This window comes from Anabrus simplex, chromosome X (assembly GCF_040414725.1).
Source record: "Anabrus simplex isolate iqAnaSimp1 chromosome X, ASM4041472v1, whole genome shotgun sequence".
Taxonomy (NCBI): Eukaryota; Metazoa; Arthropoda; class Insecta; order Orthoptera; family Tettigoniidae; genus Anabrus; species Anabrus simplex.
This window is the reverse complement of record NC_090279.1, coordinates 176,726,225-176,870,403: the sequence shown is the minus strand read 5'-3', so window position 1 is coordinate 176,870,403 and position 144,179 is coordinate 176,726,225. Positions and strand designations below refer to the sequence as shown.

General features: G+C 40.6%; 2 protein-coding genes across 4 annotated transcripts in view; both read right to left on the bottom strand.

Annotated features, from left to right (window-relative positions):
* LOC136886847 (alpha-tocopherol transfer protein-like) overlaps positions 1 to 20,423 on the bottom strand; it is a 91,260-nt gene extending 70,837 nt beyond the window's left edge. The window contains exon 1 of one of the 2 annotated variants that reach the window (XM_067159693.2): positions 20,333 to 20,423. The gene's annotated coding sequence lies outside the window, so the exon portion shown is untranslated. Of the gene's footprint in view, positions 1 to 1,797; positions 1,920 to 20,332 lie in introns of those variants that run through there. The other variant, XM_067159692.2, reaches the window with a different exon arrangement.
* A 40,199-nt stretch (positions 20,424 to 60,622) lies between these two features.
* On the bottom strand, positions 60,623 to 134,632 carry LOC136885975 (alpha-tocopherol transfer protein-like). Of its 2 annotated transcripts, XM_067158682.2 has the most exons (7): positions 134,559 to 134,632; positions 93,629 to 93,789; positions 77,635 to 77,791; positions 75,187 to 75,442; positions 68,590 to 68,700; positions 61,784 to 61,889; positions 60,623 to 61,296 (listed from the first exon to the last, which is right to left on the bottom strand). In XM_067158682.2, exons 2-7 carry the CDS (start codon positions 93,774 to 93,776, stop codon positions 61,145 to 61,147), a joined length of 930 nt encoding a protein of 309 aa, XP_067014783.2. In that variant the 5' UTR covers positions 93,777 to 93,789; positions 134,559 to 134,632; the 3' UTR covers positions 60,623 to 61,144. The 2 variants fall into 2 exon arrangements, with proteins under 2 accessions (XP_067014783.2, XP_067014785.2); XM_067158684.2 differs by lacking the exon at positions 68,590 to 68,700.
* Between the last annotated feature and the right edge of the window lie 9,547 nt (positions 134,633 to 144,179).

Genomic DNA, 144,179 nt, shown 5'->3' with positions numbered 1-144,179 from the left:
AATAAATAAATAAATAAATAAATAAATCTATCAATCAATAAATGGTCCATTCAAGAAACTAGAACTAATGAAGATCTTGAGGAGGCTACTAGGACGCATAAGAGAGGAGGATGACCTCAGGGGCTCTGAATTTTGGAGCGTGGGTTGGCGACCACGGGGCCCCTAGCTGAGTCCTGGCATTGCTTACACTTACTTGTGCCAGGCTCCTCACTTTCATTTATCCTATCCAACCACCCTTGGTCAACTCTTGTTCTTTTCCGACCCCGACGCTATTAGGTTTGCGAGGGCTAGGGAGTCTTTCATTTTCACGCCCTTCGTGGCCCCTGTCTTTCTTTGACCGATATCTTCATTTTTTGAAGTGTCTGATCCCTTCTATTTTTCTCTCTGATGAGTGTTATATAGAGGATGGTTGCCCAGTTGTACTTCCTCTTAAAACAATAATCACCACCACCTCAGTAACGGCGCTAAGAAGCTCGGTGCCCCCCCCCCAGCAGTAAATCAAAATGGACCCCCGTGTCCTCATAAGGAAATTTTATAATTTTATTTCGTAGTAAAGGATTGTATATTATTACAATGAACAACAACAACACAGCGATAATAATTATTACATTATTTAGTTTTCAAATCTGAAGGAATTAAAATTATGCACTCATATGGTACAAAAAAAACACACACACACAGGAAATGCATATTCCAATTATAGGAACCAAAACACGCTGACCGTCACAATATTAAGAAATAATCTCACTCCTAGTCACAAATAATTTACAACTCAACCGTCCCTCGTAAGCCTACTTAGCTACACTGACTGCTGAGAGTTATAAACAGGCTCGAAACTTCAGTATTTAGAGTTAAGATAAGGAGGATTTCTTTGTTACCGCATCTTCGCTGACTACTGGGTTCTCAGAACTGGCTAATTACTTCAAAAGCCGTGTTGATTGTTGTGAGTGGCAGCAAGGAATGGTTATTATTGGAACAGGTTGGAAAACCCATATTCTTTGAGAAATAAGTACCGTACTGCTAGTGATGAAAGAAGCTCTGCACTACGACGGCCTTAGTTTGAAATAACCCTCTGCAATACAAATAATACAGTGTTGTATGCTGTAGCCTTATCAATATGTAAAATAACGCTTCAGCTACTGAAATTAAGAAGCAATGGGCACCTCCGCCCCGCGGGGTCTGCGGAGTCCTTATCGCCGCCACTGCTGGCACTTACAGGATCAGGCAGAGCAACGAGCTCTACGAACATCAGGTAGACATAGTCACGTGTATGGGGAAAAGGCGACTGACCTTCTACGGGCACATGACCCACCCGAAACCCTGCAGGCTCACCAAGAGAATCCTCGCAGTGACAAGCAGGGCAAAGGCTTCCAAGGCCAAGTGGATCACCTCAATAAAATCAGACCTAGAGGAACTACAGATCCCATTAGAGATCACAGAGAACCGATGTCGGTACCGACAGGCCATCCTGCAGGGAGTCTTCCCACTGTCCTTCACAAGCAAAAAGAGTACATGGACCACCACTCCGCCAGACGTAGGTGGAGGGATGGAAGGAAGCAGTTCCACAGCCAGAAAATGAAAGCGTACTGGGCCAAGAAAACGCAGAAGACCATAGCTAAGAATTAAGACGAGCCCCCTGGGGCCTAGCAGGCCAAAACCAACAAATAAATATATAAGTGAGTGAGTGAGTGAGTGAGTGAGTGAGGTTTGTAGGTAAGTTAAATAAATAAATACATTCATAAATAAATAAATAGCTTGAGAATAATATACAAAAGGAAATAGAGAGTAGATTAATACCTCAGAGTTCCGAGGAATCCTTGCTGCTTGCTCTGATTTGTAAAATGATATGAAGTTAATTGCTTAAAGAATCCGACAGTGGCTCTGAGATTGACCTCACTTATCAGTTGTATCAAGTGGTGATAAGAGACTGCATCACTTTCTTATGTGTAAACAAGAATAGCAGGTTAGTGATTATCTTATCGAAGAGTATGAAGGATATCTTTGTATTTCGTAATTTGAAATGAATAAACATGATAACGCGGGTCGTGAAAGCATAAAAACAAGAAAGCCCTATGGCGCTGCAGTCTTCAGGAACCTTGCCCTACCAAGCGAGCGCTGCTCAGCCAGAAGGCCTGCAGATTACGAGCGGGCACATGATAGCCTTGGGTCGATCATCCCCTCATCGAAGTGTCTGCAACGCAGATCCTTATTAGCAGAGCCCGAATTTTTATACATTAATGGGTTAGAATGCAAATTTACTGAAGCGAGTAGCAAGTATAGTCTACTTTCACAACGATTATGCTATGGGGTTTGCATAAACATGAGGGGTACGGCCCATCAGAACCCCTATAATTTATGTTACTCTTGCTACATTATGGAAGAGCGGGTGGCCGACACTTCCTACACACCAAATTAGTTTGCAATCTAACCTGTTACTGCATAAAAATCCGGGCTTTACTTATTAGACTCCCTGGCACGTAAGCCTATAATACACTAAGGGTACAACATTATACTCTTTCTCCCCTGTTAATACTGAAGGTAGTGATTTTTTAGTTATTTTCTAACTGTTGGATACGATTCAGTGTCGCCAACCATACAGTTTACGGACCCAACTTGCCGATGCGATGTCTTACTCCACTGCCTTCGGAATGTACAGGCTGTACTGTAGAAAGCGCGTCAAGCTCATCAGCTGATCAATTGAGGCGAGATAAGTGAATGTTTCAAATTGTACTTGTGAGCGTAATTCATAAGGATTGCGGTCATTCTTTGGATAATTATGAAGTTGAAAGACAGAAATTTATATTTAAGTATATTGCATGATTTTTCTTTAAATTTATCACATCAGGATGTACGTAAACTTCAGTTATTAAGGTAACGAGATCTCATAGTTTAGGCATCTTCACGTGGTGAGTAACATAAATTCAAAGGGCGTAATATTTACTCGTAAAATTTATTCATTTAATTGTTATTGTATAACACGTTTTTGTGGAAATATAATGTGTTGCAAATTTAAATACAGTGTGTGTGAAAGTTCGCAGTTGCCACAATGCTAAAAACTTGTGTGTACCACGGCGAAAAAACAACTATACAAGTAAATATACACTAATATTTTAATTTTCTTCGTCTCAGGGCAAGTTACCTTTATGAAAAACGAATATCCCGACCGAAGAAATACCTGTTACGAAGAATAAAGGAGTATGTTTTACTCATTTTTCAGAGCTGATGAGTTCTGCTTTTCACTTTCTTGTTACACAGATTTACAGCAGAGTGTTTTATTGTTGATCCAGAACAAGTATAAAATTGGACATTAACCAATTGAACCTACATATGGTTATTTCTTGGGTTAGTAATGTTGAGTACGCGCAGCATTTTCTACCCAAAATTAATGCGAGCAAAAACAAATCCTCGGCAATTTCCGTGATTGTGGGAAGTAACTAACAGATTTCACTGGTCGTTGCATTAATATTTGGGAAAACATAGGCTATTCATAAACAAGAAATGATACAAATGTTTATGTGGAAGAAAGGGTCTCAAGAAAGTCTTCGAAGGATACTGACAGAAGTGTCAAGAAAAAACAAACAAGAAAGCTACTGAATTTATAGCCATTTAGAGGTATGGATGTAAAATACATTATTATTATTATTATTATTATTATTATTATTATTATTATTATTATTATTATTATTATTATTGTACGTTTGTTGTCTCCATATTATTTTGTATCCATGCATAATAATTACTCCACGAACCTACTACGCTGGCATAGCAGGGGGAGAGGTGATACTCCAACGTGGCGCGTCCCAGGTGGCGGGTAGGGGGGCCCTAACCGGCTTTCGGGCGGACTTGAGGGAAATAAAATACCTCTCGCGGACCAAACACATTACCCCCTGCGGGTGGGGGACGCACGTGTAGAATACACCCGCGGTATTCCCTGCCTGTCGTAAGAGGCGACTAAAAGGGGCCCAAGGGGCTCTCAACTTGGGAGTGTGGATTGGCGACCACGGGGCCCTTAGCTGAGTCTTGGCATTGCTTCCACTTACTTGTGCCAGGCTCCTCACATTCGTCTATCCTGTCCGACCTCCCTTGGTCAACTCTTGTTCTTTTTCGACTCCGACGGTATTAGAGCATTCGAGGCCTAGGGAGTCTTTTATTTTCACGCCCTTCGTGGCCCTTGCCTTTCTTCGTCCGTTACTTCATTTTTCGAAGTGACGGATCCCTTCTTTTTCCTTCTTTTTTCTCTCTCTCTACCCCGTGCTATATTGTTTTACACCTGATTTTTTGTACGTCCGGGTAGGGTTCACATTTCACTTTTGAAGATGGTGCCGTGTAACTAATGTCTTGTTCCACCGTTTGGTAGCAGCACACGCACAGGGGCCAACGAATGCACTCGTCATACCCATTTCATAACAACGCTGTCAGCATAGCAGCAGACAACGTGGAAAGCAATCGTCAGAGACAGCGCTACACGACTTGGTTCCTATAGAAAGAACGCGTGACTACTGCAGAAATTCATCGGCGCTTGGTGGCAGTCTGTGTAGAACATGCGCCGTCATGGAAAATAATTGGGGGGAAGGTTGGAAAACAGGGCGCACATCTGTGGAAAAGGGAACCAGTTCTGGAAAGAATGTGACAGTGTCAACACCATCTGCTGAATGTTGCTTTACGTCGCACAGACACACACAGGTCTTATGGTGGCGATAGGACAGGAAAGGGCTAGAAAGGGGGAAGGGAGCGTCCGTGGCCTTATTTAAGGTACAGCCCCAGCATTTGCCAGCCAACATTGCCTGGGTCGAACAGGCCATCCAAGCAAACAAATGCATCACATTTACGGAAATGGAGCAGCCACGGGAATTAGCCGAAACACCCTGCAGCGGATCGTGCACGGCCACTTACAGTTGGAGAAGGTGTGATCCACGTGGGTGCCTAGACTCTTGTCTGCAGACGAAAAGCAGAGGCGTGTGGACGTGTGGAGAGATCCAGTCGACTTCTTGGTTGGGCTTGTGACTGGTGATGAGACATGGCTCCATTACCATGAGCCACAAACGAAACAACAATGGACGCAATGGAAGCATAGGGGCAGTCCACCGCCAAATAAATTTCTAACAGTGCCATCAATAGGCAAGCTAATGGCGACAGTGTTCTGGGACACAAAGGGCATCATCCTCATTGACTGGCTAGATTTTGGGGCCACGATTAACAGTGTAGAATATGAAGCAAACCTTAAGCGCTTACGTCGTGCCATCAAACTAAGCAGCCAGGAAAATGGGCTAAAGGTGTTCTTCTGCAACATTACAATGCCCGGACCCACACTAGCCGAGAGACCACCGCTGCCATTGATCAAATGGGATTCACGGTGCTGACAGACCCACCATACTCTCCCGACTTGGCACCAAGTGATTATCACCTGTTCGGGAACATGAAGAAACCTCTGCTTGGTCGCCGTTTTGTGGATTTTTATACAGCACTCCGAAGGAATGGTTTCAGGAAGGTCTGGAGAGACTGACACATCGATGGCAAAAGTGCGTACAGTTACAAGGAGATTATGTTCAGAAGGTGGACGTAACAACTGATGTGTTTGTACTTCGTTTGGGTGGAAAAAAATAAGGTGTAAAACAATATAGTACGCCCTTCGTATAAGATTAATACTCAAGTTTGAATAATTATATCAGAATTTCAAGGTAAAACAGTACTTCAGTTTTGTGAGTTTTGTAGAGGTCTCATTCAAGAAAGTATATTCTCCTTGATCAAGGTGTGAAACCAGAGTAAGTGATGGGAAATATTCCAGAGAGACTATAACTGATAGAGCAGTTTTGAGTTCAAGGGTATTATATATAAGTTGGATGTAATTTGTAGCAGTGAAATGAGGAATTGGTACAAATATATCATGACTGTACAAAGTCACATTGTGGTCCGCACCAATGACCTGATTCATGAACGTATCGTATTTGAGCACCTTGAAATACCGCCGGACTGATCCGGGATCGAACTTGCCAAGTTGGGGTCAGAAGGTCAGCGCCTTAACCATCTAAGTCACTCAGCCCGCCTTTTATGAATAAATACAGAATACTGTGAAGAAACACACCAAATATCATTTTCGAATTAGGATGCTACAGGTCATTCCATGTCTTAAAATACAAAACATACAGTATCGCTCTTATGATGCCTTTGCTGGCTTTGGACTGTTAGATCGTCAGCATACTACTGTTCGTTAAAAGTGAGAAAATGTGTGGGTTTTACATTTGATCGAGTATTTCATATGATAGCATTGCTTTTAATCGCTACATTCCTACTGGCGTAATTGTTGATTTCGGTTGGGAAAACCACTAAGGCAGTCTTTCTGAGGATGTAAAGAGGCAGGTGGAGAGTGAGAGTCTGCTATTATGATGAAAATTCCCCAACTTGATCGTGACTGATGGTAGGCAAGAGGGCTTACTCACAACGTGTACACTACCTAACCTCGAATTCTCTATACAATGTAGAATTTCGTAGCGAAGCACGGATACATCAGCTAGTGTATTGATATAATTGAAGATCTACATACAATTCCTGATATAATAAGGTAGATATTTTCAAATTAAGATTGGATAAAGCGTGTTTAGGAACTCAACATTGGATAAGGAGGGTTTTGGAACTGTCATCGTGATAAGGGTGGGGATGCAAACGTAGCTAAAACTTTATAGGTAATGATAATATTCTGCATTAATTGATATCATAATCGCCATTCTTTAATTATTTATGCTCTTTAAAATCATAAAGATATTTTAATCGTAGTATATAAAAACGTAGAAGGATATGAATGTCAGTTATTAAACTCATTATCAATCATACTATGATAAACGGGCCTGAAATTATCGGGAATAGTATTGCCAACAGTTTCAAAGAACACCCCGTGAACCAGGAACTTCATAAACAGCGTACTAATGCTTACTTCATAGAGTATTATTTGAGATTATACGTTCCAATTGCGGTGCCCCATGTTTGGATAAGGCGGATTTTGGAAACAACACCTGAATTTGTGTAAAGCCTGCTCGAGCCACACAGAAACCAACTTTAAGAAAGAGCAACCCGCTCTTAAAGTTCAAGCCTATCAAAGGCCACACCAAACTCCATCTTCAAGCTGACCTCCAAGCACATGAAAACAGGGGTAAAAATACCCAACCTACTGGGGCCTATTCCATAAAGAACGGGACAATTACATGGCCCCCAAAATACCAACTTGAGAGGAGGCGAAACTGCACTCCTAATACATTTCTTTAAAACCTATTTGGCACTAGGCCGCTTATGCAAGGGCTAATCCCATACTACGGAGGTGACACGATTGAAATTTTTTTATGACATTACGAGTGGAAGGGAAACTGTTATAAAGACGTAGTCACCTCAGAACAAAATGAATGGGAGCTCGAGAGGGTTAGGCACTCTCTATCCCAATTTGTAGTTAAAGAGACAGAATTAATACCAAGTGTCTTTTACATTTTAAATATAGGTTAAATGAGGAAAGTTTCGAACCCGCCCCGAGGGTTAAACTGCTGAGCTGGCAAGAAAATAAGTTAAAAAACAGCCATTACCTGATGGTTGAACTGCTGCCCGAAGAAAGAGGCGCTTCCCGCCCCCTGCTACATAATTACACAATGAGAGATGTTACTGAAGTGGCGCGGAGACCCGAAAATCAGCAGTTTATATACCCTCGTGGAACATTCGAGACTTTTCATGAATGATAACACCCGCCCACAAGCTTTTTATTGGACGACCCAAAGATTACATGTCAAAACTGAAGAAGAAAACCAGGATTGGTGGAAAATTAATTACAGAAATTTGCGATTGGCCAATTTCAAAACTGGCGGAAAGAAAGGATTAACATTGCCAACTTAAACAATGGCTGAAAGAAATTTAATAAAGAGCAAACTTATAAATACTAAATTTCTTCAGAAAAAAGTTCCTTCACTTCGCACTAGGGTGCACAATTGTAGTTCTTAAGAGGTGCCATCTAGAAGAGAATGTTCACACTTCTTACTACAGAGAAAACAAAAATAAATCGAAAAAGACACAGTTCAGAACTCTTCAAAATTTATAGTAATGACATCTTCTGAGAAATCTTAGCATTAATGTGGAAGTTAAAGTTCAAGCTTCCTCCAGTAGAGGAGTTTCAACTGGAGCAATGTTTGAATTAGCGGCGCGGAGGTGTACCGCCCGGTACACTATGATAAACGGGCCTGAAATTATCGGGAATAGTATAGCCAACAGTTTCAAAGAACACCCCGTGAACCAGGAACTTCATAAACAGCGTACTAATGCTTACTTCATAGATTATTATTTGAGATAATACGTTCCAATTGCGGTGCCCCATGTTTGGATAAGGCGGATTTTGGAAACAACACCTGAATTTGTGTTACATTTTCATGTGGACAAAGCGGGTTTAGGGACAGTTTTCTTGTTGAAAAAGATGCTAAATCATATGAGTTACAGAGATCAGCTAAGGACTCAATTTTCATAAAAAGTGGATAAGGCGGATTTTGAAACCGTGCGCCACAGGCTGTATCCGTGATGATGTTTCAAACTTTCAGTGACGATGGAGGACGGCAGATGGATCAATTTGAGATAAAGAACCGTAGTCCGGAAACGTTCGAGTCAAAAGTTATTAATAAAGCCCGGATTTTTATGCAGTAACAGGTTAGATTGCAAACTAATTTGGTTAGTAGGAAGTGTCGGCCACCCGCTCTTCCATAATGTAGCAAGAGTAACATAAATTATAGGGGTTCGGATGGGCCGTACCCCTAATGTTTATGCAAACCCCGTAGCATAATCGTTGTGAAGGTAGACTATACTTACTACTCGCTTCAGTAAGTTTGCATTCTAACCTATTAATGCATAAAAATCCGGGTTCTAGTTATTAATAACCCGAGTTGTTTAACGCCCGTCCGTTCTAACAGACGCCAGGATGTCAGAATATCGTCCCGCGGTAGTTCTTTAACGTGCCGGAAGCAAATGACATTGGTTGTCGCCTTTAACACCCTTAAAAGCCACCGACCTAAATCGGGTTTGAACCCGTTAACTTGGAATTAGTAGAGCAATGCCGGGGATATTCGAACGAGTACGACAGAACTTTGTGCGACAATGCCATGCCTGCATTGACGCAGGGGGACGCCTTTTCGAACTTTTTTTTGTAAATGAACAGCTTGTGAATTTTTTGTATGTAAACGGACTTAAATGAGTAGAATTTTGCTTAACTTTTGACTCGATCGTTTCCGGTATATGATTCCATATCTCAAATGGATCAATTTGCTGTACTCCATCACCCCTGGGAGTTTGTAACATCATCAAGGACACACCCGGCTGATAAAAGTTGACTGTGGTCAATAAACACAATATCATCAAATTCCTTTTTCTACATTGTTTTGAAGAATGCAAAAGCATATACAATTCGACACAGTCTGAAATAAAAGAATGAATGAGAGGTCGGATAGGAGAGATGAAGATCTAGCTCAAACTACGGCTTAGAGTAGGAAAAATACAGCTCATTCACAGCGGTGTTTCCTCAGTGTGTGTGTGTCATAAGCTGATTTACTACCCGATTTTACTGTACATGACTTTATGTACCTCCTTCCTTGAAACTCAGTTCACCTTCATTGAAATTACAACCTTGCTCGACGAGTTCCAACAGGTGTTTTTAATGTCCGGCTTATACGAATCAGGCTGTTAACTAAACCAGTGTTGTCACTAGAAAATCCTTGACTTTTCAGAACTCAGAGCATGGAGTTTGATGACATGCCATCTTTCAATTGATGCATCATACAAATTGTCAACTTACACATAAATGAATTGTGCACATTTTTTTTACAATTGGTTTTACGTCGCACCGACACACATAGGTCTTATGGCGACGATGGGATAGGAAAAGCCTAGGAGTGGGAAAGAAGCGGCCGTGACCATAATTAAGGTACATTTGCCTGGTATGAAAAATGGAAGCCACGGAAAACCATCTTCAACCGACAGTGGGATAAGAACTCACTATCTCCCGCATGCAAGCACGCAGCCATGCGGCCCTAACTGCACGGATCGAGTCAAACGTTAAGCAAAATTCTTCTCATTTAAGTCCGTTGTACCTGCAAGTTCCGTAATCGGGTACAATTCCGTTTGGATAGGGCTGATCAACGTACCACTTCAACCCGTAAACACAGACTGAAGCCTACAGTACAGACATCGCACACCGATCACATCAGTACAGAGTACGTCACCTGCGTATCGCACACCGATCACATCAGTACAGAGTACGTCACCTGCATATCGCACACCGATCACATCAGTACAGAGTACGTTATCTGCATATCGCACACCGATCACATCAGTACAGAGTACGTCACCTGCATATCGCACACCGATCACATCAGTACAGAGTACGTCACCTGCATATCGCACACCGATCACATCAGTACAGAGTACGTCACCTGCATATCGCACACCGATCACATCAGTACAGAGTACGTCACCTGCATATCGCACACCGATCACATCAGTACAGAGTAAGTCATCTGCATATCGCACACCGATCACATCAGTACAGAGTACGTCACCTGCATATCGCACACCGATCACATCAGTACAGAGTACGTCACCTGCATATCGCACACCGATCACATCAGTACAGAGTACGTCACCTGCATATCGCACACCGATCACATCAGTACAGAGTACGTCACCTGCATATCGCACACCGATCACATCAGTACAGAGTACGTCATCTGCATATCGCACACCGATCACATCAGTACAGAGTACGTCATCTGCATATCACACACCGATCACATCAGTAGAGGGTACGTCGCCTGCATATCGCACACCGATCACATCAGTACAGAGTACGTCATCTGCATATCGCACACCGATCACATCAGTACAGAGTACGTCATCTGCATATCGCACACCGATCACATCAGTACAGAGTACGTCATCTGCATATCGCTCACCGATCACATCAGTACAGAGTACGTCATCTGCATTGGAGGCTCTGTTAAGAACGGACGGACGTTAAACAACTTGGAATATTAATAACATTTGACTCAAACGTTTACGGACTACAGTTCCTTATCTGAAATTGATCCAGTTGCCATCCTCTACCATCCCTGAAAATCTGTAATATCATCACGGAACATTCTGTATACTGGTCGGTAACAGTGGTAGATCGATATAAAGAAAACAATATTTCAACTTCTCCTTCCGAATGTATGAATTACAAGAGTAAACAAATGTGTTGAAATGCCTCAGGTTCATACTTCAAGTAGGTTATTAAGAGGTTTAGATACCGGAGATATGTTTATCACTGGAGTCACGATGTTCAAAACAATGCATATGTAATAGAATTCTATGTCCTTTAACTTTGTCGCACGTGTCTACCTCAAGGGACTTAACGAAGTGAAACCTTAATTACGAATGCCTATATGAGTATAATATAAAACTAAAATGAACAATTTAGAAACAATATTCGAACTCCGACTAGTGACAAGGACAGTGTCGTGGAGCGTGAGAGTTTGAGTTGGGGAATACAGTTGGTGAGGAGGACCAGTACCTCGCCTCATCTGCTATGCTGAACAGGGGCATTGTTGGAGGGGGCGGTAGGAAGATTGGAAAGAAGAGGGAAGGAAGCGGCCTTGGCCTTAAGTTAGGTACCAACCCGCCATTTGCCTGGAGGAGGACTGGGAAACCACGGAAAATCATTTCTAGAATGGCTAAGGAGGGAATCGAACCCTCTCCCTCTACTCAGTTGACTTCCCGAGGCTGAGTGGACACGGTTCCAGCCTTCGTACCACTTTTAAAATTTCGTGGTAGATCCGGGAATCGAACCCGGAAATCCGGAGGTGGCAGTTAATCACACTAACCGCTACACTACAGAGGCTAACAATAATAATAATGTTATTGGTTTTACGTCCTGTTAATTATGTTTATGATTTTCTAAGACGCCGAGGTGCCAGAATTTTGTATCAAAGCAGTTATTTTACCTACTAACACGTATTTGAACTCCTTCAAATACCACCGAACTGAGCTAGGATCAAATGATTTCGGCTGTTGCTTCGAAACTGATCTTGTATGTTACAAGTTCTGAACTCAAATGTGCAGAGAGATTTGCCTTGCTTCAAACACCATAGTGTGCTGAAGAATCGCGTCTCTATTAATCACAAATGATTGGAACCTTTCCCTACGTGTGGAATATGTTCTCACCTATAATTACTCGAATGAGCCCAGCATAATGTTGAGAGTGATATTCACAATGCGTTTGCCCATAGTCGGTGCTTACTGGCGGTATTTAGTACGTCTACTTCACTCATTAAATCTTTCTTATAAGGATATCTGGGACTTCAGAAAAGTCAAGTCTTCGTAAAGGATGCTTACAGAACACGAAATGAAAATTAAAAGGTGGGAGGGAAGGGCGATTTGAACTCTCATTGCCCTGGCTATATCTGTCGTGCATTATTCTCCGCAGCTATTTCAAGAGTGAGAGTCTTATCATTACAACTGTGTATTCACGAGGAGAGCGAAAGTTCTCACTTCTAGAAATGGCTGATGTGTTACAGACTTATGGACCGGTTATAAGCCTTTATTGAACTTTCTTTCTTTCTTTCTTTCTTTCTTTCTTTCTTTCTTTCTTTCTTGTTTCTTTTTTCTTTCTTTCTTAATCCGTTTACCCTCTACCACATCAAGGGCAGTGTCGTGGATCGTGAGACGTTTGGTCGGGAGATACAATTGGGAAGGAGGACCAACACCTTGCCCAGGCGGCACCATCTGCTATGCTGAACAGGGACTTGGCAGTGGGATGGGAAGATTGGAAGGGATAGACAAGGAAGAGGGAAGGAAGCGGCCGTGGCCTTAAATTAGGTACCATCCCGGCATTTGCCTGGAGGAGAAGTGGGAACCCACGGAAAACCACTTTGAGGATGACTGAGGAGGTAATGGAACCCCCTCTACTCAGTTGACCTCCAGAGGCTGAGTGGATCACGTTCCAGCCCTCGTACCACTTTTCAGGCATCGAACCCGGGCCTCCGGAAGTGACAGCTAATCACACTAACCATTACATCACAGAGGCGGACATAACATTCAATATTTGGAAATATTTATTTATTACTGTTCAAACACCTACGAATTTGAAATTTGGCACTTCCCTGCTTTGTCTCATCTCCACCATACAATCTGAAGCGTTTGAAAAACAGTTGCTCTTTCACTTTTGTTGTTGTTGTTGTTGTTGTTGTTGTTCTTGTTGGGTAATTATCATTTAACCACTTTATTATCACTTGTAATTTTAAGCTAGTAGTAAGCTCAACCTATAGTATTGTAAGCCGTAGTGTTAAGCACTGGAAATACTGAAGTAGTGTGTGAATTTGTATATGACTTAGAATGGTAAACTAGTAGTATTTCTTGGAATATATTCTTTCCATGGAATTGCTTGTTGTTCTCTTCCTGTTGTTGGTTGTTGTTGTTGTTGGGTAATTATGTTAACTTCACTTCACTCTTACACTACCGTAAGTGACCATTGCCATCAGGATATTTCCCATTTGCGATGCATTTGTTAATAATAATAATAATAATAATAATAATAATAATAATAATAATAATAATAATAATAATAATAATAATAAACACGTTTTCATCAATTTCATTAAACGTATTTAGTATATTTTTATTATATGAAAGGAAATTCAACTGTGCTTCCTCACTAAAAGTCTACAGTAATTGGATAATGGAAACTGAAAGTGAACAGACTTCAAGAAATAAATAACAGACGGAATTATATGGGTTTAGAAAATTGATAAACAAACATAATTTTGCTAAACAGAAAGAACAATACTGCATGGATGGAAGAACGGAAGAAAAATCATAGTGAGGGGATAAAGAGATTGTGAGAAGAGTAGAAAGCGAATTCATTTGCTAAATAAATGCAATCGCGTTTCTTGTTTGGGCACAACGTTGTTAAACATATTATTATTATTATTGTTATTATTATTATTATTATTATTATTATTATTATTATTATTATTATTATTATTATTATTATTCTATGTGCTCTGCCCAGTCTCCCGAACGTTGGCGATCAATGTGGAGAGTGCTTTTCCGTCTTCAGCAACACGGTACAGTTCTTCGGTACTTTTTATGCCTGTCCAGTCTTTAATATTCTTAAGGCATGTTGTTCTCCTTCTGCCTACTGCTCGGCGCCCTTCAATTTTGCCTTTCAAAATTAGATGTAAAACTGCGTATTTTTCAGCACGCAAAACATGCCCTGGGTATGGAATTTTTCTGCATTTGATGGTGGTTACCAGTTCTTTCTTGCAGTTTGCTCTCTGTTGTACTTGTTCATTGGTGGCATGGTCAGTCCACGAGACTCTAAGCATTCTTCTACGAAGCCAAAGTTCTAAGGCTTCCAGTCTTTTATATGGTGGCCTCTTTTAACGTCCAAGCTTCAACACCATAAAGGAGAGTAGACCAAATATAACATTTCACCATACGCTGCCGAAGTTTTAAATTTAATGCATCATCACACAACAATGTTTTCATCTTCCTGAATGTTGATCTTGAAATTTCCACTCGGCTCTTAATTTCTAGGCCCGGATTCAAATCATCCGTTATCCAACAACCAAGATATTTAAGTGTATTTAATTATTATTATTATTATTATTATTATTATTATTATTATTATTATTATTATTATTATTATTATTTAGTTGCTGGGAAGAAGGAAGATTTGATATCGGGTTTAGAACACCTTAGATTACGTCACTTCTTAGTACAAGGTGATATCAGAGAAACAATATTACAACCCGCCTCAAGGGATCGTTAGACTGTGTAAGGGATAACGCAAGTCGTGCTGTAATGATTAAAACGGTCATAAACAAAGGGAACACTAAACCATTGCTCCTTTTTTTTATTGGCTACCAAACGACCTTTGAATATACTGTATTCACTACTTCTGGACGAAATCAACACCATGTTGGGCAGCCCCGAGGGAAGAGATCCATATTATATCTCCAAATGTTTAGCAGTTTTTTTTTTTTTGCTTTACGTCGCACCGACACAGATAGGTCTTATGGCGACGATGGGACAGGAAAGGGCTAGGAGTGGGAAGAAAGCGGCCGTGGCCTTAATTGAGGTACAGCCCCAGCATTTGCCTGGTGTGAAAATGGGAAACCACGGAAAACCATTGTTTAGTAGTTTGAGTCGTCAATCCATAAGATTGGTTTTATGCTGCTTTCGAAACTAAGTCTGACCGTCGTAGTCTTGGTCTTACCATCCGTGGCCGAGTCTATTTTTTCCTAGGTAATATAATAATAATAATAATAATAATAATAATAATACTTGTACCGGGGGTACACCTTCTCCGTCCCGTTGAAGTGCGCGCCTTCTAGAAGGCCATCTGTGCTGTAAATTCTCAATTAATGTAATTCAAGATACTTGGACCTTTAACTTTTTTTTTTTTGCTATTTGCTTTTCGTCGCACCGACACAGAGAGGTATTATGGCGACGATGGGATAGGAAAGGCCTAGCAATTGGAAGGAAGCGGCCGTGGCCTTAATTAACGTACAGCTCCGGCATTTGCCTGGTGTGAAAATGGGAAACCACTGAAAACCATCTTCAGGGCTGCCGACAGTGGGGCTCAAACACACTATCTCCCGATTACTGGATACTGGCCGCACTTAAGTGAATGCAGCTATCGAGCTCGGTCCTATAACCTTTAGATGTCTCTACTATCGGCCTATGTGCCCCCTCTGGCGGGATTACCGACAATTACCCTTTAAGGAAATGTTCAGTTTTCAATGTTTGTAAACCTTAAGTTTTTGTAGATCGTTTTTTTTCATATGCTAACGTTGTTTATACTCCTACGGCTTCCTCCTTCCTTAGTTATTAACCAATCAAGAATTTTGAGTTTATTTCTATAGCCAATTAAAATTGTGGGTGTGTACAGGCAATCTGTCTAGCTCAAGAGAGATGCTATAAAAATTGGGCTCTTTAGGGCCGTATCATCGTCTCCATCGCTCCGGTCTAGGAGGCAGGGGCTGCAGGCCCACATTTGGAAGGCCCAACAACTCAAGGTAATGGCAGACATCTCTTACTATGTGATCGCTCCACGCAGATAACTTGAGGGGAAGGTTTTGCCCTTATTTTATTAATGTAAAATTCTAAAAGCTCTGTTTAAATGTAAATTTTCGGAAAGTCTAAAGACCCTGTTCAAACCCCTGCTGGGAAATATGTAAATTTAGGAAACAAAGAATGTTCACCCTCTGTTAATTCCCATTCAACTTGACATGGGGTGACTATAATTTTCTAAACCCCTAAATTCTTCACAATGTTTTGGTACTTAATATTTCGCATCTAGTCATCCCCCTGTCGTATAGGCTTAGCCTCTGTAACTTCGGACCATAAGCCCATTTAGGATTTTAAGTGTCTTTCAAAAGGAGTGCCTTTTGTTAATGACCGATCGTTTTAAGCCTTTCATTTTTGTACATTAAGGCCATTTAGAATGGGCACTCATTGCCCCTGTTCAAATTGTCATTCCACGAACCTACTACGCTGGCGTAGCAGGGGGAGAGGTGATACTCCCACGTGGCGGATAGGGGGGTCCTGACCGGCTTGCTGGCGGACTTGAGCGAAATAAAATACCTCTCGCGGACCAAACACACAACCCCCTGCGGGTGCGGGGGTGCAGACGAAGAATACACCCACGGTATCCCTGCCTGTCGTAAGAGGCGACTAAAAGGGGCGACCAAGGGATGATTGTCTTGCAACCATGAAACTACTTGTGATTAGTACCACCACGCGGAGAACATCATGGGTCGCTTTTACTTGCGCGTAGTACCTCTATATTAGGTACCAAATAGGTTTGTGATTAGTAGCACACAGGAGCACCGTGCGGTCGGCTTTTGCAGTACCTGTCATTAGTACCGCCATATGAGCGGGACCATGGGATAATAGCTACCATGGTACTGCCTTACCTATGATTATACCCGCTATATGAAGAACACCACGGTATAGGGGAAGGTCCCTGTGGTTAGTTCTCTTATGTGCTGAACACCATAGTGTTGCGTTGCCTGTAAATGGCGCCGCAATGTGAGAAAAACCATAGGTCTGTAGTATATGTAGAATTTCATAACCTGTGAGTAGTACCATAATGTGTGGAATACCGCGAATCTCTGCTACTTTTGATTAGTACCGCAACACGACAAATACCATGGTTCTACATTCCCAGCGATAAGTACCGTTAAGAGGGGCCGATAACTTGCATTTTGGACCCCCTTTAAACTGCAAGCATCACCGATTCAATGTTATGCTATAGCAGCAGTCCCTTGGTCAGTAATCATATTGTTTTGTGCCAGCTTCTGTACATGTGAGGCACTGTGGGTCGGATCCACTGATTGTTTTAAATTCATCTCCATCCATTCATTCTTCGTCCTCACGTTTTGAATTCTGGTCAGTGGAGAATTTTGGACGTTTAATTTGTCATTCCATTTCGTCTCATTTCGCACCATTAGGGGCCGATGACCTCGATGTTAGGCAAGCATCATCATCATCATAATCATCATCAAATTGTCATTATTTACAGATGAATGTGTACTGTTTTTTAGCACCAATGACAGTGAATGTAATATCTTAACTTTGTTAAGCATGATATTGTAAGGAATTGTGCCCCTAAGAGGTTGGATTATACAAAGGGCACTAGGAAAGTTTTGCAATACGCAAAAACTGTTCGCCGGACCTCCCCTGTTATGGTGAGGGATGAAAAGAGGGGTGAAAACTGGTCTAGAAGATAGCAAGGCGCGACCTTCACACCAGTTGATACCAAGCAGTGGGATTGAAAGCAAGTTAAGATGTCTGTGATGTCTAAAAATGAATATCGCGAAATTATCCGCTACAATTTAGCTCGTCGATTAACTGTTGCCCAGTGCCTGGAGGAAATGACTCCTGTGCTGGGGAAAAACTGTCCACATCGGACAATAATTTTCCGCTGGTACAAAGAGTTCCGCAGGGGAAATTTTGGGGTTGAAGACGATCCTCGTTCTGGGCGACCGTCTGAATCAGTGACTGAGGAAAACATTGAAGCTGTGAGGAAAATGTTGCAGCAAGAGGGGCGGTTGACATATCGGCAGAAAGAAGAGACCCTTCACATCCCTGCACCAGCTATTCATTCAGTTCTACACGACCATCTCCATGTTAGAAAGTTTTGTTTCCTTTGGGTGCCCCATTCACTTTCAGAGGAACAAAGGGCACATTGAGTGAAACGGTGCTGAAAAATGCTAAAAAAAATTTGAAAACGTCAATAGCATCATTACAGGTGACGAAACTTGGCTTTATTATTACGATGTCCCAACAAGGTGTGGCTGTTTGAGGATGAGGGTACTCCTGTGTCTGTACGAAAGTCAAGGTCAGTGAAGAAAAGGATGATTGCAGTATTCTTCACTAAACGGGGCATCCTGACTCGGGTTGTGCTAGAAACACAAAGGACAGTTACTGCAAAGTGGTACAGTGAGACTTGTCTGCCTCAGGTCATCCAGGCTCTCAAGCAGGTCCGTCCAAGGCCACGGCTCAACAATTGGCTCTTGCATCACGACAGTGCTAATGTAACAATGGATTTTCTTGCCAGATCAAGGTTGACTGTGCTTGATCACTCTCCACACAGTCCTGATCTTGCCCCATGTGACTTCGCAGTCTTCCCAGAAGTGAAGACGAAGCTAAAAAGGACGGTTTTTTGCATCCGACGAGGAGCTTTTGACACCATGGGATCAAGAGTGTTAAAATGTAACCGAAAAAAAGTGGCAGAGTTGGTTCAGTGACTGGTTTCGACGTATGGTGAAGTGTATTGAGTGTGGTGGAAATTATTTTGAAAAAGTCTAAAGCGTTCACTCACATTGCAAAACCTTATTAGTGCCCTTTATATTAACTTCTGAAGCTCAAACTACTAGACGATGTAAGTGAGTGGGGCAAGTATGATCTATAAAATAGTGTACCTTGTAAATTATTGTGTCGGGAATTTTCTCTATTATACCTGATTTTTGGACTTATAGTCCACCCTTGATATCCGAGCTGACGATCTCTTTAGCTGTTATTTGTCGGGGCTTATTCAGATTATCTATCACATTTTAAACTCAGAAAAAAAAAAAGAAGGAAATAAATAACATTTCAAAATTTAGTTCTGTATCTTATGCTCTGGTCATTTTCCTGTCCAACCATTCACCTCAGGTGCTTCTTACATCTCTATAAACCACGGGCAGCCCGTAATAATAATAATAATAATAATAATAATAATAATAATAATAATAATAATAATAATAATAATAATAATAATAATAATTGTTTGTTTGTCCAACCCTTGTCCCGTTTTTCTACGGGGTCGGGTATGGGTGAGGTAAATCTGTCGTGGCGGGGTTTTATGGCCGGATGCCCTTCCTGACGTCAACTTCATCAGAGGAGTTAATGAGATGAAATGAATGACGTGATATATGATAGTAGGGAGAGGGTGAAACCCGGTGCCGGCACATGGCCTACTCCTCTCGAATAGCACCAAGGGGTCTGCTCAAGACTTAACGTCCCCATCGGACGGACGTACGAACAACGTCATATGCCCTCACTCCATATGAGCACTGCGGACAGGTTTGGAATTTAATCCAGGTTTTCGGCACGCAATGTAGTGATTAGAAATTTTATACCACCACCTCCCCTACGCTGCCGGCCAACATACTGATGGTGAATTTTTTCGACCAACGGGACTCGAACCGGCTAACCACGGTGTAAGACCGTTTAGACTTCTACGCCTTAGCGATCATAGCTCCATGGCTAAATGGTTAGCGTGCTGGCCTTTGGTCACAGGGGTCCCGGGTTCGATTCCCGGCAGGGTCGGGAATTTTAACCATAATTGCTTAATTCTCCTGGCACGTGGACTGAGTGTATGTGTCGTCTTCATCATCACTTCATCCTCATCGACGCGCAGGTCGCCTACGGATGTCAAATCAAAAGACCTGCACCTGGCGAACCGAAGTCCTCGGACACATACGCCGTTTCATTTCATTTCATAGCCACCAGGCGGGCTTAAAAAAAAGAAAATAATAATAATAATAATAATAATAATAATAATAATAATAATAGTAATAATAGTAACAATCTGGTGGTGAAAGTTATTTTTTACCTAACCTTAATTATATTTTTCTTCAATAGGGCTTTTGGCAACTAAAAATCAGGGGCATTCAGTAATTAATCTCATAAACTTATAAACGACATGCCCAACGTCGGTGGGGGGCGTGGGAACTGTTCTGTTTGATCACTGACATCGCTAGTCCTGAGTCCTTATCGACTATGTTTCACTTACCTGCTGTACCACAGCTCCAGTCACGTCCTCAACTGTTCTTGTCCGACTAACATCAGCGCATGCAACAATGGTAACCTCTTAACTCTTGTCGTTCAGTCAAGGTAACACAGACACAATAGCTCTAAGGTTACGGCATCGCAGTGTTTCCAAGTCACCGTAAAACTTTATGACACGTGTAAAGTTGTTTGTTTTTTTAGAACAGAGTTCAGGAAGTTTCTTCGGACCTTAAACATTCAGCTCGAATTACGAAATATATACGAAATATTATCTGCAGGAAGCCAATAGTAGCAGTAGGACTATAAATCAGAATTATAAAGCAAATAATAAGACATTCAAAGGTAGGCAATATTGCCCATGGATGAATGATACACTTTCCAGCCTCATTGATCAAAAGAATAAACTTTACAGTAAAATAAAAAGACAACAACTTAGAGTAAAAATGGTCTGTGATTATGCATCACAGCAATTGATAAATGACAATAAACTATTATGTAATCAGGTAACTAAGCTTAAAAGACAGTTGGAAAATGCATATTTCATAAATAGATTAAGTAATGCCAAAAACAATCCTTGGAAAATTGTCAATGAAATCTTAACATCAAATTTTAACAAAAACAGGAATTTCCAACTCAAAGTTCAAGATAATATTGTGACTTGTCCAGCAGAAATATCAAAATTATTTAATGACCATTTTATTAATATAGGAAAAAAGTTAGCTACCAATACTCCTACCCACAAATCACCTAATATTGGAAATGGGCCAAGTAATTCATTGTTTTTGAAACCTACTAATGACCTTGAAGTTGCGGAAATAATAAGAAAATTAAAAAAAGCTGTAGTGATGTGTACGGTATTAGTAATAACCTACTTAAGAGTCTAGCTGTGCATTTAATTCCGTGCATTACAAAGTTAATCAACAAATCGTTAAGTGAAGGTATTGTTCCACGTGAGTTAAAAATTGCCAAGGTCATTCCTGTGTATAAAGGGTCTGATAAATTCTATCTTAATAACTACAGATAGTGGTCAAAGATAGGCTATTAAAATACCTACAATGTAATGACTATTTTTATCCATACCAGTACGGATTTTTGTCTAACTCTAGTACCTACAATGCTGTGGAAGACATTATTATTAAGACTCATGTATGGTAGCATCAGGCCTTTTTATAGATCTTCAGAAAGCATTTGACACAGTTGACCATAACATTTTGTTACTGAAGTTGGAAGCAGCAGGGGTTAGGGGTTTAGCACTTAACTGGTTTACAGATTATCTCAGAGACAAGGCGATAGTTCGTTAGTTGTATGGGAGCAGAAAGCACGTTGCAGACTATAACAACTGGTGTGCCTCAAGGTTCTGTTCTAGCACCAATATTATTCCTTGTATTTGTTAATGATATTGGTAACTTGCCGCTGTTCGGCAAATTGTCATTATTTGCTGATGACACAAATATTTTCTACACAGGGAATTGTATATATAATCTTGAAGAAAAGATGCAACATGACATACCTTTAATTCAGACCTGGCTTACTACCAACCGACTAAGAATTAATCATAATAAAACTAACTATATCATATTTCACAAACCATTATGTACATTTCCTCTGGACATCAACATAAGTTTCTATGACCAAGTGGTACCTCGTGTTCAATGAACCAAATTTCTAGGACTTAGCATAGATGAGTCGCTAACTTGGGAGAATCACATCACAATGCTGTGTGATAGAATAACTCCTGCTATTGGCGTACTTAGCCGATTAAAATACAAAGTTTCTCGTGGACTGTTGAAGAGTATTTATCATGCACTAATTCAAAGCCACCTGAATTATATGATTCATATCTGGGCATGTTGCAGTAAAGAACAATTTGAAAAGATCAGTATCTTACAGAAAAGAGCACTGAAAATACTCTTCAACTTACCCACCTTAACACCAACCATACAGATCTACTAGTATTGTAATGTGCTGTCACTAGAAGGTCTTCGTAAAAAAGCTTCAGCTATTATGTTGTATAAATTGAAAAATGGACAAACTCATTCGAACACACTTTGCAACTTGAATTCTGATATACATTCATACAGTACAAGAGGATCTACTAAAATTCACTGTAAATCATCAAAGTCTACTAAGTATGGCACTAATTCTTTATGGCATTTCTCTGTAAAGTTTTTCAATAGCCTTCCTGAGCATATTCGAGAAGCCGCAAACTTACCCATCTTTAAAACCAAGCTTGTTAATTTTCTAAAAGTAAAAATGCCAATCCTATAGATTACTGATTTAGTATACTATATCACTGCTGTTCATATTTGGTTTCTATCACTAGGATATCTTAATATTATTATTCTTCATTGTACAGTATATTATACTTTTGTCCTAGAAGCAGATGTTCTAAAATCTCATCTTTGTTGCCAGATGTAATTAATATTCATTGTACAGTATATTATATTTTTGTCCTAGAAGCTGATGTTCTCAAATCTCATCTTTGTTGCCAAATGTAATTATTTGTACTGCACCATTATGAGCCTTGGCTCAGGTGCCTCCTTTGAAATAAATAAAATAAATAAATAAAAATAAAATAAAATAAATAATGAATAAAATAAATAATAAAAATAAATAAATAATAAATAAAATAAAAAATAATATTAATAAATAAATAAATAAAATATATATATATATATATATATTAATTCTGTATAGAAACAATACTCGTTCGTCAAAACAGCATATATTACCAGCAACAAATAAGCACTAAACTACATGAAAACAAAGTCAGACGAGTCCCATAATTTAAATAGGTACCTCGGTGAAACAATTCAGACAAAGGGAATCGAAGCAAATGCCAAACTACATGTAAAAACAATATAATAAATTTCTCTTTAGGATAATAAAATCTTCATAATTAAGTCTTGCAATGAAATGTGTCCGCCTTTGTGGTTAGTGTGATTAGCTGCCCGGGTTCGATTCCAGGCTCTGCAACAAAGTTTGAGAAAGTTGGTACGAGGATTCGAGCGTGGTCCACTCAGCTTCGGGAGGACACGTAAGTAGAAGGGGGGGTTTTGATTCTAAGCCATCCTCGAAGTGGTTTTCCGTTGTTTCGCACTTATTGTCCAGGCAAATGCCGGAATGGTACCTAACTAAAGGTGACGGCTGCATCCTTCCTTCCTTCTTCCTTGTCTATCCCTTCCGACTTTCCCATCTCCCACACGGCCCCTGTTCAGCATAGCAGTCGAGGCCGCCTGGGAGAGGTACTGGACCTCCTGCCCAGTTGTATGAATGACTACGCTCAAGACACTGTCCTTGAGGCGGTAGAGATGGTATCCCTCACTGAATCCGGGGAAGCCAACCTGGAGGGTAAAGGGATTAATAAATATAAAATTGGCGGTAGGCCAATTGATTAGCCATCGGCTTTTACACACTTCACCTATCCTTCAGGTAAGTTATGAATACCATGCCAGAAAAACTGCGTGTTCTTTGCGGCAAACCATTCGTCGAGCCATTTTCCAACTTCCTCGAAATTGCTGAAGTGCTGCTCTGCGAGCGCCATGCCCTATTCATGCGAAGAGGTGATAGTTGGCGCCAGGTCGGGAGAGTACGGCGGTTGCGGAAGGATGTCCCTCCCAAGCGATTTCAAGGTGTCTTTCACTGGTTTTGCTGTGTGAGACGGCGCATTGTCGTGTAACAAAATCACTTTGCCCTGCCTTCTGGCCCATTCCGGTCGTCTTTCGATCAATGCGTGATTTAAATTTATCATTTGTTGGTGATAGCGTTGTGCATTAACGGTTTCGCCGGGCAATTGCTCGTCTTCGCACTTTTGTGGTCTACCAGAGCGCGTACTGACTTTCACATTGAAATCACCACGTTTACACTGTCGAAACCATGTCTCACATGTTCTAATCGATGGAGCGGGTTCACCATATGCTTCCACCAGCAAACGATGACTTTCCACAGCCTTTTTTTTTTCCCTTTTGATTAAATAAGAAAGGCAATACGTACCGCAAATGTTCTTTCTCAGGCACAAAAACGACATGATCACTGAACGATACAACACAGACGCTAGTGTTTGGCGGACTCAACTTGTGTGTGTTGGTAGGTTAACGTCAGACCAACAAAGTGACGTATGTGTCAAATTCATACGCTGCGTACTGTTCGCTGGCGCCATCTCTTAGTGAAACCGGAAAATACTTAAACATATACCTGGTATAACAGAGTATGCGTGTGACGTCACATATTTAACAGAAATTTTGCCTTACTTTAAAGCGCCATTTCATGAAAACTACAATTCAAATTTTAAGTTCTTCCGCAACAGGTACCCTCCTCTGTTATCTGTCAATTGAGACATTAAACACAATCATAAATTTATTATTCTCAGAAATATATGCGTTCTACCCAAACCCTAAAAGCGTCTTCTAATTTTCTCTCCATGCATCCGCTGTCGAGGAACGTAAGTCTACGTTAAAATGTGTGACACGATGTTGCCTAGCAACAGTGCAGGCTGTGATGTGAAGTACTGATGGATGGCCATGACATACAGATCTTTGTGCAGCTCTCAATATATTGTTGCTAGGTAAGATCGCGTTCCACATTTTGTTACAGGACACAAGTTTTCGGATGTCTCCAAGCTCTAAAACATGTCAAATGAACGCAAAATTGTAAGGAACATTCTAGTCCCTAAACTCATTGGCAAATGTAAATTTGTGTCCTTATTATGAGGTGATGCAGCGCTCCTGAGGCACAATCCTAATGGAGGTGAGCTGTATGTACATGTTTAACCACATATCAGCCCTCCTGCAATCACTTCAGTCTGATGAAGGATGTAGGGAATTATCGCACAAAAGAGAAATTTGTAGCAAAGAGGGAGAATTGTACGACGGATATTTAAGGAGAGGCATGACTCAAATTTGAAATTTCTACATTTTACAGCTTATTACAATCAACTTGAAAACCACATAGAAAAGCAAGGTATTTATGTTCCGCGTTTGCCTTACCGGTGAGCAAAATATAAAATACCTATCGATTGGTGGATTGTCAGAGGCATGTTAATCGGAGCAAGAGGCACCCTCCTTAGTCAAAAAATTTGAAAGTGCCAGCAAGAGGCACCTTACTACAAAATTTGTAAGGTCCGTTCTGCGAAATAGAAAAGAATATTAATACTGATACTGATGGACTATGCCTTCGCTGGCAGGACCTAGTGTTTACAGTGCACTATGTCTTCTGGTATGGGCTAGAGCAATTTTGTTACTTTCATTGATCTGTCTCTGTCTTATCCTTGGCTTTGACAATATGAAAGTGACTGAGGTATGAGCGATGCTAGTAATGCCATTCCTTATGCAGCCAGTCCCTGCTATGAATGGTGTGAAAATGTTGCTCATAGGGTCGGTTGGTGTATGCATTTCAGTGGGCTTGGCAGACTGATATGTAATAGCAACTTCTGGCTCGGTGAGGAAAGCAACGGAAAACTACCTCACTCCTCATTTCCCTAGTACGCCTCTTCAGTGATGCCTAGGCCATCTACGACAGCTGATGGCAGAGCTGTTGAGGATCCAACCAGCCTTAGGGCTGAAGACTGAACATACATACATACATACATACATACATACATACATACATACATACATACATACATACATACATACATACTGATGGACTCTACAAATCATTCATTTCTGTTGTAAACAAGGTTGGGGTTTACAAATACACAACTTCTTTATTTGCTTCACATGTAAAATTACAATATTTACACTAACAAAACTGAAAGTTATCTCGAAGCAAAATGAACTATGAATTTGGAGAAAGAGTCTGTCTTTGTACACTATATACACATTGGAGTATTCACGTTCACTACTATTTCGGAAAGATAGTCCTTGTGACATGAAAAGTTCTTGATAGTCGAAAACTATCAGAAGCACTGACGTAAATATCTCAGAGAGTCCTTCCTTGTTGAAGTGTCTGAGTTCATTAACGTAAGTTCAATGACTGAAGAGTTCCTACTTAGCGAAACTAAGTCGATAATGGGAGCTAGCATTAGCTAGGGAATGATAGTGGCATATAATGGTAAGACTGGGCATGGACAGCGGAACAGGCAAGAGGAGCGGTGACCCGAGGTGAGACCTCTTACTGCCAGAAATTCAGTCCACCTGGCCGAAGCACATTTTCAAGAGGAGTAGCCTCCGTGCTCGACGTAGGGTGTATTCTGGAGCTGGACACCGGGGTCAGTGGGCTTCTGGACAGGCTAGGAGCTCCTTTTTATAGCACACACGACGTTCCAGGCACGCGCACTGAGGGCTGCGCGTCGAGACTCGAAGAATAACACACTGGCACGCGTGTAGCTGGCTGGCGGATCGAGAAGGGCGCGACGGACATACAACAATTTCCATCTGTATCTGAGAATGTGATTAACATACCTCCCCACTCCCCAGGAAAAATAAGATAAAAACAATATTAACAATTAAATTTCCACTTTTTATTTGTTTTTAATCTCTATTGAAATTGTAACCTGACTGTATTCCGGATCTGAATGGTCACCCTCGTTGGAGGACGACGATTTATTTCTTTAATTAATCTCTCTCTGTCTCTCTCTGTTTCATAAGGTAGAGCACGACACAAAATTTGGAGTTGATTAGTTAATTAATTAATTAATTAATTAATTAATTTAGTTAATTTGTTGCAAGGATATTAACAAATAATACTTTTTCATGTTGCATGGAAAATGCTCCTTGCTGCACAGTTTTCATTATTTTTGTGTTATAATTCGACAGGCTTGTCAAAAATACTCACATATTTTACAGGGTGCGAAATCCAAAAGAAATGGTGGTGAGGGGGGGGGGGAGAAAAACATAGGGCTTAATTACTAGTGTTTACTTCAGCCAATGACCGGCAGGGGAGTGGGTATAAAAGTCCCCTGTAAGTACAGTAAATTACTCCCTCCCCCAGAAAAATGTACATTTTAAATCTTTTTGTTTGAATTTTATTATAACTTCTTAAGAAAGGACAGACAAGGCGCGATTTGTCCTGATTTATTGCTTTAGTAGTGGAACCTTCCTCTGCTGACTGAACGAATTTTTCAGCTTGTACACTCCTGAAGTGAATTATGGCCTGTTGCCCACTTATCGGAAATACACGCTCCTCAAGAAGTACAGGAGTAGTGTCAGCTCGAGCTACTTAGAGTAATGACAAGAGAGGAGAGCTTCATGTAAGTTACGTTTTGCCCGGGTTTCAGATGGACTTGCCAGAGGGAAACACGAACAATAGGCTGCAGGTTTGGATTGCCACTGCTGCATTGTTTTATTGCTCAAGGTCTCGCAAGATGAATTCTCGATTATAGCTCATATCTCGTATGGACTTAGACTGCGCATGTTTAGGCAGTCATAAAACCGATCTGTGTCGGTGCGACGTAAAGCAACTAGCAAAAAAATATTTAGGCAGTAATGTAGGTTAGAGTGCAAACTAATTTGATTATTAGGAAATGTCTGCTAGCCCGCTCTTCCGTAATGTAGTGAGAGTAACATAATGACAAGGCGTAGAGCTTCAAGTAAGTTACGTTTTGCCCGGGTTTCAGATGGACTTGCCAGAGCAAAACACGAACAATAGGCTGCGTTGTTTTATTGCTCAAGGTCTCGCAGTCATTTGTATTATTGCTGATGTTTTTTAAATGAAAATATGCATAGTAAAAATCATTCATTTCAGTAATAAATTACGGTATATGTGTTCTGCGTTTTCATCGTTATTTTATAATGAAGGATTCCCCCCCCCTCCTGGAAAATTTTAGTGGGGGAGAACCTTTGAGATAAAATCGTCGGTGGGGGGGAATCTCTCCCTTCCCCCCCGCGATTTCGCACCCTGGGATATTTAATAACTCTGTTTTTTTTTTGTTTTTTTGCTAGTGGATTTACGTCGCACCTGGTGTGAGAATGGGAGTCAATGCAGAGTTTCACTTAAGCCCTTATAACTACATTGGGTGTGGACATTGTTACATAAATCAAAAACGCCTGGGGGTATTGAACCATGGAACATATTACAGAAAGAATTATATAAAATAAGTTAATTTGGCTAGGATTTGAATAAAAAAGAAAACGAGCAAAGAGACAAACGATTTTAGTCTGCTTTTTCGGAACTGCATTGAGGCATGAAGTGATTTTCTAAATACGTTTTATTTTATTTTAATAGAGCTATCCAAGGCTCATAAATTGAAACATTTTTTAGCCCTTCAACTTTCGGCACAATTGAGGAAAATGTTTAATTGTACGTTTGTCATAGTATGTCTGTTAGGAATACTTTTCAACTTTAAAAGGAGCTTCTAAAAACCATCAATGAACGAAAGCTCAGGCACATCATGAGAGGTGAGTGATATGAAATTCTCCAGCTCATCATCGAGGGCAAAACTGAAGGAAAATAATCTGTGGGGAGACGAAGAAAATCCTGGCTTAAAGACCTGCGCCGTTGGTATGCACGAATTTCCAACTGAAATATTTCGATCCGCTGTTTCACCAGTTCAGTTAGCTGCCTCTGTGGATCAGTGGTAGAGTGTCGGCCTCCGGATCCCAAGATAGCGGGTTCAAACCCGGCAGAGTTAGTCGGATTTTTGAAGGGCGGAAAAAAAGTCCATTCAACACTCCATGTCGTACGATGTCGGCATGTAAAAGATCTCTGGCGACACATTTGGTGTTTACCCGACAAAATTCATTAAATCTGAGCCACAGACGCCCAAGAGAGTTTCGGTTTACTCGGTCTACCATCTAGTGGGCCTAGAGTAAAACGGAACGTAGAAATTGACGAGCAGACAGCCAGATGGCGTCAACTTGAAATGTCTGCACACGGTAGCTGAGGCCATATGATTATTATTATTATTATTTTTTACCAGTTCAGTTTTATCGCCAAGAAGAATAAAATGAAACGGGTTATGCTTAAGAAGTACGAAAAAGATGGAAGGGTGGCTGTGAGATTTAAAATATCGGTTTAATAACCTTTCAGAGAAACACATGCCTGTCATAAAATAAGGGGAAAACAATGAACCTTGTATCGAATCCATTACAAATTGTACCCTCCAGCAGAGGGAAGGAAGCAAATATTAATGACGTGAAAAATACCTTGAATAAATGGTTCTGAGGCGACTGGAGACACAACGAGGATTTAGAGTTCACTCGCACATTGCTGATGCAGGAACTGATGTTGGTGGCATTGAACAAGGTGTAGGTACGTGACTGCTTGGAGCCGGACGGGGTCATAAACATTATGTAAAGTTTGTCGAAGGAAAGAGTATACCCTCAAGCTAATGCTAACAATGACAGTTTGAGTTTGCACTTCATAAACATCATAAAACAAGTTTTATGAAGTGCATGCAATAACAACAGTGGTTTCTTTTGAATTACGTGGGAATTTGACAAATTAATGTCTACTCATTATTGTTCTGTGTGTCTGTTAGGTCATCAGCGCAAAGGCTGGTTGGATCCTCAAATAGCACCACCAAAGGTTATGCGGTTATAAGGAAACCCCAAAAACCAATGGCAGCACCAAAATGAGGCGTACTAGGCAAGATGAGGAGTGAGGTAGTTTGCCATTGCTTTCCTCACTGGTTCAGAAAGTACTATTGCAGCACGACTGACCCTATGAGCAGCACCTTTCATAACACTCAGATGCACTAGTCGTGCTCTGAATGTCATTACTCAGCACTACCCATACCCCAGCAGCTTCCGTATTGTCACAGCCATGGATGTTGACTGGGACTTGGGTGGAAGCTACACTTTAATCTGGCCTGTGCCAAGAGATGGATACAAAAGTACTGTATCCATCAAGAAATGACAGCAGGTATTATTGTTACAATCCAATTACAGATGGACTGTATCGCGACTGACCTGTCTAAGGTATTTGATAGGATAGATCACGGGAGACTTCTGGAAAAAATGCGTGCAATTGGACTAGACGAAAGAGTGACCGAGTGGGTGGCTATATTTCTAGAAAACAGAACTCTGAGAATTACAGTAGGTGAAGCATTATCTGACCCTGTAATTATTAAGAGGGCAATTCCTCAAGGCAGTATTATTGGACCTTTATGTATTCTTATATGTATAAATGATATGAGTAAATAACTGAATCAGAGGTAAGGCTTTTTGCGGATGATGTTATTCTGTATAGAGTAATGAATAAGTTAGGAGTATGTGAGCAATTGCAATAAGACTCAACAATGTTGTGGGATGGTAAACAGGGTTAAAAGTCAGGTTGTGAGTTTCCAAAAGAGGTGTATTGTTGCAGTGTTGTATGTTGGATACAGTTAAGAAGGATCTGAAACGTAGCATATTTGTTTCAGATGCGGACCGATGAGACACATTTTCACCCAGCTGCCAAGAGACTTTTATCAGCATGGAATTACTATACACTTTACGTAGCGGAGTACGCGTCCAACTGCTAGAAACACTTGTAAGTATACATTTATCATTTTGACAAGTAAAGTTACCTGTGACTTCTTTTTAAAGACTAGCTTTTAAACTCACTTTGTTTCAAACGGGATCGGAATCTTAAAAATATAAAAAAAAGGACAGCTTTAGATTTATCTCACCACCAAAATAATTCGATCCTACGAGATGTAGTGCTACCGACGCCAGCTCTAATTCTATGGTTTGATAGAATACGTAACACTTAGGTACTCCAACATCTGAGCAACTAGCTGGAGGTAATACACAAGACCAAAAAGAAGAAACTGGTGTACTTTAGCCGTATCATTCGAAAGGATGAGTATAGACTACTTCAGGTTATTTTACAAGGTAAAATTGAACGAAGGAGAATATCTTACCTGCGGTATGTACGAGAATTGCATGGGCTCAGTAGCCAAACTCTTTTATGACTTGCTGAGAACAAGAATCAGATCGCCCTGATGACAGCCGACATTCCATCATGAGAATATGGTAGAAGACGAAAAGAAGAAGAAGGTACAGTATAGTATTACTAAACCTAAATCTTAATTATTCACCATTTCCTTAAGAAAAATCGAAGTTATCTTTTAATTTTGTTGCTGGCATCTTTTTCTTCTGGAAGCACTGTCATGCCATCGTTTTGTGAAGGGTAAGTTACATCTGCTGGCAACGATTGACCTTCTTCATTCTCAAGTGGTTTCGTATGTTTTCTTCTTAGGTATCTTGCAAGAATGTTCTTCGAGCTTATGAACTTTTTTTACCCAGTTCAAAACCATAGAAACCCCAACATTAAAATGTGCCATTACCGTTCGCAAAATTTTTCAGTTTTTCTTCCTCCTAATTGCATGAAGTTTTGGTTCAATTGTTATTACAATATGTTTTCATTTTACAGACGTATTGTGCCTACGACAAAATCACACACAAATCACAGTCAGCCTAATATCACAGTGGTAAACCTGGCTGCTGTGTGGGGAAGCAAGGGATAGGCTTGGCCGGCTCGTGAAAATTTTGTGTTTCATAAACGCAATACGTTGTATAACTTATCTTTAAATCACTTAGGTCCGTACTGACCAACGCGAGTAAATGCTTGTATCTTGTTTTAAAGCTAATAATTGCCACTCCCTGGAGGCATGCGTTGGATTCACGGCTCTGCCACGAAATTTAGAAAGTGATTCGAGGACTGGAATGGAGTCCACTCAGCCTCGGGAGGTCAGCTGAGTAGTGAGGATTCGATTCCCAATTCAACCATCCTCGAACTGATTTTCTGTGATTCTCCACGGCTGCTTCCTTCCCTCTTCCTTGCCTATCCCTTCCAATATTCCCATCCCCCTAAAGGCCCTTGTTAAGCATAACAGGTGAGGCCGCCTGGGCGAGGTACTGACCCTCGTCCACAGTTGTATCCCCGACCAAGTGTCCTACGCTCCAGGACACCACCCATGAGGTGGTAGGCGTGGGATCCCTCGGTGAGTCCGGGGGAAGAAACCAACCTCGAACGCTAAACCGATTAAATGAAAAATTAATAAATAAAGAAGAAAAGCTAAGAAAATCGAGATAAAATTAAAATTTGTATTCATAAACAAAATTATCTCTGATATCGAGTATTATCTCGGTTTAAAATTTTACCGGAGAAAAGTTGGCCGGTAAAATAAGACATTTAAGATAATAGCCGTGGCAGCTTTTTAGACGACTGGAAAATTTAATTGAAAGACAAAATCACATTGACAAGCAATATGACCAAGATTATGAAGTAAAACGTCCTAGGTGGATAAAATGAGACGCTACATGCTTTGAGGACTACGATGACACTGATTTTGATTCACATTTTAGGTTATCTAAAGTTTCGGCCCTGTCACTCTTATTCGAAATCGAACGTAACCTGGATTTCCCAACAAATAGTTAAGATGAAATCTTGATTATAGCTCATTTTTATCTTAAACTGACTTAGACTGCGTATATTTAGGCAGTAATAGGTTAAGGTGCCCGCTCTTTCGAAATGTAGTGAGAGTAACATACATTTTAGGAGTTCAGATGGGTCGTACATCTAATGTTTACGCAAAACTCATAGTATAGCTGTTGTGCAGACTGAAATATACTTGTTACTTCCTTCAGTAAGCTTTCATTTTACCATATTTCTGCCTAAAAGTCCAACTGACGTTGGTGAATGTGTGTCTTACACGTTTCGGTTAAACCGATTTTCGGTTGACAGAAGTTCGGTTAACTGAGGTTTTACTGTATTGAATTTGTTTTATTTTTTCATTTTTATTATAATCCCTTATTTAATTTTGTAGTTATTAACTAAATAGTCGCGATAAGTGCAATTTAAGCTACAGGTACTCTCTAGATAAATACTACTTAAGCTCTGAATACTCTCTAGATAAATACAACTTAAGCTCTGGATACTCTCTAGATAATTACAACTCAAGCTGCGGATACTCTCTAGATAATTACAACTTAAGCTGTGGATACTCTCTAGATAATTACAAATTAAGCTGTGGATACTCTCTAGATAAATACAACTTAAGCTGTGGATACTCTCTAGATAATTACAACTCAAGCTGCGGATACTCTCTAGATAATTACAAATTAAGCTGTGGATACTCTAGATAATTACAACTTAAGCTGTGGATACTCTCTAGATAATTACAAATTAAGCTGTGGATACTCTCTAGATAAATACAACTCAAGCTGCGGATACTCTCTAGATAATTACAAATTAAGCTATGGATACTCTAGATAAATACAACTTAAGATCCAGGCACTCTCTAGATAAATCCAATTTAAGCTGTGGATACTCTATATCTCTAGATAAGTACAAGTAAGATGCAGGAACACTCTAGGTAAGTACAACTTGAGATGCAGGACCCCTCTAGATAAATGCAACTTAAGCTGCGGATACTCTCTAGATAAATGCAACTTAAGCTGCGGATGCTCTCTAGATAAGTACAACTTAAGCTCCAGATGCTCTCTAGATAAATACATCTTCATTTGCAGATACTCTCTAGATATATTCCAGATCTCTCATTATATTATTATACACAATTTCAACATTGACGGGCAAGGACATTCAAACTCCTTTTAACATTCTTTGTATTAGCATGCATCGACAATTATCTCAGATTATAATTTATGAAGAATTTTACCTGTATTCCAGTACTTGATACGATTGTCAAACGACTGATTTATCGGAGCCATCTTGACTCGCTCTATTGAGATGCTCACACTCAATAATGGTTCTTCTCCCGAAACTTTGTCTTGACTGTCTTCTCCACCAGGGTAAAGTGCACTGACTCTTGAGCTGTAGGTGGATGAAAATGAGGAGAGAATCAGGAAGTTGTAGCAGTGTATGAACCCTGAGGCTGGATTCTTTTCTTATGTCATTGATGACACACAGGGAAATCTTATAAGGAAAACACTTTCGAGTCATTGCGAAGAGTGCATTCAAACGTTTCCTATGCTAATGGATTGATTCAGCGTACCAAGTCTCCTGTCAGTAAAAATACGAGTATAACCAGGAGAGACTAGCTTTCTTATTACTCTTCTTCTTCTTATTAGTAGTAGTAGTAATAGCGAATTATCCCGATATTGGAAGACGTTAAGCAAATAACTCAGTCAGTTCTTCTGTGGGTTCTTCTTGTCTTTCCAGTAGACTTTCATTCTTTCCGAGAAGGCTTGTTCACGTTCTTCCGACCACTTTGGTCTGTACTTTTTTGTTGTGGTTGCTCTGATTTATCCTCCCAATTGTTTAATATGTGTCTAAAATATATCTTTATAGAATGTCTGTTGAATGTTTGCGTTTTTGAGGTTCTTCCGAAGTTCGTTAAACCCAGGGTGTTGAGTTCTTCAGTGAGGTTACATAATCTATTATCCTTACTGTCAATCGATTTTCTGGTAATCTAGTGAGATGACCGAGGAATTAAATTCGTCTTTTCCTAATGTGATTTTCGATGTTGGAGAACTTTTCTTTCGTTTTGATTGATGGTAGCCTGTAACCGTCTTGGGTGCATTTTACTCCTAAGATTTTCCTGATAATCTTCCTTTCTTCTTTTTTGATTTCTTCAAGTTCTTCTTTTCTGTTTAGTGCCAGCGTTTCATTTTCGTAAAGGACTGTTGGTTTTATGAATGTGTTGTAATGCCGAATTTTTGTTTGTCATGACATGGATATTTGTTGTAGATGTATTGAACTAACCCCAATGCTTTTTTTAAAAAAATTTTTGGAGACGGGTTTGTTGTGAGATCTTTTCAAGGCCTGTCGGTTCGATAAATTCTCTGAGGTACTTAAAGTAAACGACCCTGTCAATTGTACCACATTTTGATATCTATCTTTGAACATAAACATTTAGTTTTCTCGAGCGATATCTTATTCTGCACTTTCTTCAAGTATCTCGAGCTTTTTAACGGCAGTCTCCTCATCCTTTGTTAATATCGCCAGATCTGCAAAAGCGAGGTATGGTATGTAAGAGGTTATCATTGGGAAAGCCCTGTCGAATTGGCTTCCAAAACTCACATGTCTTGAGTTCTTTTTCTCATTCTTCCATTACTTTGTCTAGGACGACGTTTAACAGAATAGGAGAGTCCATCACCTTGACTCACGCCTGTTTGAATGTACCCGTGCTTCGCTACGGGATTCTAGATTGTAGGCCTATACGGAACTCTAGGTAAAATACTGTACACGTTGTAAGTAAGATTTTATTACATTGCATTGCTCTTGGCGTTACCCGAGAAGCACCACGGGGAGGACGCAATTCGTCGTTTCTCATGTAAAGTCCGGGTTGGAGAGTCTTCATTTCCTATTGCCAGTCGCATTCGAGTTTGGGAAAGTTTTCATTATAATGACAGACCCCCATTTTCCTACTGCCAGTCAAGTCGAGTTGGGGAGTTGCAATTATAATGGCAGATCCCCTGCCTACTGCCAATCACAATTGAGTCGGGTAGCTTTCATTATAATGGTAGCCCCCTCACCTACTTCCAATCACATTTGTGTTGGGAGTTCTCTTTAGAAGTTCTCATTATAACGACAAGGTCCCTTTCCTACAGGCAGTCACAACTGAATTGCGTAGTTGTCAGTATAAAGGCAAATCTCTTGCCAACTGCTGTTCAATTTACGTTGTCCGAGGTGGTTGTTGAAGTCACAATCGAGTTGGGGAGTTTTCATTACAATGACAGGCCTCCTTTCCTTCTTCCAGTCACAGTCGAGTTGGGTGTTTTCATTATAATGGCAAGGCCCCTTGCTTACGGCCAGCCACAACTGAATTGTGTAGTTGTGATTATAAGGTAAAGCCCATTGCCTACTGCCGTTCAAATTATGTTGTCCAAGGTTTTTGTTGTAGTCACAGTCGAGTTGGGAAGTTTTCATTGTAATGGGAGGCTCCCTTGTCTACAGCTAGTCACAACTGAATACTACTGCCGTTCAAATTATATTGTCCAAGGTTGTTGTTGTTGATGTAAGGTTGTTTTGTAAAACTCCCTTGTTAGCTACATTTTTCGTTCTCCCCGGTGGCTGCAGAATCACAAGGCTTTCAGGAGAGGTTACACGGGAACGGGCTACGTATAAATGGCCATGGGGGAAAACAAACATTCCTTGAATCCATACAGTAACTTTTAAAAACTGCCCCTGAGCTTTGTTTATTGCTATTGTGAAGCATACGAGTACTTTAACGGGAAGTTGCAATCGTTTGAATAGGAAGTGGTAGTCGATGGGATTCAAAGAAATGCGGAGGATAAAAACTGTTTCTCCCGCACAACATCCCACGAAAAATCACGTTACAAGACTTCACTTGCAGCCTAGTGTCCATTAAAAAGATTAAAATGATTAGATTCCATGGCAGTATTGTAGGTGCTTCTACTTTCAGACTGGGATTGTGAGGTGGAGGATCTGGTAGATTTAAAGTGTGCAGAACTCCACAGAATAGTGAACCACGTCCTCTGTCTCCACGACGGAGTCCACAGACTTACGTCTCACAATCGCAGTAGAAAGTTCGTCTAATAAGGAATCAGTAATGCTTGCTACGGTATCTTTCTTAGACTGCCCTCATACGTACCACTTTGAGACTACAAAACGGTAGTACTTGAGTGGTTTAGCTGTTGCTACAATTGACGACCTTTAACCACAATTATGTAGTTCGTTGTGGTTATTTGAAGTTCGTATCGACCACAAACTTTCCGGCCAATCTACACCCGTAAGTATACGGTACTGAAGTGGATTTCGAGGAGGAATCAATGTTGTGGTTTTTGTTACCTCGATGAAGATGGCGTCAAAGAAATAGAGTTTGTTGGATTCATCCTCTTACAGAAAACAGGATATTTTGTCTTTTCTATTCGGTTGCTATAAGGAGTAGTTGTATAATCCCAAAAGTTTGATAAGTTGTGTACCTCTTCAAGAACAATTCTGTATCGTCCCAAATGTTTGATAAGTTGTGTACCTCTTCAAAAATAATTCTGTATAGTCCCAAATGTTTAATAAAATGCGTACCTCTTCAAAAACAATTCTGTATCGTCCGAAATGTTTGATAAGTTGTGTACCTCTTCAATAAACAATTATACATCGTCCCAAATGTTTGATAAGTTGTGTACCTCTTCAATAAACAATTTTATATCGTCCCAAATGTTTGATAAGTTGTGTACCTCTTCAATAAACAATTTTATATCGTCCCAAATGTTTAATAAGTTGTGTACCTCTTCAAAAACAATTATGTATCGTCCCAAATGTTTGATAAGTTGTGTACCTCTTCAATAAACAATTCTACATCGTCCCAAATGTTTGATAAGTTGTGTACCTCTTCAAAAACAATTCTGTATAGTCCCAAATGTTTGATAAGTTGTGTACCTCCTCAATAAACAATTTTACATCGTCCCAAATGTTTGAAAAGTTGTGTACCTCTTCAAAAACAATTCTGTATAGTCCCAAATGTTTGATAAGTTGTGTACCTCCTCAATAAACAATTTTACATCGTCCCAAATGTTTGATAAGTTGTGTACCTCTTCAAAAACAATTCTGTATAGTCCCAAATGTTTGATAAGTTGTGTACCTCCTCAATAAACAATTTTACATCGTCCCAAATGTTTGATAAGTTGTGTACCTCCTCAATAAACAATTCTGTATAGTCCCAAATGTTTGATAAGTTGTGTACCTCCTCAATAAACAATTTTACATCGTCCCAAATGTTTGATAAGTTGTGTACCTCCTCAATAAACAATTCTACATCGTCCCAAATGTTTGATAAGTTGTGTACCTCTTCAAAAACAATTCTGTATAGTCCCAAATGTTTGATAAGTTGTATACCTCTTCTAAACAATTCTGTATCGTCCCAAATGTTTAATAAGTTGCGTACCTCTTCAAAAACCATTCTGTATCGTCCCAAATGTTTAATAAATTGCGTACCTCTTCAAAAACAATTCTGTATCGTCCCAAATGTTTGAAAAGTTGTGTATCTCTTCAATAAACAATTCTACATCGTCCCAAATGTTTGGTAAGTTGTGTACATCTTCAATAAACAATTTTACATCGTCCTAAATGTTTGATAAGTTGTGTACATCTTCAATAAACAATTTTACATCGTCCCAAATGTTTGATAAGTTGTGTACCTCTTCAATAAACAATTTTACATCGTCCCAAATGTTTGATAAGTTGTGTACCTCTTCAATAAACAATTCTACATCGTCCCAAATGTTTGATAAGTTGTGTACCTCTTCAGTAAACAATGTTACATTGTCCCAAATGTTTGGTAAGTTATGTACCTCTTCAATAAGCAATTTTACATCGTCCCAGATGTTTCATAAGTTGTGTACCTCTTCAATAAACAATTTTACATCGTCCCAAATGTTTGGCAAGTTGTGTACCTTTTCAATGAACAATTTTACATCGTCCCAAATGTTTGCTAAGTTGTGTATCTCTTCAATAAATATAATTCCGTACCGTCCCAAATGTTTGATAAGTTGTGTACCTCTTCAATAAACAATTCCGTACCGTCTCTAATGTTCGATAAGTTGCGTACCTCTTCAGTGAATAATTCTGTACCGTCCCAAATGTTTGATAAATTGTGTACCTCTTCAATAAACAATTCTACATCGTCCCAAATGTTTGATAAGTTGTGTACCTCTTCAATAAACAATTTTACATCGTCCCAAATGTTTGATAAGTTGTGTCCCTCTTCAATAAACAATTTTACATCGTCCCAAATGTTCGCTAAGTTGTGTATCTCTTCAATAAATATAATTCCGTACCGTCCCAAATGTTTAATAAGTTGCGTACCTCTTCAATAAACAATTCCCTACCGTCTCTAATGTTCGGTAAGTTGCGTACCTCTTCAGTGAATAATTCTGTACCGTCCCAAATCTCTGATAAGTTGTGCGACTCTTGAATAAACAATTCTACATCGTCCCAAATGTTTGATAAGTTGTGTACCTCTTCAATAAACAATTTTACATCGTCCCAAATGTTTGATAAGTTGTGTACCTCTTCAATAAACAATTCTACATCGTCCCAAATGTTTGATAAGTTGTGTATCTCTTCAATAAACAATTCTACATCGTCCCAAATGTTTGGTAAGTTGTGTACATCTTCAATGAACAATTTTACATCGTCCCAAATGTTTGATAAGTAGTGTACCTCTTCAATAAACAATTTTACATCGTCCCAAATGTTTGATAAGTTGTGTACCTCTTCAATAAACAATTTTACATCGTCCCAAATGTTTGGTAAGTTGTGTACCTCTTCAATAAACAATTTTACATCGTCCCAAATGTTTGCCAAGTTGTGTATCTCTTCAATAAATATAATTCCGTACCGTCCCAAATGTTTAATAAGTTGCGTACCTCTTCAATAAACAATTCCGTACCGTCTCTAATGTTCGATAAGTTGCGTACCTCTTCAGTGAATAATTCTGTACCGTCCCAAATCTTTGATAAGTTGTGCAACTCTTCAATAAACAATTCTACATCGTCCCAAATGTTCGATAAGTTGTGTACCTCTTCAATAAACAGTTTTACATCGTCCCAAATGTTTGATAAGTTGTGTACCTCTTCAATAAACAATTCTACATCGTCCCAAATGTTTGGTAAGTTGTGTACATCTTCAATAAACAATTTTACATCGTCCCAAATGTTTGCTAAGTTGTGTATCTCTTCAATAAATATAAGTCCGTACCGTCCCAAATATTTAATAATTTGCGTACCTCTTCAATAAACAATTCCGTACCGTCTCTAATGTTCGATAAGTTGCGTACCTCTTCAGTGAATAATTCTGTACCGTCCCAAATGTCTGATAAGTTGTGTACCTCTTCAATAAACAATTCTACATCGTCCCAAATGTTTGATAAGTTGTGTACCTCTTCAATAAACAATTTTACATCGTCCCAAATGTTTGATAAGTTGTGTCCCTCTTCAATAAACAATTTTACATCGTCTCAAATGTTTGATAAGTTGTGTACCTCTTCAATAAACACATCTACATCGTCCCAAATGTTTGATAAGTTGTGTACCTCTTCAATAAACAATTTTACATCGTCCCAAATTTTTGATAAGTTGTGTACCTCTTCAATAAACAATTCTACATCGTCCCAGATGTTTGGTAAGTTATGTACCTCTTCAATAAACAATTTTACATCGTCCCAGATGTTTGATGAGTTGTGTACCTCTTCAATAAACAATTTTACATCGTCCCAAATGTTTGATAAGTTGTGTACCTCTTCAATAAACAATTCTACATCGTCCCAAATGTTTGGCAAGTTGTGCACCTCTTCAATAAACAATTTTACATCGTCCCAAATGTTTGCTAAGTTGTGTATCTAAATATAATTCCGTACCGTCCCAAATGTTTAATAAGTTGCGTTCCTCTTCAATAAACAATTCCGTACCGTCTCTAATGTTCGATAAGTTGTGTACCTCTTCAGTGAATAATTCTGTACCGTCCCAAATGTTTGATAAGTTGTGTACCTCTTCAATAAACAATTCCACATCGTCCCAAATGTTTGCTAAGTTGTGTACCTCTTCAATAAACAATTTTACACCGTCCCGAATGTTTGATAAGTTGTGTACCTCTTCAATAAACAATTTTACATCGTCCCAAATGTTTGATAAGTTGTGTACCTTTTCAATAAACAATTCTACATCGTCCCAAATGTTTGGTAAGTTGTGTACCTCTTCAATAAACAATTTTACATCGTCCCAAATGTTTGCTAAGTTGTGTATCTCTTCAATAAATATAATTCCGTACCTTCCCAAATGTTTAATAAGTTTCGTACCTCTTCTATAATCTTTTCCGTACCGTCTCTAATGTTCTATAAGTTGCGGACCTCTTCAGTGAATAATTCCGTACCGTCCCAAATGTTTGATAAGTTGTGTAACTCTTCAATAAACAATTCTACATCGTCCCAAGTGTTTGATAAGTTGTGTACCTCTTCAATAAACAATTTTACACCGTCCCAAATGTTTGATAAGTTGTGTACCTCTTCAACAAACAATTTTACATCGTATCTTAGAAGTGAAGCTTCCACGGTATGAAGAATTATTTAATTTAATTTCCTTTCTGGCTGACGTAAGCCCTGGCTGTCTCGTGAGTATTCTGGAAGGTATGTGTCACAGCCAGGTAGTGGGGGCTTGCCCGCGCTGTTATGTAATGGGGTTTCGGCCCGTGTGTTTATGTTGTGGTCTGTATGTCTTAAACTATGAATGATAGGCATCCAAGAATTACTGATTTTATATCCTTCTTCGGATGTTTCTTGATTTCGATAGCCTCGCGGATTTTCCTTTCCAGATTCCAAGGGGTAGCTGCTAGGATCTTGGTCTTGTCAAATGATATTCCGTGCCTTGTTTCGTAGGAATGCTTGGCTACCGCTGAAATATCTGTGTTTTGGTTCTTGGTGTGACGGATATGTTCTTTTAGGCGGGTGGAGATCAGACGTTTTGTTTCACCAACATAACAAGCTCCGCAGCTACATTCAATGTGATATACTCCAGGGGCCTGTAATTCTATTGTGTCTTTTTCTGATGGTAGATAACGGGCTAGCTTCCGGCGAGGTTTATAGATAGTTTTCATGTCGTATTTGTCCAGCATCTTGCCGATCCTGTCTGTAGTATTTTTAATGTATGGCACTATCGCTGTTTTCGGGCGGGTCTGTTCTTCTTTCCCGTTGTTTTCTCCTACAGCGGCCTTTTCTTTGTTCTCTTCTGATTTTTTAAGGACTCGTCCGATGTTATTGAGCGAGTAACCCTCAGGAAAAATGGCTACTCGTCGGATGTTATTGAGCTTGGGAGAAAACAACGGGAAAGAAGAACTGTGATGAATGTGTCAGAAGTGCATGGTCCATAGTGTACTTTCACATTATAAAAATGTTGCTCATATTGTACCTGTCACTAATATTCATGGTGAGGAATTATTTAACACTATAAAAATAATAATCCTTGGTTTGGAATAAATAGGCTTTGAAGTAGTAGCAGTTATTGCAGATAACAGTGCTCTGGTCAGGAAAGCAGTGTCTCTTAGTGATAAACATGCCGGGCTGAGTGGCTCAGACGGTTGAGGCGCTGGCCTTCTGACCCCAACTTGGGAGGTTTGATCCTGGCTCAGTCCGGTGGTATTTGAAGGTGCTCAAATACGTCAGCCTCGTGTCGGTAGATTTACTGGCACGTCAAAGAACTCTTGCGGGACTAAATTCCGGCACCTCGGCGTCTCCGAAAACCGTAAAAGAGTAGTTAGTGGGACGTAAAGCAAATAACATTATTATTAATTGGTGACAAACATTTCAGGAATCCTTTTCAGGAGCCTATAACCACAGTCTCATGTCATAATGAGTATTTCGAAAAGTTAGTGCAATGGTTAGATAATTTAAAGTCTACTGTTTCTTATGGAAGACTCAGTAAAGAGAGAAACACTGCATTGACTTTCTCTACAAAGCGTTTATCAGAAATGGCAAAATATTTTCTCAGTGATAAAGGTCACATCTTTTTCTTGCCTGGAAAAGTGCAGACAGATATCTTAGAAGCTCGGTTTGGTAAATATCGACAACTTGCAGGTAGTCAGTACAATATAGCTCTCAGGCAAATATATGAAGTTGAAAATAAATTGCGACTTCAGTCTGTTATGGAACTGGATGCTGCTGTTGCTGATTTGTGCAGAAAACAAGTAGTGTGATGTTGGTGTATTTGTGGAATGTACAGCAGATGAAAATGATATGGATGGGATTGAAGAAGAATATTGGCATCTGGTACGATACAGCTGCGCAATTACTGTGAAGTGAAACAGGTAATAGTTTTGCTGCCCATTCAAGCTTAATAAATGCAAATTACATAGGAGGATTGTGTAATACACACAGTGAAGTAGTACTGTGCACTTTACAGTACTGTTTCATAATTATGAATAAATTGTTACAGAAGGATTTCAAAACACAGTTTTTATATCATTGCAGTCAGTTGAATGTGTTGTTACAAGTAACTATGAAATGTTTGCCCTCTGATATTTTATGGGCCACGAGTGCCCCAGTCATACGACAGATCTCATTCAACGGAACATTCTTCATACAGCTATCAATATATTGATTAATAACTTTGTAAAGGACTTAAATGCTGATGATAAATCTAAAACTCTCACCCAGCATGAAAGAAGAAAACTAATGCAGTGAATTGTAGCGTTTAGTGCGGATTATGGCAATCATTTTGTAAATAGAGTACAGACTGCTTTTAGTGCAAGAACTATGACTAGACTTAAAAGCAGACAACTAGTTTGTAAATTAAATTATCTGATATATTTCTGTAAATGCTCTACGCAACTGTTAGTAGTTGGTACTTTAAACTTCTACATTGATGTGTATGCCATGTACTGTATTTCATTCATTGATAAGGTAATTATTATTTTTATGAATTAATAGGTTAGAATGCAAACTTCCTGAAGCGAGTAGCAAGCATAGACTACCTTCACAACAACTATGCTACGGGGTTTACATAAACATTAGGGGTAGGCCCATCAGAACCCCTATAATTTATGTTACTCTTGCTACATTATGGAAGAGTGGGTGGCTGACACTTCCTAATAACCAAATTAGTTTGCAATCTAACCTGTTACTGCATAAAAATCCGGGCCTTAGTAATTATAGTATGATTGAGTGTGCATGCCAATTTTTATTTGGAGATTTTAAAGTTGTTCTTGTTTTCTTAGTTGGAGATTTTTTAAGTTGTTCTTGTTTTGGTGATACCGGGAAAGTTGGCCGTGAGGTTAGAGTCGTGCAGCTGTGAGCTTGCATCTGGGAGATAGTGGGTTCGAATCCGACTGTCGGCAGCTCTGAAGATGGTTTTCCATTTTCACACCAGGCAAATGCTGGGACTGTACCTTAATTAAGGCCACGGCCGCTTCTTTTCCACTCCTAGGCCTTCCCTATCCCACCGTCGCCGTAAGACCTATTTGTGTCGGTACGACGTAAAGCAAAATAGAAAAAAATGTTTTGGTGGTAAGTTTGTGTGTCATGTACTGTATTTTGTTATTAAGGTAAATATGTGGAGTCATTGATTGTGCGTACCATTCTTAATAGTTGGTGTGTTTTAAGATGCTGCTATTCTTGTTTAGGAATTGCTTTGTAAAATATCTTAACCTATGAATTCATCAGTACCTACTGTAAAATCTGTAAGCAAAAGTCACCTCCGTACAGGCCATGAAGGCCCTTGGAGAAGTGGAAAGTAAAGGCTTTCACCATGGTTAACCTCGGCACGTGATAGGGTAGAGTGGTTAGCTCTACGCCCGGCCGCCTTTGCCCCCAGGAATTAACCTGGTACTCATTTTTGGTGTAGGCTGAGTGAACCTCAGGACCATATGCACCTCCGGAAGTGGAAATCTCGTTTCTTAAATTTTACGACTTCCTGACGGGGATTCGAACCCACGTTCTTCTGGGCGAACCGAGCACGCCTTTACCGCCTCGGACAGGCAGCCCCTGTAAAATCTGTGGATTACTAATTATTTCACTTTTCTCCTGAACAGAGTATGAATATTTTGGAAACTACCACACAAAGTATAGAGTTAGCCGGGTACCTATTTGTAGAAAATTTCGTTGTTTAAACATTGGATGTTTTTGCCGAATAATCCTTATGCCTGTTGCTCACGGTAAAATTTTCTGTCAAATTTATTGTACAATAATTTAATTTTATACAATTTCTGTTGCTCACGGTGAAATTCAAGTTTTATAAAACATTTGATAAAACTTTTCATAAAATAGGACATGTTCTCTTCCGTAAAATTAATTTTACGAAACGAGCCAATCAGCGAAGCTGACATCACGATGATGCTGGCGCTACGTCGTGAGAAGATTGTGAAGCTCGATTGTAAACAAACGCTTCTTTCTAAAATGTTAGGATCCGGGTGGACTAAGGAAGTTGTTAGTGTTTTACTGGACGAATACTAGAAATACCCATATTTGTACGAAGTTAAAACGCCACTTTACCACAAGAGAAATGCAAGAAGAGAGGCAAAAAACACAATCGCCGAATTCCTATATGAATACTGGTCTTCTAACCTCAACTAATGTTTGACTAAGGACAGCAATCCTCTACCTTCTTCTTTTCTTTTGATCCAGTCCCGAGTCCAGCATTTCCTGGCATTTCTTTTCTTCCTTTTTACCACTGTACAACATATAACTGCAGCTAAAGCAGCAAGTTTTGCTTTGTTTGTTGGAGCCATACTAAGTTGAACAGCTGATTCTTAGTTTAAAAGTTTGTCGATAGATGGCAGCATATACACATCGTAGTTCAGAAGTAAGTTCATAGATGGCCATCTTGATGTTTCCACGGATTATATAAAATAATTTTACCTTGAGAAACACAACTTGTTTTCACCAAATTTTTATAGAATTAATTGTACAACAAATTTTACGAAGCATTTTACCGTGAGCAATAGGCATTACGTTAGAAATGATCAGTAATACATCCTACATGTTTCGGCACGGCAATTGCTCGGTAAAAATAAAGATTCAACCAATTGGATGTTAGTAAATAATACTTACTAACTCTATGAGTTCAACAGACATTATAAGAAGAGACATCTTTAGATACAAAATAAAAAAATACAGACCATTCGCTAATAATAATAATAATAATAATAATAATAATAATAATAATAATAATAATAATAATAATTTATCTGCGCAATAGGATGTGTAAGCAAAAAAAAAAAAACTGCATGGCGAAAACCCGCCTATGCTAAGCGAACATTACGGCGACTGACCGTGTATTGTCGAGCTCACGGCCGAAAAATGGTTTATTCTTCCATAAAACTCGAGGGATTCATTATTAAAATCTAAGATCGTGTCATAGCCACAAGGAGCTTCAGATATTTTGTTTTTCCGAATTTGAAGCTGTAAGAAGGAAGTCAGCTCCCTGACGAAACTATCTTTACATCGGTCTGTTTTCAGACCGACTTTGCTTTACGGGAGCGAAAGCTGGGTGGACTCAGGATATCTTATTCATAAGTTAGAAGTAACAAACATGAAAGTAATAAGAATGATTGCTGGTACAAACAGGTGGGAACAATGGCAGGAGGGTATTGGGAATAAGGAGATAAAGGCTAATTTAGGAATGAACTCGATGGATGAAGCTGTAGGCATAAACCGGCTTCGGTGGTGGGGTCATGTGAGGCGAATGGAGGAGGATATGTTACCTAGGAGAATAATGGACTCTGCTATGGAGAGTAAGAGAAGTAGAGGTAGACCAAGACGACGATGGTTAGACTCGGTTTCTAACAATTTAAGGATAAGAGGTATAGAACTAAATGAGGCCACAACACTAGTTGCAAATTGAGGATTATGGCGACGTTTAGTAAATTCTCAGAAGCTTGCAGACTGAACGCTGAAAGGCATAACAGTCTATAATGATAATGTATGTAATGTATGTATGTTGAAGCTGTGATATTTTGATGATATTTCTAGAGAGCCATGGCTTTTCGAGTCCTTCCAAAATTCGTCAGTGTATCTCTGGCAACACTGTAATAGGATATATACGAACCTTGCTTGACCTTATCACATACTACAAGGAGGTTTCGAGCGAGATACAGTATCTTCAGTATCAATCTTAGTGATAAGATATAAACTATTATGTTGTTTTTCAGATAATATGAGATGGAAAGTTTTTACCCTAAAATGACCTTATTTGGCGCCAAATGTTATCTTCAGAAGTGTGGTTCACTCGTGTGTTATTAGATTGTATTTTTATTTAACGTAATTTTATTAGCTGTATTGACAGCGTTAACTCTCGTGTTTTAAAAAGCAGAAACTATGAGGTCACGTTAGCCAGATGTTTTTTTGCTAGTTGTTTTACGTCGCACCGACACAGATAGGTCTTGTGGCGACGATGGGACAGGGAAGGGCTAGGAGTGGAAAGGAAGCGGCCGTGGCCTTACTTAAGGTACAGCCCCAGCATTTGCCTGGTGTGAAAATGGGAAACCACGGAAAACCATCTTCAGGGCTGCCGACAGTGGGGTTCGAACCTACTATCTCCCGAATACTGGATACTGGCCGCACTTAAGCGACTGCAGCTATCGAGCTCGGTTTTAGCCAGATTAATGAGAGGCATACGTTCTTCAAATAATAATAATAATAATAATAATAATAATAATAATAATAATAATAATAATAATAATATATAAGGTAAGCGTTTTATCTGTACATTGCTCAGAATTTGAAAAGAATGGTATTTCTGTATTGGTCGTGTCCACACTAGCAAGGAAATGCACTTTTTTTAATTTTCCTCAATTTCTGTCTATCTATCTGTCTGTCTCTCTTTATGTATGTACTGTATGGATATACGCGCATCACAAGAAAGAAGCAGAACAGAATTTAATGAAAATCGGTATGTAAAGTCTGGGAATAGTTGGCTACAATCTAGGCCATAAACAATTTTATTCACGCTGAGTGAAATGGTAGTTTAGGGGAAGGCCTAAAATATAATTCTCAAATATTTATGTTATTAGTCGTCCTATTGATAAATAATACTTAACTAAAGTTATATAGTATTACATTTCCGATCATTTATGTTATACATTTTTACCGTACCAGCTATGTTAACAGAGATATTCATGAATTTTGATTTTTTGTTGCTAAGTCGCTATCAGCGCAGCGTCACGAGAAAATGGGTAAACAGAATTTAATGAAAATCTCTATGTAAACTTGTAGAGTAAGAACTACAGTCTACGATATACATAATTGTATAAGATGCCCTAATATCACATAGAGTCGGAAGGAAACTAAATGGGAAGGCCTACAATATTGAAAGCTCATAAAATAGATCAACAATAACATTGCATTGACCATTGTTTGTTGTGATGTGCTTTGTATCATCTGCTGCCACTCATCTCCGATAGATGAGATTACTGTTGCGTATCGAATATAACAGCCTGCCTGAATATTGGCGGGAAGTAGCTGGGGAGTTAGATCTCTCTCTTCTTTAGCATGCCATTCCTTCCCTATGGTTCATAAATTTTCTGCTACTACTGGTACGCAACACACTCGTTCATCATAGCATTCCAGCTATTCAATCCCCATTGCGAGGCGCTGATTGGAATGAACAGTGTGCACATGAATAATGGCAGAGGAGTGTTCGCGGCTCTCTGCGGCCCATTAATTTCAGCACTGGAACTTTGGACTGTTAGATCGGCACCGTAGTACTGTTCGTTAAAAGTGAGGAAATGTGCGGTTTATCATTTGATCGAGTATTTTATATGATACCATTGCTTGTAATGAACTATGTTGACTTCAGTTGGGAAAAACTACAAAGACGGTCGTTCTGAGAATACCGTACCGAAGAACGGGTACATCAGCTAGTAATAATAATAATAATAATAATAATAATAATAATAATAATAATAATAATAATAATACAAGGCTCGGACAGTACAGAGCTGGCAAATTTGATTCCTTCTCATTCATGTTGTATTTGAAGGTGCTCAAATACGTAAGCCTCTTATCGGTAGATTTACCACTGGACTTCACCCCTGTGGGACAAAATTCTGGCACCTCAGCGTCTCTGAAAACCGTTAAAGCAGGCATGTTGTTTGCTACTATTTAAACGTCGCACCGACACCTCGAAGGCTTCGCCGACGCAATGATGGGAAAAGGCTAGGATTGGGTATGTAGCGGCTGTTACATTAGTTAAGGCACAGCCCCCAGCATTTCTCTGGTGTGAAGGTGGGAAACCATGGAAAGACCATCTTCAGGGCTGCTGACGGTGGAATTCGAACTCACCATTTCCGTAATGTGGGCTTTCAGTTACGTTATACAAACCGCATCATCAACTCGTTCGGTATATTTTTTTATTTGTATAGAAGCCAGTGAATGAGCTGATTCACTGGAGATTGAACGTTCACTTTTGTTTATTATTTGTGTACAAGGCAGTGACTGAGTTGGTTCACTGGAGACTGAAGGCACACCAATTTTTATTATTTGTATAGAAGGCAGTGACTGAATTATTTCACTGGAGATCGAACGCTCTCTCTTTCATTATTATTTGTATAGAAGGCAGTGACTGAGATTATTTACTGGAGACTGAAGGCACACCAATTTTTATTATTTGTTTAGAAGGCAGTGACTGAATTATTTCACTGGAGATCGAACGCTCGCTATTTCATTATTATTTGTGTAGAAGGCGGTGATTGAGTTGATTCACTGGGGACTGAAGGCTCGATATTTTGTCAAATTATTTTTATAGAAGGCAATGACTGGATTGCTTCACTGGAGACTGAAGGCTCGCTCCTTTTTGTTATTAGTAGAGAAGGCGTTGACTGAATTAGTTCACTGGAGACTGAAGGCTCGATGTTTTTTGTTAATTTTGTAGAAGACAGTGACTGGATTGGTTCACTGGGAACTGAAGGCTCGCTACTCTTTTATTATTTGTATGGAAGGCGGTGACTGAATTAGTTAACTGGAGACCGAATGCTCGCTATTTTTTGTTATTTTTGTAGAAGGCAGTGACTGGATTGGTTCTCCGGAAACTGAAGGCTTGGTATTTTTTATTACGGTATAGGAGGCAGTGACTGAGTTGATTCACTGGAGACTGAAAGTCCGCTATTTTTAAATTATTTGTATAGAATGCCGTAATTGAATTAAATCACTGGAGATTGAAATCTCACAATTTTTTATATTTATACAGAAGGCAATGGCTGAATTCATTCACGGGTGACTGAAGGCTCGATATTGTTAAATATTTGTGTAGAGGGCAGTGACTGATTTGGTTCACATGAGACAGAGAGCTCGCTGTTTTTTAAATTTTTTAAATATGGTTTTATAGGCTTTAGTGCATTCTGTGTTCTAAATCGTGATTTTTTTTGGAACGAATGAGTGACTGCGTGCTTTCGGAAGATAGCGGGTTCGAACCCCATTGTTGGCAGCTCTGGAGATGGTTTTCGTGGTTTCCCATATTCACACTTGGCTGGACCCATATAAAGCCAGGTCGCTTCTTTCCCACTCCTAGCCCTGTATTACTGTATTACTTATGTTTTGACAGTTCCTTATTACTGGTACCTTGGAAGGTAAATATTGATGGTTTTGAAATACTGCAGTTTGATATAGTTATAGATTTATTTTTAACGGTGTTTTCCTTTCGTTGTCGTGACGGGCATCTGATTGCGTTTTAACAGGAAGTTAGTGTATCGAGTTTATTTTGCACTAATAGCCCAGAGTTTGGCACATTACATAACATATCAGGCTTTATGTAACAACAGTATCTTGTTTCTGAATTAGAAGTAGGTCGCTCTAATTAAATTTACTTTTACAGGGCAATTTGTTCCCGTCCTATCCTACAATAAATACATGCTGCTGCAAGCGAAGTGAAACCAAACGCGTCATCTGGTGGGGCAGCAGGTCACGTTTATTTAAACTCTACACTTGTCGAGAAGTCATTCAAAGTAGTCTCAAACACCTCGACAATGCAGACACTGTTTATGCTTGAAATACCATACTGGGTCGGCTAATAATTGCTGAGAATAACACTTGAGCTCTGCAAAGGAATCAAATGATTCTCAGTGTACAAAACACTGTGGAGTTCGTATTCATATCAGCAAGGCTCACCCTGATATACGAAGAATGTTTCTATTTCAACCTCCCGTGGGCTATAAAATAGTTTTATCACTGAAAGTCTAGTAGTTTCATGATTATTTTTCCACATAATTTCCAAAACGATTGAGGAATTCGGCATACCATGGCACCAGCTTTCCCATGCCCTTTGCATGAAAGTCTACCGCCAGTGAGGTGATGTGCGTTTGGGCAGCATCCTGCTCCATGAAGTCCACCAAAAAACACCTTTATGGTCCAAAAAAGAAGGCAGCCATTGTTTTCCTGTTCCTCCGTGTCGGTTTAAACATTTTTTGCTTGTTTGTAGAAGATGCATCCAATGCTGAGACTGTTCTTTGGTTTCTGGAGTGTCATATACGACTCAAGTCCCTCACTATGGTAACGCGTGAGAAACATTACAGCTGACGCCATTCGCTGAGTATTGTGATCGTCAGTCAACATTGTTGGGACCCAACGTGAACAAAGTTTCCAGTGTACGAATACTAACTGTTGAGTCACAATTGTGTACAGAGAAGACTTTGAAATGTCTGGGATTGCTGTAAAAAGTTTACTGATCGTAAATCTTCATTTGTGGCAAACAAATGGAGAACTTCAAGAGGCTGCCCAGACGCATATTCCCTCACTGGCGGCAGACTTCTTTCCAGAGGGCACCGGAAAGTTGGTTTTGCGATACGACAAATGCCTAAATTGTTTTGGCGATTATGTCGAAAACTAAGTATGGAACTACTAACCTTTTTGTGATAAAATCAATTTGTTATGTCAGTGTGGGTTTTTTTATAACCCATCGGAGGTTGAAGAAACAGCCCTCGTACTAAGACAGTTGTTGATATCAAGGCATTAGAAAAGTGAAGATCGAAGCCAAATATTGCTTCAGAATCAATCAATTGGAAGTCAAGTAATCATTCAACACCCCCTAAACGACAGTTACGACTTGAGCTCGGATGTTTAGGTTGTAATAGGTTAGAATGCAAACACACTAAAGCAAATAACAAATATACTCTACCTGAACAACAGTTCTGTTATGAGGTGTGCATAAACGGCAGGGTTCCGGCTTATTATAACCCCTAAAACTTACGTTACTCTTGCTACACTACGGAAGAGCGGGTAGACGACAGTTCCTACGAGGTAAGTTGGTTTTTATTCTAACCTATTACTGCATAAACATCTGAATCCACATAAGGAAGTATAAACAAACATCAAACGCTGAGTGAGCTGCAAAATTGTTAGAATAAAGAGAAGGAAAAAATTGAGGTAAGAAACCACGAAATGCTACTGCAGAGTCTCTCATATATACTAAGACCGTCGAAGCAGCGTTTTTACTCTCCAACTGGTATTGTGCGGTATGGGAGGCGCGCTCATAGTTCTTGACCTTACAAGCAGCCTGCACGTGCTCGACCTGACAAGCATCAGTCGCCAGTCTGAATATCAGCTGTTGATATGGTGAGACAGTTATCATTTCGACACCGTATTTTCGTATGTAAGAGTTTTGATTTGATCTCAATGGTCATGTGAACACTCATAACTCTCGCTATTGGTGTGCAAACAATCCTAATGGTGTTTATGAAGTCCCCCATTATTTTTTTGGCTAGGGGCTTTACATCGCACCGACACAGATAGGTCTTATGGCGACGATGGGATAGGGAAGGCCTAGGAGTTGGAAGGAAGCGGCCGTGACCTTAATTAAGGTACAGCCCCAGCATTTGCCTGGTATGAAAATGGGAAACCACGGAAAACCATCTTCAGGGCTGCCGACAGTGGGGTTCGAACCCGTGATCTCCCGAATACTGGATACTGGTCGGAATTAAGCGACTGCGGCTATCGAGCTCGGTATCCCCCTTTATGATAGGAAGATTGGTGTTCGGTGTGCTGTTAGTGCAAGGTGAATAATTGGGCCTATTATGTTCGAGACGGCAGTAAATGCAGAGAGGTACCAAGATTACATTTTGACACCGTTCTTCCATCCGTTAACAGAAGATGAAGAAAAGTGACGTGGTTGGTTTCAACAAGGTTCAGCCCCTGCTCATACAGCAGAAGATTCCCATCTTACAATCTCGAAAGTGTTTACAGACAGAGTGATCAATGCTGGTCTGTTTTCTCGTCGCTCTCCACATCTGACAGTGTGTGATTTTTACTTGTGGAGTAAAATGAAGGAAAACATTTCGAATGAAATCAGAAGTCGCATAACTTTCTCGCGTCAGCCAGAATGTGGTTACCAGATAAATGCCTGTATAACCCGGGAAGGACGACCCTTCCAGCATCTTTTATAAGGTAAGATTTCGTATAAGACTGTATACACGCTTAAAGCAGGGTGGCCGCTTGTGACAAAATTTCGGCTCAGGCAGCTGCCGTAGCGCAGAGTACAAACACCGTGCGTTCGGTCTGAGTTTATATGAGAGACTCTGTATTATAATCAGCGACGACAACTGGCGAAACTGTGCTGAATTCAAGAGCAGAAATGTGTGATCCAAATCCTTTCATCAAGTACGGTACTTAGTATTGGACAAGGGAGTTACTCAGAGGGCTAAACAGACCATGTTTAAAACTTATCTCCTGCCCATCATGACATACAGTCTGCAGAGTTGCGTCATACATAAAAGACAATAAATTCAACTCAAGCTTTGAAATGAAGTTCCTTATATCAGAGAACAAGAAAAGGCAGGCTTAGGAATGATCAGATTCGAAGAAACCTGGAAGTCAGCCTGACCATGGAAGAAAGGCTGGGTGTTGTAAGTTTGAAAGTTGAAGGTTCAAAGTTTCTGAATGTCTCACCCTACCGAACAAAACATGTGGGGCCACCCCACTACAGCAGTTTGTGGGAGTAGAGTGTAGAGGATTAATAACTATACCTCGGATTTTTAGGTGGTAATTGGTTAGAATGCAAAGTAATTTGGTTTGTAGGAAGTGTGATGCAACCCGTTGTACCACAATGTAGGAAGAGTAGCATAAATTCAAGGAGTTTTATAGGCTGTACCCCTAATATCTATGCAAATCGCATAGCATAATCGTTGTACAGTGTAGGGTATACTTGTTACTGGCTTAAGTCAGTTTGCATTCTAACCTATCAGCACCTAATAATCCGGACTCTACTAATAAGTCACTGTATTGACATAAATAACTCTTATGGCTGGGGGGTAATCCGAAAATTTGTGTATTGGAAATAGTGTATGTAAAAAAGATGTTTTTGGCGGAAGTGTAACCATAGCAACGGTGCAGGCTGTGATATAAAGTATGGATGGATGGCCAGACAAGATGGTGTAGCAACCGTGCAGGCTGTAAATATAAAGTATGGGTGGGTGGTTGGTCATTATTACCTGGCAACCGTGAAGACTGTGGTGTAAGGTATGGATGGATGCCAGACAATGTTACCTAGCAACCGTGCAGCCTGTGATGTTAGGTATGGCTCAGGCGGTTAATGCGCTGGCCTTGCATTAGTGTCGCAAAAACTCGAAAATGACTCGACCGATTGGAATAAGTTCTTGTTTCGATCGCCTCAATACTAGAGTGATTTAGAAAAGAAACATTACGAAAAACCCAAATGAACAGCCGAGAAATCGAAAAAAATCGAATTTGGTAATTTGGTATGGGAATTGCTTCAATAGATGGCGTTACGAAATTGCTTACAGTGGTGACTAAGAATATGATCCCTGGACCTTGTGGAGTTTTCAACAAGGACTTGCTCTGTATGATCGATGGTAAGTGTTCCAAGTGGTACCCGAGGGTCCTAATTGCTGACACCATCACAGGCAATGACGGATACCCATTGCATCATCGGCGATCAGTTGCGGACAGTGGGCGATCTGCAGTTGAGTAGGTCAAAGTAGTGATGGGATAATCGAATTATTTTAATTATTTAAATAATCGAAAAATAATCGTTTGTTTTAAATATCACGCAGTTGTAGTGATGGTATTATCGAATACTTTTAAAATTCGAATAACCTCCATCTGATTATTTAAATAATTGAATACAATAACGAAATGCGTTTCAAATATAATTCAGCTGTATCGCATAGAATAATTGGATGCGTCACAAATACATTTTACGGTGTAAGTGTGTCGGATGAATAATCGATTGAAATAAGCCAATAGATGAACTTTTACGAAAACAGAAATACCCTTTTTCCGAAATGAAATAAATACTTTTGGCGTGGGTGTGTGATACAATATATTAAAATATACATTTTCTTACAAGATATTAGAATTTTATCAAGCATTTTTTCAAAAAACTAGTCTTGCCCTAATTTGGCAACCTTTATTTTGAGATTGCAATAAAGGTTAGCTTTCTTGCTTGCCTGGATGGCATTTCCATTACAAGATATTAGAATCATTGCGTATTGACGGTTTTTCACTTTACAAAAGTGGAAAACTTGACTGATTCCTCCTGATTTAATACATCATATATTGCATCATTAGACGGAGTAATCAAATTCAAACATGTTTTGGCTCGTTTCAGCCATCTTCAGTGAAAAAAGGGGAGGGGTGGATTGAAATAATTTACATAATATAAGCTAACAAATGCCAAAAAACATAATGAAGGAACAAATGAAAAAACAAAAGAGAACCTATACGGAAACAAAATTAGCACAATATACAATATTTACATCATCATGTGGAGCAAAAAACAACTCACTGCGATAAAATTCAGTGAAGCAGGGGTTAATACAAAAAATAATTGAAACTAAAAACTGTGTTAATCTAAGAAAAGAAATGAAAATGAATTATACAGATGGAAAGGAACAATAAGTGCACATAGTGAGGTTGCGGACCTCTTAGTTTATAAATTATTGGTTTTGTAACAATACAAAAGAGGGTGAAATCACTGTCGAAAATTCAGGCAAAAAATCTGTCTTTGTAGAAACCCATAACATCGAATTTGTTTAGGAGTGGGGGTGGGGGGAGTGGGAGCGGAAAAGTTTGAGAAACCAAGCCTGACATAACGTGCAGGCGGAAAGCCTGTGACGATGTAAAACACCGATGAAGCTTTAAAACAGCAGCATTCTCGATATCTTCTCAATCTAGTGGTCCCATTATTGGCATGTAAAGTGCATGACTCAATGATACGTGTGGAGCATGAGTCCTTATTATTTTCTGAAGGCTTTTTAGAGATCGTTCGTCCTACCCACGCTCTTCCTGCAGGGGAATGGAGATAGGTAATTTTAATTTCCCTGAGATGAGATTGACGAGTTGATGACACCATTAAATATTACTTTTCGTTGGATTATTTTGAAGGCATTCACTATTCAACTTGGTACTTCTGGAGTGAGAGAATCAGCCGTCTAGGAAAAGTCCTAGTCCGCTGCCCAGGAGACACCCGGATGTATAACAATATCACATGCAAATACACCCTACTAGGAGGTTTCTCAGCTATCGAACTGTATCATAACATCTGTCTATAAACCACCTAGCGTTCCATTTCACTTTACTGATTCAGCTGTAGGGCAGGAGGAGAAGGTTCGTGTCATCGTGAGAGATTTCAATAGCCATAGCTGCTTATGGGGATATAGAGAAGACAATGAAGACGGTGAAGCTGTGATTACGTGGTCAGAATCTAGTCAACTGTCCTTAATACATGACAGTAAACTTCCCGCTTCTTTCAACAGTCGTCGATGGAGACAAGGATACAACCCAGATCTCATTTTTGTCAGCGATGCTATATCACAGCAGTGTGTGAAGTCTGTCTGCGAACCTATACCCAACACACAACAGAGACCCATTATGTGCCAAGTTTTCTCGGCAGTTCATCCACGATCTGTGCCATTCAGCTGATGGAAGAACTAGATATGGCAAGAAACAGCAGAGAAGCTTGGAAGCTACTTAGACGTCTGAACAATGGCCCTACGAAAAGTCCTCTACATAGCAACATTACTTCTAACCAGGTAGCTCATTCAGAACTTTAAGAAAACTGACTGGTTGAAGTACACAAAGCGCTTAGATGAAATGGTAGCAGACATCGAACCTGTTCTAGAGGCATACGATGTGCTCTCGAACGTCAATTCCAAGAGGATGTAAGTCTCAGTACATACAGGGTCTAGACGCCAGTATAGTAGATGAATTAAATGAGTACCTACTGCTCTATGAAGAAAATCCCTTCAGTGAGGACACTATTCAGGCTGGTCAACAACTAATCCAGTCCATGGGTGAAATAAAGAGAGATCATTGGGTTAAGCTGATGGAAGAACTAGATATGGCAAGAAACAGCAGAGAAGCTTGGAAGCTACTTAGACGTCTGAACAATGGCCCTACGAAAAGTCCTCTACATAGCAACATTACTTCTAACCAGGTAGCTCATCAGCTCCTAATAAATGGCAAAACAGATAAGCGAAAAAGACCACCAAAACTTCAAAGAAATATCGAACAAGAAACACCCAGTCTGTCCAATCTCTTCACTATGAACGAGCTGGAAAACGCCATAAGAATGAGCAAAACTGGCAAGGAAGCCGGTCTAGATGACATGCGTATGGAGCAGATACAACACTTTGGGAATGCTACCAAACAATGGATCCTACAACTTTTCAATAATTGTCTGGAACGATGTCAAATCCCTAAAATCTGGAGGAAGACTAAGGTGGTTGCAATCCTGAAACCTGGTAAGCAGCCTACGGATCCGAAAAATTTCAGACCAATATCACTCCTGTGCCATCAATATAAAAATTTTGAAAGAATACTTCTGAACCATATAACACCAGTGGTCGAACCTTTTCTAATCCCAGAGCAGGCTGGATTTAGACCAGGAAGGAACTGCTGTACACAGATCCTTAATCTGACACAGCACGTAGAAGATGGATTTCAACGTGGTGATATTACAGGAGTGGCTTTTGTTGATCTCTCTTCATATACTTCTAAGGAAGTTTTACCATCTTACTATGGATTTCAGGCTCACAACGATTATTGCCACGCTGTTGCAGAACCAACGTTTCTTCGTTGAATTTCAAGGACAGCAGAGTAGATGGAGGATACAGAAGAACGGTCTCCCACAAGGCAGTGTCCTAGCACCAATGCTATTTAACATATATACCAACGACCAACCTCTTCCACCTCGCACAAGGAGCTTCCTGTACGCAGATGACCTGGTCCTGGCAACTCAGAGTAAAAACTTTGAGCAAAGTGGAACGAAACCTCACTGCTGCTTTGAAGATGCTCTCAGATTATTATGAGGAAAATCACCTCAAGCCAAGCCCATCGAAAACTAATGTGTGTGCCTTTCATTTAAAGAACCAAGAAGCCCTTCGGAAGCTGCGTGTGAATTTGAAAGGAATGGATCTGGAACATAGCAATACTCCAGTTTACCTTGGTGTTTCCCTGGATCGTTCGCTGACCTTCACCGCACACTGTACCAAACTCAGGGCAAAAGTTTCATCATGAAACTGCCTATTGCGTAAGGTAACTGGTTCTGGATGGGGTGCCCATCCCCAGACAGTAAGGACAACTGCCCTAGCACTCTGCTACTGAATATGCTAGTCCCGTGTGGTATAAATCAGCTCACGCAAAGAAAGTCGACATTGCCTTGAATGAAACATGCAGGTTAATTACAGGCTCTTTAAAACCAACACCCACACAGAAGTTGTATTCACTTGCAGGTATAGCCCCACCTGATATTAGACGTGAGGTGGCCGCTAATATCGGGAGACAAAAGGTTTGCAGCATCTCAGCCCATCCCCTTCATGAACATCAACCACCACCAGCTCGACTGAAGTCCAAGTAGAGTTTTCTACAGTCTTCTGCTCCACTTGATTCTGACCCAAAAAAAGCCAGGGTTAAGCTACGGAAACAAAGGTACCCAGATCATCCGGAACGTATTGAAATTGAAGAAAAGCTGGCACCTGGTCACGAAGAGGGATGGTGTATATGGAAGACGTTAAACAGACTGCGGACCGGCGTTGCAAGATCTAAGAACAACCTTGTGAAATGGGGCATCGTGCATGGTGGGGACTCGTTATGCGAATGTGGAGAGGAACAGACTTGTAGGCATCTCTTGCACTGTCGTCTATGCCCAGATTCATGTACAGGGTTGGAATTGGCACTGGCTGGAAACAATGCCATCAGTGTAGCCAAATAGTGGTCACAACTTGTGTAAATAACGTATATATAGTGTAGATATTTTCATGTAATACTTCCTTTCTCTTTTTTTTCATTTTTACAATTAATTTGTTCATATGTCTTTCATTTTGAGTGATTAACATACTTCATATTTTTTATAATTTTATTTTTTGAATTGAATTTGAATTGATCTTTTATATATTGGTACCTCTGACACGAATAAATAAATAAAATACTATTCAACTGCCCCAATCATTCGAATAGAAATTCAAATTAAGAATCGAAAAAGTAATCGAATAACAGAAAAATGATCAAATGGAAAATATGATCTCCGATATTGTTCAAGTCTTTTGAGGCTCACATCAATATGCAATACTCTAACTCCGTTAAATCCCTTCAAAATCCTACCACATAATTATGACAAATTTTAACCGCGCACTTTGGCAGTGCTTCGTCTAATTTCGGAGCTGTCCGATGTAGGTCGTGTCTAGTGCTGGCGTACTCGCTAGAGATACTCGGAGTGATGTTCTCGGTCTCTTCTCCTTGATTCTCCTAACCCCAATCTTCGTACACCCTCCTTACGTTCCGCAGCCCCTCGCCTTCAATTCAGAAATTGAACCCCTGCGCTGGTTCTGGAGACAAACCCAGCGTTGATGTCAAAATTATCGCTACGTTCTCGAATATACAAAGCTACTTAAAGGACTAAGTCCCTGATAAATAATATTCAATTAAGGGTATCCAGTATTTTAGTGGCCTTTAAATCATAAGATAACAATAAGGGCTACAACACATAGTATATACAAATGTACAATGTCATCAATATGAATGGGTTCGCTCCACTCTGATGTCTCTAGTATACTCTACTTTGATGTTCCTTCTCTTTGCAAGGCTTCACCCCTTCCGACATCGTTCTGCTCCGTGATTTGTTAAATGATAGCAACCAGAAAGACTACCCTCAAATTTTTTTTTGCTGACTTTTGAAATGAGTTTTGATTTACACTGAAGTCTTCATTAACACACTTACCATTTGCAGAAATCATGCTCAGTGGGAACATAATTTTCTCTGTGGGTTGAGTTCACCAAAATATGCTTGCTAAATAGTTTTACTTGAAAAATCTCCTCACAGCATTTGCAGGTTTTCATAAAGTATATCTAAGGACAGGCAGTTAGTTATTACATTATGAAATAATTAATATTGTTATCTGTTACAATTTTTTGTTAATTTTTGTTCTTCATAGCCTTTCAGAGCTTATACCCTATCGCCAGGTGGTGAAATGGTGACATTTAATTGTTGCTGTGGTTGGTGCACAAAAGAAGAGGTTGCTTCTGAAGTGCCTATAAGATACGCATAAATACAACTTCATGTTAAGTTATCTCTTCAGGAACAAAATAGGTTTCCCCCCCCAAAATCCGAGGTTTACTAAAAAAAACCATGTTTTCCAAGTACACAAATGTAACCTTTAAATATTGTTTGCGAAGGATTTGCTTAGTTCATACCGTTTACAATAATTATATCTCCGGATACTGTCATTAAGCCAGTGACTGTAAATGATTTGAGATGATACTCTCGGAGGAGGATATCAACAGTTGGCTCGTAGATGCCCGTTTTATTGGTATCGACATGCCCAGGTTGGCTTTCATTGTCTTGAACTTGATGGCAGGGCCAATGATGTATCCTTGAGGGGAGTTTGACATTAATGCGAAGATATCTGCCCGACTATTGCTGTTCGTTCTCACTCAACCCCTTCTCCTTCAAGGCACTGGCAGTTTTACATGTGTCCTTTGTAACCCTACTACAAATTCTGTGAAATAATTTTCAAATAATATAAATCCAATCATATATTTACATTTTAGGTACAAAAATGATACATAATCTTCTATGTACATTCCCTTCTTTAGCTCTTCACAATGTTTGTATAATTGCAAAGTAGGCTTACACATGTTCTGGCTTGTGTTTTCTTACGATGGCGAATTAAAATTTCTGATCCTCGATGAGACAGTGCTCATCTATAAAATCTGGGTGTTTAGACAGTAATAGGTTAGAATGCGAACCAACTCACCTGGTAGAAACTGTCGTCCACCCGCTCTTCCGTAGTGTACCAAGAGTAACATAAGCTGTAGGGGTTCTAATAGGCCGGGACCCTGCTGTTTATGCAAATCTCATAACAGAACTGTTGCCCGGGTAGAGTATACTTGAAATTTGCTTTAGTATGTTTACATTCTAACCTATTACAGCATAAACATGCGGGCTCTAGTCATATATTTTTCGTGAATTGTCCTCTCTTCGAATATTGCACATTACCTATGGATTGCTTCTGAGATATGAATTGGTGTGGTTGCTATGTCTCAGTCGATTTCTAGTCTTTTGAATGAACCTTCCATTCCGAAGAGATCTTCGGCACTTGTAGCTCTTCCCGGTCGTCTGTTTTCGTCGACCCGCAGTGTGGCTTGACTCAGCAACCATTCTCTGTTCTCTGTTATCCTCTGGATGGCATAATCTGAAATAACGACATAATGCAATTAACCAACTTCCCTTTCCTCGTCCGTGGTTAACTTCTTAGTACGCATAAGAAAAATACAAAACTGTGAGTTACACTGAATATTTACTTTACTATACCTGTGATATTAAAAGAAGCGTTCTGATAGACAGGACTGGTGAGAGGATCATTGCACGTGCCATTGCATGGTGTCGCCACATTTCTCCATTCCTTTCTCCTTCCATTCGCTTCTAGATCACTTTTAATTCGTTCAGACCGCAGTGTTCTGTTGTACGTAACTCAGAAATGAGAGGTTTGGCAACTCCAAGCAACACGAGTCGGCCAGCAGCCTTATTTCCATGGCAACCTCAGTGAGTCCGCCCTCGTTTCTATGGCAGCCATACCCCCTATTCCCTTCTCCCCACCCAGGCAGGCAGTAAATGGATCTCCCTCCAAGAACTGTCAGAACGTATCTTTCAATATTACGACTATAATAACAAACACTCACCATGATAAGACGCCATGTTTAAGCACGTGCCTCCGAATTCCTTGGGTAATATTTCCTTGGGGAATTGTTTGTAGAATCCCTCCATCTCTCCCGAGTGGAAATGAAGCTGGAAAAAAGTAATAATAATAAATAATAGTAATAACGGCAGGAAGCATATAAATCAGAACTCTAAACTTCCTTTCAAAAAAAAGATAAAATATATGACCAACAACAAAACAAGTCTTCATCACCTGAAGACAGAGCATGGTAGAATAGAAGGATGTGACAGTTTCACGTATCCTGGGGGAAGCCGTATAGTTTAAAACTAGCGAAAGAGAAGCCATGTAGACCAGGCGAGAGAAAATAGCCGCTACCTTTCGTAGGACACATGTTTTATACAAGGGAAAAGCCATTTCAGGGTGAGCTAAACTAAGACACTACAGCACAGTAGTCAAAACAAATTGTCTGTATGCTGGTCGTGTGTGGCCTCTGGAGAGGTCTAGTGCAGGTGTTTAGATTTGACTCCCGTAAGCGACCTGCGCGTCGTGATGAGGATGAAATGATGATGCCATAGGAATTAACCAATTATGGTTAAAATTCTCGACCCTGCCGGGAATCGAACCCTGGACTTTGTGACCAAAGGCCAGCACGCTAACCATTTAGACATGGAGCCGGACTGTATGCTGGTGAATGCCTGCAAATGACTGGAATGTTGGGACTAAGAAAAGCCGAGAAATTTGAGAGGAAGGTCCTCCGCAAGATAATGGGTCCGAAAATCGTGGATGGCCAGTATAGGTTACAAGGAAGGGGAGAACTATACCAGAAAAGCGAAATTGATTGAGTCAATGATGAAAAGAAGATTCAAATTTTATGGACATCTAATTAGAATGGATGAGAAGAGGCTGACAAAAAACAGATTTTTAAAATGCTTGACAGTAGACCTAAAGTTAACTATAGGAATAAGAACATTTTCATTTTTACGGACAGCCAAGCGGCTATTAAGGCACTAGAAGCAGTCCGGATAATATCCAGAATTGTCTGGTATTGCCACTCACTTCTCCTGAAGCTCTCAAAGTACAACATTGTCAAAATAATATGGATACCAGTGCATGCAGGTATAGAAGGAAATGAAAAGGCAGATAAACTGGCCGGGAAAGGGAAACTACATAGGAAAATGGGTACAAAAGGAACAAATAGAGAACTGGAAAAATATTCCACGATGCAGGCTTGCAAAGGAACTGTTGAAAGGACCAAATAAGAAGCATACTGGAGAACTGTTGAAACTCGGCAGAGAGAGTGTAGGATGGATGGTGGGACTGTTGACAGGACACTGCCATCTGAAAGAAACATCTACGTAGAATTGGAGTAATAAGAGACAATATATGTAGGAAATGCAATGAAGCAGAGGAATCAGCTGAACACATACTTTTCGAATGTGAGGCGCTGGGTGGAATCAGACTCTCCACTCTGAGACTACCAGGTGAAGAGAGAGAAAAATTCAAGAAGACCCAATAAGAACAAACTGCAACTTTGTGACGAGAGCAGGTATATCTAGGTGGGAATGAAGGAATAAACATGGTAGTAAAAGATCTTAGAGGTCGACGCTAATTAGGAACTAATATTTAGAGGCCCCATGAAGAAAAGAATAATAAGAAGACCTAAAGTTTCCGACAAATGGTTCAGGGAGGTAAGCAAGGATCTTGAGCAAACTGTGTCAAATCAGGAAGACATCCCAAACCGATCAAAGTATAGATCAGTGATGGACAGCTTCAGAGGCTTCCATGACGAACAGAAACGGAATAGGAGATGGACAGAGGAATAATGCAAAGAATTTGGGCTGCAAAGAAAGCTTGCAGTAATGTGTGATTGTTGCTTAACGTGGTCTCAAATGGCCGTAAACGAATAATTAAATTGACCAGGCCAAAATATATTACTAAGAACACACAATAAGAAGAGGCCTCTCAAGAGCTACAGAATTAAACACCATAAAACAGTTACACAAACAGAAATAACATACGCAAGTAAAATAATTTTCAAACCAACTAACACTGCAGAAATAGGCAGAAGACTTAAGATAGAACGAAGAAGAATCAGAACTTGTATGAACAAAAACTATCGCGCAAATGAACAGTGGAGACTAACTTCTAATGAAGCAAGCTGCAAGGAAATGGATCAGGTAATGAGCACAATCAGGAAGAAACGAATCTCATTCTTTAGACTTCTACTCAGGATACCAGAAAACAGTAAGAGTAACATCAGATGGATTGCGGATATCAAGAAAGATATGAGGGAACTACAAATTTCAGTAGAAGGTATAAAGCAGAAAACACACAAAATCAAAAAAAATCATCGATAAACCAGACCACAAACGAAGATCAGCAGATGGACAGTGGAACGGGTGATTTCAGACGAAGAAAACATATTAATATCCAAGAGAATGAAGAAGTTCTGGGTGGAGAGGAAACTGAAATCCCCTTTTTATTAACCTAACCTAAGTGGTCCAATGGTGGCCTTAAAACTATGATTAGAAGAAGGCTATCATTTTACAGGCACACTGGATACTTAGTCTACAAGAAAAGTGGAAGGCGCAACGTTTATGGCTTACGGAGGTTCACAAGCACTTGAAATAAGTGAGGATCCAGGGGGGAGATCTACAAGAAAGAAAAGCCTTTAGGAAGAAACTTGAGGGAATGAGGGATGCACTGGACAAAGGTGTCAAGTCCCGTAACATATCGGTTGAAGAGTGACAAACGAGAAGTGAAAGACTTAAGAACATCTGGAAGAGATGCAAAGAAAAGGGACTGATTTTGAAAGATAGAAGATCTGGTGGATTGTACAAACGTGGTACATAGATGACGTTCACGAATGTAATAATAATAATCATGATCGTCTGTCTAGTGTTTGCTGATGACATCGCCATTCTGTAAAACGATGTAGAAACTGCTAGGATGCAAATCGACCTACTAAAAGAAATCGCTGAACAAACTGGCTTGCAGATATCTTTTGAAAAAACCGAAGTAATGACGAACAACAGAAATGCCCCAGAAAAAACTCCAGGCAAAATATGGGAAGATCAACCGAGTAGAAAAATTTAAGTATCTGGGTGAGATCATAATAAAAAATGGACTGGACAATGAAGCACTTAAGGAACGAGTACACAGACTTGAAATAGCCTATCAAACGTTGCGCTCAGTCTACAACAAAAAATCCCTGTCCCAAAATACTAAACAACATCATCATGAAACCGTTCTGAAGCCAGTAGTTATGTATGCAGCCGAACTCTGTCCCTAAATGCTAATAAAGGACTCTTCGAAGAACTGGAGGAAAAATAGCGCAAAATCATCAGAAGTATCATGGGATCCAATTACAAGAATGGAACCCATTATAAAAAGTCAAACAAAGAAGTGTACTGTAAAATAGAGAGAATTACAGAAACAATCCGTAAGAGACGGGCACGATGTTACGGTCATATCTGAAACGAATGGACGGAAACTGGCTGACTAAACAGATCTTTCTCTTTTTTGACTCCAAACCCAAAAGGACAATGCCCTGGTTAATGAACACCAAGGAAGACCTCCAAATTCTGCATATAAAACCCGAGGACGCATTCAATGGAAATCTCTTCCGCAAAAAGATACTGACGAATGGAATAAACCGAGACAAGCAACCGAAAAGAAGACAAGGTACCGGCTGGACAGAAGAACGCAAGCTGGCCCACTTACAGAGAATGAGGGAATTCTGGGCTCAAAAGAAAGCGAAGCAAATTGCTATATGTAACAAGACTTGGTCCTACATGGCCCCGAATAATAATAATAATAATAATAATAATAATAATATTAGTAGTAGATATTTACACCAAAAAGTCCATATCCTTGAACGCAGTACTCAGACATTATTGCACTGCCATAAGACCAGAGGCTTTATATGCAGCAGAATGCCTTGCTATGAACAAGAAAGGCCTGATATAAAAATTGGAAATTAAAGAAAGAAGGAAAGATCTTAGGGAAAATTCCTGGTCCAATTGAAGACAAGGATGAATACAGATGTCGGGATAACCGTGAGTTGTATACTCACGTTCAGAAGATCTCTGATGCCATGCTGAGAAGGAGAATTGCATTTTATGGCCACTTGCTAAGAATGGAACCCACACGATTATCGAACTAGATCTTTACCTATTTTAAAGATAAGAAGACCCAGCCAACTTGGTTCAAGGAGGTGGGAAGGGACCTACAGGAGATGGGGATCACTAATGAATATATACAAGAACGCAACCCTCTCAGGAGGAAACTAAAATTGCACCAGGGTTTTCAAGAAAGGCCAAAGTTGAAGACGGGAAAGACGTGGACGAAGGAAAGGAAAGAGCAATACCGGCAACGAATGAAGGGGCACTGGACAAAGATCAAAGCCCAGAGAGGACAGCTGAAATAACGTGGACCTTAGTAGGGCGATACGAACAAAGAAGAACATGGTGTATTAGTATGTTGGTTATTATCTAATGAACTGTTTAATTTTGATGTATATCATTATTAGACTTCCATTCCTTTGTTGAGAAACTGTTAATTTTACGTTACTCCTCAGTTTATTTTTTGCAATTGGTTTTACGTCGCACAGATAGGTCTTATGGCGACGATGGGATAGGAAGGGCCTAGGAGTGGGAAGGAAATGGCCGTTGTCTTAATTAAGGTACAGTCCCAGCATTTGCCTGGTGTGAAAATGGGGAAACCACAGAAAACCATCTTCAGGCTGCCGACAGTGGGGTTTACACCCAATATCTTCCGGATGCAAGCTCACACCTGAGCGCCCCTAACAGCACGGCCAACTCGCACGGTACTCATTCGTTCAACAAATTCTTCGTTAATACACTTTAGTTTTCTAAGTTACTCCCCAGATGTTCTAGTTCCATGTTAGGAAGCTGTTTATTTTTTATATTACTCTTAAGATCTTATATATCCTTCTAAAGATACTTGGTAAGTTTTGTAAGTTACTACCCAGGTGTTCTAGTTCCATGTTAGGAAGCAGTTAATTTTTTATATTACTATTAAGATCTTATATTTCCTTCTAAAGACACTGTTACGTTTTGTAAGTTACTACCCAGGTGTTCTAGTTCTATGTTAGGAAGCTGTTAATTTTTTATATTACTCTTAAGATCGTATATATCCTTCTAAAGACACTGTTAAGTTTTGTAAGTTACTACCCAGATGTTCTAGTTCCATGTTAGGAAGCTGTTCATGTTTTATATTACTATTGAGATCTTATATATCCTTCTAAATACACTGTTAACTTTTATAAGTTACTACCCAGATGTTCTAGTTCCATGTTAGGAAGCTGTTAATTTTTTATATTACTCTTAAGATCTTATATATCCTTCTAAAGACACTTTGTAAGTTTTGTAAGTTACTACCCAGATGTTCTAGTTCCATGTTAGGAAACTGTTCATTTTTTATATTACTCTTAAGATCTTATATATTCTTCTAAAGACACTTTGTAAGTTTTGTAAGTTACTACCCAGATGTTCTAGTTCCATGTTAGGAAGCTGTTAATTTTTTATATTACTCTTAAGATCTTATATATCCTTCTAAAGACACTTTGTAAGTTTTGTAAGTTACTACCCAGATGTTCTAGTTCCATGTTAGGAAGCTGTTAATTTTTCATATAACACTTAAACCAAACCAAAACCCATGGCACTACAGCCCTTGAAGGGCCTTGGCCTACAAAGCGACCGCTGCTCAGCCCGAAGGCCTGCAGATTACGAGGTGTCGTGTGGTCAGCACGACGAATCCTCTCGGCCGTTATTCTTGGCTTCCTACACCGGGGCCGCTATCTCACCGTCAGATAGCTCCTCAATTCTAATCACGTAGGCTGAGTGGACCTCGAACCAGCCCTCAGGTCCAGGTAAAAATCCCTGACCTGGCCGGGAATCGAACCCGGGGCCTCCGGGGGAGAGGCAGGCACGCTACCCCTACACCACGGGGCCGGCTCATATAACACTTAAGGTCTTATATTTCCTTCTAAAGACACTGTTAAGTTTTGTAAGTTACTCCCCAGATGTTCTAGTTCCATGTTAGGAAGCTGTTAAGTTTCTAATTTACTCTTAAGATCTTATAGTTTGTTCTTGCTGATGATGATGCTTGTTGTTTTAAGGGGCCTAACATCGAAGGTCATCGGCCCCAGTTTATTCTTAAGACACTCCTTAGTTTTGTAAGTTATTCCCCAGATGTTCTAGTTCCTTGATAAGAAGCTGTTAATTTTTCATACTTATGATCTTATATTTCCTTCTAAAGACACTGTTAAGTTTTGTAAGTTACTCCCCAGATGTTCTATTTCCTTGCTAGGAAGCTGTTAATTTTTTATATTACTCTTAAGATCTTATATATCCTTCTAAAGATACTTTGTAAGTTTTGTAAGTTACTACCCAGGTGTTCTAGTTCCATGTTAGGAAGCAGTTAATTTTTTATATTACTATTAAGATCTTATATTTCCTTCTAAAGACACTGTTAAGTTTTGTAAGTTACTACCCAGGCGTTCTAGTTCTATGTTAGGAAGCTGTTAATTTTTTATATTACTCTTAAGATTTTATATATCCTTCTAAAGACACAGTTAAGTTTTGTAAGTTACTTCCCAGATGTTCTAGTTCCATGTTAGGAAGCTGTTACCTTTTTATATTACTCTTAAGATCTTATAGTTTCTTCTTAAGATACTGTTTAGTTTTAAAATTGCTTCCCAGATCTTCCAGTTCTTTGCTAAAGAACGGTTTGATTATGAAGTTGCTCTCAAGATCTATCAGTTCTTTGATAAAGAGAAAACGGTTTAATTAGAACGTAACTCACCATTTCTGCCAGTTCCTTTCCGAGGAACGGTTTGACTATTCCCATAATGTGATCAATGATTGGTGTAACGTGGATGACATGGATCTCTTTTAACCTGAGGTTGAGTGCTCCCTGAAAACAGAACACATAGGATTTACTAAGTAAGATCCAAATATTATAATGTTTGCAACACCCCTAGGATCAAATCTGGTTTTGGAATAGAAATGAGAGTGTAGGGAACATATAATGTAATGTTACGAGAACAACACCGTTTGTTTTATCGTTCCAATTTTATTGTAGAATTAAGCACGCACACACATATACGTAACTACTTTTTTTACACTTTGCTTTACTTCGCACCGACACAGATAGCTCTTATGACGACGATGGAATAGGAAACGGCTAGGAGTGGGAAGGAAACGGCCGTGGCCTTAATTAAGGTCAAGTCTCAGCATTTGCCTGGTGTGAAAATGGGAAACCACGGAAAACCATCTTCAGGACTGCCAACAGTAGGGTTCGAACTCACTATCTCCCGGATGTAATTTATGCAGGACGTATCAGAACTATGCCAACGGCCGTAGCCGTGTTTAAACACCGGATTCCGTGAAATCTCCGAAGTTAAGAAACATTGGGAGTGGTCAAAATTTGGATGGGTTGCCACGCGGTTTTGGTGGGTGGTAAGGGAATGGAGGAGCGGAAAGGATCTCGCCACCTTGCCATACGTAAACTCCGGCTTAGGCACACCTCTGCGGAGGTTCGGACCTGACTTCGGGCAGAATACACCTTTACCCTTTATCGGAACTATAACGACAAAGAAGTAAGCGATGTTGTTTTAAGAACGATGGTGCAATCGGATGGGCGGAGATATTTTTTCGTTCGAGGAAAAGAGATTTCCTTCTTATTTCCTGGCGGGAGATTAAAATTGACGAATTTGGTGTACTTGCTATGGCAGAGAGCCAGCCGCTGCCTGTTGCTGTGTCAGAGAAGGAAATGGAAGGGAGGGGAAGTGGGAAGTGGGAGACAGAGGTAATGCTCTTTGCGAATTCACAAGTTTCTAGTTTGTTTCGCATACTCACGTCAGTCTTATAAATATTTTCTGGGGATGTCTTATTTTACCCATCCTGTACAAGCATATAGGCAAAAAAATGTCAAAATATGGATTGAAAGATAGACTATTTTATCTTAAGTACGCTACATGAAAAATAATATAAATAATAATATTGTATCAAATGTTAATATTTATAAAAAGATGTACTGCTTATACATAAACGCCACCAAAGTCACAGAACAAGAGTTCAGCGGGTTGAGTGACAAGAGCAAGGCCTGCTAGAAAGGAAAAAAATGTTTACGGAGCAGAATTTTCTTTCCGTATTTCATAGAAATTCTATACCAAAATCCAGCTTTGTATAATTGATCATAGTAAAATAAATGTTTAATTATTATCTGGGAAGAATATGAATGACATATAAAAACTTTAAATTATGTAAATATATCTGATTATTCCTCATATCATGTACTATAGCTGGAAATTGGAAAGTTTTCATATCATTCCAAATCGTAAACATATGATTTTTTTTTTAACTTTTGCTAATTAAGAAACAAATTAAATAAGACAAAATTGTTACCACGATTTTAAAATTCTCAGTGGCAATAATGCGGAACCATTTGGATGGAAAACATAGTATTTAATTTCCTCCTAATAGCATAAAAAATGTTCATATTCTTCAGTTCATCGATATTTCTTTTCGAAACCAACAATTATTTCTTCAAAGAACGTTTGACTTTTCTGTGTCCTTTGGCAAACACGTATTGGTGTCAGAATGAAATTTAAAATGTATGTATGTTTAGTCATCAGCCCGAAGGCTGGATGGATCCTCAACAGCTCCGCCATCAGCTGTCATGGATGGCCTAGGCATCACTGAAGAGGCGTACTAGGGAAATGAGGAGTGAGGTAGTTTCCCGTTAATTTCCTCACTGAGCCAGAAGTTGCTGTTACATATCAGTCTGCCAAGCCCGCTAAATGCATGCACCTATGAGCTCGATAGCTGCAGTCACTTAAGTGCGGCCAGTATCTAGTAATCGGGAGATAGTCGGTTCGAGCCCCACTGTCGGCAGCCCTGAAGATGGTTTTCCGTGGTTTCCCATTTTCACACCAGGCAAATGCTGGGGCTGTACCTTAATTAAGGCCACGTCCGCTTCCTTCCAATTCCTAGGCCTTTCCTATCCCATCGTCGCCATAAGAACTATCTGTGTCGGTGCGACGTAAAGCAAATAATAAAAAAAAGAAATGCATGCACCAACCGCCCTATGAGCAATAGTTACACACCATTCATAGTAGGGACTGGCTGCATAAGGAATGGCATTACTAGCATCGCTCATACCTCAGTCACTTTCATATTGTCAATGCCAAGTTAAAGAATGAGACAGATCAATGAAAGTAAGAAAATTGCTCTAGCCTATACCCGAAGACATAGTACACTGTAAACACTAGGTCCTGCCAGCATAATTACGTAGAAATCTCAGCTACGCTCTGTCCTCAACACAACTTACGGGATCTCCTTGTTGTACCGTAATATGGTCATTAGTTGTCGAAATGATAATGACCCCGTCATCCTTCCTGACGTAACACCCTGGAGCATCTCGGAGTTTCCCTCTCAGAACAGGGTCAACATTTTCCTGTTTACTTCTGTGTGGATACCGGATTCTTTGGTATTAATAGGTTAGAATGCAAACTTACCAAAGGGAGTAGCAAGTATGCACTATCGCGCACAACAGTCCTGCTATGAGGTTTGCATAAACATTAGCGGTACGGCGTGTTAGAACCCCTGTAAGTTATGTTACTCTCAATACATAACGGAACAGCAGCCTAGACAGCACATCCTACTAGCCAAATTACTTTGAGTTCTAGCCTCTTAATGGCTAAACATCAGAGCTCTGCTTCTAAGGTAAGGAATCCAGCTAGTGAATATTTCAGTTGTCTCCCCTACGTCTACACGTGAAGCAATCCTGACATCTGATCATAGAGTACCGAATTAAGAGGGACAAGCCCACGATCATGGCGTTCGTAGATCTAGAAAATGCATTCGATAATGTTGACTGGACCAAATTATTTGAGGTTCTGAAGGTGATCGAGATCAGATACCGAGAAAGTGAGAACGAAGAATTATCTACAATCTGTATAAAATTCAGTCTGCAGTGATAAGAATCCAGGGCTTCAAAAGAAGAAGGAGCAATCCAGAAAGAAGTGAGGCAAGGCTGCAGTTTGTACCCCCTCCTTTTCATGTTTATGTAGATCAGGCCGTAAAGGGAATCACAGTCCAAGGAGAGGAAATCGAAACCCAGAGATTTGCCGATTATATTGTTATTTTATCTGAGACCGAAGAAGATCTAGAGAAATTCCTGAATGATATAGACGGAATCTTGAAGAAGGAGTACAAGATGGAAATAAATGAGTCCAAAACAAAAGTAATAGAGTGCAGTCGAACAAAGTCAGCTGATGCAAGAAACGTTAGATTAGGAAATGATTTCTTAAAAGAAGTAGATGGATATTGTTACTTGGGTAATAAAATACCGTAACTAAAGATGGAAGACTTAAGGAAGACATAAAATGAACACCAGCACAAGCAAAGAAGGCCTTTCTTAAGACAAATTTGCTCACCACCAACACTGAGGTAGGAATTTTGAAGATGTTTTCGCAAACTTTCGTCTGGAGTAGCCATAGTACGGAAGTGAAACATGGGAACAAACTAGCTCTAAAATAAAGAGAATAGAGGCTATTGAAATGTGGTATTACAGAAGAATGCTGAAGGTGAGACGGGCAGATCGATCACGAATGAAGAGATAATCGAATTAGTGAGAGGAGATCGATTTGTCTAAATTTGACTAGAAGAAGAGATGGAATGATAGGACACATCTTAAGACACCCAGGACTTAGTCAGTTGGTTTTTCGGGGAAGTTTAGGTGGTAAGAACTGTAGGGGTAGACCAAAATGTGAATATGACAAGCAAATTAGAGCAGATGTTGGATGCAGTAGACGTACAAATGGAAAGATTAGCACAGGATACTGTGGCGTGGAAGGGTGCATCAAACCCGTCTGTGGACTGAGCTACAACAACCAGAACAACAAAAACAACTCTTGAATCGTGTCTGTTAACTGCATATCCTGTCTGGTATTTTCGTCTAGGCCAGTGGTTCCCAACCTTTTGCGGGCCTGTGCCCCCTTTTTATCCGTTCTACTTTTCTGTTAGGGTTAATAGCTAAAAAAATGTGTTATTATATTTTATTATTAATTGTGAGTGCTTAATACATATTACATATTTTAAGTAATAATTATAACACAAATAATAATAATAATAATAATAATAATAATAATAATAATAATAATAATAATAATAATAATAATAACAATAAAACGAGATAATAAAACAGTTGACAGTAAATATATTATGGAGGATTGTACAGTCACTACATTTAACATTTCAAACTACATCACTTGTTTTGATTTTGCAAGAACAGAAATAATGATTACTGTTTTTCTTCACAAATTTTTTAATGTTTATGCACACTTCAGATTCACATAGATATGTTGATAGAAACTGCACAAAACAATTTGAAAATTAAATTAGAATGTCAACATTATTTCCTGTTGATTTGTCGTACATCCATATTTATCATTTGATTTATTACTTTATAATCGTTATTTGTCAGTTTATTACACCTGTTATACACGAAGAAATAGTTCGAAAATGATAAAAAAATGCAATACTTTCGACTATATTACATGATAAAATTCTTTTAATTTTATAATGTTTTGTATGTTTCATTACACAATTCATAAACACGAATTCCTTGTCCGAACGTTACTAGGCAATAAAGTGTAATAATTTTAGGAAAATGTTTCTTCTACATGTACGATTTAGGGGCGACGAAGATATTTTTTTAGTAAATTCGTTTCTTTGTCACAACTTTTTATTCTTTAGCAAATTCATATGTGTTTTTCATTCTTCAACACGCCTACCCTGAAATTCTCCAACGCCTCCTCAGGGGGTTTACCCCCCCCCCTCCCAGGTTGAGAACCGTTGGTCTAGGCTATTCTTATCCCAGGGTCCATTCAGCTGTGGCCCAGACAAGAAGCTGACCTGAAAACAAATCCAAATCTGGCCCAGGATGGTTTATTGCCTGGCCCATGTGCAGCTTTAACTTATGGCTGGGGATCACCTTAAATGAGCAAAGTGTGCGATGCCTAGCAACCGTGCATGTGTGACCTTGCATTCGGGAGATAGTGGGTTCGAACGTCACTGTCGGCAACTCTGAAGAGTTTTCCGTGGTTTCCCAATTTTACACAGGCTTGCTGGGGCTGTACCTTAATAAGGCCACGGCCACTTTCATCCCATTCCAAGCCCTTTCCTATCCCATCGTCGCCTATCTGTGTCGGTGCGACGTGAAGCTAATTGTACTATAACAACAACATATTATCAAAGAGGGGCGTTAGAGTACAAATGGTCAATGTTATCTTGCAGGCTGTGATGTGAAGTATTGAGAGATGGCCAAGACTGAGAGACATAGTATCTAAGAGGGGCGTTAGAGTACAAATGGCCAATGTGATCTTGCAGGCTATGGTGTGAAGTATTGAGGGATGGCCATGACTGAGAGACATATTATCAAAGAGGGGCGTTAGAGTACCAATGGTCAATGTTATCTTGCAGGCTGTGATGTGAAGTATTGAGGGATGGCCATGATTGAGAGACATATTATCAAAGAGGGGCGTTAGAGTATGAATGGCCAATGTGATCTTGCAGGCTGTGATGTGAAGTGTTGAGGGATGGCCATGACTGTGAGATATATTATCAAAGAGGGGCGCTAGAGTACAAATGGCCAATGTGATCTTGCAGGCTGTGATGTGAAGTATTGAGGGATGGCCATGACTGAGAGACATATTATCAAAGAGGGGCGCTAGAGTACAAATGGCCAATGTGATCTTGCAGGCTGTGATGTGAAGTATTGAGGGATGGCCATGACTGAGAGACATATTATCAAAGAGGGGCGTTAGAGTACAAATGGCCAATGTGATCTTGCAGGCTGTGATGTGAAGTATTGAGGGATGGCCATGACTGAGATACATATTATCAAAGAGGGGCGTTAGAGTACAAATGGCCAATGTTATCTTGCAGGCTGTGATGTGAAGTATTGAGGGATGGCCATGAATGAGAGATGTATAGAAGGCTCTTTTATAAAAGATGCCTCATATCATCATAAACTGATTATTCTATTTGTGGTAGTTTCATTGGCGCCGAGTCAGTTTCCCACTTTGGATGCACTGAATCCTACGCTTGTCTACTCCCCATTCTATATAGATGTCTCTCGAAAACTATTTGTTAGATACAAGTACATTAATCGTTATCGACTTGAATTTCACTTTTTGTTCTTCCTTCTTCATCGTCCGTGTTTCTACACCGTAGGGAGATATACTCCACACACAACACCGCTATATTAGTAGCCCTTGCTATTGGTCTTAGCCATCGCTTTCGCTCTCTGACGATCTCCATGCGATTGATATGCGCGGACCTATTTCACAGACTCCGCGGACAGTGTATGCTAGTACCAGAGTGCGTACCGTACCTGTGCGTAAGTGAAGAGTTTCCTGATGGTACCGATGCCAGCCCGCGCCGCATGAGCCATGGTGATGCCCGCGGAGTCCAATATCAGAATGTGGCCTGGCGACACAGGGTCTAGCCGGTTCATGACGTCGATGGCCATCAAGGAAATTTTGATATCCACATCGAAAATAAACTCGGAAGCGCTCACGTGGGGTAGAGCACGACTTGCAGATACCCAGTATCCCAGCGGGGTCTTCCATCTCAGCGTAGCCATCTCGCTGTAACAATACAGCACAGTGTAATTTAAAGCGAGTGGGAAACATTTTAAAATGAATTTTTCCAATTGTTGTCTCATAAAATTATTTGGACTCTGGTGAATGAAATGCTGTATAATTTATTATTATACACTACCCGTAAACATTCAAAAAAAAGTTTAGTATATTAATGCACAAGTGAAAATATTTTGTACTTCGGGCATGTTTCTCTTTGAAGTTACCTATTTCCAGGGGCGTAGTAAGGGGTGTTACTGAGGGTTATAACTCTCCACCCGATGAAAATTTTACAAAGAGAAAATAAACAATAAACTAAATACACATTCAGAGACATAATTGTGGAACTAACAGATCTGTTGAATCTATTTTCTAAGAAGCCTCCAATTTTTTTTTTGCATCCGGGAGATAGTGGGTTCGAATCTCACTGTCGGAAGCCCTGAAGATAGTTTTCCTAGCCCTTTCCTATCACATCGTCACCATAAGACCTACCTGTGTCGGTGGGACGATGTATTGCCAGAAAGTAAATGTTATCAATCTAAGTTAATATTCATTATGAGAATACATATACGTATTACTTATGTTTATCAGATGGAAAAGTCCATATAATCCAGTAAGTGAATTAACTAAAACCTAAAAAGAACAATCCCACAGATCAGAAAATAATTGTACAGACAAAGAAGAAATATGGATTTAAGCCACCAAGGAAGTGATTATAGAAATAATTAATATACAAGTTAATGAAGGAATTACATAGATTCAAGTGAACAAACAAGTTGAAAGACAAAGTAATAAAAATGTATGCATGCAGACCATACAGTATAAAATTATACAGGGTGTATCAGATGTATACCGACCAAAAATCAGGGATTCTCTCGTGTTATGTTAAGAACAATCGTACAATCGGATTGGCGGAGATATTTTTAATTTCAAGAAAATGAGGTCATTTTTTACTGCCGGTCGCGCGATTCAAATCGAGGAACTTGCCGTGTTTGTAATGCCAGATAGCCAGCCACTGCCTGTGCTATGCGTCAGAGGAGGGAAGGGAGGGGAAGTGGGAGACAGAGTTAATGCTCGGTGTGAATCCACAAGTTTGTCGTTCATTTTGTATAGTCGCTTCCCAGCCGCCGTAGGCAGTGTACAGTTTGTTCTGCACAAGTTGAAATAATGCGAACCCCGTAGAAAGAGAAGATGAACTTGTACCAAGAATACAGGCAGCTTTTCAGGTCGTTCGCGACAAACCACACATCCTGAACAGAGTCCAAAGGCCACTACTAGTGAACTGTGCATCGAAGAAGGAGGGGTGCACATTGAACATCTACTGTAATCAAACCATTGGGCGCATTGTTCCCATCGTCCAGCGTTTCATTCCATTTACAATGTTGTGATTGAAGGGATACACAATCGTGGGGCAGCAGCGTTGCATCTTCGAATGTGTTAAATAATAAAGAACGTTACTGCGACCAGCAGTCGAGAGGAGAAACGATCTGGTGCAATCGTTGACTGACAAGTGTGTCTTAATTACAGTGTGTTCTTGTACTGTGTGTGCAGTTACGGCTGTGGATATTGTCTATAATAGACAAGCACAACCCTGTGCGAGTCGAACGAGGAAACTTGCATACGCGCAGAGCATTATCTCTGTCTCCATCATACACCCCACTTCCCCTCCCTGCCCTTCCATTTCCTGAAGCACGGTGCGGCGTGTTCATCAATTTGAATTGCGCGCCTTAAGGTAACAATGCAACGTAATTTTATCGAAACGAAACATTGTCTCCGCCAATCCGATTGCACCATTGTTCTTAATATAGCCTAACACGAAGAGCAATCCTAATTTTTCGGTATATTTATGATACATTCTGTATAATAAACAACTGAACAAACTAGCCAAAAATATATGTAAAGGATTAAAAGTATATATCCGGAGACCAGTAAGGAAGATGTATGAGAAATAACATTTTATGTGTATAAGCCAGTAAGATTTTGAACAAGGAAATATAGTATGAAGATGTAGCCAGTAAAGAAGTATACTGGCAAATAAAAAATGCGGATTAAATCAAGCAAACATAGGAATACAAAGTATGCCACTAATCAAGCGGGCAAATGTGTCAAAAGGGAAAGAACTGGCAACAAAATTAACAAAACACGAAAATCTATCAAATAAGAAGGAAAACTAATTGAATTTAATGTAAATAAGTACTAACAATAGTTTAAGCTGGTTTTGTATAGCTGGGCTTAAGACATCTACGTTTGAGAACAAATCCGGAGCGTGAGTGCGGATGGTATAATGTTTGTCGATCATGACCTTAGCACGTTCCAGAGAGTAGTAGCAGGCGTTCAGGAAGGTCACGAGGTGCTCATCTGAAAAAGAAAACAAATACATTTAATTTAACAATGCCATTTTGAACTTGTAGTCAAAAGGGTGACATAATGTGGAAGATGTATATACTGTCAGAAACAAAAGTCTCCATAAACTTCAAAATGTCTTGAAAGTGTAATCTAAACAGAACATTTTACTTATCTGCACTTACAAAACAAGGTGATAGACTTGTAGTTATTTGATGACATTAATAACTAAAGCCAGGATTTTTATGCAGTAACAGGTTAGGTTGCAAACTAATTTGGTTAGCAGGGAGCGTCGGCCACCCGCTCTTCGATAATGTAGCAAGATTAACATAAACTGTAGGAGTTCTGATGGGTCGTACCCCTAATGTTTATGCAAACCTGATAGCTTAATCGTTGTGAAGATAGACTACACTTGCTACTCGCTTCAGTAAATTTTCATTCTAACCTATTATTGCATAAAAGTCCGGGCTCTATTAATAACTAAGTGTAGAACTAAAGGCAATACATCGTTCATTTCTGAAACGAAAAAAAAAATTCAGGAACAAAAGTGAACATCCACTCACAATTTTTTCACTCTTATTATTAGGTTCGGTAGATGTTTTCCACCTTTTGCAGCTACGAAAGCTTCCAAACACAGGAACATCGATTCCACTAGGACATTGGTGATTTATGGGGAAATTTTGTTCCGTTCTGTTCTTATGGCAAATTTCAAATCGTCCTTCTTCTTGATGGAATATTTCCTAATCCACTTATGGAGTTCTTCCCAAAGGTGTTCAATAGAGTTAATGTCGAGGGACTGGGAAGGTGAATGATATTGCTTGGTAACATATCATTGCTATTGCAACGGTATGTTTAGGGTCGTTGTCTTGTAGAATTAAACTATCAATTCTTAGCTCAGTTTTTCAACAGAGATTTTCCTCTAATCTATCCATATATTTCCATATATCAATTTTAATATCCACTGTTTGGTAGAACGTCACAATTGCAAGCCAAAACAATCAACACATCCAAAAAATTATGGAATAACCGGGTGTATGTAGATTTTTACGACTGTATATAATATACGAGGGTGAATCAAAAAGTTAACATAAGTTAACTTTTCCACGCAGTCTCCAAGAGACAGTAAACATTTCTCGGAACGGTCAACCAACTTTTCGATTCCGGATGCGTAGAAATCACCTCCAGTGCTTTGTAACCACCTGGAGAGAGCTGCTTTCACCTCCTCATCGTTTCGGAATCGTCGTCCATCGATATTTTGTTGTACGATAACGCAACACCTCACACGGCCCCCCAAACATCCGAACTGCTCCAGCGATTCAGGTGCGAAGTATGGCAACATCCTCCATACAGTCCAGACTTAGCGCCCTGCGATTATCATTTGTTCGGTAAGCTGAGAAAGGATCTCGGTGGACGACGATTCCGAAACGATGAGGAGGTGAGAGCAGCTGTCTCCAGGAGGTTACAAAGCACTGGAGGTAACTTTTACGCATCCGGAATCGAAAACTTTGTTGACCGTTCCGAGAAACGTCTACAGTCTCTTGAGAACTGCGTGGAAAAGTGAACTTGCATTGCATGTTGTTATAGCCGTGTTGTCTATGTGCAGTTCGTTTCATAAATGGTCATAACTTGGAAGTGTAACTTACTTTTTGATTCGCCCTCGTATCACGTCTTATAGGGAGAACACCAGGGGTTTGCATCACCTGTGCCCAGAAAAATTTAACCGGACGAGTTGGCTGTGCGGCTAGAGTGGAGCAGCTGTGAGCTTGCATCCTGGAGATAGTGGGTTTGAATCCCAATGTCGGCAGCCCTGAAGAGTGTTTTCGGTTTCCCAATTTCATCATCATCATCATCATCATCTGTTTATCCTCCAGGTTCGGTTTTTCCCACGGACTTAGCGAGGGATCCCACCTCTACCGCCTCAAGGGCAGTGTCCTGGAGCTTCAGACTCTTGGTCGGGGATACAACTGGGGAGTATGACCAGGACCTCGCCCAGGCGGCCTCACCTGCTATGCTCAACAGGGGCCTTGTGGAGGGATGGGAAGATTGGAAGGGATAAGCAAGGAAGAGGGAAGGAAGCGGCCGTGGCCTTAAGTTAGGTACCATCCCGGCATTCGCCTGGAGGAGAAGTGGGAAACCACGGAAAACCACTTCCAGGATGGCTGAGGTGGGAATCGAACCCACCTCTACTCAATTGACCTCCCGAGGCTGAGTGGACCCCGTTCCAGCCCTCGTACCACTTTTCAAATTTCGTGGCAGAGCCGGGAATCGAACCCGGGCCTCCGGGGGTGGCAGCTAATCACGCTAACCACTACACTACAGAGGCGGACTTCCCAATTTCACACCAGGAAAATGCTGGGGCTGTACCTTAGTTAAGGCCACGGCCGCATCCTTCACATTCCTAGGTCTTCCCCTATCCTATCGTCGCCATAAGACCTCTCTATGTCGGTGCGACGTAAAGCAAAAAAGAAAGAAGAATTTATTATCGGCACACTTTATCTTGGTACATTTACACCCTCGTGCTGAATCGGTCGACCTCGGCAATCTTCGAGATTCGTACTGGCAACCTTTGAAACACAAACTATGAATCGCTTAAGCATCATTGTGCGACATCTGGCGTACATAGTTGTTGGCTTAAGATAATAACGGTTTACAAATTTCATATCAATCGATCATATTCTCGATTCAATTCAGATTTCATTTTCATTCAGTTGGCAGCACTATCGCAACCGGGACAGCTCCCTCCTTACTCCTCACCCCCGCACACAAAAATGCACCAAGATAAAGTATGCCGATAATAAACAAATTGATGGTAGGTTGTCACTGTTGTAAAGGCCGCAGGGTTCTGAGGGTTTCGTAGACTTAGTTGTCAGAAATTTTTTTTTTTTTTGCTAGGGGCTTTACGTCGCACCGACACAGATAGGTCTTTTGGCGACGAAGTCAGAAATAAAAAGACAAATAGTGTGTGTAATACGTTTCATTTCTTTCATTCCTTCATCATTCACTTTTCTCGTTTCAAATCTTTCTTTTTCATTATTAAATGTTTTATTCTATACAAGTGACCACGATGTAGCCTATTCACGACGACAGCTAACCTCGAAGTGAGCGCACGCCATCTTGTAACAGAGTATGCGTGTGACGTTACATATTCAGCACAAATTTTGCCTTACTTTATTTTGCAAACAGGTAGGCTCATTTTTTATCTGTCAATTAAGACATTAAGCATAATTGTAAGTTCAATATTCTACGCGTTCTATCCAAACACTAAAATCGTCTTAACATTTTGCTTTCCATGTAGCCGTTGTCTACTTTAAAATTATTAGTTGCACTAGAACCACACTAGAAGTTGCGCTCCGAGTATATTTATCCCCAATAAATGGCAACACTAAAAATGGTAAAAAATGTAAGAAACGAAAACGTTCTTATAAAATGAATGACAGTTCTTTAAACATAACTTTTTACAAGTTACTTTACGTCGCACCGACACAGGTAGGGATAGGAAAGGCCTAGGAGTGGGAAGGAAGCGGCCGTGGCCTTAATTAAGGTACAGCCCCAGCTTTTGCCGGGTGTGAAACCACCATCTTCAGTGGCTGCCGACCCTAACCGCATGGCCAACGCGCTTGTTTTAAATATTAATGTTTTCCATCAAGATCAAACTGCAGTGCCTTTGTGAATATGATAAAGTTTTTGTTGATGGAAATCTCTTAGCCAAACGTGAAGATAAATACGATGAAGGTTATTACTTTACGCGGATTTTTTTTTTTGCTTTACGTCGCACCGACACAGATATGTCTTATGGCGACGATGGGATAGGAAAGGTCTAGGAAGTGGAAGGAAGCGGCCGTGGCCTTAATTAAGGTACAGCCGCGACATTTGCCTGGTGTAAAAATCGGAAACCACGGAGAACCATCTTCAGGGCTGCCGACAGTGGGGCTCGAACCCACTATCTCCCGATTACTGGATACTGACCGCACTTAAGCGACTGCAGCCATCGAGCTCGGTTTACGCGGATGGAAGTGAGCAGTAGCGGCAATTGGAAATGAAAAGTGCGGGGGCAAAAAAAAAATACAGACAACAAACAGTACCCGGGTTTGTAGGATATAGCGGTAGATGGGTGGAAAAGTCGGGGGGGGGGTATATACTGTACATCACAAATAATAAAGGCTACAAAATGGTAAGCTTTTTATGCAGCGAATTTCGACAGAGAGGTGAGGATTGACAGTTTACCAACTTAAATGCGGTAATAATAGTTTTTTTGAGATTTTGATTCAACACTGTATTTTAAAAAATCTTTCGCCAAAGGAACTTTATTACACATTTATTACAGTTAAAAAGAAATACGGCGTGTATATACAATTAAAACCATTCAGTATTTGACTGTGCACCAAAAGACTAAGACACTAAAGAGATCACCAGACTGACGGATGCACGTGGCAAGGTGGTGAATCGTACCTCAGTGTCTATGACCTTAGCAAAGAAAAAAAAGTATATATACATTGCCCTGGTACCCTTCCTCATAGCTCAGGCAAAGTCTCCACTATTTGCTTTGGCGCTATACAAATCGGTTAGCCAGGACGAAGAACATTTTGTGCGTATTTTTGCTAATGATTTTGGTAATGATTAAAGAAAATAAAGAAAATAATTATCTGGTAAGACAACATGGCTTGTACAAATGGCTTTTTTAAAATAATTCCTAGCTTCATCCGGCTAAAATGGAATAAAAATATAATATTTTCTCAAAAAAGATGATGATGATGATGATGCTTGTTGTTTAAAGGTGCCTATCATCTAAGGTTATCGGCACCCCCCCTTAGTCACCGCTACTGGATGGAACTGCAAGGTAAAGATTACAACATTAGCTTTTAGAGGAATGCCAGAAAATTTTAGCCTCAAGGTATAGTTCAAGGTACAAGACATACTCACGCGAAGGTCAAGAGAAAAAGAAGTGGACTGCAGATCTCTACTTAAATCTCATTACTCGCTACGATGACATTCTAATTATCTAAATAGCTCTCTACTATTCACTTGTCAAGCAGGTGATTTTAATCTGAAATAAACCCCTGAATTATGCATATAAGCCATGGGAAGGTGATACTACAGTGCGTCCCACTCTCAGTGGGGCCAATAAACAACACCCATGTTCCGAATGGTATATTCATAACCTCGCGCGTATTCTATTACCGATATTATTACATTTATTGCTTATTCATGCACGCAAATAGCTTTTATCATGAGTACTAGCCTTTTTTGCAGGCGGTGTTGAAGGTCGTGTCCTTCTGCATTCAAACATTCCTGGGATCTTCTATGAAATTCGTTATCACGTTCGTAAGTTTCTCTTGCGTAATTGTCCTAATTATTGTTGTTATATTATTTTTAAGTTTATCTATGGTGTGATGATTATTTCTGGAAACTTTATTTTGTAGTCGCACACAATAAGATCGCGGGAGCGGGGAGAGGACATAACCCTGTCGATATTATCCTAAAATAAAAAATCGCCTCAATGTCTTGCAAAGAATCGTGTGCAGTACGAGCGGTGGCAGAAACCTGTTGGACATAGGATTATCTGTAAACATGCATACATTACATACAATATCATTATAGACTCTTATGCCTTTCAACGTTCAGTCTGCAAGCCTCTTTGAATTTACTTAACATCGCCACAATCCTCTATTTGCTACTAGTACTGTGGCCTCTTATTTTTACATCGTTAGAAACTGAGTCTAACCATCGTCGTCTTGGTCTCCCTCTACTTCTCTTACCCTCCATAACAGAGTCCATTATTCTCCTACGTAACCTATCCTCCTCCATTCTCCTCACATGACCCCACCACCGAAGCCTGTTTATGCGTACAGCTTCATCCATCGGGTTCGTTCCTAAATTAGCCTTTATATCCTCATTCCGAGTACCCTCCTGCCATTGTTACCACCTGTTTGTACCAGCAATCATTCTAGCTACTTTCATGTCTGTTACTTCTAACTTATGAATAAGATATCCTGAGTCCACCCATCTTTCGCTCCCGTAAAGCAAAGTTGGTCTGAAAACAGACCGATGTAAAGATAGTTTCGTCTGGAAGCTGACTTCCTTCTTACAGAATACTGTTGATCGCAACTGCGAGCTCACTGCATTAGCTTTACTACACCTTGATTCAATCTCACTTACTATATTACCATCCTGGAAGAACACACAACCTAAATACTTGAAATTATCGACCTGTTCTAGCTTTGTATCACCAATCTGACATTCAATTATGTTGAACTTCTTACCTACTGACATCAATTTTTTCTTCGAAAGGTTAATTTTCATACCATACTCATTGCTCCTATTTTCAAGTTATAAAATATTAGGCTGCAGGCTTTCGGCACAATCTGCCATTAAGATCAAACATTTTAAAAAATAGTACGAGAATATTTGTGGTGTATCTCTCGGAATTTATGGCATCGTTGAAAAATATGGGGTCTGATATCTGTTCTGCAGTTTCAGCACACCATACAGCAATTATCTGGTCATATAAGGGAGCTTCGTGAATTAGTCGCGGATTTTCAGTGCTCCAACACCTATTGTTATGAATACACCGCTCGGAGCGTGCTTGCGCATGTGGTCTGCCGGCCCTGCTCGGAGCGGGACACACTGTAGTTGCTACAGGTTGGATCGTACAGCTCTCACTGTGAGCTAGTAATGTGTTGTGACTGGAATCGCGAAGAGTCGATTCCATATGCCTGGGGAACTAGTAGCACCATCTATGATGCAGATACGTAAGCACGTGCAGCACGAATGCGTTCTGTAAATGTAAGTTCGTTTTGTTTTATAACCAGATCACTGTGCGTGCCATGCCTGCTCTCGTTATAGTGCCCTGGAGTTATATACCGTAATACGACTGTAATTTGATCAGAAAATATGATTTCCTGTTTGAAACCAATCATATTGTATGGATTGTCAACAAATCAAAACTTGTACGGGGATTATGACTTATAATACTACTATTTCAACAAAATACAATTGTACTAAAGAGAGAACCTTAACTAATGTTAAGCTGTGATGAAAAAATAAATAAATAAATAAATAAATAAATAAATAATATTCTAACAGTTTCTCATAATAATATTTAGCAGTAGTGTGAAATGTTTTTCTTCTTTTTCTACCAATTTCCCCACACCTGTGCTGTCGTGGATGCGAACTGTAATGCACATTTGAATTTGGCCATGTTTAACGACCGGATGCCCTTCCTGACGCCAACCCTATATGGAGGGATGTGTGTTCCTGTGTTGGTTGGTGGTGTAATGTAGTGTTTTGTCTGAATTTGAAGAGTAAAGTTGTGGGACAAACAGTAACACCCAGTCCCTGAGCCAAAATAACTAATCAGTCGAACCCGGGACTCTCTGAACAGAAGGCCTCGACGCTGACCATTTCAGCCAATGAGTCGGACAGCAGTACGAAATGTTCGTTGCAAATTAAATGTAACGGAAGACAGGTATGCTACGAAAGTGTTGTGTACTTATTTAAAATGTGACTTAATTCCACAGATTTTATACGTTTATCTTCTTCTTCTTCTTCTTCTTCTTCTTCTTCTTTATCTGTTTCCCCTCCAGGGTCGGTTTTTCCTTCGGACTCAGCGAGGGATCCCACCTCTACCGCCTCAAGGACAGTGTCGTGGAGCTTCAGACTCTGGGTCGGGGGATACAACTGGGGAGGATGACCAGTACTTCGCCCAGGCGGCCTCACCTGCTATGCTGAACAGGGGCCTTGTGGGGGATAGGAAGATTCGAAGGGATAGACAAGGAAGAGGGAAGGAACGGCCGTGGCTTTAAGTTAGGTACCATTCCGAAATTTGCCTGGAGGAGAAGTGGGAAACCACGGAAAACCACTTCCAGGATGGCTGAGGTGGGAATCCAACCCACTTCCACTCAGCTGACCTCTCGAGACTGAGTGGACTCCGTTCCAGCCCTCGTACCACTTTTCAAATTTCGTGGCAGAGCCGGGAATCGAACCCGGGCCTCCGGGGTGGCAGCTAATCACACTAACCACTACACCACAGAGGCGGACTTTGTACGTTTATACTAGCGATATTTGAAAACCACATTAGAAAAATAACAATGTCGATTGCTATACCGAGTGTCGAAGGATGTGATGTGATTTCCTGACTACCAGGTTAAATTGTTATTTCAGTACTATGTGGCATAATTCATTCATGACAACCAATAAGACATTTCATTTAAATGGGTGTTATGTTATCTATACGGTCGTGGGATGATTGACTTTGGCAGGCTCTTTGTTCAACTAGACGGTATGCAAACTTACATTACTTAACCTCACTATTAGCCCAGATTCACGTGCAACCAAAATTTCGCTTCCTACTCCACTTAACCCAAACTTTACCACTTACTACCACCTCCTCATATCCATAGCACTTAACTGCATCTCACTAATCAACTAAACATTACGTCTTCACTCGATCCTTCTTCTATTTCACTTATATATCACTCATTGCTCCCTCGCCAATCTGTAGTACTCCAATGTCCGCCGAAAGGTCATCCGCCTTTGTTAGGAGCATCGTAGTAGATTTAGTGAGGTAGTTTAGGTAGATTTTAAGAGAGGATAGTAGATATTGTATGTTTGCCTTTGTATTTTTGTATCCATTTTGTCTTTATTGCTAGTAAGCCGAAGGTGTAAACTAGGGTGGCAATAAAGAAATGTTCTTCTTATATCATCTATACTGTATACAAAAGGAATAGTAAATCTTGCACGTTCGAATTCGGCCCACTTATATACGGACGACTTGACTCTAGTGAGTGCGCCCAGCACACTCTGGTGACGTTATCGGGGAACCGATTCCTCGCATGCGACATTGAATGCGACCGTCGAGTCGTAGGAACCGATTCTCGCGATTCCAGGTGTCATTCGCGCACATCACTAGTGAGAGAAAGCCAGCAGTGAGTGCTGAGCGGAAAGCCGTGAGACAAGGACTACGCAGCTTGCCAGCGAGGCACGGAAGTCCAGCTGAGCCGTGTACTGCCGGGCTCACTTATCTGAATTGCGGGCAGCCTACACAACAGGCGTACGTCACAGTAAAGCGGGAGAGCGAACTCACTCGGCACGTGACAGGAGCAGTGCCATTTGATTTGTGACTACAAAGCTCTCCCCGCACCATTCAACAAAATGTTAACTGGAGTACAGTACTATATAGCCGCCTCTGTGGTGTAGTGGTTAGCGTGATTAGCTGCCACCCCCGGAGGTCCGGGTTCGATTCCCGGCTCTGCCAAGAAATTTGAAAAGTGGTACGAGGGCTGGAACGGGGTCCGCTCAGCCTCGGGAGGTCAACTGAGTAGAGGTAGGTTCGATTCCCACCTCAGCCATCCTGGAAGTGGTTTTCCGTGGTTTCCCACTTCTCCTCCAGGCGAATGCCGGGATGGTACCTAACATAAGGCCACGGCCGCTTCCTTCCCTCATCCTTGCCTGTCCCTTCCAATCTTCCCATCCCTCCACAAGGCCCCTGTTCAGCATAGCAGGTGAGGCCGCCTGGGCGAGGTACTGGTCATTCTCCCCAGTTGTATTCCCCGACCAAGAGTCTGAAGCTCCAGGACACTGCCCTTGAGGCGGTAGAGGTGGGATCCCTCGCTGTGTCCGAGGGAAAACCGACCCTGGAGGGTAAACAGATGATGATGATGATGATGATGATGAGTATATCCGGTAGAAAACGGACGTTGAAGAGTAGCAATCTGGCAACACTGTAACCATATGTAGGGTAACTACGCTGTCAGCATGTTCTCGTCGTGTCGTACAGTTGGTGCAATGGGTAGAGTTTTTGGTTGGCATGCAGGAGGTCGATGGTTCGATCCTGGGTTGAGGAGCATTTTTTATTTGCTAATTTCCATCTGACATTACCTACTGTAATACAGTAAGACACCGTTTCTGAGGTCACATATATTCTACATTTACAACATTTTGTAAGGCTGAAACAACAAATACCTGGTTAGACTAATAAGAAATAGACAGCTGATACAAACTGGTTACACATCTAGTAGATGAAGTGGTGCGAATAAATTCACGCCCACGACGTGGAAAGGGCGCCTTTCAAAGCTGACCAATGAAAACGATTGTTTGTCCATTTCTAGGATCGTAGTATGTAAGTACAAATGGTTTCTAGAGGACCCGCTGCAATTGCTGTTGACGATTAAGATGCCAGATACCATACCACCTGGACTACATTTACGAAATAAAAAACACACGCCTCAACCCAGGATCGACCACTCGACCTCCTGCATGCTAACCCAAAACTCTATCCACTGCACCAACTGTACAGTATGACTAACTTCTGATGGCAGAGGTAGTTACCCTACATGTGGTTACAGTGTTGCCAGATTGCTACTCTTCAACGTCGTTTTTCTGCCGGATATACTCACAAGACGAAATTTTGTAAGATAAATTTTTTTATTGCTGGCATGTGAGGAGTCGCGCTGCGACGCCCGAGTGCGCGAATTACGCTTCACCCTGTATATTGTTCTATTTTCCTATATTTAGACATTCAAAGAGAACTGACACGTTGCAAGGGTCGTGTTACGATACAGGCTGGCATTTAGTAAACTAGCAAATTGAAAAGTGAGAACTCTGTGAAGATTTTTCACCGACGAGAACTTTGTATGTCTGTGAGTTAATTTTCAGCTTTATAGAGCTGTAGTACCTGGTGTTGCCCGGATAGTTTTTGAAAGTTTTTCTTTAAGATTTGTATTACCAGTTAGTTGTGTATGAAGTGAATGTTTATAGAATTCCATTCTGAGATGTTGATTGATACTTTACGACTTATTATGCAGTCTGAGTTATGTAGAAGTGTTTGGTTTCAAGTTTTAGATTATTTAATTTTCGAGTGAAACTTTGTCCTTGTGGAAGCTCAAATTGACTGGGAAGTATATGACCCTTCAAAAAATGATAACAATGTGTATTTACCCGTCGTGCTATAGATATGATGTTCTCGATCTCAACTGCCTTTGAGACTGTCACCAATCAGCCTTCATCATCATCATCATCATCATCATCATTATCATCTGTTTACCCTCCAGGTTCGGCTTTTCCCTCGGACTCGGCGAGGGATCCCACCTCTACCGCCTCAAGGGCAGTGTCCTGGAGCTTCAGACTCTTGGTCGGGGGATACAACTGGGGAGTATGACCAGTACCTCGCCCAGGCGGCCTCACCTGCTAAGCTGAACAGGGGCCTTGTGGAGGGATGGGAAGATTGGAAGGAATAGGCAAGGAGGAGGGAAGGAAGCGGCCGTGGCCTTAAGTTAGGTACCATCCCGGCATTCGCCTGGAGGAGAAGTGGGAAACCACGGAAAACCAATTCCAGGATGGCTGAGGTGGGAATCGAACCCACCTCTACTCAGTTGACCTCACGAGGCTGAGTGGACCCCGTTCCAGCCCTCGTACCACTTTTCAAATTTCGGGGCAGAGCCGGGAATCGAACCCGGACCTCCGGGGGTGGCAGCTAATCATGCTAACCACCACACCACAGAGGCGGACACCAATCAGCCTTGCTACCCCAAAAGCAGTGGATTCAACTCAAAATAAGAAACCCAACTTCTTGAAATCTTGTAAGCATTTTAATTAGCTAGATGAATGATGCCATGTTACCTATTTTTGTATTGTTTTTATTCTTCTTTTTATTGTATTCTTTATCTTTATCACTGCTGTTATACTGTAGTTGGGCAACTCTTTATTTCATACTCTATTTGGTGATTCTCTTATTTCTTGCTTTTTTTTTTTTTGCTAGGGGCTTTACGTCGCACCGACACAGATAGGTCTTATGGCGACGATGGGATAGGAAAGGCCTAGGAGTTGGAAGGAAGCGGCCGTGGCCTTAATTAAGGTACAGCCCCAGCATTTGCCTGGTGTGAAAATGGGAAACCACGGAAAACCACTTTCAGGGCTGCCGATAGTGGGATTCGAACCTACTATCTCCCGGATGCAAGCTCATAGCCGCGCGCCTCTACACGCACGGCCAACTCGCCCGGTTTGCATTTTTCGAATTATATTTTATAAGATTAGAAGTTGCGAGCAAATATTGTAATTGGGCTAACGCCTGTATATTTGCATACGATAAATAAATAATAAATAAACTCTAATCTCGGTCATTTTAGACTATTCTCTTTTAAGCACCCGTCTTAATGGAGGCTCAACGTGGACTTAAACGGTCTCAGCGATACATAAACAGTAGATTCCACATTAATATATGTTAGTTTCCATTATTGTTACATGTCATCCCCTCCCATTGTCGACCCCGCGGTGTAGGGGTAGCGTGCCTGTCTCTTATCCGGAAGCTCGGGTTCGATTCCCCGCCAGGTCAGGGAATTTTACCTGGATCTGAGGGCTGGTTCGAGGTCAACTCAGCCTTCGTGATTACAATTGAAGAGTTATCTGACGGTGAGATAGCGGCCCCGACCTAGAAATCCACACCACACGACACCTCGTAATCTGCAGGCCTTCGGGCTGAGCAGCGGTCGCTTAGTAGGCTAAGGCCCTTCAGGGTTGTAGTGCCATGGGGTTAGGTCAGGTTATCCCCTCTCATTCCCCACTCCCAGCGGTATGTTTTATCTCTATACTAATTTTTTCCAGATGGTTTCCAATTTTATTGAGAGCTATTCTGGAACATATCCACGAACATCCATAATCTGGGATATTTTTCCATTCATTTTCACCCTTTCTGAACCTACATACTGATTGCGGCTGAAGTATGACTTAACCATCCAGAATGTTTCAGTTCAACTTAGCGACCTCGTAAACGATCTATTCCACATTTATATCAGTCATTTTCGTTTATTCCTATACTTGACCTGCACTTCTGGGAGTGCTAGGGGTGTTTTACCCCAACAGTGTGTTTTCCAGATAGTATGTTATATGTGTACCAATTTTGTATGAGGGTTATGCTGGAAAAAACACACATACCTCTGTAATTTCGGTTGTTTTGGACATTTTCTCTTCTTCACCCGTTCTCACCCCCCTGCCGATTAGGGCTGAATTTTGTCTTAAACGGCATTCAGGGTGTCACAGTTCATCTCAGCGACCCGGAAAACTATGGATTTACCACAAATATCGGTCGTTTTCGATTATGTTTACATTTCACCCCTACCCCAGGGGTCTATAGGTTTCTTATCCCCACAGTATATTTTTCCAGATAGTAGTTCATATTTTTAACAATTTGGGTAGATAGCTACACTGGAACACACATACATTCATTCATTTATACATTCATTCGGTCATATTGGGCATTTAATTTTCCACCCTTTCTCTCCTCTATGCCAAAGGGGGCTGAAGTTCGACTTTAAAAATTTCCGTACCGAGCTCGATAGCTGTAGTTGTTTAAGTGCGGCCAGTATCCAGTATGCGGGAGATAGTGGGTTCGAACCCCACTGTCGCCAGTCCTGAAGACGGTTTTCCGTGGTTTCCCATTTTCACACCAGGCAAGTGCTGGGACTGTACCTCATTAAGGCCACGGGCGCTTCCTTCCCACTCCTAGCACTTTCCTGTCCCATCGTCACCGTAAGACCTATCTGTGTCGGTGCAACGTAAAGTAACTTGTAAAAAAAAAAAAAAAATCCGTAGTGTCACTATTCACCTCACCAATCCCTAAAACTGTGGATTCGACACAATTTTCGATTTTTATCTCACCCCCATCCCTAAGGGATAAAAAATTCATCACAGTGACCCCGGAAACTATCGATTCGACACTATTTTTGATTATTTTTATATCTCGCTCCTCCCTCGCCGCTCTCCCCCCCCCCCCCCCCAAGGGGCCAGAACTTGGACTTTAAAAATCCTCAGTGTTGCTATTCACCTCAGCGACTCCGAAAACTATGGATTAGACACTGTTTTCGATTAGTTTTATATCTCATTCCTAGCTCGCCCCCCATCCGAAAGGGGGATGAACTTGGACTTTAAAAATCCTCAGTGTCACTATTCATCTCGGTAACCTCGAAAACTATGGATTCGACACTGTTTTCGATTATTTTTATTTCTCACTGCCCCTTCGTCCCCCACTCTAAAACGGAGCTAAACTTGGATTTTAAAAATATCCGGAATTTAACTATTAATTTCAGCGACCCCGAACACTATGAATTTGACACTATTTTCGATTATTTTTATATCTCTCTCACCCCGACGCCCCCACCCCAAAGGGAGCTAAACTTGGACTTTAAAAAATTCCGAAGTGGCACTATTAATCTCAGTGACCCCGAAAACTATGGATTCGACACTATTTTCGATTTTTATATCTCACTGCCCCGTCGCCACTCAGGATTGTCATTATTCAACTCAGCGACCCCGCAAAGTACGGCTTCAACCCAATTTTCGATTATTTTTATATCTCATACCTCCCTCGCCCCCGCCCGAAAAATCCGGATTGTCGATATTCATCTGAGCGAAGCCAAAAACTGTGGATTCGACACTATTTTCGATTTTTTTAATTTCACTGCCCCTCGTCACCCACCCCTAAGGGGGCTGAACTTGGAGTTTAAAAAATTCCGGATTATCACTATTCATCTCAGTATCCCGTAAAGTATGGATTCGACTCCATTTTCGATTTTGATATATCATTCCACCCTCATTCCCCCCCCCCCAATCACAAAGGTGGCTGAACTTAGACATTAAAAATACAGATTGTCAATATTATACTCAGCGACCCCGAAAACTATGAATTCGAGTCTATTTTCGATTCTTTTTATATTTCACCCTCTCGCCCCCCACCCAAAAGGGGCTGAACTTGGACTTTTGAAAAATCCGCGACCCCGAAAAGTATGGATTCGACACTATTTTCGATTATTTTTATGTGTCACTCCCCCCTAGGGCCCCCACCCGAAAGAGGGCTGCACATGGACTTTAAAAATCAGTGTCACTATTCATATCAGCGATCCCGAAAAGTATGGATTCAACACTGTTTTCGATAATTTTGATATATCACTTCCGCCCTCGTCTCCCACCCCTAAGGGTGCTTGGGGTGTCTTACCCCCGCGTGGTTTGTCTTCTGATACTAAGTCAAAAGTTTGATTGAAATCGCTTCAGTGGTTTAGGAAGAGATGTAATACATGTGTACAATGACATTTATATACAGTATATAGATCAGCTTCTAAATACTCTGGTTTTAAGTCATTTTGCAGTGAAACAGACTGTGCAGTTACTGACTATAGTAAAGTAAGAGGAACATACTGTAAGTGAGCAGGATAAGTTAAGTACATGATAGGGTGACATGAAGACCTTCCCTGCTTGTGCTAGTGTGCATTTTATGACAAACTATGGAAGTAGGCCGCCTCTGTGGTGTAGTGGTTAGTGTGATTAGCTGCCACCCCCGGAGGCCCGGGTTCGATTGCCGGCTCTGCCACGAAATTTGAAAAGTGGTACGAGGGCTGGAACGGGGTCCACTCAGCCTCGGGAGGTCAACTGAGTATAGGTGGGTTCGATTCCCACCTCAGCCATCCTGGAAGTGGTTTTCCGTGGTTTCCCACTTCTCTTCCAGGCAAATGCCGGGATGGTACCTAATTTAAGGCCACGGCCGCTTCCTTCCCTCATCCTTGCCTATCCCTTCCAAACTTCCCATCCCCCTACAAGGCCCCTGTTCACCATAGCAGGTGAGGCCGCCTGGGCGAGGTACTGGTCATACTTCCCAGTTGTATCCCCCGACCAAGAGTCTGAAGCTCCAGGACACTGCCCTTGAGGCGGTAGAGGTGTGATCCCTCGCTGTGTCCGAGGGAAAAGCCGAACCTGGAGGGTAAACAGATGATGATGATGATGACTATGGAAGTAGCTGAATATTATTCGTGTGCAGTTCAAACCACCAGAGTGAAATCAATAAATAAACAATGGCTTATTTTAAAGTACCTGATATAGACGGTAGGTGTGGCTGTTTCTCTATCCAGTCCTGGAGGTGTTGCACGTCTTCACGTTTCAGCTCTGGACAAGTTCGCAACAGATCATCCAGTGTCGGTGATCTCGGTGGAATTTCCACAGAACTCAAATTGGGCGGCATAACTATAAATTATCTAAATAACACAAAGAAACAAATTACTATAGGTTCTGCAATGTTTATGTAATGTATTGCAAAATCTGTTGCACATAAAAGTGATCATGAAATGTTCTCTCTCCACAGTCCCCAAATCCGAAATATTTTACTAAATAATATAATCCAGAAAATGCATTTGGTAAAGATGATTGGATCAAGCTGTGAAGATGATCAGGATGAGATACAAAGAAAGGAGGATTATATGCAATCAGTACAAAAACCGTTCTGTGCAGTGCTAAAAATCGAGGTCTATGAAGCAAGAAGGAACAATAGAGAAACGAGTACAAATGGCACTAGGAAAGTTTTGCAGTGTGAGTGAACGATTTAGACTTTTTTCAAAATAATTTCCGCCACACTCAATACACTTCTCCATACGTTGAAACCAGTCACTGAACCAACTCTGCCACTTTTCTTCGGTTACATTTTCACACTCTTGTTCCCATGCTGCCAGAAGCTCCTCGTCGGATGCAAAACACTGCCTTTTCACATGGGGCAAGATCAGGACTGTATGGAGGATGATCAAGCACAGTCAACCCTGATCTGGCAAGAAAATCCATTGTTACATTAGCACGATGGGCTGGAGCATTGTCGTGATGCAAGAGCCAAGTGTTGAGCCGTGACTTTGGACGGAGCTGCTTGAGAGTCTGTATGACCTGAGGCAGACAAGTCTCACTGTACCACTTCGCAGTAACTGTCCTTTGTGTTTCTAGTACAACCCGAGTCAGGATGCCCTGTTTAGCGAAGAATACTGCAATCATCCTTTTCTTCAATGACCTTGACTTTCGCACAGTCACAGGAGTACCCTCATCTTCAAACAGCCACACCTTGTTCTGGGATTTTGTTGGGACATCGCAGTAATAAAGCCAAGTTTCGTCACCTGTGACGATGCTATTGACGTTACGCGAAGTCCCATTTTCAAACTGTTTTAGCATTTTTCGGCACCATTTCACTCGATGTGCCCTTTGTTCCTGTGAAAGTGAATGGGGCATCCAAAGGAAACAAACCTTTCTACCATAGAGATGCTCGTGTTGAACTGAATGAATGGCTGGTGCAGGGATGTGGAGGGTCTCTTCTACCTGCCGATATGTCAACCGCCTCTCTTGCTGCAACATTTTCCTCACAGCTTCAATGTTTTCCTCAGTCACTAACCTAGGTACGTGACGCAAAACGCACAGCTACTTGCTCATTCACTTGTAATAAGATAGACACTCTACATCAGGGCCTCGCAGGGTGCATGCGCGTGGTGCATGCACTGTGCACGGTGCAAAAGACGACTTGGTTTGGTTGACCAGAGTGCAGACCCCCCACTCCTCGATTTGGAGCAATAGCGCTTACTCTCTCTTTCCTCACGCCTGTCTCGCTCGCTCCGCCTGTCTCCCTCTGCCCCATTTGCGCCGTAGCGCTCCAAATCCGGGCTGACTTGAGCCGAGTATAGACGAGTTGAGCCGAGCTTAGCCGAGTAGCCCAGAGACGAAGCGTTGATCCGAGCCATGCCGAGTGGCAGCGATGCACAGTGCACGGAGCTCTTGCGCCTCTATCTGCACGCGTGAGATTTTGGGCGTTTGAGAGGCCCTGCTCTACATTGTAACAAAATACATGATTAAGCGCAATGCTACAGTAAAGGAAATCGTGAATATGAACATATGTTAATGTTAAAAAAGTTACGCTAGCACCGACCCTTCAATTGCACTGCTTCCTAATTTTTTACATAGGAATTCATCTGTTATAAGAATGTACGGGCAGTTTAATAGGGTAGCAATGAACTCTAATGAATTTGACTTTGCTTTGCAGTACCTTTTATCTAAATATAATTAAAAGAATCCTCTTCAAAAATAATGGGCAGCATCAGGAGAGATTGAGCATAACTGCAAAAATGAAATTGATATGCACAGTGACACTGACATGTACTGTAGATGGCTGAAAAATAACGTAGCAGTTACTTTGTCACAGTTACATGCCTGTCACTGTTACAAATGTAACGAGAACAAAAAAATAACAGGTTACCGAGTAAAGACAACAGAATAACGCACTAGTGAAAACAGTAACTTGCCTCCGGGGGATAGGGGGTTCGAATCCCACTGTCGGCAGCCCTGAAGATGGTTTTCCGTGGTTTCCCCTTTTCACACCAGGCAAATGCTGGGGCTGTACCTTAATTAAGGCCACGGCCGCTTCCTTCCAACTCCTAGGCCATTCCTATCCCATCGTCGCCATAAGATCTATCTGTGTCGGTGCGACGTAAAGCCCGTAGCAAAAAAAAAAAAAAAAACAGTAACTGGGAAGTGGGAACTGCCACTAGTAGCGGCTTACAGACACAGATTGTGACCTTCAGAGTTCAGATAGTGCGCATTTCTTCCAAGTGACAGCGCTTTCGTAGGATATTGCTTTAAGTCAAATACACTATAGTGTATAATATACTCTATAGTGTATTTACTTAAGTTGCTGCTGTCGTCTGGTAACTAAAGTGTAAAGTGTTATGACATATTCAACTCCTCAGAGGTAATAGTTGACTCAGACATCGCGCAGGGATACCTACATTATAATATTATTATACATTTCACTGGTATAATTTTTCTTGTACCAAAATAAATTAGTATGCTACCTTTCGATATTGATATTATAGATAACATGATATTACTTCATTTTACTTAATCGATCCTCTTGTACCGGTTTTGTGTCAAGGTTTGGCACACAGATCATCATGTTTTCTTGTCTTCTACCCTTGTTCCTGTCATGTGGATGACATTGTTGGGGAAGCATACAGATCGTTACATGTCATAATGTGGCAACTTAAAGGATGCAATAAAGAATTAAAAGAGAAAAGTTACTTAAGTATGGTTCGTCCATTATTGGAATATGCAAACAGTGTTTGGGATCCTCACCAAGAATACCTAATAAAAGAAATAGATAGTGTGCAGAGGAAAGCAGCAAGATTTGTAACAGGGGATTTCAGGAGAAAGAGTAGTGTGTCAGAAATGTTAAAGAAACTAGGGTGGGAAACTTTAAGTAAGAGAAGGGAGAAAACTAGACTTATAGGTTTATATACAGCCTATACAGGAGAAGCAGCATGGGGAGATATCCGTGAGAGGCTTCAGTTGGAAAATAATTATATCGGCAGGACTGACCACAAATATAAAATTAGAAGGAATTTTAGCAGAAGCGATTGGGGTAAATTTTCATTCATTGGGAAGGGTGTGAAGGAGTGGAACAGTTTACCAGGGGTAGTGTTTGATTCTTTTCCAAAATCTGTACAGATATTCAAGAAGAGAATAAACAGCAACAGAGAAAATAAATGAAATGTTAGAGGGCATTCGACCAGTGCAGGTTAATGTAAATAAAGACTGTGTGTGAATAAATTAATTCCATCCCCTGGTCTAAGGAGCTTGGACAGCCAAAGTAGGGGACTGCCTGTAGGGGTGAAGTACAGTGGGAACTTCGAGGGCCCTGGGACCGCTACGGTAGCTGTGAAGGCCCTTCAGGAACTCTGAAAAGTGGTGGTAAAAGGGGCTCTGGTTAAGACGCAGCAGGTCGTTATGCTACCTAGGTTCCAGAATGGGTAAAGAAAAGAAAAAGTATATAAATGCAATGTAAATTTTAATCTTATACCAGTTGTACAGTGTCATTTGAAGTAATTCCACATACTGTATATCAGATGACTATATTTGTAAGTAGTACAGGAGATATTGTAAGTAGAATTTTGTAAACAATGTAAATTTATTAAGGATGAGCTGTGTGTTTAATAGAAAAAATTGTTAGCGTAAATTATATAATATTGTATTATAGGAAAATTTTCTTCTCTTGTTAATTTAATATTTAGTGCTTGACAATAATGTATTTTAGTGTACCATTTGCCACCGAGGTAAACATTACTGAATATCATGATACAGTCAAAAGGAAAAACGAAAGGGGATTTTGTAAGTTATGCATTTGAAAATGCTGTGGGGTATATTTGTACCCAGACTGGTACGTGGGCCTCTAGTGTTGATTTTTTCTCTGTGTCTCTACCCAAAACCGCCTGCAAATTGTTTCTGTTCTGTATCAACAATGCAATGTGTGTTTCTCTGACAACGATGCGCAATTCAATTACATGACATGGAAATTGTGCATTGTTAGTTTTGAGAATATAATCCTGATAATCCGTGAGATTTGGCGGCTATAATGAATATGTTGTATATCTGATATTATTTCCACAATACTTTTATCCACAAGTTGGGTTCTCATACAGTAAGTCCCTCCAGTTCATTTTACCATGTTAGCCTAGTGCTCCCGAACAGGACTTCGATGTTGGTTCAGTTTTTGTGTCTGAAAGTTCCTTACAAACAAGTGAATTCGTGATTTGTTCAGGGTGGCTAAAGTCTCATGATGACTGTGAAAGTATTTTGCATCATAAGCATGATTAATTTTGTCTGTATTAATTTGAGACTATTTGAAATTTTTGAATAAAATATGGAAAAATACACAATATTCTGTTTGGCTACATTTGTACCCCACATAATAATCCGGATGCGTTCTTAATCTCCGTATTAGGAACGTTCACGGAGTTGCGCACTCATACGCAACGTTAGTCGCGCGGGGTGTTGACAGTACTTCACCTCTCACTTCGTAGTACTACCTACATAAGGATTTTTTTTCAAAAATGAAATTTATTATATATAATTTAGATTTATAAAAGAGACTAGCATATGGAAATTATGAAATAGTTTCTCGATTTCTGCATTTCAGTACAAAACAAGTCAATATATGAATATGTTTGAATTCCACCGAGTGTTTGTGTTATCAAACTGAAGTAAAAACATGGAACAACGCACTGAACATAACACAAGGACAGAAACTTGGGTATGTATCACTTTATGGTGCACCTGAATTTTGGTAACATTTTTTCACACACATTTCTCATATGTTTCAGACACAGTACGATTTAGTCTTTTCATCTTTGTTTCTAGGGCATACTGTGGCACAGTGATTGTATCGGAGCTCGTTTTTGGACATCAGCACCAGTTAATTTGGCTGCATTTTCTCCCAAGTTCACGCAGAAACATTCGGTTTACAAGTTCCTTCTCTGCATTGTTTGAGGAAGATATGATCTGCATGTTAATTTCGGCATTCTTTTTTGCTTTACGTCGCATCGAAACAGTTAGTTTTTATGGCGACGATGGGATAGGGAAGGCTTGGGAATATGAAGAAAGCGGCCGTGGTCATAATTAAGATGCAGCCCCAGTATTTCCCTAGTTTGAAAATGGGAAACCGCGGAAAACTATATTCAGGGCTGCGGACAGTGGGATTCGAACCCACTATCTCCCGGATGCAAGCTTACGGCTGCACGACTGTAACTCGCCCGGTCCGGCAATGTCAAGAATTCTGAAGAATAGCAATAAGTTCCTCACAATATTGCCATTTTCTTCTGGACGTGACCCATCGAAATCTTTCTGACAACGTTCATTTTCTTCTAAAAGTTCGTGTATTCTAGCCTCCTGTGTTTCATAGCTACACATTTTCACAGAAAATAAGACTTTGCGCGGGAAATAAGCACTCAGCCGGAAATGTTACAGTAGTGCTCGCGTGGGGTATGACGACCACTTGTGACACTTGTCACAACAATTTTAATTCTAAGCATTCGCTGAACACTTCAAGATCAAAGTCACTTCGAGAGGTATAAGAGATTACAGCAGGTTACATCTTAAGGGGGGACACCCGGCTTAACAGAGGAACAAAAAAGGCAATTATTCATTCGATTGTAAAATATGCTACAAATGTTGTTGACATATTACTGCACATATCCCAGCATTGGCATTCTTCCTGAAAACCAGAAGCAACTTCAATAATATCAAAATTCAGATTTTAACATTTTAAAATGAAATGTTCAAAATTTCCCGCCTTTCTAACAATATATCACTCTTTCCCTTATAATTTCCAAGTTTATAAGAATTTTCATACTTTTCCTTTTTTATAGTGTGTATCAATATTCCACCTAAAAATGAGCTTCAATCATTAACATACACTGTGATTTAGATATTTTTGTCGAGTTTTAATTCTGAGCACCTGAAAATATTATTTTTTTGTAAATAAATATCTTCTTCTTCTTTATCTGTTTACCCTCCAGGGTCAGTTCTTCCCTCGGACTCAGCGAGGGATCCCACCTCTACCGCCTCAAGGGCAGTGTCCTAGAGCTTCAGACTGTGGGTCGAGGGATACAACTGGGGAGGGTGACCAGTACCTCGGCCAGGCGGTCTCACCTGCTATGCTGAACATGGGCTTTGCGAGGGGATGGGAAGATTGGAAGGGATAGACAAGGAAGAGGGAAGAAAGCGGCCGTGGCCTTTAGGTACCATCCCGGCATTTGCCTGGAGGAGAAGTGGGAAACCACGGAACACCATTTCCAGGATGGCTGAGTTGGGAATCGAACCCACCTCTACTCAGTTGACCTCCCGAGGCTGAGTAGACCCCGTACCAATTTTTTAAATTTCGTGGCAGAGCCTGGAATCGAACCTGGGCCTCCGGGGGTGGCATCTAATCACACTAATCACTACACCACAGAGGCGGACTGTAAATAAATATATTATATAAAATCTAATAGAACACTATGGGAGGAAAGCCTGAAAAGAGAGTTGTGAAGGACATAGTGATATATTGTTAAAAAGGCGGGAAATTTTCAACATTTTGTTTTAAACTGTTATAATTTGAATGTTGACATTATTGAAGTTACTTTTGGTTCCCAGGAAGCATTATATTAAGTTTAAGTATGGTATAGGTTTCGTCTGTCATTGCAGGCATCATCAGCCATGAATTCTAACTCCAAGTCAGAGCTCTGAGTGGATGCTATACTAGGATTATTCATAAATCAATATTTTTTATACAACCACAGACTACAATTGCCATCCCAGTATCGGCATTATGAGTGTTGATATTTTGTATTATCTCCACTCAACGTGGACATGATTAGGACGTCCCATTGGAACTTTAAGACAAGATCGGCCAGTTCATTTCCAAATTGTACCATATGTTATATGCATTAGTGTAAATTGTTGTAAAAATAGGTTTTAAGGATAGTTCTAGTAGAGTGGAACCTCGGATTGCGAGTAACTTGGTCTACGAGTGTTTTTCAAGACGAGCAAATATTTTAAATAAATTGTGACTTGATAAGCGAGTGAGGTTTCGCAATACGAGCGTCACGTGTACGTACGTTCCCACCTCCCCTGTGCCTTTGTTTTCCCCTCCTCCTGCCACTCTCTTTCCTGGGAAAGTGTGTGTAATCATTTCCCGCGCTGGACTTCAGTTGGCGTGCCTCGCTCGCATAGTCAACACCGTACGAGTGTACATGTTTTGTTTCTGTCATTAGTGGTATAACTGTTCTGCAACGATGGGCCCTGTGAACGAAAAGAAGGCTAAAAAGGAATTCCGTCGGAAGAAGGAGATGATTACAGTGGATGAATCTGTTCAATGACAATGCAATGTCACATTTTCGTGTAATCCTCGAAAAGAGGGAAAAGCAACAGTCATTGGACAGGTTCCTCGTTAAATTTGCACGAAAAGAAAACGTTTCCAATGAGCCAACTGATAGCAGTGATTCCGTTAGTGAAATTCGTGCTACACAGTAACTCTTCTCATGTCATCTCTCGTCTCCCTCACATCAACAATGATTCTATTGTTTTGCGTTATATTTTGTTTTAGAAATGTTATGCGAATAAATGTTTTTGTGTTGTGGTCGAATCATCCGAGTTTCAATAGTTTCTTATGGGAAAATTTGCTTTGATATACGAGCGATTTGGATTACGAGCATGTTGTCGGAACGAATTATGCTCGCAATCCAAGGTTGCACTCTACAAGTTAATCTCCTAATAAGCTAAAAAAATGTATAGATGTTTTAATGTCCACTTGTTTCATGCCGTTCTCATTATCGGCATTATGGGAGTTGGCACTTAGTATTATTTCCTTTGGATGTGAACATGAGTTGGACGTCATATTAGAACTTCAAGACATGAATGACTTATTCACTTCCAATTATGACCTTAATGTTCTTGTACTTCACATATAGAAATAAATGAGGCCGCATCACTAGTTGCAAATAGAGGATTGTGTTGTGGCGACGTTTAGTAAATTCACAGAGGCTTGCAGATTGAACGCTGAAAGGTATAAGAGTCTATAATGATAATGTATTTATTTATTTATTTATTTATTTATTTATTTATTTATTTATTTATTTATTTATTTATTTATTTATTTATTTATTGTTATAGTGAACAACTGAATGTGTTTCGTGTTCAATGTACATGTTTTTATTCCGTATCCCGGGGACGTACGGCGGGCCTGTTAAAAAGCCAAGGTCTTCATTGATCGCTGTTTACCTTGAGAGCTGGAGCAGTAAGAGAAGGCTCGTGTTTCTAACATAAACTTGGTTTATCTGCAGTGTTTAAATTATTCTTCTCGACTTTACTACTTAGTTGGTTTACTCGTCCTTGACACGTTCCCTTTTGCACAATTACAGTATTTTAAATGCTGAAAATAATTCTCAGCCGACAAAGTCGGGGTCCCCCACACTACGAAAAACGTAAAATTAAGCAATTTCCTCAATTGTGCTGAAAGGTGAAGGGCTAAAGGCCCCGAAAAAATTTTCAAATTGTGAGTCTTGGATAGCTCTATCCAACTAAAAAAAAAATTTTAAAAAATCGAAAATTTCTCCCGGCCTAAATGCAGTTCATGACAAATAGCCTGAAATAACTTGTTTCTTGACTCGTTTTCTTTTTAAAAATTCAAATCATAGTCAAAATAACTTATTTACATAATTCTTCCTGTAATGTGTTCCATGGTTCAACATCCGCAGTTTTTCTTTTAAATGTCCAAACCTAATGTAGTTATAAGGGCTTAAGTGAAACTCTGCATTTACTCACATTAGCGCTCGTAGTGGTGCCTAAGTGCACGGCCGACTTGATGCGTCGCTCTAGCTAGCTCCTTACCGGCCTTGACAATCGGGTCCACGCACTGTAATCGGAGTAGTTACACAGCTCAACACGTGGCGCTGGCGGCCGACCTATTTGCGGTTGAAATGCATACTTCTTTATGGAAAATATATTGACTTAGATTGCCGATTTATCGTAATTTAGAGTTATGAGAATGTTACATAGGTTAATGCTGATAAAATGATTGATCTTAAAGGTTACTTTCGTTGATATTTGCCAAAATGATAAGGATAAGGAGCGCAGCGAGGGATCCAGTCGGCCGTGCTAAGTGAAACAATGCATTGACTCACATTAGCGCTCATAGTGGTGCTTAAGTGAAACTCTGCATCGGCTCACAATAGCGCTCGTAGTGACACTTAAATGAAACAATCCATTGACTCACATTAGCGCTCGTAGTGGTGCCTACGTGAAACAACGCATTGACTCACATTAGTGCTCGTAGTGGTACCTAAGTGAAACAATACATTGACTCACATTAGCGCTCATAGTGGTGCTTAAGTGAAACAATGTATTGACTCACATTAGCGCTCGCAGTGGTACTTAAGTGAAACAATACATTGACTCACATTAGCGCTCAAAGTGGTGCTTAAGTGAAAGAATGCATTGACTCACCTTAGCGCTCGCAGTGGTACTTAAGTGAAACAATACGTTGACTCACATTAGCGCTCATAGTGGTGCTTAAGTGAAACAGTGCATTGACTCATATTAGCGCTCGCAGTGGTAGAAAATTTCAAACTGCTAATCTAATCATGGGCGACTGCTTAATATTAAGCTATTTGGCGAATGGAACCCTCGCTGCGCTAGCTAGAGCGACGCATCAAGTCGGCCGTGATCTTATCGACCGGATAACGATGATTAAGAAAGGGGGTGTAATGTTTAAGAATAATAATAAAGAATATATGTTCATTCTTTGTTATATTTTATTCACCTAAAATTCGTAGCTCATATCCCTAGGTTGTTTTCAACATTGAGTTGCTTGCCTGAAGAACTGTGGAATTTTCCTTTCTCTGTCCTTTAATGATAATGCCACTGGTGTGTCTGCATTACTGTGGAGCGCTTAGTGGGTCAGACGGTTATAAGCTCTGGCCTTCTGGGCTCATATTAGCGGGTTCGATGTAGGAAGCTCACTTCCGTGATATTTGAATGTGCTGAAATACTCCAGCGTCGTTTCGGTAAATTTACCGGCTCTTAAAAAAACTGCGGGTTAAAGGTCTGGCACCTCGGCGTCTCCGAAACCGTAGAACAAGTTCATGGGACGTAAAACGAGGAACATCAGGCCTGATTTTCGGAACACAGATTTAAAAAAAACCAGTTTCGAGAGCTAATTTATAACTGTTAGCTTCTTCAGTCTGCCGAAACTAATTTTGAGTAATAAATGTATAAACCCGCCAGTTGCTATTCGGTGCGCGAGGATCTGTCACAAAATTTTCGGTTAATTTCTTCCTTCGTTTTGGTATTCCTGTTTAGCTTTTAAAAGCTATTAGTTTAGATGTTTTACGTAATTCATTGTCAATGGTAAATCACCATTTATACTGTATATGTAGAGAAAAATAAAGTTTTCCTGATCGGGGATATCTATGCAACAGGGGAATATCGAAATTTAAAATATGTAACCTCATTTTATCGTAAGATATTTATTTTGAAAATTACTATATACCGGTATTTGATTGCTGTTAACGTAAGGTACCCCTTGTTCTAAGGCAGCTATCCCTTGTGGATTTTCTCTTTTCTCTCTCTCTAAAAATATACTTAATTTTGCCTCCTCACTAAATGTTATGAAAAATTGGATAATCGAAATTGGAAAAGACCTTCAAGAAATCAGCATCACAGGTGAAATTTTATGGGACAGAACGTTGATAAGCAAACATCATTATGCTGAAAAAAGCCAAGATGAAAACTACCACTGGTGGGACGAAAGAACGGGAGAAATAACACAGCGAAACGATGAAGATATTCTCGGAAGAGAAGAAAGGAAATTCATCTGCTGAATAAGTTTAATTGCGCTCCTTAGTTGGGCACAACTTTGTGAAAAATAAATGCATAAATAAGTTAAATAAATAAATCTTTTGAACATCAAGCTAGCATGCTAATCATTGGAGTACCAGTAATGCTGATAGGGAGAAGTTAAAGCATTGATATTTTATACAGATAACGCCACTGTAAGCTGCAATACTTGCTCGGAGTTGGGAACCGGATAAGGCGGCACTGAGTATTGGTGTCCTTAACAACAACAACAACAACAACAACAACAACAACAACAACAACAACAACAACAACAACAACAACAACAACAACAACAACAACAGCAACAACAACAACAACAACAACAACAGGAGCAGCAACAAGGTACTGCTTATCTCATGATAAAATCACTTCTCGATGACATCACTATCGTAATCTATACCCTATCTTATCTCATATAGAGAGAGTAAACATTTATACCTTAAGGGCTTTACGGAAAATTACCTTCCAACGTATCTCATAGCTAATGCGATAATAGCTACAAGCAGATGATTTGATGTAACTGACTGGTACGGTTTGGTTGTTTAGGAGCTAAAATTGACCAAAATATGCTCTTAAAAATTGGTAAATATGATCCAAATATGAAGAATATAACCGAACATATTTACTTCCATTTTTGCCATTAGTTCTTTCAATTTTTAACTGCGTACCATGGAATAAAGACAGAGCCGTAGCTGTTATCCAAAATGGTGCTTTATTAGAATCACAGTTCCTTTAATTTAATCCGTACACTTGTACACTTTCTGACAACCCCACACGCCTCGCTCATATCCGAACACGTATTTTAACATTTAATGCTATATTTTTGTTATTTATCAATGATATATGAACTGGTCGTGAGGAGATAAACGAGAGAGTCCAATTTTAGTACATAATTATACACCAGCCTTATTTATTGCAGAAGATATTCTGCTGATAATGTTAACAGCCGGAGGCCTGCAAAAGTACCAATACTGTGACTGAATTCTGTGAAAAGTGGTCCTTAAAAATCCACATTTCTAAGTCGAAAGTGTGTACTTTTAAGAATGGTAGCAGACTATGATGATGATGATGATCATCATCATCATGTTTGTTTTTAAAGTGGCCTAACAGCTAGATCATTGGCCCCTTAATTACTGGGATGATGCTTATTATCTAAATGAGTCCAAAATACAGGTCACTGGCCCCTCATAATGGTACTAATCAATAGTAAATCAGAACCCTGGTGTTTCTCCTATAGTGGTTCTAATCACAGATAACTTAGTCACATTGTGTTTCTCGCATGGTGGTACTATTCACAGGTAATGTAGACCAATGGTAGGTACTCACAATGGCATCACTCACAGCTAACACAAACCCATGGTGTTTCGCACATAAGGATACTACTCACAAGCAGCGAGAACCATGGTGTTCCTCACATAGTGGGACTAATCACGGGCGTCGGTATTCGCGTGGTGTTCCTCACTTAGTGGAATTAATTACAGGCCACGTATACTCATGGTGTAGCTTACATAGTAGTACAAATCATAGACAATATAGACACACGGTGTATCACACATTATGGCACCACCCACAGGCAACACATACCCATGGTGTTCTTCATATAATGGTACTACTGGCATAGTAATCCTCCCCCGATGATACTAATCACTAGAGCCCGGAATTTTATGCATTAATAGGTTAGAATGCAAACTTGCTGAAGCGAGTAGCAAGTACAGTCTACCTTCACAATGATTATGCTATGGGATTTGCATAAACATTAGGAGTACGGCCCATCAGAACCCCTATAATTTATGTTACTCTTGCTACATTTTGAAAGAGCGGGTGACCGACACCTCCTACTAACCAAATTAGTTTGCAATCTAACCTGTTACTGCATAAAAATCCGGGCTTTACTAATCACAGATCCAGTTGGAGGCAGTAGCGGTTCGCGGTCCTCAGATAGTAGTGATTATTGCTCTAAGAGGGAGCACAACCAGGCATATGTAGTAGTACTAATCGCAAGTAAAGTCGATCCATGGTGTTCATCGCGTAATGGTGGTTGGTACTAGCCGCAAGTAATGCCGACCCATGGTGTTTCACACGTAATGGTATTAATCAAAAGTAGTCTCATGGTTCTAAGTCCATCATCCCTTGGTTGACCCTTTTAGTAGCCTCTTATGACAGGCAGGGGATGCCGTGGGTGTATTCTTCCGTCTGTGCTCCCCGCCCACAGAGGGTAGAAAGATAGAGAGAGAAGACAAGGGATCTGACACTTCGAGGAATGAAGTACCGGACACAGAAAGACAAGAGCCACAAAGGGCGTGAACATGAAAGACTCCATAGTCCTCAAATGCTCTAAGACCATCAGTGTCTGAAAAGAACAAGAGTTGATCAAGTGAGATCGGACAGGATAGATGAAAGTGAGGAGCCTGGCACAAGTAAGTGGAAACAATGCCAGGATTCAGCTAAGAGCCTCGTGCTCGGAAACCCACACTCCCAAGTTGAGAGCCCATGGTGCCCCTTTTAGTCGCCTCTTACGACAGGTATGGGATGCCGCGGGTGTATTTCTTCGTCTGCGCCTCCGACGCACTGCGGATGAGAGCAGACGAGCGAAGATAGTTGTAAAAGTAGAAAGTAGTAATTGATTAGAATACTTGGGAATATCCACTGCCTGACAAAAAATTAAAAAAATATATTAAAAATGAAGTACCCAGAAGGTGAGGAGGAAACGAAACGAAAGAGATGCAGTTTCAGTGATTGCGATATCGAGTCATATTTACAAAGTTCTTGGAAGTATAATACTGTTACCGTAGGTTTTCCTTTTCAGTTACATTAGTACAGTATACTCTCGATTATCCAAGCTAATGACCGGGGTTATCATTGGTTAATTCCCTTGGATCGGGGGCTGGGTGTTTGTGCTGTCCTCAACATCCCTGCAACTCACACACCACACATAAAACGAACCTACACCATAATAATACGCAATTAACTCCACATGCGAGATGTCGCCCACCCTCATCGGAGGGTCTGCCTTACAAGGGCTGCACTCGGCCAGAAATAGCCCCATGAAATTAATCATTTCAATTACAGTATTTTAATAAGGCAAAAACGTGCACGGTTAATCCGCAAACCGGATAATCCGCGCTCGGATAATCAAGAGTATACTGTAGTTTATAAATTTCCCGTTGACTGAATGGCCAGCATACTGGCTTTCGATTCAAAGGGTCCCGGGTTCGATTTCAGGCCGGGTCGGGGATTTTAATCGCTTCTGATTAATTATTCTGGCTCGGGGACTGGGTATATTTGTCCGTCCCAAAATTTTCCTCAAAATATTCAGACAACACACTATACTACCAACCAGCACAGAAACACGCAGAAAGGGCATCCGGCCTTAAAACAGGGCCAAATCCACATGTGCTACACAGTTAACACCCGTGACCCCAGAGGTGAGGAAAACAATGGTAGCAAAAGAAGTAAATGAAGTAATTGGATTTATTTCCTTACTAGTTCTTTTAACGCAATTAATTCCACAAGTGTGTATCATAAATTCACTATCAGTCATTAAATCGTGATCAATAGTAAGGTAAGGGTTGTTCTGCCCGAAGGAAGGTCCGAACCTCCGCAGAGGTGTTCCTGAGCCGGAGTTTACGTGCGGTAGGGTGGCCAGTTCCTTTCCGCTCCTCCATTCCTTTACCCCCCACCAACAGCGCGTGGCGACCCATCCAACTACTGACCACGCCCAATGTTGCTTAACTTCGGAGATCTCACGGGATCCGGTGTTTCAACACGGCTACGGCCGTTGGCCGATCAATAGTGAAGATATTTTAAATTAATAATGCAGTCTTACACAATAGTAACGAGGTCGCCGCTCATGCAAACGAGTGGGAGTCACATTAAATATAGGAATTAAGAATGCGCCGACAGTCGGCGTAGGCAAAAATATATTTAATCCAGACGCGCGGGTCTCCTACGGATGTCAAATTAAAAGATCTGCATCTGGTGAGCCGAGCATGCCAATCATATATCATATCATATCATATCATATCATATCATATCATATCATATCATATCATATCATATCATATCATATCATATCATATCATATCATATCATATCATATCATATCATATCATATCATAGCATAGCATAGCATAGCATAGCATAGCATAGCATAGCATAGCATAGCATATCATATCGTGTATCGTATCGTATCGTATCGTATCGTATCTCGCCCAGGTGGAAGATCCCCTGTTAATTGTTTACCCCGTATTTTTTATGCTATTTGTTCGGGGCGTCGACCTGTAGAGCACTTTTACCCCTAACCCCATATTTAAATTAATTTTTAATCGTTTACATAGCTTTTTCTTGAATATTTTCCACAAACTTGGTAATTTATCGAACATTTCTCTTGATAATTTATTCCAATCCCTCACTCCTCGTCTTATAAACGAATATTTGCCCCCAATTTGTTCTACTGAATTGCAACTTTATCTTCATATTGTGATCTTTCCTACGTTTAAAGGCTCCACTCAAGCTTGGACACTCCCTGCACTGAAAGCTATACGCCATTTCATTTCATTTCATTTCATTTCATTCAAGTAAAATATTGAGGGGGGGGGGGAAATCCTCTTATCCCTATTCATCTCAGCATTTTTGTGTCGCTCTTTTTCATAGCACTTACTTTAACTTCGCAGAAAATGATTTGTCCTGCGGAAGAGAAGCATCCCTCCCCGAGCGCAGTTTCTTATTTTAACACTTGCAATACACTTTATTTAGATATCCTTATATCAGCTATAGGACTCTGAATGCAACTATGAAGCCTTGAAATATTGTTTCTGTTGAAATGTTGAAGAATGATTCGGAGAGAGAGCGACAAATGCGCATAAGAAGGTAAGCCCTTTTGGCATTTCCTTGTCTCTTAATAAGGGTGACGTTCCAGTGGACCCACACCGCAAGTCTTAATGGAAGTTATCCTAAAATTAGTAATGTAATCTTACACGGGGTACATTTACACAAACCAGATCGGATATCGGATTCAAAGTACAGTAAAATGAAATGGCGTATGGCTTTTAGTGCCGGGAGTGTCCGAGGACATGTTCGGCTCGCCAGGTGCAGGTCCTTTTTGACTTGACTCCCGTAGGCGACCTGCGCGTCGTGATGGGGATGAAATGATGATGAAGACGACACATACAGCCAGTCCCTGTGCCACAGAAATTAACCAATTAAGGTTAAAATTCCTGACCCTGCCGGGAATCGAACCCAGCACGCTAACCATTTAGCCACGGAGCCGGACTCAAAGTACAGTACATCTTAATGCTGAAAACATTTCTTAACAGACAAAGTATGAGACCTGGCGATAGTGGGTTCGAACCTCAACTGTCGGCAGCCCTGAAGATGGTTTTCCGTGGTTTCCCATTTTCACACCAGGAAAATGCTGCGGCTGTACCTTCATTAAGGCTTAGCCGCTTCCTTCCCATTCCTAGGCCTTTCGTCTCCCATGGTCGCCATAAGACCTATCTGCGTCGGTGCGACGTGAAACAAATAGCAAAAACAAAGTATGGGTCTCCATACAATGAGAAACGTAAAATTAAGCTATTTCCTCAGCCTGGAAAGATTTCAAATTGTGAGTCTTGGCTAGTTCTATCAAAAAAATTCCAAATCACTTCCGGTCTAAATGCAGTTCCGGAAAACCAACCTAAAATTACTTGTTTCTTCCCTCGTTTTCATTTTTCTTGACATCGTAGCCAAATTAACTTATTTACATAATTTTTAATGTAATGTGTTCCGTGGTTCAATACCCTCAGGTGTTTTTTAATTCTTTGAAAAATATTCACACTTAGTGCAGTGTGCAATGCTCGTAGTGGTAGAAAAAGCCAAACTGCTAATCTAATCGACCGGTAAGGATCATTACGGAAAGGATTGTAATTTTTAGGAATAAATAAGGAATATATTCTCATACTTTATTATATTTTATTTACATAAAATTCATATCTCATATCCCTAGGATGTTTTCAATATTGTGTTGCTTGCCTGGATGTCTACAACTGTGGATTTTTTCCGTACAAAATGTAGCCAAAATATGACCTTAAACAACTAAAAAAAATGATAAAATATCCATGTACGAGTATATTAATACATGGTCACTCTAATTTTAAAAGCATATTCACTGAACTAGAATTCGAGAGATAATGGGTTCGAATCCATGCTGGGGATACCTTAATAAATGCCACGGCTACTTCCCTCACAGTTTTAGCCCTGCCTTATCTCATCGTCGTCACAAGACCTGACTGTGTGGATGTGACAAAAAGCTAATGGCAATAATAATAATAATAATAATAATAATAATAATAATAATAATAATAATAATAATAATAATAATAATAATAAGGTGTTCAAGCCGCAGGAAGAACTAGGAAGACCGGAAGAGCTTGGACAGATGAACAACGGAAGCAGGCAAGCGAACGTATGAAGGAGTATTGGGCACAGAGAAAACTCCACACGAAGAGAAAGAAATGAAGTTGTAGCGTGATCCTTAGTGGTCCATTCGCTTGTAAAATAATAATAATAATAATAATAATAATATTAATACGTGGAGTGGGAAGATTTCCAAACCGAAGGATGAATAAAAAGGAATGAAGAGAAAGGATTCGAGATATAAAAGGAATGATTAGTTGCAGGGTCAGATATTAATTGACATAAAAACCAGTCTTATGACGTCAATTCATACGAAAAGCAACGTGACTAGAGAAGTTGAAATGAAGCAGCAGACGAAGAAGAATTGAACAGAGAGGTGTTAGGGTCAAGGGCGCATGTTTTGACGTGGAATATATGTATGTCGCGTGAAGGGTGTTGTCAAAATGAAATATCCTATCAGGATGGGTTTTAAATATATTTTTATTGATATTTTGTATCTTAATTATGGACGAATTTAAATATCTTCGAGACCAAATCCATGTATAGAGAGGACCTTTGAAAGGAGAAGTGAGTTCGAATCCTATTGTCGGCAGCCTTGAAAATAGTTTTCCATGGTTTCCCATTTTCACACCTTTCAAATGCTGGGGCTGTACCTTAATCAAGGCCACGGCGGCTTCCTTCCCACTCCAAGCCCTTTTTATCCCATCGTCGCCATAAGACCTGTCTGTGTCGGTGTGACGTAAAGCCAAGAGAAGTGACGGGACGACGGCAATATCACAGGCGAAAAGTTAAACCAGAGTCGTGAGAGCTTCTTTATCATCATCATCATCATCATCGTCGTCGTCGTCGTTATTATGGTGTGACACCCTGGTTATCCGGTCCGAATCCCATTGCTTGAAACATTTCTGAATTGCTTGTTGTACTTTTGTTGTTGGGTAGTTATGATTTTAATTTTACTTTATTATCACTGTGTAATGTTAAGTTAATAGTAAGCTCAATCTATAGTATTGTAAGCTGTAGTGTTAAGCACTGGAAATACTTACGTTGTGTGTGAAATTGTATATGATGATGCTGGATTTAGAATATTAAAGTAGTGGTATTTGGTGTAAAATTTCCTTTCCGTGGAATTTATGTTTGTACTCCTGTTGTTGTAATTGTTGTTGTTGTTGTTGGGTAATCATTTTTTAACTTTACTCTATTATCACTTGTAATGTACTTTCGTTAAAACGTCCAGACGAAGTTTCACTTGTTGAACATGCGCACACATGTCACAGCAACTGATCGGTGCATCGAAATCACGGTTTACAGCACTTCCTGTGTTGGGCAGTTCTCCCGCTCATTAACAAGGGTTAAATCCACGTTCGCCTTATAAATATTTTCCGAGTCTGTTTTGTTTTGTCCACCCTGTATTTGGAATGGGGCAGCACTGTTCGAGGACTTCATTAAGATAAGATTCAAATTTAAATTATTCAAGGAATTAAGCAGAATTTAAACATATATTTTATACATTCCTCAATAATTTCTGTTACGGGGCTACCCGTGGAAATGCAGAGGTGAAAGAAGGTGCGGGCTGGAATGGGTCTAACTACAAAGCCGAGATATGAATTAAAATTTCATTAAAGGTTATATTTTCGAAAATAGCAAAACTTAACAATTTTCACATAGAATTTGAAGATTTAACAAGTAACAACAAGTCAACCAGTAACCGACACTCAGGTACAAGACCAGGAAAAGCCAAGATTTAGAGATAATTTAACAAGCTGGGCTTCAAGCCCCAAGTTTTACATTTCCTGAGCTCTCAGCTCACAAACACATATTACCAAAGGGCAGAAATCCTCTAATTACACGGAGCACTTGCTCCCACTTAGCAATGTCAAGCCTCCTAGAGGCACATTTCCAATACATAAAAGAGCTGACCCGCTCTCAGTTTCCCAAGCCTCTTAAAGGCATACCATACCTTACAATCACTTGCCATCAAAGCACAAATTACACCACTGAAACGGGGGTATCTTGTACCCAATCTACTGGGACTTAGCAGAAAAAGAATAGGTTAAGTAAATGGCCCCAAAATACAAAATGAATGGAGGCGTGTACTTGCACTCCTGAATGAAACTTCTTAAAACCTAAGAGGCACTAGGCCGATGAAACAGGGGCTATTCCCAAACTATGGAGGTGACTCGTATAAGGAAAATTTAAGACATTACAGAAAGGAAGAAAACCAATTACAAACGTAGTCACCTCAAAATAATATGAAGGGGAGCTCGAGAGGGTAAATCACTCCCTATCCCCGAATTACAGTTAAAGATATATGAAGTTTTACAAAAGTGACGGAAAATTACATGTTTGAACATAGGTTACATAATAAAGGTTTCGGACCTTACCCGCGGGTTAAACTGCTGAGCTAGCAAGAAATAAATGTGTTAAGCGGCCGTTACCTTACTGAAGATCTGCTGCCTGAAGAAAGAGGCGCTTCCCGCCTCCCGCTATACGTCCATATACTAAGTTAGATGTTGATGACGTGGCCGAGAGACAAGAAAATCAGTAGTTTTTATACCCTCGAGGAATATTCGAGACCTTTCATGAATAAAACAGCCACTCCCCACAGGCTTTTATTGGCTAGCTAAGAGTTACATATCAAAATCGAAGAAGAATGATACGATTGGTCAAAAATTAATAACAGAAATTCTGGATTGGCTCAATTCAAAACTGGCGGAAAGAAAATATTAATATTGCCAACCCACAAATGAATGAACGAAATTTAGTAAATAGAAAACTTATGAATACAAAATTTCTTCAAAAAAGTTCCTTCACTTCGCACCAGGGTGCTTGATCATAGTTTTTTAGTAGAGACATCTGTAAGAGAATGTCCACACTTCTTGATCAATGAAAAACAAAACAAGTTGAAATCCACACAGTATTGACAAATTCGTTATCACAAAATTTACGGTAGTGACCTCTTCTGAGAAACTTATGAGTTGATCCAATTTTTAAAGTTCAGAAGTTCTCCTGTAGAGGAGGATTTATTGGCGGAAAATTCAAATGTGCGGCGTAGAGGTGTACCAGCCGGTACAATTTCTAATGTTATTTAATTGCATCTGATGATGTTTTTCAAGAACAAAATATGTAATTCTATTATTAATTTAGTTTTTTCTGTTTTCATATATTTTACTTTTTAGATAGTCTCCAAATTTATTTATTCGTAAATTAATTTTGACAGTTTGAAGGACCTAACAGTTATTAATTAACTGAGTCAAAATTTAAAAGAAACAGCTTCAAACACCACAAATTACCTCTCTTACAGTATCTTGTTGGTTTACTGGAATTTGCATGGAACAGCCTGTGAGTCAGCGAGTCTACTTGTCGGACATAAGAACTGTTTGTTGGTATTTTGCCACGGTTGTCACGGAGCTCGTTCAAGCATCCAGTTGAAAGTGAATGAAGAAAGTGCGAGATGTGACACGGAAGTTCTCCTCATGAGAATGTTCAAAAGGAGAAGAATTGGAAAGTGAACAGACTTGTGTTGTTAGAGGCAGGCTGGTAGGAGATTGAGTGTTAAGATATGTGCTGTAATGCAGGGAATTCATCTACGAAACTCCCCTTTTGAGAAAAATATATGCAAGCTCCCTAGCCCAGCTGATGAAGCGCCTTTGGTTTACTCAGAAAGGGTTGGGTTGAATTTCACGTCAGGAAGTCGGGAAAGTTAGTGGCGCGGCTTTTACATCCGGACTCTCTGTCGATGAGAGCGGTGAAATAGATACGGTTGTATCCCCGGTTTGTCGTAAGAGGTAAGTGAAAATTTTAACTTTCAGGTGCTCTCCACCGAGCTTTCTCTGTTATTTCTTTCACATACAGTACTTGTATACTTGGGGACTAAACACGACGACCTTGCCTCACACCACTACTCTTCAGCGGTAGCCCGGTGTTTATTATAGGATTTACAACGTCTACTGTAGCCGGAGTTGCCAAATCGTCTACTGCACTCGACACTAAGGAAGGGTAAAAATTAAGAGAGTGTGGAAGAAACTGGTTTGGCAACCTCTCCACACCAAACAATGATCACTCAGAACTCGTTAACTCGGCCGGGTGCAGAGCAAAGAGCATATAATAGAATAGAGGTGAAGGTAAGGTAAGGGTTATTCTGCCCGAAGGCAGGTCCGAACCTCCGCAGAGGTGTTCCTGAGCCGGAGTTTACGTGCGGTAGGGTGGCCAGTTCCTTTCCGCTCCTCCATTCCCTTACCCCCCACCAACAGCGCGTGGCAACCCATCCAACTCCTGACCATGCCCAATGTTGCTTAACTTCGGAGATCTCACGGGATCCGGTGCTTCAACACGGCTACGGCCGTTGGCAATAGAGGTGAAAGTCGATAATAAATTTCGGTTCCAAGACAGATGAGCCCTTGTAGTTTCAGTCCGCAATCAGAGATTGCGCTGCAATGCACACGGTGTGCAATACCTTACTATTATTGTCAACAGACAGCGCAGAGAGGGGACTTCCACCGTAATGACGCACTTCCGGTTATGCTCACTGCCTCTCCCTTCACCCTCAAACCTATTACCCCTCCTTCATCCCTCATATCAACACAACCACCCCCTCCCCTTCTCTGATGATTATAATGCAGTTCTACTATTTCCAGTCCCAATACATTATAATTTATATTTTTATTTTCAAGTACTTGCTATGTCTTAAATAATGATCTGATACCCCCTAGTTCGTACGGCATATTGTGTTATTGAGAGCATAACCTCACACCACCAAGTACCTTTACGTTAAAATGAATGGCTGACACAATACCACAAAGCTAATATGACAAATACTAAATCCCTTCATCACCCCTGCACATCATATGCAAGATATGGCTATCACATCAGTATCCAAGTACCACACGAAAATAAAAATAACAGAATTAAGTGCACTGAGACAGGAATTATATAGAAATACATTAATAGAACCATTCAGCTTCCAGCCCCTGAGGTGCACTCCCGTATGAAACACAGGATTTGAGGAGGACTGGCGAAGATATATTTCTAATAAACAAGCACAAGGAACAGAGATTTACAGCACAAGTACATGGGCACTTGGAATTCAAACAACACAAATACTGTAGCATCATGTAGTTATCGCTTAAAACCGATATTAGTTCGAACAAGGTTAATCGATTGGGTAAAGTCGGATTCAGTTCAATCCAGCAATATTATCTCCATAATACTTGACGTTATACGACTAATTCTTTGTCAGAAGGGCCCAATGATTGAGGTGAGACTTGAAGTACTTCACGACGAGACAAAGCAAACCCCATGGCACTACAGCCCTTGAAGGGCCTTGGCCTACCAAGCGACCGCTGCTCAGCCCGAAGGCCTGCAGATTACGAGGTGTCGTGTGGTCAGCACGACGAATCCTCTCGGCCGTTATTCTTGGCTTTCTAGACTGGGGCCGCCATCTCATCGTCAAATAGCTCCTCAATTCTAATCACGTAGACTGAGTGGACCTCCAACCAGCCCTCAGGTTCAGGTAAAAATCCCTGACCTGGCCGGGAATCGAACCCGGGGCCTCCGGAAAGAGGCAGGCACGCTACCCCTACACCACGGGGCCGGCTACTACGAGACAAACGGCCATTAATTATTAAAATCGCTCTTTTCATGCCTACTAGCCTACCATCTACAGAACATTCCTACAACTATCTACTTGTTGTGAATGACCTCCAGCGCCATCTAAAAATTAGGACTGGAACTACCTGAAGCTAGCTACAGATTTGAACGATAAGCCCCATTAGACATTCAACGGGGAGGTGCAGGGTGTGATTGACTCCTGGCTTCCAGCTCGCTTCCAGGAACTGAGGCCGTCATGTTTTTCCCCCAAGTATACCAGTCTACTCACTTTGATTTTTCCTGTACAACCTCCCTTGGTTAACTCTTATTCCCTTCAGAACCCGACGGTAATAGGATTGCGAGGAGTACGGAGTCTTTGAATTTCACGCCCTTCATGGCCCTTGTCAGCCGGCCCCGGGGTGTAGGGGTAGCGTGCCTGCAGGCCCCGATTCCCGGCTAGGTCAGAGAATTTTACCTGGATCTGAGGGCTGGTTTGAAGTCCACTCAGCCTATGTGATTACAATTGAGGAACTCTCTGACGGTGAGATAGCGGCCCCGGTGTACAAAACTAAGAATAACGGCCGAGAGGATTCGTCGTTCGGACCATACGACACCTCGTAATCTGCAGGCCTTCGGGCTGAGCAGCGGTCGCTTGGTAGGCCATGGCCCTTCGAGACTGTTATGCCACACTACGAAAAACGTACAATTAAGCAATTTCTTCAATTGTGCCGAAAGTTGAAGGGCTAAAAGGCCCGGAAAAGTTATAAATTGTGAGTCTTGGACAGCTTTATCACACTAAAAAAACTAATTTCGAAAATCACTTCCAGGCTAAATGCAGTTCTCTTTTTGATTCAAATCCTAGCCAAATTAACTTGTTTACAGAATTTTTTCTGTAATGTGTTCCTTGGTTCAATACCCTCAGGATTTGTTTTATTTTTTGAAAAATGTCCACACAGAATGTAGTTATAAGGGCGTAAGTGAAACTCTGTATTGACTCACATCAGCACTCGTAGTGATAAAAAAAGGAAAACCGCTTATCTAATCGACCGGATAACGATAATTAAGAAAACGATTCTATTTTTAGCATTAAATAAAGAATGTATTCTGATAATTTATTATATTTTGTTCACTTAAAATTCGTAGTTCATATCACTAGGATGTTTTCAAGATTGGGTTGCTTGCCTGAAGGGCTAGAACTGAGGATTTGTCAGACTGAGTGGCTCAGACGATTGAGGCGCTGGCTTTCTGAACCCAACTTGGCAGGTTCCATCCTGGCTCAGTCCGGTGCTATTTGAAGGTGCTCAAATACCTCAACCTTGTGTCGGTAGATTAACTGGCACGTAAAAGAACTCCTGCGGTACTAAATTCCGGCACCTCGGCGTCTCCGAAAACCGTTAAAGTAGTAAGTGGAACGTAAAGCAAATGACATTTTTGCTAGTGGCACCGACACAGATAGGTCATAAGGCGACGATGTGATACGAGAGGCCTAGGAGTTGGAAGGAAGTGGCCGTGGTCTTAATTTGCCTGTTGTGAAGATGGGAAACCACGGAAAACCATCTTCAGGGCTGCCGAGAGAACATGATTGCCCAGTTTTATTTCCACTGAATCCGTTGATGCCCACCGTGTGAATAATCATGGACAAAGAAATCTATATTTTTGTTTTGTTTTTAGAGATATAGGCGAGAGTTTTAATCTTGTCACCTGGTTTACATCTTTGGTTTGTTAGTTTGTTTTATAATATTGATTTACTTTATTTCAAAGAAATTGGATATTTATTGAACGTCTCCCTTGGTAAGTTATTCCAATCCCTAACTCCCCTTCTTATAAATGAATATTTGCCCCAGTTTGTCCTCTTGAATTCCAACTTTATCTTCATATTGTGATCTTTCCTACTTTTATAAACGCCACTCAAACTTATTCGTCTACTAATGTCATTCCACGCCATCTCTCCGCTGGCAGCTCGGAACATACCACTTAGTCGAGCAGCTCTTCTTCTTTCTCACAGTTCTTCCCAACCCAAACTTTGCAACATTTTTGTAACGCTACTCTTTTGTCGGAAATCACCCAGAACAAATCGAGCTCCTTTTCTTTGGATTTTTTTCCAATTCTTGAATCAGGTAATCTTGGTGAGGGCCCCCCATACACTGGAACCATACTCTAGTTGGGGTCTTACCAGAGACTTATATGCCCTCTCCTTTACATCCTTACTACAACCCCTGAACACCCTCATAACCATGTGCAGAGATCTGTACCCTTTATTTACAATCCCATTTGTGTGATTACCCCAATGAAGGTCTTTCCTTATATTAACACTTAGATACTTACAATGATCCCCAACAGGAACTTTCACCCCATCAACGCAGTAATTAAAACTGAAAGGACTTTTTCTGTTTGTCAGTTCAATGATTGATAATGAATTTATTATACAGAGTAGTGGAATTACGTTAAAAGAACTGATAAGGAAGTTAATTGAATTAGTGCAATAAGATTGTATACTGAATTGTATGTTTAATATAATAGTACATTGTGCAACAAGCATATAATATCAATAATTAAGACACGAGTGTCTTAATTGCCATTATAGGCAATTTGCACTTGACTGTTTATGCTCGACGACAATTATAACTGTATTTATTTAAATATTCATAAATTTCTGTCGAGATGTCGCTTGACAGTTAAGTTTACTGAACAGAGCGCATGCGCTGTTTTATTGATTTTCCGTGAGTGGATCAGAGACCTTGACAATGTCATATGTTTTCAAAGCGTTGATAGAAGGTTATCATGACTTAGCTTGATTTAAAATACACCTTTTTTTATTATACAGTTGGTGAAATGATTTTTCGGGAATGTGCCGTGTAGTTGTGGAATATTGGAAGTAGAAGGTGCATTATTGTTAATATGTGTGTCCGACATGATTGATTTTGGAAACAAGTGCGAAGCTAGTGCGTTGAGCGCAGGTGCGAAGCTATCCTTGCCTAATTGGTCAAACAATTGTATCATAATGAAAATCTGAATTGTGATTGGTGGAGAACCTGCATCATAATGAAAATCTGAACTCTGATTGGTGGAGAACCTGCATCATAATGAAACTTGAACTCTAGTGAGCCTCATTAAGATTCAGTTTTCTGGCATATAATAATTATATTTCGGCATCGTTGAGCATAAAGAACTTGTGACAAAAGTAATTTGTTCGGAATAAATACGAGGGTTGTGTATAAAGTACTGGCAGCGTAGTCCAGAAAAATCGCAGGCGATCGGTCATGCGCAGATAGGATTTGGGAGCTGTCAGGTGGCGCTGTTTTCGATGTGCAGTGTGCATTTGACGGGCATCCAGTTGGGAGTGTTGTTGCTGTGTGGCGTTGAAGTGAAGAGTGTTGATTTCACCGCTCTAAAGCATATTTTCAAAGGTGATCAGCGTTCGTGGATTAACATCGAGGTTGCCCGTGGCACAAATGCATCAGAATGTTATCAAGGAGTACGTGAAGCCTGTGGCGAGAATCCATTACCGTATAGGACAGTTGCACGATGAGTCAAGGCGTTTGGTGCGATTCGGAATGAGACTGCGGCAGTCCGTTCCTCTAGCTGTTCCTCTTTCCGTAGACCACCGTGGACTGTCCGGAATTTATCCGTCGAGGTTGGTTTAATTCAATCCATTTCCGACAGATAAATATAGCTGTTCTTCTTATACTACTACTGTTTTTCTCACACCGGTCGCGGGTGCAAGCTGCATCACACATATCAATTTGGCCCTGTTTTATGGTAGGATGCCCCTCCTGTCGTAAATGTTATATGGAGGGATGTAATCTCTATTGCTTGTTCTTGTGGTGGTTTATTATTGCGAACAAATACAACGCAATTGGGAAATATCCCGGTGTCAATGATCACTTACAGTGGTGTGAAATTACAGTGAATTTAAAATATAATTACACAACAACAACAACTACAACAATAGTACAACAACAAATTCCATGTAAAAACATATTACGGTGCCAGAAATACTACTAGTTTAACATTCTAAGTACATCATCACTAGAGCCCGGATTTTGATGCATTAATAGCTTAGAATGCAAACTTTCTGAAGTGAGTAGCATGCATAGTCCACCTTCACAACGATTGTGCTATGGGGTTTGCATAAACATTAGGGGCACGGCCAACGAGAACCCCTGTAATTTATGTTATTCTTGCTACATTATGGAAGAGCGGGTGGCTGACACTTCCTACTGACCAAATTTGTTTGCAATCTAACCTGTTACTGCATAAAAGTCCGGGCTTTAATCATCACTATATCATCATACAGTGTGTTGTGTTGTGTGAATATGAAGAGGAAAGAGTTGGGACAAACACAAACACCCAACCCCCAAGCTAAAAGAATAAATCAGAAGTCATTAAAATCCACGATCTGGCCGGAAATTGAACTTGGGACCCTCTGAACGTAAGAGCAATACGCTGACCATTCATCCAACCACTCGGACACGTGAGGGTGTATTATTATTATTATTATTTTATTATGACGTGCTATCCAGTACACTTCGCGACCCCAGACAAGATGTCGCAACAAGTTTCATGGGCAGTAAGAAAGTATCAAGGACACCTTAGCAAGGAACCAGTTTTCATAATTATTGGTCTCCCACCTATGAGCTTGCTTTTCGACAGACAAAATCTTTGCGGTCATAGTACAAGGTTAGGAGAGAGGGATGTCCAAGACTCTACAGTTCATATATTGTCTCTGCTATTTATCGTGTACCATGATTTTTTAATTTTTTTTTTACAATTTGCTTTACGTCGCACCGACACAGATAGGTCTTATGGCGACGACGGGATAGGAAAGGCCGAAGATTAGGAAGGAATCGGCCGTGGCCTTAATTAAGGTACAGCCCCAGATTTTCCTGGTGTGAAAATGGGAAACCACGGAAAACCATCTTCAGGAATGCCGACAGTGGAGATCGAACCCACTATCTCCGGGATGCCAGCTCACAGCTGCGCGCCCTTAACCGCACGGCCAACTCTCCCGGTTATCATGATGTTTGCACGTCATATATTCCATCATAATTGACCATTGAAATCGACTGCGTAACCTATAGATGTTTTTATTAAACCTTCCTTTCTTAATCAGTTTACCCTCCAGGTTTGGATTTTCCCTCGGAGTTAGCGACGGATGGGTGTTGTCGAATTGGTCCGATGGTTATGAGAATTTGGAGATCAACCAATTAGTGCGGTCGAACTGGTCCGACGCTAAAATATCAAAACCAAGGATCGAAGAAGTCTTATCGCCCGCTCTCTATTATACCAACTGTCCCATTAAAATGCCACGGGAAAATATATTAAAGATATGTAGTGGCCTTTAGGTTAGGTCAGGTTAGGTTAGGCCGGCCCCGTGGTGTAGGGGTAGCGTGTCTGCCTCTTACCCGGACGTCCCGGGTTCGATTCCCGGTCAGGTCAGGGATTTTTACCTGGACCTGAGGGCTGGTTCGAGGTCCACTCAGCCTACGTGATTAGAATTGAGGAGCTATCTGACGGTGAGATAGCGACCCCGGTCTAGAAAGCCAAGAATAACGGCCGAGAAGATTCATCGTGCTGACCACACGACACCTCGTAATCTGCAGGCCTTCGGGCTGAACAGCGGTCGCTTGGTAGGCCAAGGCCCTTCAAGGGCTGTAGTACCATGGGGTTTGGTTTGGTTTGGTTCAGGTTAGGTTAGGTTAGGTTAGGTTAGGTTAGGTTAGAATCGCCACTTTTCACCCCATTGTGTCTTGTCACCTTTTGAATATTTACGAGGGTCGAGTCATAAGTCATGGCAACTATTTTTTTCTCGCGATCAGGAGACAACACGGAAAATCTAAGATATGCATTTGGAAATATAGGGCGTGTACTTATGCATAGTGCCTGAAGACAAATTCTGACTTCAGAAGATTCTCGTAGGAAAGTGACAGAACACAGGCCATTGATAAACATTGTTTTATTATGGTACAGACAGCAAATACACAAGACTACGTACAAAGGACAGGTCTCCACTGGTTACAGACCTTCGAAATAATAACCCAGGGTTTCCACTGTGCGTTGCCAGCGTGGGGCAGGCGCTGAATACCATTCGCTGCTTGTGTATCGCTAACGTGTGACACCTCTCTGCGAAATGCTGTTACGATGTCCTCACCTCGCCACCTACCTCGCCACTGTTCCATAGGGCATGGCATGCACACCTAATGCTTCCCGCAGCTCTGCATGGCATTGGCGAGCATTTCTGCCGCGGAGAACTGCTATTGTAATATACGATCGTTGCTCCTGCTTGGTGACTTCCATTTTGTGACGCTTTCACTCACACACTGAACTTGGGGGCATGTTTAGACCCACACTGTTGTTTACATACACCATTTAGTGGCATCATACGCAAGTTCATACCGTACGTTTCCAAATGCATATCTTAGATTTTCCGTGTTTTCTCCTGTTCACGAGAAAAAAATATAGTTACCATGGCTTATGACTCGACCTACGTAAATCCCTCAAGAACTACTAACTTAAAGCCCCTCTCACTTAACATGGAAAACATTTTACACTTCTGCTAGTACAACACTGCACTGAAACTGTATGAGAACTGACGCTGAGTCTAGAGAAATTCGGTAGTAGTAACCTATTCGGGAATTCCTGCCTCTACCTGCCAAGTACCCGTCGGACCAATTCAACCGCCACCTTTCCTCATAAAAGAAAAACATCTTCCGAATGTTTTGCCCGTCTGATCAATTCGGTACTAAACGCCCCCCTTCTACTGACTCAAGCGCAGTGTCTTGGAGCGTGATATATTGGGTCGGCGGATACAACTGGATTGGAAGACCAGTACCTCCCCCAGGCGTCCTCACCTTCTATGCTGGTCAGAGACCTAGCTGGGGATGGGGAGATCTGAAAAGATAGACAAGGAAGAGGGAAGAAGCGGCAGTGGCCTCAAGCTAGGTACCATCCTAGCACTTGCCTGAAGGAGAAGTGGGAAACCATAGAGAACCACATCGAAGATTGCTGAGGAGGGAATCGAACCCCCTCTACTCAGTTGAGTAGGCTGAGTGGACCCCGTTCAAGTCTTCGAACCACCTTCCAAATTTCGTAGCAGAACCTGGAATCGAACACGGGACTACGGGGGTGTTAGCTAATCACACTACACTACATAGGCGGACATTTTTATTAAATAACTAACAAATATACACGTGCTTCGCCAGTTCAGTTTCTAATAGTTTCAATACAAACTATAAAAGGTATAAGGACTGGGGGAGTTCCTTGAGGGATTATATGGGCAAATATATGAGTTGTATGATTGATCCACCCATATAATATGAAAGATAATCATAAGGGTAGTGATAATGTGAATGTTAATACTAAATGGCTAGAACTTGTGAAAATATAAGGGAACAATCCTAGAAAATTATTAAATAAAATAAGTGAGAATAATGAGATAAAGATGAAGGTATACGGATACGTACGTAAATTACTGTACAGGCAGTGAGTAAGATAATAATTTCGTGTGGCTATTTCTAACCGAGTGAGCCCTTGTAAGGCAGACCCTCCGATGAGGGTGGGCGGCATCTGCCATGTGTAGGTAACTGCGTGTTAATGTCGTGGAGGATAGTGTTATGTGTGGTGTGTGAGTTGCAGGGATGTTGGGGACAGCACAAACACCCAGCCCCCGGGCCATTGGAATTAACCAATGAAGGTTAAAATCCCAGACCCGGCCGGGAATCGAACCAGGGACCCTCTGAACCGTAGGGCAATACGCTGACCATTCAGCCGAGTCGGACAGTGAGTAAGGTAATCTTAAACTTCATGTTTCTTAGTGCTATCCGAGAAACACCACGGGGAGGTCCCCATACCTTGTTTCCGATCTAAGGTGCCCGTTGGGGAGTTTTGATTATAATCGAGAAATATAGCAATATCTAACGTATAAGGGTTCGAGCCATAACAAAATATCATTGGACCAAAGTTGTAGATCTCAAAAATTTGAGCGGCAATTGTGCTGTTTCGTGATACGAGTAAAAAATTAGCCACCAGTTACTCGAAACGAAGGTCTACCACGTTATTAAAATTGCGTCCATATTTCGACCACTTTCGGGGGCCAAAATGTTACACATTGGAACAGCTTGCAAAATGTCTTCAAAGGAAGAAGTGCCCAGGTTTCGGGATTAGCACATACGAAGAAATTAAGGAAGAAAGTTGACATTAATTGAAGATAAGATAGCACAAATAGGTAAATACCAAGTGGATTTGTAGGAAAATGAAATGTCTTATTTCTTTCTTTCTTTCTTTCTTTCTTTCTTTCTTTCTTTCTTTCTTTCTGTCTTTCTTTCTTTCTCAATCTGTTTACCGTCCAGGGTTGGTTTTTCCCTCGGACTCAGCGAGAGATTCCACCACTACTGCCTCAAGGGCAGTGTCCTGGAGCTTGAGATATTTGGTCGGGGATACAAATGGTGGGGAGGACCAGTACCTCTCCCAGGTGTCCTCACCTGTTATACTGAACAGGGGTCTTGGCGGAGGGTCGGGGGGGGGTGGAGGGCGGGAGGATTGGAAGGGAAAGACAAGTAAGAAGGAAGGAAGCGGCCGTGGCCTTAATAGGTACCATAGTGGCTGGCATTTGCCTGGAGGAGAAGTGGCTGAAAAGGGGAAACTACTTCGAGGATGGCTGAGGTGGGAATCGAACCACCCTCTACTCAGTTGACCTCCTGAGGCTGAGTAGACCCCGTTCCAGCTCTCGAACCACTTTTCGAATTTCGTGGCAGAGCCGGTAATCGAACCCGGGCTTCTAGGGATGGCAGCTAATCATACTTACCACTACACCACAGAGGCGGACTACATCCTTACTACAACTCCTAAATACCCTCACAACCATGTGCAGAGGTCTGTATCCTTTATTTACAATCCCATTTATGTGATTAAGAAAGATCTTTCCTCATATTAACACCTAGATACTTACAGTGGTCCTCAGAAGGAACTTTCACCCTGACAACGCAGTAATTAAAACTGAGAAGACTTTTCCTATTTGTGAAACTCACAACCTGACTTAACCCCGTTTATCAACATAACATATTCTCACAACATTGTCCAGGTCTTATTGGAGTTGATCACAACCGCTACTCCTACTCCTGGGGTGAGGTTATGGTTAGAGCCCTGCACGGATTAGGATATCTGCGGATTTAGTGTCTTGGCGAATACAAACTGTACGGCAGTGCGAATAATTTTGTTGATGATTTCTAAATAATGATGTTTGTTGATTTTCACTCAGGTATACCCATATTTTGGCTTGTGGTTAGGCGACCCTTGACAGTGGTATGGGAGAAAGATGATATATAAAGAACCTTGAGACCATAAAGCCGTAAATCTTATCTGAGCCTACCTGACTCCCCCCCACAATTAATGGAATGAACGAACTAAGGTCAATACGTCTATAGTTGTCGCAAGAGAAAATCTCTCATAAAGCTGTGACTGTAGGGGTTGTGTTTCCAGTTGTCAGGCCTATTATATCATGTTAACAGCTCTATCCGTTTCAATACCTTGGGTGTAATATTCTGTAGTTAAATATTTACAATATCCGCGGATAAAAATTCGCGGATGCGGATAACTATTCGCCGATGCGGATAACTATTCGCGGATGCGGATGATGCGGATCGGATGCGGATATTATTTTGTCTATCCGCGCAGGGCTCTAAATGTGGTTAGCACTTGAAGACATATACTTTTTTAAAGATCTGGTCGGCCTACTGTCACTACAGTGGCTGTACATCCCTTACACGGTGTCTTGTATTGACGTGTACGCGACCGGATATCATAATGAAGTAACGTATCGTTATGGAGTCCGGAAGTATCACTAGCATGGACACTCCCTACAGAGGCCCTTATGATGACGATAATGATGGCAATAAATGATGTCTAGTCCATTCAACTGCAGTACTAGACGCCGGAGTAAAGGGTTACAATGAGGAAAGAGATTTATCACGGGAAGACAACAGGCTATGCCGAACGGTATCCAACGCGTAAAAGATATTGAAGAACACATAAGAAGAGTAGGCTCCATGAGTTGCGTAGTGGCTTCCGCCACGTAGCTCTCAGCTTTGATTCGGGAGATAGTGGGTTCGAACCCTGAAGGTGGTTTTACGTGGCTTCCGATTTTCACACCAGGCAACCGCTGGGACTGTCCCTTAATTAAGGCCACAGTCACTTTCTTCCCATCCCTAGCCCTTTCTATCCCATTGTCACCACAATACCTATTTAACAAATTAAAAACATAACTAAAATAAATAAATAAATAAATAAATAAATAAATAAATAAATAAATAAATAAATAAATAAATAAATAAATAAATAAATAAATAAATAAATAAATAAATAACCTTTTCTAGCCCTTCAAGCAAGCAACTTAAAGCTGAAAATATCCTAGAGATATGAGCTACGAATTTTACGTAAATGAAATATAATAAAGTATGAGAATATATTCTTTATTTATTCCTAAAAATTACAATAATTTTCTTAATCATCGTTATCTGGTCAATTAGATTAGCAGCTTGCCTTTTTCTACCACTACGAGCGCTGATGTGAGTCAATCCACTGTTTCACTTAAGCACCACTACGAGCGCTAATATGAGTCAGTGCAGAGTTTCACTTAAGCTCTTATAAATGCATTCGGCGTGGAAAATGAAAATGCACAGCCTGTTTCCAATGACCAGGTCAGGAATGGAATGAATGAAGCCCCATCTAGCGGGGAGGATAGGAATTGTGCCGGCTGCCGAAGCCTGTCGCACTCCTCTGGGGCAGTGATTAATGAATGACAGATGAAATGAAATGACATTGGAGTGTGTTGCTGTATTGAAATATGACAGGGAAAACCGGAGTTTCCGGAGAAAAACTCATCCCAACTCCGCTTTGTCCAGCACAAATCTCACATGGAGTGTCCGGGATTTGAACCACGGAACGCAGCGGTGACAGGTTGGCGCGCTGCCGCCTGAGCCATGGAGGCTGCATTCGGTGTGGCAATTTTTCAAAAATTCAAAAAGCACCAGAGGGTATTGAACCAAGGTTCACATTACAGAAGGAATTCTGTAAATAAGTTAATTTGGCTGGGATTTGAATCAGAAGGAAAACGAGTAACGAAACAAAGCGATTTTAGGCTGTTTTTACGGGACCGTAAGGGCCGTAGCCGAGTTGAAACACCGGATCCCGTGAGATCTCCGAAGTTAAGCAACATTGGGCGTGGTCAAGATTTAGATGGGTTTCCACGCGCTGTTGGGTGGGGGGGGGGTAAGGGAATGGAGGAGCGGAGAGGAACTGGCCACCCTACCGTACGTAAACTCCGGCTCAGGCACACCTCTGCGGAGGTTCGGACCTGCCTTCGGGCAGAATACACCCTTACCTTACCTTACGGAACCGTATTAGGCCGGAAGTGATTTTCTAATTATACTTTTTACTTTGATAGAGCTATCCAAGACTCACAATTTGAAAACTTTCCAGGGCCTTTAGCCCTTCAACTTTCGGCACAATTGAGGAAATTACTTAATTTTACGTTTTTCGTAGTATCGTCACCCAGAATTTGTCTTCTAAGGAGTGTTTTCAACATTAAAAATATAAAAGCCGCTTCTGGTTTAGAGGGTGCCAACCGGCCGGAGAATTTTGCCTTCTTCTTCTTATGCCGTATCCTCATTGGATCTCAGCTGTTATCAGGATAGACACCCCTGAGGGTGAGGACTATAGAATACATCCACTGTATCCCATGTCTGTAGTAAAAGGTGACTAAAAGAGGAGTCAGGTTCTTTCAGTTTGGGAGCATGAGTTGCCGAATACGGGTCCCTTAGCTGAGTCTGGCATCACCCCTCCGTCTTTCCTATCCAACCATCCTTGGTTAACTCTTGTTCTTTTCTTACCCCGACGATGTTATGTTCGCGAGGTCTAGGTGCTGTTGGTGCTGATTAGTGTTTTAACTGGGAATCCTTCCTCTACTAACACTAATCAGAGGGAAGAAATTGTACGGCTCCATGGCTAAATGGTTAGCGTGCTGGCCTTTGGCCGGGTTCGATTCCCGGCAGTGTCGGGAAATTTAACCATCATTGGTTAATTCCGCTGGCACGGGGGCAGGGTGTTTGTGTCGTCTTCATCATACCCATTTAAAAAAAATTAATAAATAAATAAATAAATAAATAAATAAATAAATAAATAAATAAATAAATAAAAAGACAAAGTCAGGTTAACAAAACCAATTTTTGAACACTATGCAATTGATAAGAGGTAGGTGGGTTCGAATCCCACTGTCGGCAGCCTTGAAGATGGTTTTTCGTGGTTTCCCATTTTCACACCAAGGAAATGCTGGGGCTGTACCTTAATTAAGGCCACGGCCGCTTCCTTCCAACTCCTAGCCCTTTCCTACCCCATCGTCGACATAAGACTTATCTGTGTCGGTGCGACGTAAAGCAATTAGCAAAAATAAGTCTTCATCAACATTTTATCCTCATCACGACGCGCAGTTTGCCTACAGGCGTCAAATCAAAAGACCTGCGCCTGGTGAGCCGAACATGTCCTTGGACACTCCCGGCACTAAAAGCCGTACGCCATTTCATTTCATCGGCAAAAGGAAGGACGAAAAAAAAACGAAGGACTTGAAAATGAAAGACTCCCTAGGCCTCGGAACCTAATAACATATCCTCCGGGTCGGAAAAGAAGAAGAGTTAACCAAGGGAGGTCGGATGGGATGGACGAAAGTGAGGAGTCTGGCATACAAATTATTTATTTATTTATTTATTTATTTATTTATTTATTTATTTATTTATTTATTTATTTATTTATTTATTTATTTATTTATTTATCTGAAGTAGGTGGAAGCAATGCCAGAACTGTGCTAAGCACCCCGTGGTCATCAACCCATGCTCCCTAGTTAACAGCCCCTTTTATTCGCCTCACAGTCCTGTAAATTATTTCCTACTCTATACAGTATAATATTATCCGAAGAAAGCCTTTCTGAGATTCCAGTACTTTAGTATATCATTTATATACATGTGCAAAACTAAAGGTCCAATAACACTTCCTTGCGGGACTCCTTCTTAACCGTTACAGAATTAGATTCTCACAGTTCTATTTTCTAGGAATTTAGCCTTCTTTTCAAGTACTCTTTTGTCTAATGAGATACAAGTGGATAAGACCACAACGAATTATACACCCGCTTAATTCATTCATAGACACTTGCAAAGTGAAAATTGACTGACATAACAGTCTATAAACAATGTGTAAGTTGTCTCGGGAAGGAAGAAATGTTAACTTTGAGAAATCTTTCTATTTGTCTTTAATAGGAATTGGGAAACCATTCCAAACATTTATGACCTTGAGGAGGAATCCCATGTTTCACTCCTCTACACACACGCTCCTCTGGGGTATCCAGACGGGGTCATTAGCTGTTCAAATTAATTTCTCACCTGTAGGCTTTATGATAATGATGTTGCTTAGTTAACGACCACAAATATTTTATCCGTCACTGCTGGGCTAGTATCATATCCCTTCACTTACAAGCAATTAGAGACAAAAAAATCGCAAAGCAACAGATATAAATTCCAGAAAGCGGTAAAACTTATCGAACCGAAACAATCCATATTAACCTTCTAGAAAATCCCTAGGCATTTGGGGCGCCCTAATCGTCTGCCACCCAACGCAAGGCGGAGTTTTACAGTTCATAAATCCGAGTCTATTTTGGGAGGAACTTCTATGCCTCATTTCTCTCGTCGGTTTGATAGTTCATGGGATATCGTGACGAGTGTTATATTTGTATAGGAAGAAAATAAAAAGAAGCGGAAGAAGTCGTGATAACGTTTTTAATTCCTCGTACAGCTCCACATAATGGACAAAGACAGATTAACAAAACCAATTTTTGAAGACTATGCAATTAATAAGAGCCTCCGTGGCTCACCGCTGGGTCCCATGGTTCAAATACTGGTCACTACATATAAGATTTGTACTGGACGAAGTGGAGGTGGGTACTCCGGTTTTCCCTGTCATCTTTCATTTCAACAACACTGTCCAATATCATTTCATCTGCCAGTCATTAAACATTGCTCCAGAGGAGTGCGACAGGCTTCGGTAGCCGGTACAGTTCCTATCCTCGCCGCTAGATGGGGCTTCATTCATTCCATTCCTGACTCGTTCGAATGATTGGAATCAGGCTGTGGATTTTCAAATGCAGTTAATAAACTCAGCATTTTTTAAATAAGCCAAAGAATATTTGGAACTAAACATTAATAAAAAAGAAAGAATTGCAAATAGAAGCAATATTTGATGGCACATTTCTGGAGACATCCAAGAAGAAATCAGGCAGTAAACGGACGGAAGAAAGAATACACCATCACCGAGAAAGGATGACGAAGTTTTGGGAAGACAAGAAGATGGAAACTGTTTCAGACGGCCTAATCGAATTTAATAATAATAATAATAATAATAATAATAATAATAATAATAATAATAATAATAATAATAATAATAATAATAATATAATGATAATAATAATAAAAGCGAGGATATTTAGGTACTTCCAGGTTAGAATGCAAACGTACTGGAGCAAGTAACAAGTATTCTATAGCCTGAAGAACAGGTCTGCTATATGATTTGCATAAACATCAGGCGCTCAGCCTATTAGAACCCCTAGAAGTTATGTTACTTTCGCTGCATTACTGAAGAGCGCCTAGACGACAACTCCTAGTTTGTATCCTAATCTATTTCTGTACAAACATGCATCTTCATTATAGACCGTTACGCCTTTCAACGTTCAGTCTGCAAGCTTCTGTGAATTTACTAAACGTCCCCACAATCCTCTATTTGTAACTAGTTCTGTGACCTCGTTTGTTTCCATACCTCTTATCTTCAATTCTTCAGAAAATCAGTCAAACCATCGTCGTCTTGGTCTCCCTCAGCTTCTCTTACCCTCCATGACAGAGCTTAGGTAACCTCCACTCCTCCACTCCACCGACATTACCCCACCACCGAAGCCGGTTTATGCTTACAGCTTCATCCATCGAGTACATTTCTAACGTAGCCTTTTAATAACATTATTATAAGCATTTTTTGGACATATCTAGAGAATGGTTAATAACAGATTAAAAAGCAGATTTTCAAGTACGTTTGTGCGAACGCGTCAACAACGTGCTGGATTCAAGAGGACAACAAATATTTAGATAGAAAGAAATTAACAGAAAAAAGGAAACTATGGAAACATAGATTTAAGAAAATAAGAATGGAAGGATTCCAAGAAAGAATGAAAGGGAAATCCGGCCCAAAGTCGTCGGAGGAAAGCAGAATAAAGCATAGTGGTAAGATGAAGGAATACTGAAAAGAACGTAAGAGGATATAACAAGGAAGGATGAATTGAAAGTGGCACCTGGTCCCTAGCAGGCTTCACAAATAATAATAATAATAATAATAATAATAATAATAATAATAATAATAATAATAATAATAATAATAATAATAATAATAATAATAATAATAATAATAATAAATCCAAGGAATTTGATTAGGAAAATCAGGTCGTTTAGCTTTAACCATACTGCGTTGAGGATTCGAAACTGCTTATTGGCAGTCGACAATGGTAGCTTTCTCTGGTTTCCCAAATTTGAGGGCTATGCCATCACAGTCCAAGCTCCTTCCCTGCCCAATGGCTGCCAAAAATCTAAATGTGGTTTTATACCGTTAAATTATTAGCAAAGTTAGAAGTTTTAATTGGGTCTGATAGCGTTGGCGTGATTCTCGTTGAAATAGTAATCGTCTTTGAAAGATTTTATTTCGTGCTGCATTGAGGGATTGTTGGTTCGAACTCAAACATAAGCAGCCTTGAATATTGGTTCCCGTGATTTCCCATTGTGAATCCAGTCAGTTCACATCGTTCCTGAAAATCGAAACATTTTTTAGAGCGAAGTTAAACGATTAGTCCGCCTCTGTGGTGTAGTGATTAGTGTGATTAGCTGCCACCCCTGGAGGTCCGTGTTCGATTTCCGGCTCTGCCACGAAATTTGAAAAGTGGCACGGGGGCTGGAACGGGGTCCACTCAGCCTCGGGAGGTCAAATGAGTAGAGGTGGATTCGATTCCCTCCTCAGCCATCCTGGAAGTGATTTTCCGTGGTTTCCCACTTCTCCTCCAGGCAAATGCCGGGATGGTACCTAACTGAAAGCCACGGCCGCTTCCTTGCCTGTTCCCTGTCTGTCCCTTCTAATCTTCCCATCCCTCACCAAGGCCCCTGTTCAGCATAGCAGGTGAGACCACCTGGGCGAGGTACTGGTCATTCTCTCCCGTTGTATCTCCGATCCAATGTCTCACACTCCAGGACACTGCCCTTGAGGCGGTAGAAGTGGGATCCCTCGCTGAGTTCGAGGGAAAAACCAACCCTGGAGGATAAACGGATTAAGAAGAAGAAGATGATGAAGTTAAACTATTAAGCAACAAGAAATACCCTGCGATAAGTATTAAGAGGAGTCCCATGACGTAGTTCTTTTCCTCCATAATTTTTTTTTGGTAGGGGCTTTACGTCGCATCGACACAGATAGGTCTTTTGGCGACGATGGGACAGGGAAGGGATAGGAGTGAGAAGGAGGCGGCCGTGGCTTTAATTAAGGTACAGCCCCAACACTTGCCTGGTGTGAAAACGGGAAACCACGGAAAATCATCTTTAGGGCTGCCGATAGTGGGATTCGGACCTACTATCTCTCGGATGCAAGCTCACAGCCGCGCGCCTCTCCACGCACGGCCAACTCGCCCGGTCCATACAAATTTTAATCAGTCCTAAAATATTTGGTGTCGTATTGCCGTAAATTTCTATTCGAAAGGACTGGGTTCTAATCCCGCTATTGGCAGATCTGAAGGTGGTTTTCCTATCATGATGATCGTAGACAATTATTTACTTGTGAATATAACGGGTTTCTTCCGTGTCCATCGATGTAGCTGATTATTATTATTATTATTTTTTTTTTGCTAGTTGCTTTACGTCGCACCGACACAGATAGGTCTTTTGGCGACGATGGGACAGGGAAGGGATAGGAGTGAGAAGGAGGCGGCCGTGGCCTTAACTAAGGTACAGCCCCAGCATTTGCCTGGTGTGAACATGGGAAACCACGGAAAACCATTTTCAGGGCTGCCGACAGTGGGGTTCGAACATACTATCTCCCGAATTGCTGACTAAATAGCTGAAGAAACGAATTCTAAAACCACATTGTATGTATGTTTAGTCCTCGACCCTAAGGCTAGTTGGATCCTCAACAGTCCCACCATTAGCTGTCATAGATGGCCTAGGCATCACTAAAGAGGCATATTCGAGAAATGAGGAAAGAGGTATCTTCCCGTTGCTTTCCTCACCGAGCCAGAAGTTGCTATTACATATCAGTCTGGCAAGCCCACTGAAATACATGCACCAACCGACCCTATGAGCAACATTTTCACACCATTCATAGCAAGAACTGGCTGCATAAGGAATGGCATTACTAGCACCGTTCATACCTCAGTCACTTTCATATTGTCAAAGCCAAGGATAAGACAGAAACAGATCAATGAAAGTAACAAAATTGCTCTAGCCTATACCAGAAGGTATAATGCACTGTAAACACTAGGTCCTGCCAGCAACGGCACAATGCTGACACAAAGAATCTACCAAAACTTGTTGTTGTTGTTGTTGTTGTTGTTCCTATGGTTTTTCATTTCCACACCAGACAAATTCCGGAGTTGAACCTACCGTAATTATGGCTTAAGAATGAGGATGATCAGTTCATAATGGCACGCTTGCACTTTTAAGAGAAAACAGTGTAAAATTACTCATTAGAAGATTTGGCTTACCTGCAGAATATGAATAGAATACCTTCAGTTAAAACAGAGCGCATGCATGGGTCGATATCCCAATTCGAACTAACTCTGCATTGTCTGTCAAGGTAGACCAGGTGGGCTGTGTAGTAGTGGAAGAGGAGCGAGAAAGTGGGGGGCCAACAACTGAGCCCTGAGTAACTCTCTCTCTCTCTCTCTCTCACACACACACACACACACACACACACAAACACAGAATACTGTTTGTTTACATCTAGTGAATTAGGAATAGCTTGACCTTCCTTTATTGGAATTTTCTCGATTAATTACCAGGTCGCCGGGCTTAGTGACTCAGACGGTTAAGGCGCTGGCCTTCAAACCCCAACTTGGCAGGTTCGATCCTGGCTCAATCCGGTGGTATTTGAAGGTGCTCAAATACGACAGCCTCGTGTCGGTAGATTTACTGGCACGTAAAAGAACTCCTGCGGGACTAAATTCCGGCACCTCGGCGTCTCCGAAGACCGTAAAAGTAGTTAGTGGGACGTAAAGCAAATAACATTATTATTATTAATTACCAGGTATAACTATTTAATTACATTAGATACAGAAAGAGCACTCCTCCAGGGTAACTACACGTAAACACGAATACCAGAAGAATATAAACAAAACAGGTCAATTATTGTTGCTCTTTTTCTTTTCTTCTTTCTTTCTTTCTTAATCTGTTTATTGTCCAGGGTTGGCTTTTCCCTCGGACTTAGCGAGGTATCCCACCTCTACCGCCTCAAGGGCAGTATCCTGGAGCTGCAGACATTGGATCGGGGGATACAACTGGGGAGAATGATCAGTACCTCGCCCAGGCGGCCTCACCTGCTATACTGAACAGGGGCTTTGGTGGGGGATGGGAATATTGGAAGGGATAGACAAGGAAGAGGGAAGGAAGCGGCCGTGGCCTTAAGTTAGGTACCATCCCGGCATTTGCCTGGAGGAGAAGTGGGAAACCACGGAAAACCAATTCCAGGATGGCTGAGGTGGGAATCGAACCCATCTCTACTCAGTTGACCTCCTGAGGTTGAGTGGACCCCGTTCCAGCCCTCGTACCACTTTTCAAATTTCGTGGCAGAGCCGGGAATCGAACCCGGGCCTCCGGGGGTGGCAGCTAAACACACTAACCACTACACCACAGAGGCAGACTCTTTTTCTTTTCTACTTTATAATAGCTGCAGTACCCGGCTCTGCCCAAGTGGAAATTTTTTAATGTTTACTTTTGTAATTTGTATTACCTGTTAATTATGTATGAAGTAACGTTTTTTACATTTCTTTATTGTGACATTGATGGATATTTTACGAAATATTTTTTTTAGTTTTAGTGTCATAAAAATGTGTTTATTTGTAAATTTTAGTTTATTTCCTTTTTGCGTAAAACTTTGTCCTTGTGGGAGCCCAGATTATCTGAGAAGTAGTTGATCCTTTCAAAAAAAAAAAAAAAAAATAGAAACATTCTTGGTTCCAGTCTCAAAGATGATGTTTACAGACTTGGAGCAATTTAGAAATACACGCTCACACCGGAAAGATATCAGGCGTAATCCGGAAAAGAAGAATAACTTTTTACGCTCACCTCTTCATATTGTCAGCTGAAAGAATCTGTAAACCTTTGTTATCCTACTGTTACAGTCTTTTGGGCGAAGTCTGAGTTCGATAACAGACAACATGTTAAAGATGAAGAATAACAATAATACTGAAACACTTATTGTAACAGGGGTACGCAGTGGAAAGCAAGCAAAGTCATCTCCCTACAGGCCATGAAGGCCGTTGGAGTGGTGGGAGGTAAAGGCTTCCACTATTCGTAACCTCGGCACGTGATGGGGTAGAGTGGTTAGCTCTACGCCTGGCCACCTTTGCCCCCAGGAATTAACCTGGTACTCATTTATGGTGAAGGCTGAGCGATCCTCAGGGCCATTTGCACCTCCGGAAGTGGAAATCTCGTTTCTTAAATTGTACGACTTCCTGACGGGGATTCGAACCCACGTCCTTCCGGGCGAACCGAGCACCCTTTTACCGACTCAGCCAGGCAGCCCGTGAAGGGTGGTAGCATTGTGCGTAATTAAAGGAAAGATAGTTTCAATAGTAACAACAGCCTTTACTGTAGTGTGTACATTACCGACCAGCGGCGTACAAGAAAGGATCACATAAATAAATTTCGAATGGGAATTTAAGATAAATTTCACAAGTAGATTACACTGGGTGATGAAAACAACAGTTGATCTAGATCGCTACATGTACAGAGACTAGTGGCTAAATTATTTACAAAAAGTAATCTCCCAGGGGAATGTATAGAACAATAGAATAAATAGTATGTAGACTAAGTTTAGGAAAGCGAAATAACCCTATTCAACAAGATCAACCATGACATTCATCAACATTGTTAGACAAAGGTTGCCAAATTCTTACACAAATGTTTCCTAAATCAAAGTACAGTGAATCATACAAAATTTGAACGTTATATGGGGTAGGTTGAGAGACGGGGGAGGGGGTGAGGGAAAGCGAGAGACACTACCCCACTCCGCGCAAGAAGGTTCTCATTAAATGGCCAAGGAATAAGTGCAAACAAACGAAGATTTGAATTATGCTTTAAGCGTAGGAACAGTTCGAACCCACTGAAAAGTGCATGCCTTAGCGTGCTTCAAAGGTCCGGAGCCCATTGATGCAGAATGGGATTTAGTGCTCTGTAACTTGGTGACTCTCCCAACTCCCTCACCTTGCGGAAAAAGATGATATAAAAAGATATGTTACATAATGTGATCTCTAGAGCCCGGATTTTCATGCCGTAACAGGTTAGATTGCAAACTAATTTTAGTTAATAGGAAGCGTCGGCCACCCGCTCTTCCATAATGTAGCAAGAGTAACATAAATTATAGGAGTTCTGATGGGCCGTACTCGTAATGTTTATGCAAACCCCATAGCATAATCGTTGTGAAGGTAGACTGTACTTGCCACTCGCTTCAGAAACTTTGCATTCTAACCTATTAATGCATAAAAATCCGAGCTCTAGTGATCTCTATGTCCCACCTGAAGAACACCAGCGGTCGATGGGGGCAGAGAATCAGCTCTGTCCTAAGTTATGAGCTCGCACATCCAGCGGGGAACGGCCTCTCCTTCAACATGGCGAGTTAGGCCGGGTGACGAGTATTTATATAGTTTTAGAGTTCATTCTAGAAGTTGTGAAACATAGAGTTGACGTCAGGGGAGCGGAAGAGTCGGATGATTGTCCAAGATGGCGGTCAGTAAGTGAAAAACTAGGGCGGTAGAAGGTAGTGTAATATGAATTGCCGGGGGGTATACAAGGAAAGTCCGGGGTATCACAGCACACTACTTCAGAAGTCTCAGAACGATTCCTCCTTGGTTGGTAGAGATCGATAAAGATCTTTTAAAGTATGGAATCACAGAAATAGACATTCATCTCCGAGCACCACTTAAACACAAACTTAGACAGATTCATCAAGAAGGTCCCAACTCGACTGAGACATGTATATTCTGATGCATGGAATACTCCGAAAGGATGAAAAGCTGGTGGGCCCACAAGGAGACAAACAGTTGAGTTCTTGCTGTCCTTAGTGGCGCTAACGATGAATAATAATAATAATAATAATAATAATAATAATAATAATAATAATAATAATAATAATAATAATAATAATAATACTCAGAACAAATATTTAATCTTAAGTCAGTAATTCGCCACAGGTTACTTAATTCAAAGGACATTGTAGTCATGTTTGTAGATTTCAAAAAGGCTTTTGATTCTGTTGACAGAGAAACTATATATAAAATAATTCGAGAATTTGGCATAAAGTCTAAACTGGCAAATCTAATCCGTGAAACACTTACAGACACAGTCTCTAAAGTGAAATTTCTGGGAGAGATATCACAGCCTTTCAAAATAAAAACTGGTGTACGACAAGGCGACGGACTATCCCCAATTCTTTTTAATTGTGTCCTAGAGAAAATAGTGAGAATTTGGAACGAAAAACTTATTGAACTCAACATTTCACCGATAAGGTTAGGAAGAGGAAACAAAAGGATTGAAATAAATTGTCTTGCATTTGCAGATGACTTTGCAATACTTTCTGAAAATGTGACATCTGCTGTAACCCAAGTAAATGTCTTGGAAAGAATCGCCAGCAGAACTGGCTTAAGAATTTCTGCAGAAAAAACAAAATTTTTAACAAATATTTGGGATGCACCAAAATTTCTGAAAACAGATATTGGCCAAATAGAGAGGGTAAAAAAATTCAAATATCTAGGGGAAATAATCCAAGAAAATGGTTTAGAAAAATCTGCAGTAGAGGGGAGGGTACATAAAATGGAGAGAGCTTATGGTGTCACCAAAGATATCTACAATAAAAGATGCCTATCCAAAAATGCAAAAATAAGGCATTACAACACAGTAGTGAAGCCAGAATGCCTATATGCAAGCGAGTGTCTGGCATTAAACTATAATTTAGATAAGCTAGAAATACTAGAAAGGCGAATCATGAGGAAAATATTAGGCCCACAAAACACAGCATAAGGTTGGAAATTACGAAGTAATGCTGAAATATATCAAAAAATAAAAAATATATCAGATGTAATGAGGAAAAGGAGACTTATGTTTTTTGGACATTTATATCGAATGCAAGATAGTAGATTAACCAGTAAGATTTTCAGATATTTGTGGAGTAAGAAATCAACGACAAGCTGGGTCAACGAAGTAAGAAAGGATTTAGAAAAAAACAATATAACAACAGAAGAAATAAATAATAGAGAAGGCTTTCGGTTAAAAGTATTGAAAATAGAAGGATTCCAAGGTAGGAAAGTAAAAACGACTGGTTCAAAGTGGTCTGAAGACAGAAAGAAGAAACATAGTGAACAGATGAAAGCGTACTGGAAGAAAAGGAAAGAACAAAGAAGAAGGAATTGAAATTGGCACGTGGTCCTCTGGTGGCCCATTCGAAAGAATAATAATAATAATAATAATAATAATAATAATTGGCTTTATGTCCCACTAACTACTTTTATGGCTTTCGGAAATGCTGAGGTGCTGTAATTTAGTCCCGCAGGAGCTCTTTTACATGCCAATAAATCTACCGACAAGAGATAGACGTGTTTGAGCACCTTCGAATACTACCGGACTGAGCCAGGATCGAACCTGCCAAGTTAGGGTCAGAAGGCCAGCGCCATGATTGCCACACATCCCAGATTTTACGGGACAGTACCATGTAAACCTGTTTTACAGTCAATGACCGGGTCAGGGATGGGATGAATGAAGCCCTCAACTTGCGGCGAGGATAGGAATTGTGCCGGCTGCCGAGGCCTGTCGCACTCCTCTGGGGCAATGATTAATGACTGACAGATGAAATGAAATTATAGTGGAGAGTGTTGCTGGAATTGAAAGATGACAGGGAATACCGGAGTACCCGGAGAAAACCCTGTCCCGCCTCCGCTTTGTCCAGCACAAATCACATGGATTAACCGGGATTTGAACCACGGTATCCAGCGGTGAGAGGACGGCACGCTGCCGCCTGAGCCACGGAGGCTCTACGGGACAGTACCATATTCGTGTTAAATGTCCCGCGTCTCAGACAGTTAATATCCAGCAATTGTCCCGCATTTTGAACCTCGAGAAAAATATGCCAGTGTTTCCAGGTCTAATAAGTACCAAGAGCTTTCTTTCTTTCTTTCTTTCTTTCTTTCTTTCTTTCTTTCAAGGAGGATAGATTTCCTCACTCCTTGGTTTATTTATATGGTGTGAGTTCGTAGATTTTAAAAATTGTTTTTTATTTTACTTTTTTGCAATTTTCGGGTTGTCTATCCTGCGAATAAGACGCGTAATAGCGGACAGCTACCTGAGGTAGTCCGAATCCATCGCATATTCGTGTGAAATTGTCAGCTGTGTGAAATATTATATTATGTTGACTTGATTAGGTCTGAACTGTTCATTTCTGTAAATGTTTCTTTAATGCCATGCAGAGATTTTTATAAAATTGCTAAGAATGACAAAAAACTGTTAACAGCATTTCATAGACATTAAAAATATATTGAGATTGAAAGAAGTGCTATGATTAATTAAATAAAATAAGTTTTTCTATTTTTTTACGTTGCACAGAGAGAAAGTCAGGTCTTACGGCGACGATGGGATAGAAAAGGGGTAGGACTGGAATCTACCTTTGGCTTTAAGACAGGCTACAAACCCAACATTTGCCTGGTGTAAAATGGAAAACCAAAACTACACTATGATGTCAACATAATAAGAGCATCATTTTGAAACAAATTTTATTTAATTTCCTCGATCGCACATCTGTCTCGTATTTTGATTTCAGGTATCTGAGAACCCTCAGCCCGAAATTTTCTTTTTCATCCCTTCTCACTCCCCCAACTCCACACCTAAGGGAACTGAAATTTTAGTTAAAGGGCATACAGAGTGTTACGGTTCATTCATATCAGTGACCCCGTGACATGTCTGTGGGCACGACATTCTACATTAAGAGCGCCATCTATGAACTAGGTTGCGATTCCTACGCCGATATGAAGAAGATGGCAACGAGGTCTTGCCTTTAGAAGATGATGATGATGATTATGATAATGACTCCCTCTTGATGCGAATGAGGTATTTGATGATTAATGTTTATAGGATAGAGTATCCTTGCTTTAAAAGAACAACATGATTGTAGTTGAACTTGAAACTAACTGCAAGGTATTACAGCATTCCGGTTGGTTAATATTAGTATAAGAAGTGTGAAGCTCTTATTTTAGTTTTTCTTCTTCTATAAAATGACGTAACGTTATTGCAAATGATGATGGCAAAAAAACCAGTTTATGTCGAGTCGTTACGACGTAAGATAGGATTAAAACTGCAACAATGCCCATGATACTGGAAAAGTTGACGTACACTTCGTAATCCATCGGTTGCAACATAATAATAATAATAATAATAATAATAATAATTGTACCGGGCGGTACACCTCTACACCGTTTATTTAAAAGTTGCGCCAGTTGAAACTCCTCTTCTGGAGGAAGGTTGAACTTTATCTATTCTATTAATTCTCTACTTTCTCAGAAGATGTCACCACATGGAAAATTTTGAGTTTTTGAACTGTGTCACTTTTGATGTGTTTTTGTTTCGCTTGAAGTAAGAAGTGTGAACTTTCTCTTCTAGAGGACACTACTGAAGATCAACAATAGTGCGACCTAGTGCGAAATCAAAGAACTATTTTGTTGGAGAAATTTTTATTTCAAGAGTTTGTTCTTTGTTAAATTTCTTTCTGTCATGGTTTAAGTTGGCTGTATACCCCTCCTTTTCCCCTTATTTTGGATCTAGCCAATCCCGAATTTCTTTAATTAATTTTCCACCAATAATGTGTTTCTTTTCCTCTATGTAGGGGTTTCTTTTCCCGAACCAATAAAAACTTTGAGGGAGGGTGTTTTATTTCCCCTAACGCCTAGAATCTTCCGCGAGAGGTTATAAACTGCTGATTTTGGGGTCTCCGGGCCACTTCTGTTCCATCTTTCAGTGTATTAAGTACATAGCAGGAGGCGGGAAGCGCCTCTTTCTTCTTCAGCCGTTCAACACCAGGTAATGGCCTATTAATTACTTCTTTTCTTGCTAGGTCGGCAGTTTAACACTCGCGGCGGGTTCGAAGCATTTCCATCATGTAACCTTTTCCTAAAATGTAATTACTCTTTTCATTTTTTTTGTAAAGCTACATATTGGGATAGAGAGTGCTAACCCTCTCGAGCTCCCACTCACATTTGTTTTGAGGTGAACTTATTTTCTCAAACTATTCTTCGTTTATGTAATGTAAAGTGTTCTTCTCTAAGTCACCTCTGTAGTATGGGATTAGCCCCTGCGTTAGTGGCCCAGAGCCAGAATAGGTTTTAAAAACAAAGTGTATTAGGAGTGCAAGTTCGCCTCCTCTCAAGTTGTATTTTAGAGGTCATGTATTAATCTTTTCTCACCTAATAGACCTCAGTAGGTTGGGTATTTTACCCCTGTGTATATGTCCTTCGAGGACAACTTGAAAGTTGAGTTTGGTGTGGCCTGGGAGAGGCTTAACTTTAAGAGCGAGTGGCTCTTTTCTAAAACTGAGAGTTGTATGCCTCGAGCAGGCTTTGCTGTGTAATTTGGAGCAAGGGCTCCAGGGTTTGATTGGGGTCTTCTGCCCCTTTTGTTGAAATTGGTATATCGTAAAGTTGAGCTAGTTGCTCAAGAATTGTGTTTTCAGGGCTCGAAGCCCAAATTCTTTAATCCCTGTAATTGTACTTTTCAAGTTGTATTTCGGCTACTAAGTACCTGTTCTATTTGTTGTTACCTAATTTTGAAAAGAAAATATAACCTTGTTAAATTTTAAAATTTAATTTCTCTTTAGTAGCTTGAGACCTATTCACCACCCAGCACCTTCTTTCATGCTTAACTACCACAAAAACCCGGTAACAAGTGGTAGCAGAGCGTGGTTGAATGGGTCTCAATTTAGCCCCTTTTGACGGCTAAACATTGCTTTGATTCGAACTCTAATAATTGTCTCAGTTGCTGGAATTTTTTGAGTTTTTCAAAATTGTTCTGTCATCATGCCCGGCCCTCGCGATGTTCTCCTCCTTAACTATTTGCGCAAAGAGGAGTTGATATACGAGTTAACTATCAGAAATGTGCAATCTGGAGGCACGGTTGCAATCGACACCAACAAGCTTAGAGAGTCCCTTGATTTGCCCATTTCCATCCCCAATTTGGGAGAGAAAGAAATTGATGAGTCTCTTTCCACGATCGTCGAGAATATTACTGGGCTAGCATCTGTAGTCAGCTTTTTTGATGAAAACGATCCGTCTCCTAATCAAATTAAGCGTGTGCAAGGCAGGCTATATCACTTTTCAAATAGAGTTAATGATCTGTTGTCTCTGAAGGTGAATGACGTTCAGAGGAAGCAAGCTAATACGCTCCTTGAAACTATCTCTGAATTGTCTAGTAAAGTCACTCAATTGTTAACTGGGGAAGTTCCTCCCAAATCTGATCAGCCCACCGTTGTGAATGTAAGTAGTGAGGAAGAACCTGCTAAGGGAGAAGGCAATAGGATAACCGTTGCTGCTCAAACTATCTCTGCCCCATTGGACAACGAGTCTGAACGCCGCACATCGTTGAACAATGTACGTGCTGAATTAACTTCCTTGCCATTGAAACCTTTACCTACTATGTCGCCCGGGTTTAGCAGCTTGCCTCATCCATTGGCAATGTTGCTCAGAGGTATATCCAAGTTTTCCGTTAATACCACCAGTGACGTAATTTCATTTTTAAGATTTCTAGTGGAATTTCAGGATCATGCTCTTGTTTTTTCTCTTTCGCCATGTCAAATTTTGCAAATTATCTATCCGTATGCTATTGGTATTCTCTCTGATAAAATCGTAAGAGCCATTGCCGAGCAATCATCTATTGAGGATTTCCATGCCCATTTGCTAGCTAACTTCATCCCGGCTAGGGCCAGGTCCTCCCTGATTCAGAAGTACTATTACCGTGTACAGCGCTTGGATGAAAACTTGGCTGACTTCATCCAAGATATTAAGTTTTATACTAGGGTGTTTGCTCTTCACTTCCCTGAGGATCAAATTGTACAAGCTATTGTGGAAGGTATTTCA

Bases quoted from the DNA above. Each gene is read 5' to 3' on its own strand.
- LOC136885975 (XM_067158682.2), bottom strand. From the start codon at position 93,776: ATGCCGCCCAATTTGAGTTCTGTGGAAATTCCACCGAGATCACCGACA. The intron at 68,701-75,186 runs GTACGGTACGCA...TTCTGTTTTCAG, and splicing joins AACTCTTCACTTACGCACAG to GGAGCACTCAACCTCAGGTT. The intron at 61,297-61,783 runs GTGAGTGTTTGT...TCGTTATTTCAG, and splicing joins AAACATGGCGTCTTATCATG to ATTATGCCATCCAGAGGATA.